Below are 144,179 nucleotides of genomic sequence, written 5' to 3' on the forward strand. Positions count from 1 at the left end.
CTTCAGTGCCCATCAAATGCAGCCTTACCACTGCCCATTAAATGTAACCTCAGTGCCCATCACATGCAGCCTCACCAGTGCCAATCAAGTGCAGTCTTATCAGTTCCCATCAAATGCAGCCTTATCAGTGCACATCAAATGCAGCCTCATCAGTGCCCATCAAATGCAGCTTATCAGTGCCCATCAAATGCAGCCTTATCAGTGCCCATCAAATGCAGCCTTATCAGTGTCTATCACATGCAACCTCACTAGAGCCCAATAAATGCAGCCTCATCAGTGCCCATTAAATGCAGCCTCACCAGTGTCTTCAAATGCAGCCTCCCCATTGCCCATTAAATGCAGCCTCACCATTCACCACTGCCCATAAAATGCAGCCTCACTGTGCCCATCAATCACAGGAGCCAGTCTAGGAGGCAGGTCTTTGTTACAGCAGCCACCAAATATTTCAGATCCAAGCACCGTGACACAGCGGGAGATCGCTGCTCTCTGTGACATAAACAAGGAGAGGAGAGAGAGGAGAACTCTGACAGGGGCGTGCCGGGATGACGTCATCTATGCATTTGCGATTGAGGCGTTCTCTGCTTCAATGCAGATTAGTTTAAGGCTGAATCGCAATGCATCGATTAGATGATTATTTTCAACACCCCTACTGTGCAATCAGTAGTCTGTACTGTTCTTCCCCAGGTTCTCGCTAGTACCAGTAAAGGAAAAATATTCTGGCAATTAAATGGTTAGATATTTTCCTGTCTTACTTTTCTCTTCGCTAAAACAAAAATCTTGCTAAAACAAAAATGAAATGTGGCACAAGTAATATGTAAGGGTGCTGTTGGGAGCACAAATATGGGAGCATTGATTTGTGAAGGAGCTGTACCAGCAATGATCTCTATCAGCCTCATGTAAAGTGTCTCTAGTCTATGACTCAGTCTCTCTCCAACCACCAATGTAGTCTCCGATCATCTTCTCTAGTAGCCTGTTTGCAGTCTTTGGCCAAATCCTGTTGCATGCCTGCAGTCTGACAGCTTTATTTAGCATTAAATTAGGTGGTACATGATACAGGAGACCTCTTAGGCTGTGCGGACATGGTACAGGAGATGTCAGAGGCTGTGCAGACATGGTAAAGGAGATGTCAGAGGCTGTGCGGACATGGTACAGGAGATGTCAGAGGCTGTGCGGACATGGTACAGGAGATGTCAGGGGCTGTGCGGACATGGTACAGGAGATGTCATAGGTTGTGCGGATATGGTACAGGAGATGTCATAGTCTGTGCAGACATGGTACAGGAGATGTCATAGGCTGTGCGGACATGGTACAGGAGATGTCATAGGTTGTGCGGATATGGTACAGGAGATGTCAGAGGCTGCGTGGACATGGTGCAGGAGATGTCAGAGGCTGTGCGGACATGGTACAGGAGATGTCAGAGGCTGTGCAGACATGGTACAGGAGATGTTATAGGCTGTGTGAACATGGTACAGGAGATGTCATAGGCTGTGAGGACATGGTACAGGAGATGTCATAGGATGTGTGGACAAGGTACAGGAGATGTCAGAGACTGTGCGGACATGGTACAGGAGATGTCAGAGGCTGTGCAGACATGGTACAGGAGACGTATTAGGCTGTGCGGACATGGTACAGGATAGCAACATAGGACAGGTGGTCAGAGGCTGCATATTGGATAGAACAGGAGAGCAACACAGGACAGGTGGTCAGAGGCTGTGCATTGGATAGGACAGGAGAGCAAAATGTGACAGGTGGTCAGAGGCTGTGCAATGGATGGTAGAGGACAGAAATAGGACAGGTGATCACTGACCAGAGGCTGCAGAGGCCGGAGGGGTGCACCACCATGGAGAGGAGTGAAAATACATTTAAAAATGGCACCGCCCGGCACAATTACTTAACAGAACTGCGCATGCGCTGTATGGCCAAAAATGCCAAAGTATGTACCGGCTTTCCCAAGCGTGCAGTTGCTGTGGTATATCACGTCATATTGGCTACTTCGCTATTCTGTACCTTATACTTACATGATGTGGTCATTTTAGGGTTAGCCACCCAATGGTCTTGTCTTTATATGTCATATTGTATGTGTTTTTTGTCTTTTTATAATCTTTGTAGTAAAATTAATTTTTTATAAAACACCATTACTACTTTTTTCTCACTGCTGCAACCAGCAGTAGATGATTGTCTAAGACCTAAAAAGTCCCATTGGGGGTTTTCCTCTGTGTTTCTCTGGCTTTGGAGGGGGCTGGACTGTGGCCAGTGGGAGTAGAAAATGGCCCGGCATCAGTTGGCATAAACAATGCCCCATCATTGGCTTTAAAGGGGGGAATAGGACCCCATTGTTGGTATCAATGAGAAGAATGGTGCCATTCATGGTGTCTGTGGAAGGAATGGTGTCCCATCATTGGTGTCAGTTAGTGGAATAGTGCCCCAAGGGCCAGATAAAGGCAGCAAAGGGCCACATCTGGCCCCCCGGCCACAGTTTGGAGACTACTACACTACACCATGTCATGTAAACACAGCACAGGTACACCTTAACCACTTTACCACCGGAGAATTTTGCTGTCTTACGTCCAGGCGTTCGGCGCTGTGCGACTTTAACTGACAATTGCGCGGTCGTGCGACACTGTACCCAAACAAAATTTACGTCCTTTTTTTCCCACAAACAGAGCTTTCTTTTGGTGGTATTTGATCACCTGTGCGATTTTTACTTTTTGCGTTTATTTTGAAAAAATAACAATATTGTTAACATTTTTTTATATGAAATCCCCCCCCCCCCCCCCAAAATGTAAAAATCTAATTTTTTTTAAATTTTTGACCAATTTGTTTTCTGCTACCTATGTTTGGTAAAAAAAATCACAATAAGCGTATTTTGATTGGTTTGCGCAAAAGTTATTGCGTTTACTAACTAAGGGAAAGATTTCTGTCATTTTTGTTTTTTTTTTTTTAACGCGTAATGGCGGCGATCTGAATTTTTTTTTGCGGGACTGCGACATTGCGGCGGACAGATCAGACCCTTGACTGACATTTTTTACACTTTTGGGGGTACCAGTGACATTTCTATAGTAATCAGTGCTATAAATATGCACTGTTACTGTAAAAATGACACTGGCAGGGAAGGGGTTAATTTTATTGGAGAGGGAGGGGTTAATGTATGCCTGGTGCTTACTGACGTGTGTGGGGGGAGGTGACTGAGTGACACAAGGACAGATCGCATGTTCAGCTACGCTGAACACTGCAATCTGTCACTCCTTGTCACTTAGGAGATCCGCCCGCTCTGTTTACACAAGCGGGTGGATCTCCAAACTGGATTCCCCGACGCTGCCGCTCCTCCCCTGGCCCGACTCCCGCTGTAACTGAAAACCGCGGGAGCGCGCCTCCGGCGGCGCGCGAGCGCCGCCTACAGGGGGAGGAGTCCAGCGACGTAGGTCTACGTCGCTGGACGGAATCGAGCCTCTTTGCCGCAGTACGGTCAACGTGACCGGTCGGGAAGTGGTTAAAAATGAAAACCATATTAAAATGCTGAATCAATTATCAATATCCTTAATGTTTTTTTTTTTTTTTTTATTTAGGAAAGTGACCTTGTGGACTACTAGAGACTGCAGTCAATCCTTCCATGCATTCTACGAGCATTTAAGTCTTGTGGTGGAAATTATAATAAAATATTCTATACATACACCTACAGTAGAATGTTTTGCTGGTGTGATTGTTTTTTTTTTTTTTTTTAATTAACCATCTGGAGAGAAGTAAGATAGTATTATAGAAATTCTTTAGATAATAGTTTAGACTGAGATACAATATGTGCTATAGGTAGACTGTGTATATCAGCCTTTCTCAACATTTTTACTTCCGAAGAATCCCTGCTAAAATCAATTCAGTGATGAGAATGCCCTTTACATTGGTGGCCAGCAGGAAAAATACTCCCCTTACAGTCATGGCCAGGCTAACACCCTTACAGACAGCTAAAAAGATAATTGGTGTAAAACTGCTGGCTTTGCCAAGTGATTTTGGCCCTAAAAGTATGCAGGAACCCTTAAATGGGAAGTCAACTACAGCTTGAGAAACCTCTGGAGGAACCATAGGGTTCCATGAAACCCTAAGTGGGAATGGCAGGTATGATTTATATGCATTTTTTGGGCATAATTCTGTACACTGAAGTATTAAAAAAAAAAAAAAAAAAAAGAAAAAGACCCCCCCCCCCCAACGCGCGTGTGACCGGCGGACCCAATGTCCGCCGGTCACTCTGCGATCGTCGGGGGAGAGGGAGAAAGGCAGGCAGGCTGTGTAAACAAGCCGCCTGTCATTCTTCCCTGTGTAGAAACACTGATCATACGGTTCTACTATGTAGGACCGTTGATCAGTGTTCCTAGACCTCAAGCCACAGCCAATCACAGTTAGAATCACGCCCCTAGGGACACACACAGCCCCTCCCTCTCAAATAAAGTTAACCCCTTCACTGCCAGTGTAATTTTACAGTAACAGTGCACATGTATAGCACTGATAACTGCAGTAATGTCACTGGTAACCCCAAAAGTGTCAAAAATGTCAGTCAAGGGTCCGATCTGTCCGCCGCAATGTCGCAGTACCGCAAAAAAAATCGCAGATCGTCGCCATTACGCGTTAAAAAAAAAACAACAAAAATTACAAAAATCTTTCCCTTTGTTAGTAAACGCGATAACTTTTGCGCAAACCAATCAAAATACGCTTTTTGCGATTTTTTTTTTTACCAAACATATGTAGCATAAAACAAATTGGCCGAAAATGTTAAAATATTTGGATTTTTACTTTTTTTTGGGGGGGGGGGAATTTCATATAAAAAATGTGAAAAAACTGAATTTTTGTAAAATCTTACCTGTAAAATTCCTTTCTCTGAGTCCTCCGACAGTCGCCACATCTTCATATTCGTCACATATGGGGTATTAGACTTTGCTCCGAAGGAGTAGCTAGGCAACAGAATATGTTAACATTAAAGCTTTTAACATATCCCACCCTCAAGGGGTGGTCCCCTCAGTCAATACCCTCCTACTTCCTGCAACCATATCTCAGTTTCAGTGGAATAGCAGTAGAGTATACAACCAAACCCCAAAAGAGGGGCGGGGGCGGCGACTGTCGGAGGACTCAGAGAAAGGAATTTTACAGGTAAGATTTTACAAAATGATGAGAATGCCCTTTACATTGGTGGCCAGCAGGAAAAATACTCCCCTTACAGTCATGGCCAGGCTAACACCCTTACAGACAGCTAAAAAGATAATTGGTGTAAAACTGCTGGCTTTGCCAAGTGATTTTGGCCCTAAAAGTATGCAGGAACCCTTAAATGGGGAGTCAACTACAGCTTGAGAAACCTCTGGAGGAACCATAGGGTTCCATGAAACCCTAAGTGGGAATGACAGGTATGATTTATATGCATTTTTTGGGCATAATTCTGTACACTGAAGTATTAAAAAAAAAAAAAAAAAAAAGAAAAAGACATACATACTGGGAATAATAAGAATTTTTTTTTTATTTACTTGCCTTTTTTGACATTTGCAGTCAGCTGGAGAAAATTTGCAAAAATGGCCACCTCCTTTTATTTTCCTGTTCTATGACACCTGTCCTCAAGGTCCATTGATTTGACACCTGTCCTTAGGATCCACCAGTTTCATTTTTTTTTTTTTATGACTAAACTAACCAATCTTTCGAGCGTTACAATCATGTGAAGATTTGGACTCTGGAATTACGTGAAATAAGCCAACTCAGGATCTCTTTAGATGTAACTACTTAGAGATTGCTCACAGAGGTCAGACCACAGCCAAATATTTTCTGATTGGGTGCCCTGTACACAAGCATCCTTGCATTAATGTGGTCAGATCAGTAGAACTGGATTGTTTGCTACCTCTGTTAAACACACAGATCATTCAGGGGATAAAAAGAACTGTGTATGTATACATATGTGGCACTAAAGCTGGATACACACTATACAATCTTCTTTAGATTTTTTCCTTTAGATTTACCAAAACCATATAATATGAGGTCAAACCTAAACACTTTCAATTTGTATGCAATCAGGCCAGCCCTTCCACCTGGAGCTTTACCCTTTTTGAAGACATGTTTTTTTTGAACAAAAAAAGCCAATCATCATGCTACACAATACCGGACATCCTCATTTCTGCTGAAGATGAAACAACATTCCCTAAATTAAATGCAGAAATGTCTGTCGGAGCTCTAACTTCCTTCCTTAAATGTTTTTTTCTCATATCTATATACTGTACACTACCATCAGTTTGTACGTCTCGGGCAGCATTAATGGAAAATGCCTACATAATTCAAAACCTTACCCCAGCCGATCCCTGGTGGGGAGCAATGGGGTGTAATGATGAATGCCTTTGGGTATAAAGAAACCGTCCCAAAATATATAGCACAACAACTGGGAATATGATATATTAACATGTATTAACCGCTTGCCGACCGCCGCAAGTACATATACTGCGGCGGTCAGCCCCTCACAGGCAGAGTGACGCATCGGTACGTCACTAGCCTGTGAGGCTCTGGGGAGCGAGCGCGCCGCCAGCGGTCACGGACCCCCCCCCCCCCCCACGCGTGTGACCGGCGGACCCGATGTCCGCCGGTCACTCTGCGATCATCGGGGGAGAGGGAGAAAGGCAGGCAGGCTGTGTAAACAAGCCGCCTGTCATTCTTCCCTGTGTAGAAACACTGATCATACGGTTCTACTATGTAGGACCGTTGATCAGTGTTCCTAGACCTCAAGCCACAGCCAATCACAGTTAGAACCACGCCCCTAGGGACACACACAGCCCCTCCCTCTCAAATAAAGTTAACCCCTTCACTGCCAGTGTAATTTTACAGTAACAGTGCATATGTATAGCACTGATTACTGCAGTAATGTCACTGGTAACTCCAAAAGTGTCAAAAATGTCAGTCAAGGGTCCGATCTGTCCGCCGCAATGTCGCAGTACCGCAAAAAAATCGCAGATTGTCGCCATTACGCGTTAAAAAAAAACAACAAAAATGACAAAAATCTTTGGGGACCTGGGTACTGCCATGGGGGACATGTACCAATGCAAAAACATTTTTTTAAAACAATCGTTTTTTAAAGGAGCAGTGATTTTAATGATGCTTAAAGTGAAAAAATAAAAATGAAAAATTCCTTTAACCACTTTACCCCCGCTCACATTGCTGCTACTGCGGCAATGTGGCTCATTATCGTCCTACGTCGCTGGACTCCTCCCTTCTGGGCGGCACGCGCGCGCTGCCGGAGGCTCGCTCCCGCTGTATTTAGTTACAGCGGGAATCGGGCCAGGGTGATCACCGCCGCTCTTCCCCGATCGTCGGGGATCTTGGGTGGAAATCCGCCCGCTTGTGTAAACAAAGCGGGCGGATCTCATAAGTGACAGACAGGGTCAGATTGCAGGGTTCAGCATAGCTGAACCTGCGATCTGTCCCTGTGTCACTCAGTCACCTCCCCCCACACACGTCAGTAAGCACCAGGCATACATTAACCCCTCCCTCTCCAATAAAAATTAACCCCTTCCCTGCCAGTGTCATTTTTACAGTAACAGTGCATATGTATAGCACTGATTATTGTAGTAATGTCACTGGTACCCCCAAAAGTGTCAAAGATGTCAGTCAAGGGTCCGATCTGTCCGCCGCAATGTCGCAGTCCCGCAAAAAAAAATCGCAGATCGCCGTCATTACTCGTTAAAAAAAAAAAACACCAAAAATGACAGAAATCTTAGTAAACGCAATAACTTTTGCGCAAACCAATCAAAATACACTTATTGCGATTTTTTTTTACCAAAAATATGTAGCAGAAAACAAATTGGCCTAAAATGTTAGAAAATTTTGATTTTTACATTTTTTTGGGGGGGAATTTCATATAAAAAAATGTGAAAAATATTGTTATTTTTTCAAAATTGTCGCTCTTTTTTTGTTTATAGCGCAAAAAGTAAAAATCACACAGGTGATCAAATACCACCAAAAGAAAGCTCTATTTATGGGGAAAAAAAGGACATACATTTAATTTGGGTACAGCATTGCACGACCGCGCAATTGTCCGTTAAACTAACGCAGTGCTGAATCGCAAAATATGGCCTGGTCAGGAATGGGGTAAAACCTTCCGGTCATAAAGCGGTTAAAAATACGCTCATTGAGAATTTTTTTGTCAAAGACATGTAGCTAAATACATGTTGGCCTAAATATATGACAAAAATTGAATATATTGGATATTTTTTAAATGTCAAATTAGAAAAATATTGTTATTTTTTCAAAATTGTCACTTTTTTAATTAATATCGCAACAAATGAAAATCGCACAGGTGATCAAATACCACCAAAAGAAAGCTCTGTTTGTGGGGGAAAAAAGGTCATAAAATGTGTTTGGGTACGGCGTTGCATGACCGTACAATTGTAAGTTAAAGTCGCACAGTGCCGTATCGCAAAAAGTGGCCTGGACGCAAGACAGCAAAATTCTCCAGTGGTAAAGTGGTTACAGGTCGTGCCTGGGGGGGGGGGGGGGGCTGACGGTCCTTCTCTCTCAGCGGGGAGAGATTGCAGATGCCCCTGCGGCAATCGCGGCTGCAGGTCCCATGGATCGGCATCCCAGCTGCCTAGTAGGGGTCGCGTGCTCGCCCCCCAGCACCACACTCGCAACCGACTTAGGGCTACGTCATTTCACGCAGCCGAGCCAGACTACCGCAGTGAAATTGCAGTGGGTGGGTGGTCAGCAAGTGGTTAATAAAGGACTTGTCAAAAACTGTGTTCTGTGGTATTTACTTTTTTAAATTTTTTTGGTGAATGGGTATAAGATGCTTTGGAGGGCATTGTGGTAAAGGGCCAATGACAGCGGCCCTTTACCACGTGATCGCCCCCTCCTCCTCCGTCTCCTCTCCTCGCACACTGTAAACAATGATTGGTACAGTGTGCATAGAGAGGAGAGAAACTGCAGCTACACCCATCCTATGCCTCCTCCATACCCCAATTATGCCCACCCTTGCCTCATCAATGCCACATCCATGCCACATCTGTGCCTCATCCGTGCCTCATCCATGCCTCATCCATGCCACATCTATGCCCATCCGTGCCACATCCATGCCACATCTGTGCTCACTCATGCCACCTCAGTGGTCATCCATGGCTCATCCATGCCACATCAGTTTTCATACATGCCACGCCAGTGCTCATCTGTGCCACATCCATGCCATGTCAGTGGTCATTGGTGCCACATCCATGCCACGTCAGTGCTCATCCATGCCATGTCAGTGGTCATCTGTTCCTCATCCATGCCACATCAGTGCTCATCCATGCCACATCCATGCTACGTCAGTGGTCATCTGTTCCTCATCCATGCAATGTCAGTGCTCATCCATGCCACATCTAAGCCACGTCAGTGCTCATCCATGCCACATCAGTGCTCATCTGTGCCACATCCATGCCACGTCAGTGCTCATCCACTGGGCCGGTGCTAGACTATTTTACACCCTAGGCAAGACCAGCTACTTGCGCCCCCCCCCCCAAAAAAAATTAATAAATAAAAAGGGAAAGGGTTAAAAACTCCTCTATGTAATACCCAGTGACCCTGATCTGATGGTTCCTCCCTGTTATGCTGTCATACCCAGTGACTCCCATATTCCTTCACGTCCTTATGTCCCTCTATGTCACACCCAGGGACCCTGATGTTTTTCCTTGTCATGTCCTGGGACCCTAATATTCCTCAATGTCATGCTGTCATACCCAGTGACCCCAATGTTCCTCTAAGTCACACCAGTGGCCCCTGATGTTCCTCCATGTCATACTCGGAGAGACCCTGATGTTTTTACATGTCACACCTGGGAACATCAGTCCCCCATGGCACATAAAGGGACCCCAATTCCTCAGGGCACACATGGTGACCCCGAACCCCTGTTACACCCAGTGACCCCCTATCCCCCATGTCACACCTGGTGACTCCGATTCACCATGGCAAACCCGGTGACCCCGATTCCCTTTCACACCAGGGATCCTCCATGTCACACCCGGGACCCCGATCCCCTGTTCTGGGGACACCCACTGGGCAGTATGAAGAGAGTGGTCCGCACTCTGCCCTCCTTCACCGTGATTCCTTTTCCCAGGACGCTCCTCTCCTGGACCACAGTGCTCAGCACGGCTCCAACCGGCTCGTGGTGGATGGAGAAGCAGCAATCAGTGCCGAGATCCGGCTCAGGTTCAGCTCTCCTCCGCTCCCTGCTTAATATCGACCCAGGGACGTGAACGGCTGCCCACCAGCTCAGTGCAGAGTATCACTTCCTGCTCGGGGTTTAGGCCACTCAGCTCCAGCCGAAGAGAATCATCATGCAGGCAGCACTCCGGTGGGCTCCCTTCCTGCCTATTGGGGCCCCCCCAAACAGCGGTGGAAAGCCAAGGCCTGGTAGTTCTGCCACTGCCCCTGACACCTATCATCTTCCTCTGTCCCTTCTTCCTCGCCCACTGCTGCCTCTCCCCTCAGCTCACAAGGATCATTAATGAGATAGTGCCGACTCATGGCTGCGCCCCTAGGTGGCAATGCGCCCTAGGCGGCTGTCTAGTTTGCCTAGTGGAAGCACCGGCCCTGCTCATCCATGCCACATCAATGCCACATGCGTGCCCTGTCACTGCTCATCCATACCACATCAGTGCTCATCTGAGCTACATCCATGCCACTACAGTGCTCATCTGTGCCACATCCATGCCACATCAGTGCTTATTCATACCACAACAGTGCTCATCCGTGCTACATCCAACCACGTCAATGCTCATCCATGCCACATCCATGCCATGTCAGGGTTCATCCGTACCACATCAGTGCTCATCTGTGCCACACCCATGCCACCAGTGGCGGTTTCGGGCACGGGCGAACGGGGCAGATGCCCGGGGCGGCATCACGTGGGGGGGCGGCACTCGGCACACGAACGACTCCTGGAGAAAAAGAAAATCATCTTTGGTGCGGCGCCGCTGCCGCCCCTGCTGCTGAAGGAGCCGATGGATGGATCGGTAAAGTTTGCCTGGTGCGCTCCGAACTAGCGGGGGCGGGGGCGGGGGGAGAGGCGAGGCGAGGAGGAGCCGAGGAGAGTACACTACACACACAGCCAGGGGTTATGCAGCGGCGGCGGCGCGCTCAGAACTAGCGGGGGGGGGGGGGAAGGCGAGGAGGAGGAGCCGAGGAGGAGAGTACACTACTACACACAGATTATGCGGCGGCCGCGCTCAGAACTAGCGGCGGGGGCGGCGAGGCGAGGAGGAGGAGCCAAGGAGGGTAGTGTACTGTAGTCACTTGCAGGTAAGTTGCTCTCGCTCTCCTCTATGTTCGCAACTGGGAATGGGGGGGAGGAGGAGGGGGGGGGGGCACATGACAGCATCCTGGAAGGGGTACGCTGGTCTCTGCATTGAAAAGGAGCACGCTGGTCTCTGCATTGAAAAGGGGGTACGCTGGTCTCTGCATTGAAAAGGGGTACGCTGGTCTTTGCATTGAAAAGGGGTACGCTGGTCTTTGCATTGAAAGGGAGCACGCTGGTCTTTGCATTGAAAAGGAGCACGCTGGTCTCTGCATTGAAAAGGGGTACGCTGGTCTTTGCATTGAAAAGGGGGTACCCTGGTCTCTGCATTGAAAAGGAGCACGCTGGTCTCTGCATTGAAAAGGGGTACGCTGGTCTTTGCATTGAAAAGGGGTACGCTGGTCTTTGCATTGAAAGGGGGTACCCTGGTCTCTGCATTGAAAAGGAGCACGCTGGTCTCTGCATTGAAAAGGGGTACGCTGGTCTTTGCATTGAAAAGGGGTACGCTGGTCTTTGCATTGAAAGGGGGTACCCTGGTCTCTGCATTGAAAAGGAGCACGCTGGTCTCTGCATTGAAAAGGGGTACGCTGGTCTTTGCATTGAAAAGGGGTACGCTGGTCTTTGCATTGAAAAGGGGGCACGCTGGCCTCTGCATTGAAAGGGGGCACGCTGGCCTCTGCATTGAAAGGGGGCACGCTGGCCTCTGCATTGAAAGGGGGCACGCTGGCCTCTGCATTGAAAGGGGGTACGCTGGTCTCTGCATTGAAAGGGGCACGCTGGTCACTGTGCTTTGAAAGGGGGTACGCTGGTCACTGTGCTTTGAAAGGGGGTACGCTGGTCACTGTATACCTTAATTACTGAAGGCCCCTTTCACACTTTTGTGACCTCAAAGTCACACTATTTTTTTACAGAGTTTTTTGCCGCAAAGCAATGCCTATTACATTTTTCTGTTTGCGCCCCCCCAAAAATTTTGAGCACCAGCTGCCACTACCAGGCTGTGTCCAGAAGGATTTATTTATTAAAGAGCACGCTGCATGGCTGGGCCACCACCAGACCAGACACTGCTTGATGGGCCTACTTTAGGCCTGATTCACATGTATGCAGGTTGGGGACCCACATTTTCAAAGGCAAAGCATCCTATTCATTTGAATGAGCTGCTTTCCCACAGAAAAAAAGGTGCATGCAGCATTTTAAAATTTCAGTGGCATCATGCACCATGCGACTTACCTGCAGTTCATTCACTGGCAAGTTTGCTGTATTTTTAGGTATGTGGGCCATGCATTTAAAAACACAGTACATTTGTGTTAACTGTGTCATGCAAACGCACTGTGTTTTTAAATGCATGGCCCACATACCTAAAAACGCAGAAAGCTTGCCAGTGCAGGAACTGCAAGTAAGTCGCATGGTGCAAAAGCAGGATGGATTTCAAGGCCCCTGAAATTTTAAAATGCTGCATGCACCTTTTTTCTACGGGAAACGCAGGCATAGCAGCCCATTCAAATGAATAGTATGCTGTGCCCTTCTAAAATGTGGGCCGCCAACCCGCACACATGTAAATCAGGCCTAAAGCAGTAGTAAAGTAATTTACAAATAAAAAAACTGGTCCCCCTGCAGGTTTAAGTCATACCGCACTAGTATACACATTGGTGTGAGAATGGCTGCAATGTAATGGGGTGTTGGGATGTTATAAGGGGTATTGCGATGTGTAAAGGGGCACTATGAGGTGAAAATGGCTGCAATATAATGGGGTGCTGTGATGTGATGAGGGATACTGTAATTTTTAAAGGGGCACTGTGACATGAAAAATTGGACTGTTATGGAATGACATAGTATTACTACAATAAAATGTGTGGTGTGTACAAGATGTGAAGTTTTGTCATGTTATTTTTTTTTTTTTGGGGGGGAGGGGGGCGCCGGGAGGGAGTCTCGCCCGGGGAGCAATTTAATGTAGAACCGCCACTGCATGCCACGTCAGTGTTCAACCGTGCCAAATCAGTGCTCATCCGTGCCACATCCATGCCACTACAGTGCTTATCAGTGCCCTACAGTGCCTCACAAAATTGTAATGGGAAGTCAGCAAATGACGGTGCTCTCTGCATGTTGGGCCTCTGTATGTGGTCAGGCTGTGTAAAAGTGTCACACGTGGTATCACCATACTCGCCATAATCGCAGCAGAATGTATTTTGGTGTGTCATTTTTGCTATGTACATGCTATCTGTTAGAAATATCTTATAAATGGACAACTTTGTGTAAAAAAATGCGTTTTCATTTTCTTTCCACATATTCTAAAAACTTGTGGAAATAAATGACATGTTTAAAAGACGCGTTATGGCTCCTAGATTATGTGTTGAGTGTTTGCTTTCCAAAATGGGGTCATTTTAGGGTGTCTCCGTTGTCCTGGTGCTTCAGGACCTTCAAAGGTGTGATAGGTTGTCAAGAAATTATATGTGTAATTTTTGCTCCTAGAACACCTAGTGGTGCTGCTTGGATGTTGGACCTCTGTATGTGGACAGGATGTGGAAAAGTCCCACACATGTGGTATCACCATACTCAGGAGGAGTAGCAGAATGTATTTTGGGGTGTAGTTGAAAGTATACCAATAAAGTGTGTGAGAAATAACTTTGTCCATTTTGTGAAAAAAAAAATCTTCATTGAATTGTGGAAAAAAATTACAGCTTCAAAAAACTCACCATGCCTCTTACTAAATACCTTGGAATGTCTACTTTCCAAAAAGGGGTAATTTGGGGGGTATTTGTATTTTACTGGCTTGTTAGGCTCCTTCCACTCATACATTCTGTTCCGTTCATCAGTTCAGTCACGTCAAAATATAGGGCATTCATCCGTTCAAAAAAACAGACATTGACGGAAGCGGATGAAAATGGATGTTAAATGATCATCATAGAGATGCATTGATGTCTGTTTTTCATCCGTCAACGAATGGATGAAAAACGGACGAATGGACAGCATGTGTGAAAGGGGCCTAAGGCCCCTTTCACACAGGCGGACCATTCAGATCCGCCTGTCCGTTTTTTTGGCGGATCTGAACGGTCCCCCCATGCATCCCTATGGGGCATCGGATGTCAGGGGAGACATGTCCGCTGACATCCGATCTGTCAAATCTGGACGGATGGAAACCCTATTTTCCATCCGTCCAGCGGATCGGATTGGATGAGAACGGACCGACGGTCCGTTCCCATCCGATTCCCCCAAAGAGATGTATGGGGAACTGACAGCTGTGTCTCCCCACACAGTGCGGAGAACAGCTGTCATCCTCCTGCTCAGTGGGGGATCGGCAGATCGATCCCCTGCTGAGATAAACAGAGTCCGTCTGACGGAGGGGCTGTGTGAAATAGCCCTAAGGGTCTCAAGAAATGAGACAGGCCGTCAGTACGTCAGGTGTGGTCAATTTTCAATGATTAGCACCATAGCTTGTAGACTCTTTAACCTCACAAAGACCAAAAAATGTATACTTATTTGGGTTATTTTTAGTAAAGATATGTAGCAGTATAAATTTTGGACAAAATTTATGAAGAAAAATTACTAAAAATCATTAAAACCGAAATGAAGAAAAATGCATTTTTTTTACAAAATTTTCGGCCATTTTCATTTATAGCGCAAAAAATAAAAAACCTAATGATGATTAAATGCCACCAAAAGAAAGCTCTGTTTGTGTGAAAAAAAGGATGAAAATTTCATATGGGTACAGTGTTGCATGAGTATGAGTAACTGTCATACAAAATCTGAGAGCACTAAAAGCTGGAAATTGGTCTGGTTAGGAAGGGGGTTTACGTGTTCAGTGAGTAAGTGGTTAACATTGGCGTCTATGCAAAATATTGGTCAGCTTGACATGGCACTGCTCCCGAACCAAAAGTGAAAGCGACAACAAACTTGGGGAGCACCGAGAGGGGACCCAGGACTACAACATATCCATACATTTTAAAAGTGGGGTATGCCTGTACACTACATTGACTGCACTGATCTGTCTGAACATACTATCCGCTAACTACCTTCCTAATCTCTATTGTCACACACTATATACGACTGCCGTGTAAGCAGCAGCCTTATATAGTGCGGGGCGTGGACTTAGCCCCTGAGCCATGGTTGGCTAAAGGCACTCTGCCTTTGGCCAGTCATGGCTCTGACAGAACATTGTGCTGTGATTGGCCAAAGTATATAGGTCAGGTGCATGCTTTGGCCAATCATCAGCAATCAATGCACTGCAACAGCGCAGCGCATTATGGGGCGCTCATCGATGGCCGAACTTCCCGCTGGGTGCCCCATTTGTTCGTTTGTTCAGGAAACACAGGAGCAACGGATGTTCGAGTCGAATTTCTGGTCAACTCAAACACAGAGCCCATCCCTACTTCCCATGCAGCATTTTTGAGTTGGTGCAATGGAGCTTGCACTGAACTCCACCAGCCCAGTTACCTGTCACCACATCTCAGTGCCACTGATCCAAACATTTAACTCTTGACTCTACTTGCAGTTAAAGTTGAATCCCAGGAAGCTCAACTCTGTATCGAATCCATGCCTATTCTTCGCTGAGTAAACCTAGTAAGAACTTTGGGTCCCTTCTCTGGCTTGTACATCCGGTGGATTCCATTTAGGGTGCAAGCTGGGTTAAGAGTCCATCTAAAGTGCTCTAAGAGTTGCAGAATAGAAATAGAAAGAGTCTCGCAAGCCACACACTGAGCAATCCCGTGCATCAGAGAGATGACAGCAGCCTCAGTCTATCTCTGTCCCAGCCACACCCCAGCCCACAGGGCTTAGTCCTGAATGTACGGAATTGCTTGATGTGTAGCTTGCAAGACTCTATTTTTATTCTGCTATTCTTTCCCCAAGGCCTAACTCATCTCCCATGACATACAGGCTGGGTCTCTAGGATGCCCCATGCCGCGAGTCGGTCCCATATTGGGGTATCGATCACTAGGGAAGGAGCCAAAGCACATCAGCTTCTTCACTACCAGAGCCTTCTGTCACCCATGTCAAATCACTTCCACTTCCTGACCATCTGGCTGCGATATGCACATAGACACTAGTATGGAAGTCATTATCAATGGCAATACAGCTTCTCTAGTTAGCTTGTAATGCCTTGTTACCTGGTGTGAACCATGTATATGATATGCCTTCCATGCGTCCTCAAGTAACTTCAGACCAAGTAAAGATGTATAACAATAACGTTTTTTTCACTAGCGGTTAAATAAGTATAAATAAACATTTACAGCTTGATTGTTCTTAGACATCCATTCCTATGCAGAGTGCCCTCTGAGTGCCCCTGCCCATAGAGATAGTCATACCTTTTGTAGGATAGTAAGACTTTAAAGTCCATAGAGTCGATGAGACTATCCCCTAGGTTCCCATCAAGGGGTGATCAAGGAGCAAGAAATAACTACATTTTTAGTAGTACTCCTGCTCCCTTCTCCCAAATAGAGTGACCCAGAACCAAAGCTTGAGCCTCCAGACTAAACCCTTTTTTTTGCACCAACAGAGGGCAGTGCCACCCAACAAAACCTGACCAGCAGCGTTAATCCTTAAAGAGGTTGTAAACTCGTTTTTTTTTTCCACCCTGCAAGAGAAAGACATAATGAGCTAGTATGCATCGCATACTAGCTCATTATGCAATACTTACCTTAGAACGAGCCCCCGCCGTGCCGCTCACTCACCTCTATGACTGGCGACATGTCCTGTCGCCCGTCTTCCGGGATCGCGGCATCCGGCCATCTGATTGGCCAGAGCCGCGGTGACGTCACTCCTGCGAACACGCGCGCGAGAGCCGACAGTCACGGCACAGGACTCTGAAGGAACGGCACGAGCGGCCGTTCCTTCAGAGCGCATGCGCCAGTGACGTCACTGGCTGCATGTAAGGTAAATATCTCCTAAACGGTACATGTTTAGGAGATATTTACAGTACCTATTGGTAAGCCTTATTATAGGCTTACCTATAGGTACAAGTTGTAGAGGAGGGTTTACTTCCTCTTTAACTCACAAGAGGCACTACCACAACAGGGCAACATAACTAAACAGTGCAACTATTATTACAGTAAGGGCTCTTTCACACAGGCGGACTGACATGCATCCCTATGGGGCATCGGATGTCAGCCGAGACCGATCCGTCAAATCTGGACGGATAGAAACCCTATTTTCCATCCGTCCAGCGGATCAGATCGGATGGGATCGGATGAGAACGGACCGACGGTCCGTTCCCATCCGTTTCCCCCATAGAGATGTATGGGGAACTGACAGCTGTATCTCCGCACACATCGCGGAGAACAACTGTCATTCTCCTGCTCAGCGGGGGATCGGCAGATCGATCCTCCGCTGAGATAAACGGAGTCTGTCCAACGGACAGATAGTGTGAAAGGGGCCTTATACCAAAAAAAAAAAAGAAGAAAAGAAAAAATGTACACATTAAATATCAACCTTATTGGAAACAACCTGCTTACAAGTGACCAGATTGATGATATGATGAAATTCCACCTTGTGCTCAAGGTAAGTTGAATATTGTGTTGCACACATCCCTCTTGTGCTGCAGTTGGATAAACGAATTGAACAGTAACATTCAAAAACTGAACTCCTATCAGCTCAGATATGTATAAACAGGGTTTTTTTCTCAGAGATCAGGTGCAGGTACTCGACCTTTCCAAGTCACCCTTTGTCTCTGCCCTCCACCCACCTCTAAACCCTGTCCTTTGTCCCACCAACTACCCACCTCCCAGTACCCCCCCCCCCCTTTTGACAATAAAGAACCAAGTATAATTTCATGGTGCTAAGTAATTTGTATGGTAGGTGCAAGAGAGTGAGTATAGTTTTTGGTTCTGTCTGCTTATCAGAGGAGCAGCAGGTAAATTCTATATTCTCTCTGCTTAACAGGGAGCGGAACCTGTGAGTTAGGTCTGCTCAATGTGCTCAGTGTGTGATTAATTTGGTCTGAGGGAGTGTCCCCACTGATCCAATGGGGAGGCTCATTGGATAGTGGGGGAAACCTGGCCAATGGATACACAGGCTTTGATACAGCCCCAGGGATTGGCACAGACTGCTATCTCGGTGCATTGTGGGGTGTAGTATAAAAAGCCAGGAGCACATGTGCTCAAGGTCTTTGGCTGGTGAGAAGAGTCCCGGAAGGAGGGTGGCGGCTGCCTCCTCTTCTGCAGGGGTTGGAGTATAGTCACAGGTAGGGATGATCGAACGGTTCGGGTCGACCATCGGTTCGGCCCGAACATTGGGTGTTCGAGGTTCGGCCGAATTTAGAACCTTTTGTGATAGTAGCAGAAATAAATGCTTGAGCTAATGAAATCATTTACAGCATAGCGTCAAAAAAAAATGCCCAGGTGTGTTTTTGCTGGCATTTTTTGGGGGGTTTTGGAGGCAGGCAAAACATCTGAACTTGTGTATATTGGTGTATATACACACATCCATATATTTATATACACACCTAGACATATATAGGTGTGATAGTAGCAGAAATATATGCTTGCGCTAATGAAATCATTTACAGTAATATATTTCTGCTACTATCACACCTATATATGGCTAGGTGTCTATATACATATAATTATGTGTGTATATATACCACTATACACAAGTTCAGATGTTTTTCCTGACTGCAAAGAACCCAAAAAAATGCCTGCTTTGAAACCGGCAAGGTGTGAAAACCGAGGAGAGAAGCTAACCCCCTGAGCTGAAAGTTTTCTAATACATACAATCCTTTTTTTTCTGGTTCTGGACATGCTACAGAGCTGAAACTTCACAGGTACACCTTTTAGACCCCCCAGACACAAAATCACACAAAAAAGTTCTTAAAAATTGATAAAAAATGCCAATTATTAAAAAAAAAAAAATTTTTGATTTTTACTTTGGATTTCAGATCTGGGGGGTCTAAAAAGTGTACATGTGAAGTTTCAGCTCTGTAGCATGTCCAGAACCATAAAAAAAAAAGATTGTTTGTATTAGAAAACTTTCAGATCACCAATATGGCTTCTCGGTTTCCACACCTTGCCGGTTTAATAGAAGGCATTTTTTTGGGTTCTTTGCAGTCAGGAAAAACATTTGAACTTGTGTATAGTGGTACTGTGCACACGTTCTGATGTTTTGCCTGCCTCCAAAAACTCCCAAAAAATGCCAGCAAAAACACACCTGGGCATTTTTTTGTTGACGCTAGCGTTTTTTTTGGGCATTTTTTGGGGTTCTTTTGAGGCAGGCAAAACATCTGAACTTGTGTATAGTGGTATATATACACACATAATTATATGTATATAGACACCTAGCCATATATAGGTGTGATAGTAGCAGAAATATATTACTGTAAATGATTTCATTAGCGCAAGCATATATTTCTGCTACTATCACACCTATATATGTCTAGGTGTATATAAATATATGTATGTGTGTATATACACCACTATACACAAGTTCAGATGTTTTGCCTGCCTCAAAAGAACCCCAAAAAATGCCAAAAAAACGCTAGTGTCAAAAAAAAAAAATGCCCAGGTGTGTTTTTGCTGGCATTTTTTGGGGGTTTTTGGAGGCAGGAAAAACATCAGAACTTGTGCACAGTACCACTATACACAAGTTCAGATGTTTTTCCTGACTGCAAAGAACCCAAAAAAATGCCTGCTATTAAACCGGCAAGGTGTTACAGCAGCGAAGCCAACCTCCTGTGCTGAAAGTTTTCTAATACAAACGATCTTTTTTTTTATGGTTCTGGACATGCTACAGAGCTGAAACTTCACATGTACACTTTTTAGACCCCCCAGATACTAAATCCAAAGTCAAAATCAAAAAATCTCTCTTTTTTTTTCCAATAATTGGCTTTTTTATCAAAAATGACAATTTTTAAGAACTTTTTTTTGTGTGATTAATAGTTAATGGGGCATGACCCAGAACCCTAGGCACTTTTTAGGGGGATTTATTGGGTTTTAGGGCTTAAAAATGGTGTTTTTTGATTACCGAAGTTCGGGTCCCATTGATTTCAATGGGGTTCTGAAATCCGGGCCGAACTTTCGGGAAGTTCGGATGTTCTGGCCGAACTGAACTTTTCAAAAGTTCGATCATCACTAGTCACAGGCAGTCAGCCTGGTGATCCAGAAGTGTGGAGCTGAACCCAGAGGTCCAGGAGAGCTGACTGGAGGAGTTGAGGCACTGAAGAACCTGGAAAGCAGTATTATGAGTAAAGAGGATCGTGCCTAAGGGCCTGACCAGGAAGGGGGCCACTTCGGAGTAGAGTAGTCAGAGGACAGGTGTCAGCTGGTGGATAGAAAGGGGGTACTAGGCGAGTACCCTGAAGATAAGTACTTAAGAAACATTCCTTCCGAATCATCTAGTAGCAGGATGAAGCTGCGGCCTGGCCGCATTCTCAGATAGAAGTCCTCAGCATTGTGAATAGTTCAAGTGTTGGAGTATCCCACTCATCTCTTCTCCCATCCCAATATCAAATAAAACAACAAAAAGGACAACCCCTAGACTGTTCATTGACTGAGCCAAGAAAGTAAAGTGTTAAGATTCTGCAGTTGCTACGGGTAACCCAGGGGAATCCAAAAGTGTGAAAAACCAGCAGCCCTCAAGGGGGCAATGCTAAAGGAAGTTTTTTAATGCTAACAAAAACATCAATAAAACAGATCCTCTGCAGGCAGCAACAATAGACCCCCCCCCCCCAGCAACAATACACCCCCTGTAACAAAATACCCCCCCTAGCAACAAAGGACCAACCCCAGTTACAAAAGACACCACCACCAACAGTAGATCTCTGAGCAGCCAGCATCAATTGATCCCCAGCAGTAAGCAACAAAAGATCCCTCCCTTAACTCTAAGTCTCTCAAAGCAAAAATTGAACGCCTAGCAACATAAGACCCCCCCCCCCCTCCAAGCATCATCAGATCCACCAGCAATCATAGATGTCAAAAGCAACAACAGATACCCCATGCAATGATAGATCCCCAAAGCTACAATAGATCCCTTAGCAGCCAGCATCAATAGACCCTCCAGCACACCCTTACACTCATGGGGGTGCTGGAACTGCGTTCTCTCACTTTCCCGCTGAAAAATGCCCTGTGTATAAACAAGCAAAACAGTATTCCTCATGGGTCACTTCCTGGTGTTTTAGGCAGCTGCCTTATCATTGAACTTCCATGAGTATTTGAATCCTTGCTAAATTATTCAATGCAAATCCCATGCTGTGACTTCTAGATGAAGACATCAACTTATAACCCAAAATAATAAAGTTCTTTTGTCATACAGTGTAATGAGAAAATCCTATTCTATTTGCCTCAAAGTGGACAATTCCAATATGTGCTCCGCACTGGCATACACACTGAGGTTGAATTTGTGCAAATCTCCACAGTTCAGCCCAAACTCACAGTGCCATAGGCAAATGCCCCAGTCTCTTTACAAAGGTCCCAGAGGGGCTGTTAATAGATGTAATAGCAGCATATCTACATATCTATACATACAGTATCTGAGCTGATGGGTTTTCAAATTTTGAATGTCACTGTAAAATACTGCTGTGTTCCAGGTAAGTCCAACCAAAATGCAATACTAGCAATGAACTGTATTAGCAATTGGGTGTACAAATGTGCAGTAATATATTCTAGAATGTCTGTATATAAATGAGGCAACTCCTGATGTGGTTTGAAAATGACAATCCTCCTTACCTTGGAACTGCCATCTCATTATGTGTTATATGTATTCCCTATGTGCGGTGGTTGTGCAAGCAATTAAAATTGCCCAACTCTTGCACATGCACTCTTATGTATAGACCAAAGTCCTCTTAGGATCCTAAGATCATTCCACGACTGCTGTGCTATCACATGGGCATGAGTTTCACATGGCTGTGACAGCTAGTCCCTAAGTGATTGAAAACAGGCATATACTAGTAATGGCATAAATACACACCCTTCTAGTAATATTGCAGGCTCATAGCAATGCAGAGCAATATCTTGCTCAACTAGATTCAGTTTGTAAGTAGTGATGGACGAACATCGGATGGGGCGGTTCGCGAACGTGATCCGCAAACTTTCTCAAATGTTGGCGAACCGCAAGTTTGCGGCGGACCCCATTCACTTTAATGGCAGGCGAACATTAAAAACCTCCAGGTCATATTTGCAGCCACAAAATACTTACTAGCTGTTCACACATAGTCCCACAACATGGACACTGACATACCAGAAGTATTGCTATAGGAAAAGTTGGCATAACATTTTTTTTTTTTTTTCAGCCCAAAAATTTTTTTTTCTAAATCAGAACTGACCGCAGGCGGTAAATACATGTCAAACACATATAGGGTCCATTCACACGTCTGTAAAATGGGTCTGCATCCGTTCCACAATTTAGCAGAATGTTTACAGACCCATTGATTTTCAATGCCAGTCTGCAAAATTAGGCATTCACAGGATACAGAAGTAAGTGTCGGCCAGTACAGGCCCCAACAATTAGCCAACGGGCATTCACCTGACAGCAAAGACGTTTTCAGCAGACAATGGGCTAAAGTCTGCTGTCTGCTAACGTCACAGAGCTCGGGTAACATTGTGACAATACAGACCACATGCCTGGACCAGTGAGAAGCTGAGACCCTGAGCCGGCTTCTACCGTCCCCTCCACAGCCCGGTGCTCCAGTGAGCACGTGGGGGGCAGAGCAGAGAGCTGAGTGATCTGCGGTGTTAGATTGCTCGGTTCTCAGTGTTAGAACTGGCAGGAGACCGATGCTGCTTCCACACAGGTTAGCATGATTGGAGGGAAAAAAAAAAGTCCATACTTCTCTTATAACTATTTTTCTCAATAGCCACAGATAATATAAATCCACTTTGTGTGTGTAGCGCACCCCCCAACCTCCAGAGGCCTGGTGGTGACCCCCAGAGACAGAGAGGGCTGACATTCCTCCTCAGGGTGCAGATTAATAGGCATGGTGGGTGGCGAACAAGATAGACAGATGGTCGCCAGTCACTTTTATGCTTTAACAAGGAGAAGTTTATTTCTCTCAACAGGAACAAAAATGGGAGAGAGGGGTAGGGCAAAGGACACCCTTATTAAAAATAGCAGAATGGCAGACTCCTTACACAAAAATGAAGTATAGGCAGACAGCAGTACAGGAAAAGAACCTTGGAGCTTAGACTGACCTGGGAGGCAACTCCTCTGCCTTGGGTCTAGTCTCTTGTAGCAATCTGTACTTGTAGAAGCAGCTGTCTCCGATAGCAAGAGCAGGTAACTCAGGGAAGGTATAGGAATTCTGTGGATATTCCCCATCTTGATGCTTTCCCAGGCTCTCCATCCTATGGCAGAGTCACCTCTGGTACTTCATCTCAGGTCTCCATCCTTCCTTTACTCTTCCAAGCAGTGTACAGGCTCTCTTTTGCAGAGCCCCGAGCACATGGTTAGGTCTCAGGCTTCAGGCCTACCCAGCAGCAGCAATTGCACACACACACCCACCCCAGACAGGGGTCTGGGTGGTAAGAGAGAGATCACCTGACTGCCTCAAGATAAATAGTCTTTCCCAGCATGCTCCGCTACCAGTGTGATTGGCTGGGAGAAACATACATATGCATAACCCGATTGACTGTAATGTATCACACTAATGTCAAAGGCAACAGTGCCACCTACTGACAGAAGGGAGAACTACAGCCAAACCAGGATTAGGAGGAAAATCCAATGACCACAGAACTATAAATTAGCCAGGCTAGCTACCACCTAGCACAACTACAGTAAATTTACTAGCAACCCTGCTTATGACAAGGGTGCTACATGTGCATCAGATTTCTTTGAAAACCCAAATATTACCTTGTAAAAGTAGCAGCAACATCATCACTGGGCTGTGCATATCCTGTACAGATACCAGAGGTGTGGGAGGGACCCAGCAGATCCAACCAATACAGGCTACCTGCAGAAAACTACAGGAGGGGGCAGAGACAAGACCAGTCACAAGGAGAGAGAGCAGCAGTACTGCACAGATCTGGAGGGCATACACATACAGTATCTCTTGTATTTAGATTATGTAGCCAGGATCTGAATACTAATATAAATATACAGATTTATCTTTGTTGGAATTGTTCCTGTGCCCTTTTAATGCTTGAAGTTTTTACCTCCATCATCTCTGGTAAGAGTCCATCTTTATCACTGGGCGTTATTTTATTATCACATTGTCAAGTTTATTTGGAGGCTCTGTTTTGTCTAACATATGGCAAGAGGCCATTCACTACGTTGGAATTTGAACACAGTCACCATCTAAATGTGGACTCACCACTGAACATGTTATTTGCACATGTTTGATTATGGACTTTAATTGATAAACTGTATTTTGTTTACACATGATTCTGAAGTCCTCCAATTTTGTGCACTATTTTTGCACCTACAAGATTTGATTGTTTTACACATTAATATTGTTGGTTTACTATTGAAGTGCATTACTATCCACTTTCACTTAATCTCATCTTTACTGACCACAGACTTTGCAACAGACATCAACTCACTTAGGATTACAATATAACATCTGATCCCCTTGCAATTTTAAACCACAGTGGAAATTATCTATGAGCTCCAACTGCCGGTGAAGAACATAGCAAGACCTTGCGAAAGGAAGGGGCATTGATGCACAGTAGTTCTTAAAGGGGGACACATATAACTTAGCCTAGAGTTCTTTTTCAAATTGAGCATTGCTTCATTATCCTATTGTGTTAGGAAATACGCATTACACTTCCAGGATATAGAAGGTTATTTACAATACTGTTTCCTGATATTATAACTTACTGTATTGTGTTGTTTTCTGTGTCAGTCTGGTTGAACCTTGATGGTTTAAACAGGTGTTCAGCTGACTGACATAATTTCACTTGCTTACTCACTGAGTAAAAGTCAAAACTCATTTGTACTGTGTCAGTGTAATTCTTGAGGGGGTATACACAATGTCTGAACCTAGAGTGCCAGGTGGGCTGGACAGTTTACAGAGTCACAGTAGTGCTGAAGAACACCCATTAATCAGCAACCCCCAAGGGGGTAGTGCTACAGTAATATTTGATTATTAAGGAATCTTGCCTTAAGCAAAAGGTGCATGTTATCCTAAGGACTTTTGCAACACACAATACGTGGTATGTACTTACTCTTTTGTCATTGGATATTTTATGTGATTGCTTGTAAATTCTGCCTTTATTTGTGTATTGTATAGTATTAAACATTAAACAGCCCAGCTTGCAAGGCATGTATCAATATTTAGTTTGCTTGACGTTCCCTCTCTTATCTTGTCCTCTGTGGACCTCTGACCCGTGACTTCTGAAAAAGCGTGGGGTGGAACAGTGTTAAAAAGTCTTTGTGCAGTATGTTCATACACTGACCCTTGGAATCTGGTCACTTTTGTAGCTCTCACACTGTACCATGGGGACCCTCATACTCTACATTTTCTCGACCTGCCTTTTCCATGCCACCTTGGGAAGTCCCCTAAACTGCAGCACAGAGATAAGAGGGATACCGCCTGATGTCAAAAGGGTAAGTGATTTTGGGAAAAGCTTTTTAAAGTCATAATACTAAAATAAATGAAAGGTAACATAGTAAAACAATGAATATTTTTAAGGGATATAACATTATTTTATTCAAGGAAGCCTGTCCTGAAAGAATATGGAAGGTGTCATTGGCAAACCTCCTTCTGTAAACGTAAGCTGCCTGGGTGCCAATGGCTTCAATATCTTCTGAGACAAAGATTGGGCACAAACATGAATCAGTAAAGTCAGAACTCAAAGCTCCACACTCATGGTTATTAGTCCCGGAAGCTATGCAGGCATAATGACAGCCAGTCAACCCCTTCCAGAAGAGGGGGTCTATTATGGAAGCCTCTTTACTCATAACCCCTAACTATCCCTGATTTTGAGAGACTGTGTCTGTTTTTTGAGCAAAGTCCCTCTGTCCCTCTTTCCTCCTCATTTGTCCCTCATTTAGGTCTGATCTATATATTTATATATAGATTGTACTTTTTATCTTTCAAAAAGTGTTTCCCAATGCTAAACCTTTCATCCTATTTCTAAATTGCTGCATTTGTAAACTTCAAAAGGGAATAGTAGTGGTAAAAAAAAGAACTTTTGGGTTTAAGCCCTTGAAGCTGGCGCCTCCCTGCCCTTTAAGGGGTTTAGGATGCTGGGAGGAGGGGTGGGGTTTATGATCATGTGACCGCCGTGTTGGCTTTTAAATATGCAGCTGCTCGGCACAAAGGCCCACCCACCGAGAGGCCGCACATTTGCATGTGGCTGATGCCAACCGGTTAAGTAATTTTTTTTTGTATAGTTCTCCTTTAAGAGGGTGGAACAGGGGGTGTGTCCTATGCCTACATAACTTTGCTAATAGGGGTACCTCATTCCCATCTCAAAAAATTTGGAGGTGTGCTTTACTCAAGGTTAACCACGCACTCATAAGGACGGGATGGACATACCTAAGCAAATATTCCCCTAGGCTGCAGCTGGCTGGTGTAAGCGTTAGGGAGGGTGGGAATGTGGGTAATCAGACAGTTCAGCCATTTGTCATCTCTTGACTACAGGTAGCTTAAAGCACAACTCCAGAAATTAGAAAAAAAAATCTATACCCCACCCCCCATTCTGCAAGGGTTAGTTGCTTGTTATGCCTAGGGGGTACAGTAACAGGCATTATTACTTTCCATATGCCCTGCTCTGGTCAGATCTGGCACTGCCCTCTTTTCCCACAAGGTTCTGTCTGTAGAAGGTCCTTTGGCGTCATCACATACAATGCAGGGCTATTAACCCCATATTGTACATTGAGGAGGCCGTAACATGACTGAGGCCAGGAGCTACTTATAGAGGGGGCAATGTTGAACTGGTCTCACAGCTGGAGGGGCCATGCTGGAGAATGGAGATAAATAAGTATTTTTCCTTATTCTGGAACCCCTAGACATACTAAGCAATTTAATTCCTAGAGTTGGGGGGGGGGGGGGATAAAAACAGAGCATATGTTTGATCCCAATGGTAACACCATCTAAGTATCAGCCCCCAAGCATTTACTCTATATGGGAAAGGGCAGGGATATGGGTGAAATCATCTAATAAATATGGCCAGGGTCATATTTTGGCAGTGATGTCACTGCTATCCCCACCCCTTTGCTTAAATGGACCAGGGATTCTCCATGACATCAGTGGTTCGTAGGGATATTGCAAGCACCCACAGCATCTGTAGGAACCAGAGACAGCAGGAGCTGTCATATATAGAAGCAGTATAAATACAGCTTCTGTATTTGATGCACGGTTCCCGCTAAACAGGGGACCAAACGGGTTAAACAGACAAAGGTTGGTCTGAACCTAGGTTTGGTCCAAACTGTAATTTTATCCCTAATAAACTGCATCGCTGTTTCATCAGGAAGGCACTGCTAAATCTGAACTAGGAATTGACCCACATCCTCCTACCATCATATCTACTGTAGATGGCATGGCAGATCCTTCAAGAGGTCTGTGCGTGTGTGTGTTTTTTTGTTTTCAACACAAAGAAGCCATCAATGTCAAAATCATTTGCTGGCATTTTTTAAACAGTTTTTCTTTGTAAATGTCCGTGCTGCTGCAGCACTTCCTGTACATCACAGAGATTTGCTCTTTTACAGACAGGAGTAGGACACCCTGCAGACATGTTTCGCTGCCAGAGCCATTTTTGCGTTTTTTTTGCACACGTTTAAAAATTATTTTTCGGCCTGAAGATTACACAAAACCCCCAAAGATTATATATTTTCTGAAGGCAGACACCCTAGAGAATAAAATAGTGGAAGTTCCAATTTTTTAAGTGAAACGTTATTACCACAAAGTTAAGGAACGCAAAATTTCAGTAAAAAAACACACTTAAGTGAATTTTAGGGCAAGGAAACACGACCCACGTTTTGATAAAATATAAAAGACATGGTTGCGCCGCGTAAATAGATATCCAACATGTCCAACTTTAAATTTGCATGCGCCCGTGAAATGGCAACGAATTTTCAGTACCCTATACTTTCTTTTCTAAAAGACCCTGCATGTCTCTCCTGTGCTCCCAGATAAGCGAGCCGGTCGCACCTTCCCTTCCACCTGCCTCCACCATCCATGGAGCTCCCGGGCCAGCAGATGGGCAAGAGGAGCCTGGAAAGCGTGCGAGGGGGGGGGGGGCACCAGTACAGCGTACAAGCCTGGCAGCAAAAGGGTTAAGGGAATTCTATATTTTATTTTTTTACTTTAGGCAATAAAAAATCACTGCTCCTGGCTTTTCATTTTTTTTTTTTTTTTTTTTGCACTGGTACATGTTCCCCTGCTTATCTTTATTTTAACAGATTCAGCTCTCATAGATTTTATTGGGGTTCTGGTTTGGCATTCCAAATTCTTTAACCACTGCAGCTACAGGAGGTTTTACCCCCTAATGACCAGGCCATTTTTTGTGATACCGCACTGCGTTACTTTAACCACTTTAAGACCGGAAGGATTTGCCCCCTTAATGACCAGGCCCTATTTTGCGATTCGGCACTGCGTTACTTTAACAATTGCACGGTCATTCGATGCTGTACCCAAAAAAAAATTATGTCCTTTTTTTCCCATATATAGAGTTTTCTTTTGGTGGTATTTGATCATCTCTGCTATTTTTATTTTTTGCGCTATAAACAAAAAAAAGAGCGACAATTTTGAAAAAAAAAAAAAACAATGTTTTTCACATTCTGCTATATGACATTCCCAAAAAAAAAAAAAAGATTTAAAAATCAAAAATTTTTAACATTTTAGGCCAATTTGTTTTCTGCTACATATTTTTAGTAAAAAAAAAAAAATCGCAATAAGCGTATTTTGATTGGTTTGCGCAAAAGTTATCGCGTCTACTAACTACGGTAAAGATTTACGTCATTTTTATTGTTTTGTTTTTTTACTAGTAATGGTGGCGATCTGCAATTTTTTTGTGGGACTGTGACATTGCGGCAGACAGATCGGACCCCTAACTGACATTTTTTACACTTTTGGGGGTACCAGTGACATTACTACAGTAATCTGCACTGCTACTGTAATAATGACACTGGCAGGGAAGGGGTTAACCCTATGGGTGCTCAATGGGTTAAATGTGAGCCTAGTGGAGTGATTCTAACTGTGGGGGGGCGTAGGTTGTGAAATGACTATAGAGACCTGTGATCCTATATAGAAGGATCACAGGTGCTCTGTGATCATTTCAGGGAGAAGAAAGGTCTGCTGTGTTTACAACAGCTGACCGTCCTTCTCTCTCAGCGAGGAGTGATCGGCTTCCCCGCTGCTGCGTGGGGGCAGAAGTGTGCCGGCGCCCGTTCGCCCTCTAGCTTCCCGCGCGTGACCAACGTAGGTCTACGTCGGTTTGTGCAGGAGAGACAGCCTGCCGCAATAAAAAGGCAGCGGGTGGTCGGGAAGTGGTTAATGGACAACAGTCGTGCAACGATGTACCCAAATAAAATTGATGTCTTTTTTTCCCACAAATAGAGCTTCCTTTTGGTAATGTTTGGTGGTATTTGATCACCTCTCTGGTTTTAATTTTTCATTATATATAAACTACTACACCACCAGAATACAAAGTCGTAAAACCATTTGGACAACATAATGCATCATATCCAGGAATGGTAGTCCTTTGTGGCCTGACGCGTTTCTTGGACTTAGTCCAGTTATGGCATCAGTGTGCAGGCCATTCATTTTTACTGAGCAGCTGAGCAGGCGTGCATCCGATGGGAGCTGAAACAACCTCGAAAGAGGCATGTTTAGAGTGGCATAGTATAGTACTATAGATTCCAGGAAATGAGAGAAAATAAATCCAATGACAATTCAAAATGTTGTATTTTCCCTCACTTTCAATCCCGATGGCAATGGTCACCAGGACCAATAGAGAGGGTCAGGACCAGTTCTCACTTATACAGTGCATTTTTTTGGTGCAAAGCATTTTAGATGTAGTTTACGTGCTCTTTAGGCACGTTGCCATTGAACTTTATAGAACATGCGTTTTAACAAAAGTGCATCAAAGATGAAGCATGTAAGACTTTAATGTAAGACTTTAATGCACAAGTGGGAATGGGGCCTAACTTTCCCCAGTGGGGACACAGATACAGATAAAAATATAAACCTAAAGAGGGATCTAACCTCTCACCACTCTAAAACTAGGGATGAGGTTCAGGTACACCAGTGCCATGGGTTTATGGTGAATCCTCGAGATTTGCAGAGTTTGCAAATCACAAACTTTTGGTTGAAAGCTTTGCAGGTTTGCCCCCAAAAATAAGGAATAACTAATATGGAAATGCATAACTTTTGCCCCAGGAAAGTCAAAGGAGTGTATGTTGGATCTGTTACGGAGAGCTGACAATTCTGCGTAGGGAGACATATTGTTTTTTTTAATAATTATTTATTTTTATATTTGGCATTGGCTCATGTTCCTAATGACCCTGTCTGGCTTCCCATACTTTTGGTTTGACAATAGCTTGCTTATTAGCTCCACAAACAGCCAGATCTGAATAACAAGATTTACCCTTCAAAGACTTCACTAAGGTTTGCAGCAAAGTTTAACCTTCAAACAAGATTCCTAAAACTGATGTGCCTGTTCTGTTCTGTTCTAAAAAATATGACTAAAGTATGGCAAACTTGGTTGGATAATTCTGCTTCTAAAATACAGGGCTGTCTTTAATATTGATTGGACCCTGGGCAAACATTTTCTTGGGCCCCTCCCATGCAAATTTGCTCTCCACCCCAACATCCCAAAAACAAACACACACATAGACGTATTGAATTGTATTGCAACTGTACTGTCTGCCCTCATGTTGTAAGGTGCTGCGCAAACTGTTGCCGCTATATAAATCCGGTATAATAGTAATCCTAAAAAACTTTAATAATGAAAACAAAAAGAACTGGTCCACACTCACTGATTTGTCCAGCCTCACTGATTGGTTGCTGGAGGTTGCTGCATATCCTTATCACTCACTGATTGGTTGCTAGAGGTTACTGCACATCATTACTGCTCACTGATTGGTTGCTAGAAGTTACTGCACATTATTACAGTTCACTGATTGGTTGCTATAGATTACTGTGCATCATTACCACTTATTGGTTGCTAGAGGTTACAGCACATCTTCATAGCTCCCTGATTGGTTGCTTGAGGTTATAGCACATCATTACAGTTCACTGATTAGTAGCTGAAGTGTACAGCACATCAACTCACAACATCCAAAGCTCACATCTGTACTCCTCCTCCTCCCATCCATAGCTTACTTCTGTATCCCCTCCCCCCCCATCCAAAGCTCACCTCTGTACCCCTCCTCCCATCCACATCTTACCTCTGTACCTCCCCCTCTATAGCTCACATCTCTACCCCCCATCCACAACTTACCTCTGTACCCCCCCATCCACAGCTTACCTCTGTACCCCCCATCCACATCATACCTCTGTACCCCTCCTCCCATCCACAGACTTCTGTACCCCCCCCCCTTGCACAGCTCATCTCTGTACCCCTCCCCCAATCCACAGCTCTCTTCTGTACACCTCACCCACAGCTCTCCTCTGTCCCCCCCCCATCCACAGCTCACCTCTTTACCCCCCATCTACAGCTCACGTCTGTTCCCCCCCCCCCATTCCACGGCTAACCTCTGTACCCCCCCCCCATCCACAGCTTGCCTCTGTACCCCCCACAAACACAGCCCCATCCACAGCTCACCTCTGTACCCCCCCCCCATCCACAGCTCATCTCTGTGCCCCCCCATCCACAGCTCACCTCTGTAACCCTCCTATCCACAGTTTACCTCTAAACCAGCTTACACCCCAAGCTGTGTATGGAAATCAGCTTACACAACCTGCCCCCTCCCTACACAACTATCATCTCTTTTCATACATCCCCACCCTGAGCACTGAGCTGATTCTCTGCACAAGCAACCACCCTCCCCTCCACAGTTCTTTCTCACCTGCTTCACAGTGGTGTAGCACAGTGCAGTCTCCGCCTATCACACAGCCACAACAATTCACTCGGCTCTGTGCTACACAAGTCAGAGAATGGGGGTGGGGGGGATCACAGAGCACCACTCTGGCCCTGCAGCTCCTGACAGAGGGAGAAGCAGGACGAGCGGGCTCTATCACATGCAGCCCACAGCTGTGCCTCTACGCTGTCATAGTGTGGCTACTCCATAAAATCTGTGTGCAGTATGGGGCTCAAGGGGGAGCTGCTTTGGGCTCCACAACAATGACAGAGCCCAGGGTAGCTGCCCCTTTTGCCCCACGTTAAAGAGAGCATTGCTCAAATGGTGGATCTGGTTTCTTCACAATTCTCCCTTTAAATGGGTCAGTTACAAATCCTCTACCTGGGTCTGGAAAGAGCACTGTGTGTGTGTGTGTGTGTGTGTGTGTGTGTGTGTGTGTGTGTGTGTGTGTGTGTGTGTGTGTGTGTGTGTGTGTGTGTGTGTGTGTGTGTGTGTGTGTGATTGTTGTGAGTGGTTGTATGTGTGGTTGTTGTTTTATCTTGCTTATTCTTTTTGTTTCTTGGCTGATTCGGATTGCCCATGTTTATCATATAGCTGATTCTGACTATTAATGCTAACAGTTAAGATATTTTATGGATGGTTTAATCTGTACTATCCTGCTCCTTATTATTGTTGGGCTCTGTGTAGCAGACATTAATACCATTGCTCTGGTTTAGATGGCAATTGTTTTGTATGCCACGTAAACACAAAGAACGTAAATGAACACCTTTGAAAAAAAAAGATTTGCAAAACTGTTTACAAATCAAACCCAATAGGATTCTCTCATCCCTATTTTTAGTGTAACACCTTCCAAGGTAGGTGCTAGATGAGAGTGTAGTTTTTGGGTCTTTCTGCTTACCAGGAAGATTGGCAGGTAAATTTAGAGTACTCTCAGCCTACCAGGGAGCAGGATCTATTGATAGGGCCTGCTCATGGTGCTCAGGTGCAGCTCAACTTGTCTGAAAGTTTCACACTTGTCCAATAGGGAGGCATATGGGAGGAAACCTGGCAAGTGAGGGCACAGGCATTGTTACAGCCCTGGTGATTGGCAGAGGAAAGTGCCTTTTTGCATGCTGGGTGACTGTATAAATGCCAGGGGCACATGTGCTCGGGGTCTTTGGCAGGAGAGCGGGGTCCCAGAGGGAGGGGGCAGCTGCCCCTCCTCTGTAGAAGTTGCCATGTGGCCTTGGGTGGTTGACCTGAGAGGCAGAGTGAAGCTGAGGTCCTGCAGAGCTGACTGCAAATGAGACACCAGGAAGGATCTGATTCTGCCTACTGTGAGTACAGATCTAAGTCATAGGGCCTGTCCTGTGAGGGCCATCCTTTCAAGAAGAAGAGTCAGTGGATAGGTGTCAGTCAATGTTAGCTCAATTCTCGTCAGGAGGCAATCACGATGATATACAGCCCTGCAGTTGCCAACCCCCCTAGATAGTGAATTCCCTCTCGTCCGGCCGGGAGTTATGACGACACATAGCACTCAAACTTAGCGCAGTCACAACTGATTTTATTGCAAGTGTAGCTCTTATTTAAGGCACGTTTAAGCGGGAAAAAACTGCTTCAACTGGTTTACAATTAATCAGTCAAATTAACAATAGCACATCTCAGACAGAACAGTACATGAAAGGGCCTTTTGCTTTCGCCATGCATCTGTGTCAATATGAGGTGTTCCCGTATCTGAATCTGTGTTTTGTCGGAGGGTCGCCCCGTCTGCATTCAGTTGTCATGTGTTAATGTAAGCAATTGTCAATTGTTTATGGGTGGCGTCAGCAATCTCTTATGCAAAATGTCCAACTGTCAAGTGTTCAAATGAATGAATGGACAGGTAGTTTAACATGTCGTCTAAATGCAAAATATAGCTGTCTGCTGTCCAGGGTGGATGAATGGGTGTCAGTCTAGCTCATTACTATGTAAATGCAAGGGCCCATATTTCATCATGGAATGGGCATAAGCTGAAATATATATGAAATGTAATAAGGCATGTTAATACAATCTTTCAACCCAACCTTTGATCCCAACTTTATTCATAACGGTGGGATCACTTAGAGTCTCTAAATAGCACTATGTGCCCTCCTGGGATATATGTCCAACTATGAATGAGCTGGACATTCTTGACATACCTGGGTTGTGGGTTTGTATGAGTGCATGTCATATTCTTGGTAATTGATTAGCACAAAACAGGTGACATTATATTCCAAGGTGTATGTAAGCTGGTGACTTGGTTGTGTGCACATAGGGATATAACTTCTTAGAATTCTATCAAATCAAAACAGACATGTTCAATGGGGAGGGTCATAGCTTGCAAGAATCCATGGCCTGAAAAATCCAACTCAATTATTATTGCAATAAAGTCACTACAAATAGACCATGGCAGCACATACCACCTGTTGACTATGGCAGTTGATTTTTCAACATGTCCTAGAGCCTTTTCCAGGAAAGGGCAAAAAATAAACCTCCCCACATTCAATGGGAGGAAAAAATTCCCTTTCGACCCTCGTTTCAGAGCGGTCAGACCAAGTCCCTGGTGGCTACAACGTAAAAACAATGTCCTTTGTGTCCAATCGGCTTGACTTCGACTGTAAAGCGGAGACATGAATGTCTCGTGTCTCTCTCTTTTCCTGGGGTGAGCAAGGGCAAAATGAGGAGAGGTTCACCGGGTGGTGAGCACATGTTGCAAGTAACCAGACAGTGGCTACTAGTGCTCAGCTTGCTACAAAGCGTACCACTGTCGCACGAATGCAAAGTCTTCCAGGAGTAGGGGTGTCCGTTGGCACTGTACCAATGCGTCTGTCTAGATCCAGCTGGAATTCGTCTGGTGCTCGTCGTCACAATCTCCAGTCATTCGTCTGGTCCAGGGGTGGGGCTTCCGTCTGTCGCGATGCGTGGATCCAAACCAGGGAGTCGTCTGTCAATACCGCTGTTCTGGTCACTGCTTGAACTGTTGCAGGAGGTCCGTCGGGTCGGGCCTTCACCAGGACTCTGTCTCCAGACTTGAATGGGTGGGTTGGTGCACCTGTTGGCAAAGGAAACGAGAGCGAGATATCACCATAATCACTGTTTAATTTTTTCAATTAATTAATTCTGCCACATATTCCTCTTGCAAAATCTCTAGATATGAGAATAAATGGACTCATGGGGTTGAGACGGGTCTGGAGTCATTCTGACTTTAGCAAGAATAGCAGGTAAGTACAGAGACAAGAATACAAGTTTTACAAGAATGGCAGGAGTATTTTGCGCCACTGGGCTTCTGGCCTACAGGCAGGCAGCAAAAATAAATGCTAGTGAAACTACTCGCAGCACTGGGGTTTAGGGCCTACAGGAAGGCAGGTAATTTTCAGACTGGAAGGATACTTAATGGCACTGTTTTGGGAGAACACAGCATGTCTACGCATGCAACAATGGTGAGGGCCCTTGGAGGGGTTGAACTGCCTTGTATTCCTCCAAAGGTGGAGATGGGTTAAATTGCAGTCCTCTGACTCACCCAAGCAGGCAGCTACCTAGAACTGAGAATCCCTTGCATGGCTAAGATGCTGTGATCACTGAACAACAGGGAGTGCAATTCAAGCTGTCTTGTGTACATGGACACATAGAGACACACAAAACAGCTAGAAGTAAGTACTCATGCAAACATAAATTTATAAGAGATTGCACAGTTTGCTCGGTGACACAGAACAGGAAATTGAAAACAAATAGCCCTGGAGACACAGGATCTGACTTCAAGGACCATTTATATGCAAAACCTGGGCAATGAGTCACCTTTAGAATGAAAGGAGATCAACTAATTGAATTCACCACAGGAGGTTACCTTAAAATTTTAAATTTTTAACAATATCAAAGTAGTAACGCTGGCATAAATTCATTATAATTCTTAGCACACTATCAACAAGCCATCCACTTCCATCCTATTTTTTTTTTTTTTTCTAAGACCAATATACTAAAAGAAAACTTTAAAAAGACCAGAGATGCTTAATTATCTAAAGCATAGCACCTTATTTATGCCAGAGCTCATATATGTCAAATTAGAACACATCAAATATCTGACACCCAATAAATAAAAACTTTCTAACACCCATAAAAACAGTCTAATCAATCAGAAAAAAACTATTTGTAAGCAATACTCCCATTGTCGTTGAAGGCTGTGATTGTTCGTTCTGAAAGTCTCAAATTACACTTATCTGAGGAATAAGCATCAAGAAAGGTTTAGTAACAAAACATTTTACTTTTCCTCCTAAAAATAAACCAACGGTCAGAGGAATTTAGCATACAGTAAGCATGTCAAACATTTCCCTTCCTAACAGTGCACTTCTCTAATACCAAAAATTGTTGACGTCAAATTAATTATTACCACGTGGATTTCTATATATATTTTTTTTATATTATTATGGTATACCATAAACTTAAAGAAAAAAAATTATTATTGTTCACCATGGTTGAAAAAATGAGCAGCTCAAAAATAAACATTTGCAATTTCCCATTTATACAAGAACCCATACGTCACCCATTCTTCACCCATTCGGAACATTCCTCAAAAACTAGTTTTCTCTATAAAGCAAAACTGATAGTTAAATTTGTAAGACAACACAACTATTTACAGTCCCTTCTGCAGTTACCTGTGTCACAGACAGGAGAGGGGGGGGGAGGGGGGTTTATTTGCTAAAAAGGCACTAGAAAATATATATTGTTTTTTTTTTTTAACAGGTCAGTGATAAAGAAAGAAAAGTCGGTGACACAAAACCTTAATGATAAAAGTTCAAAATTGCTTACGATTTTTAAGGATAGAAATACAATTTTAGTCCTTAAGGTCACACTTTACACACCAAATATATATTTCCTTGCTTCTAAAAGCTGCCATGACCAGCATAGTACGGATTTGTTACCTTTTCCGTGGCAAAATCACATCACTTTAAAACATAAGTAATAAACACAAAACAAATTATTATGCAACCAATATTCATTTCAGTGTTATGAAATGCTTTGCTGATACAGCACCTTTAGGAACAGTGTTAAAACGAACACAACATAACGATTCATGGATCTAAGGTTGCCCATACACGATACAATTTTCATACAATTTCCCAAACGTAAATTTCATCTTTTTTTTTTTTTTTGAGATTCCCCTTACCTTGAGAATTTCCCATTATCTAAGCTCAGAATACAAAGTGAGATCAGCTGAGTTTGAAGGTTTATATATATATATAGGGGTGGTGAGGTCAGTATTTAGACTCTATTGAAAAACCTGGTTTCCCAACTTATGTGGTTTCCTGCGTCTTAATAATCAGATTTATATATATCCAACTCATGGTTTGCTGTTAACTATCCTTGGTGGCCAAGTGTATACCTTCAGGCTCAGCTTAATATCACATACAATCTCCACATACATCTATACAATGGCATGCAATCTTATATCGACTAAAAATACAGTTAAATGTCTATACAGCAATATATACAAGTTTTGGAGGGAGAATTCACTATCACACACAGTACTGCTTTGTAAACGGGTTCCAAACCCTGGGATATCAGACCCCATCTTATCTTTGGAGCTTCAGGCCCTGGAGTATCAGACCCCATCTTTGGGAATATCAGATTCCCGGGAGGTGCTAAAAATAGCGGTTAACTGGGTACCGTTTATCTGCTCTGACAGTATAGGGTAGTAATAATAATAATAAAAAATATAATTACTTATCCCATACTGTGTTTTTGGCAGATCCAACTTTCTGACACCAAAACTGTTAGCTCAATTCTCGTCAGGAGGCAATCACGATGATATACAGCCCTGCAGTTGCCAACCCCCCTAGATAGTGAATTCCCTCTCGTCGTTATGACGACACATAGCACTCAAACTTAGCGCAGTCACAACTGATTTTATTGCAAGTGTAGCTCTTATTTAAGGCACGTTTAAGCGGGAAAAAACTGCTTCAACTGGTTTACAATTCATCAGTCAAATTAACAAAAGCACATCTCAGACAGAACAGTACATGAAAGGGCCTTTTGCTTTCGCCATGCATCTGTGTCAATATGAGGTGTTCCCGTATCTGAATCTGTGTTTTGTCGGAGGGTCGCCCCGTCTGCATTCAGTTGTCATGTGTTAATGTAAGCAATTGTCAATTGTTTATGGGTGGCGTCAGCAATCTCTTATGCAAAATGTCCAACTGTCAAGTGTCCAAATGAATGAATGGACAGGTGGTTTAACATGTCGTCTAAATGCAAAATATAGCTGTCTGCTGTCCAGGGTGGATGAATGGGTGTCAGTCTAGCTCGTTACTATGTAAATGCAAGGGCCCATATTTCATCATGGAATGGGCATAAGCTGAAATATATATGAAATGTAATAAGGCATGTTAATACAATCTTTCAGTCAAGTCTGCTGCTAGAGAGAGCCAGAAGACTTAATTCTTTCAAACAAGTGGCAGTATGGTTAAAGCAGTGTGTCTACTTCCACAAGTTATCTGGTGAGGCAATGTGAGAGTTGTCCTTATCTACTGTGAATAGTTCAGTTGGAATATCCCACTATTCCCTTCTCCGATCCAAGTTCCACAATAAATACAAATTCAAATATCCTGGACTGTTTATTGAGTAACGAGCAAACGGGTGTAAGGAGAGATATGTGAAAACCCCCCAGCGACTGTCTGCAGGTAATCAGAGGAGGCCTAAGCAGTCAACACACAGCAAGCCCTACCGGGACAGTGCTACATTTGTTTTACCTTTAGATTCAGTTTAAAATTATTTAAACCCTTCCCAATGAGTGTACACATATATGCAGCCTCACAGACGTGTGTTTTTATATATGAGGTCGCCATGGTATGTGGCACTGTCTTTGTGCTGAGAGTGCACAGCATTCTCCCAGCACAGAGACCAAGCTCTCCCCTAAAGCTTTGGGTCTTGTACTAATGATCACCTGATCGATGCAATAGCCTCTGATTGGCTATCACAGTGAGCAGTCATTGTGAAGCCAACCCCTGTTTTGTTTTCTCCTCTTGAATAGAGAAAAAATACATTGTATCTTTTTCTCCTAGGCAGAGAGGAGAACTGTAAAAAAAGAAGTGTGTGTAAGAAAAACGCTAATTCTAACACTAAGGCCCCTTTTACACGAGGCTGACTCCATCAAGCGGATCTATCTGCTTGGCGGGAGATCTCTCTGTGTATCCCCACTGAGCAGGCGGATGACACTATGCAGAGCGGACACAAACACAGCCTTGTGTTCTCTATGGGACAGTCGGATGTAAACGGCCATCTGTCCATTTCCATCAAAATGTCGTCTGATCAAATGATCAGATATCTGCTGATATCCGCTGCTCCATAGAGAGCTATGGATGGTCCAATCGGGTCCGCCTGAAAAATTGACCCGTGGACCTGATTGGTCTGTCAGTGTGAAAGGGGCCTAATAGTAACACTACTTATAATAATAATAAACAGTAAAGAAAAAAATAGCTAGATCTAGATTTAAGGTTAGGGTCAAGGTTAGGGTCAAAGGTCAGAATCAGTGTATTTTAGGTAGAATTTTTTTTTTTTTAAACATTTTTTATTTAGCATCAGAGTCAGTTAATGTCAGCATGTTTTAGGTAGGATTACAAAAAACAAAATGTGCACTATTGTTTCCACCCTACTACGGTACAAACAACAAATAACATACACATATGCGGTAAAGCAGCGATCGTCAGGAGCAGGAGAATTTTATTTGGGGTTGTTCTTTGGTGGTAGGGTATGGCAATAGCAGGAAATATATGGCTACATTTTTTTTTTTTTTTATGTCATTTTTTTTACTATTTTGTGCCAGTTTTTCCTTGATAATAAAAAAAAATGAGAAATCCATCACCATTTTGCCATCAAATTAGGTAAAATTACCAAAAGATATAATCCACCTGGATACACAAAGTAATTACAATGATATGTGCAGTTTTACTAACACGTGTCAATGTTGCAAAACTGTGCTTAGGCGTTAGGATTTGTTTTACCTTCCATCATAAAGAGCTTAAATCTGTATTTCTGCAGAAGGCTCTGACTACAATGTGAAAAATATTTTTTGTTATAAACCCAAAACTAAAAATGAGTAAATACAGAAAAAAATCTAAATTAAAATTGGAGATAACAGAAAAGAAAGTCCAAATGTGATGAAACAATGTCCTTCAAAAGTGTATACACAATCCGTCACCGGAAAGGGTATGTGATCCATAGTGAATGCCTCCACCTTATAAATTGCTTGCTTACCAGCTTATGTTGACCATCTATTGGAGAAGGTCAATCTTGCTTTGGCTCAAACCCAGCCAAGGGCCTCTTATCCATCCAAGGGAACTTGAGATAAAGTAGGGAAATCCACCACTTGAAAAGACTCATGCCCCAGGACGTCAGTGTGTGATGAAACGCGCAAGATAGAGCGACGTGATGACATCACCACGTTACGCTAATCCCCGAAAGACGGGCTGTTACACAGAGCCAGCTGGCTTATTATTTTTATGTGATTATTAAAGTGCTGTGACGTAAATGCATTCTTTTTTTATCTTAATAAATGTTTAAAGGATTTTATACTATGGTGAGATTTTTTTTTTTTTTGGGATCTTGCACGACTAAATCTTTTCAAGTGGTGGGTTTACGTACTTCATCTCAAGTTTCTTTGGATGGGTAAGAGGCCCTTGGCTGGGTTTGAGCCACAAGCGACATTGACCTTCTGTAATAGGAGGTCAACATAACCTGGCAAGGTGGATGCTATCACTTAGGATCATGTACCCTTTCCGGTGATGGATTGTGTATCCACTTTTGAAGGACATTTGGACTTATCTCCAATTTTATTTTAGATTTTTTTCTGTTTACTCATTTTTCGCTTTGAGTTTAGTGCAACTCTATAACAAAATATACTTGGTGCTGTGTGTGTCTCACAGTAGAGTTTGTTTGGTTAATTTATGCTTTATGGGAATAGCACGGTTTTCACTCTTTGAAATATTTTCAATGTGAAAAATGCCTGAAATATTTAAAGAAAAATTGTTTGGTTTTGTTCCTTTAACATTTTGGCATTGTTTCTTAACAGCTAAATGGTCTGTGGAACCTGAAGGCAGTCATGGGTATGTCCGACCTACCTAAACAAACATATTCCTACTCAAACATAAGAGTATCCAAGAACGAAGCTCGTTTATGGGGATTCTTCAGTCCGTAAGTCCACATACAGAAAATGCATAGGACTAGAGCATATTTCCTTTGCAAAGTAAAGTTTCACATACCTGTACCTTATTGAACGCAATGAAAATTAATTTTACAAAGATTACCCAAATCATAGGCAAAGTAAAGAAAAAAAAAAAAAAGAACCCATAGTGACAGCTCCTCCAGGGAACAAAAATATGAGGATGATGACCCAAAATCTATCTTCACTATACTCTATAGGTCACTTGCTGGTGATACTATTGGGAAGCTAAATTCAATAATTGTTTAACCTTGTTTGTTTCCCTTCCTTTATACACGTAAGTGTAGCACCCTTGTCTTAAAGTGTTGATCCTGTTTTTTCTGATCATATCCTTCTTCCACTGTCCCCAATCCACTGCCTAATAGAACAGAGCCTTGGGGGCACTCTGCATATGCTCAGTTTGGCATGTATTGCTAGAGAGTTTTTTTTTGTTTATGGGAGAGTGTGATCAGCACAGGGCCAATCAACACTGTCCAGAAACTGCAGTTTCATAGGACAATCAGGGGAGAATGAAGACACTTCCTTTAAGCTTTAACCAGTGCTCAGCCGGACATTGATAGAAGTCACAAGGCTGCTTTTACTGCTGATGAGAAAAGGTATTTAGCAGTTTATTTTTACTAAACTAATTGCATTTCCATGTTCTGTGTACTGTGGGAGACCAGATATAGTGAATGCAGGCTACTGGGTCTAGTAACACTTTAAACAGGGGCTATTGGTAAATTTATTAGTGCTAGGTGGCAGTGGCAGCCGGTGTGTTGGGGGCACAGGACGCATGGAGCTCAATGGGCTTCTTTTTCATCACCTGATTAGAGCCAGAGGCTCTAATAGGCTTCAGGAAAGGGTGGACCCGGGGCGCAGAGCAGTGCGTCCCGAGCCCACCCATTTTTCTGTTTGCGCCCTCCCAAAAATTTTGAGCACCAGCCGCCACTGCTAGGTGGTAACTAACCTGGCTGAATTATACTCTTTGGGATTGTTTGGGTTCTCTCCTAAGCCTGGTTTAACTGTGGTTCCTTCCTTCTGTCAGTAGGTGGCCCTGTTACCTTTGGCATTAGTGTGATGAGCTGCAGTTAGAGTTATGAATAAGCATATCTCTTTCAGTCAATCAGTAGGAGTTTCAGGCCATTAGGCATGCTGGGAGAAAGTATATTATTGGAAGTCAGGTAATCAGGGTCCTTCTGCCCAGACCTTGCTCTGGTGTGGATGTGCGAGGAACAGCTGCGTTGGGTGAGGACTGGGGTCTAAGACCTTAGCATGTGCTCGAGACTCTGCCAGAGAGAGCGGGTTTGCTGCCTGGAGGCATGAGAGAGGATCTGCCAGAGAGAGAGAACTTCTTATTGCCTGGAGGCATGAGGAGAAGGATGGAGTTCTGAGATGAAGTACAAGAGGTTACTCCTTATGAGTCGGCAACTGTGAAAGAGTCAAAAGTGACTCATCCAAGGAAACCCTGTACAGTGCTGTGAGTTTTGGTTGCTATAGGAGACAGCTGTTTCTACGTAGGTACAGAACATTGGGTGCAGAACTAAGACCCTTGTTCTATATTTCTGTCTACCTTGCCATTTCGTTTTTGGAGTCCAATCTGTCTTTACATTGTCCTAGGGTGTCCTGTGCCCTAACCCTCTCTCCCGCATTTTTCTGTTGTGAGCAATAAAGTTGTTTTTGTTCATTCTAAAAGTGACTGGCGCCCATCTTTTCTGCAACCATCCACAACTACCATGCCTAAGAACCAGCACCCTGAGATGAAATGTCCACCTTCCTTAATGCCGGGGGTCAGGGGGGCGCTAAATAAGCATAAGATATTTTGTTTTATAGCACTTGCTTGTGCATGGCAATATACAAATTATTGCTTTTCAGTAACAAAATCTTTCCTTTTTGTTAAAATACAACTAAAGGCAAAACTTATTTTTTTAGTTTTGGATGGAGTGGAGAAGGATTGGAACACCTGCCAGATTGTATTTCTTTATGTGCTCCCGTTAAGGACATTCACCTTCTCTATTTGTCCTGTTTACCATTATCATTGAAAGTGAAAGTAAAAGAAAATCCCAAATATTGGGTTGTCCCCAGAAAAGTAATATAAAGGAACTTTCCCAATGGGGACACTAATTCTGGTGACCTGGGGAGTCCAAGGGATTCCCTTAATTTGTAGTCATTTCTTCTCACTTCCTGTTTTGGCTATGGGACAGGAAGTGAAAGGAACTCTCCCCAATGGGACACAGATGGCATAAAATAAGCAAACAGGAGTTATAACCTTCTTTTACTCCATCCAAAATGATAGTTCTACTTTAAGTATTTGATAATGAACCTATTTTGACTAAAAGACAAGACATATTTGTGTTTCAGCTTTATTGTCCTCCTCCCCTTCTTCCAATGACCCAATCAATCTCCTGATAGAACAGAGCCTTGGAGGCACTCTGCACACGCTCAGATTTGTGTGTATTGCTAGAGGGGTTATATTTTTTTGCTTGGGAGGGATTTGCAGGGTTCCCGCATCGCATATGTGTGAACCGACACTTACTCTTGTGGTAGGGATGCCACCCTTACAGACAGCAAAAAGCTCATTGGCAGCTTCATGTTGCTGGCCCTGATAAATGGTGTTGGCCCCTGAACTATGCAGACACTATCAGATAGAAGATTAGTCAGCCATTGCTCTAGAAAACCCTAGCAACCACTGGAGGAACCCTAGTCTTCTACGAAACCCTGGTTGAGAATAGATTCTGTAGAAGGTACTTTCCAACTGAAGGTGGCCAGAGATTGTGGAAGCCTGGGATTGGTTAGTATTTTCATTTATGTATTTAAAAGATAAACTCCAGATGTTTTCAAGTTTTGCTCTAATATTTACAGCATGACAAGGTTTAATGGTGGAATTGTTGCATCAACGAGAATTCACTCTGAAGAAGGAAGCCTGGCTTACAGCTATGAACCGGACAAAGGTGAGACTGGATTATCTATACTATAGAGAGACTTAAATTTGAGGTCTTTATCTGAAACTAATGTGAGAGCCACTATGATATAGTCCCTTTATAGCCTCTCTGTTTCTCCTCTGTTTTAGGAATTACTGGTATTATGACATTTACCCAGACTCAGCCAGACAGCGTGATCCTACAGCTGAGAACGAATAACGGGGTGAAAGTATCTGCTTTGTTTAGTAAGTATACTTATCAAAGCCACAAGGAGCACTACTCCATAATGCAGAGGTTATCAACCTTTTGTTGCCATTGCCAGCATAATGCAATGAGGGTCATTGAAATACAGGAGAAGACTGGGCTGGGGGCATTTGCCCCCGGGTCACTACTAATAAGATACGCTGGGCTGGTGGTTCCGAGTGATGATACTTCCCCATTCAGACGTCAGTCAGTGCTGTACATGCAGTCAGTGACACATGATGGGTATAATATGTGTTATATAGCTGCCAGTAATCTGTTCCAGGCTGTGATCCAAGCAGAGTGAAGTCTTCCAGCACCAATTTCCTTTGTGGATCAGAGAAGTCATGTGAATACATCCCAAGAGCCACAAAATAAGCTGGAAGATGTAAAGATGTGAGATAATGAATTATGTTCTTTAGGACATCCACCTTTCCATGTCCACCAATCACTGTCGCACTATAGCACACTTTGTATGGTGGCTGTATTGGCCCCACCCCCCAGGCCGAAGGTTTCCAGTCCTCAATGTGATAATCTCACTGCTGCCCCCAGAATGTGACAAATACATGCTCAACCCCCCCCCCCCCCAAAGATTTTCCAGATCACTGGACAATAATCTAAGCACAAGCATATAGAGAGTGATTGTCACTGGGTAAGGTTAACTGAGCAGTTACCCTTTAGATAGAATTTATGTGTATTTTGATGTAAGCATGCGCCATTTACAGCATCTGCAGTTCCATTTCTGACCTTTAACCCTTTCGCTACCAGGGCCAATTTTTCGTTTTTTGCACACACGTTTATAAAATAGTTTTAGGCCTGAAGATTACATAAAACCCCCAAAAATATCAGTGAAAAATACACTAAAGTTAATTTAAGGCACTCAAATGCAATAAATTACCAATTTTTGGTAAAATATAAAAGATGAGGTTGCGCCGAGTAAATAGACACCCAACATGTCTTACCTTAAAATTGTATGCACCTGTGAAATAGCAACAAACTTCGCTACTCTACATTTCCCATTGGCCACATTTTAAAAGCCTCTACAGGTCATCAGTTTAGTGTTACGCAGGAGCTCTGGAGCTGGAATTACTACTCTCACTCCAACACGCTCGGCGATAAGTAAAATGGGTATCGCAATCGACGCTTTAGTGCGTAGGCACCCCTGACGCGTGCATTTACATTCGAAAGTGCATGTATTTGGTAGTGGGGGCTCAACATTTTTTTTTTGGGGGGGGGAGTTTATTTGACTTAACTTTTTGTTCCGTCACATAGGGGGCAAAAGTCCCCTTTGTAATGATATTTTGGTGGCAGGTTCTCTTTAGTGAGACCTTGGCTGTTTTCATCTGTGTTCCAGTGAATCGAATGCAGTGCAGATCGCACTGCATTTGATTTTTTACCGACCATGCTGGCAGGTGAAAGTGAAAGGGGGACCCGGAAGTGGCGTTTTACATGTCCTATCTGAGTCAGCAAGAAGAAGGGGAGGAGAGCAGATGCAAGTCCGCTTGGCTCGCTCCCCTCTACCTGGTGGCACTTGCCATCCCGGTCCCGAGCACAGTAATGGGTGAATGTTACAGACTTTTACACAATGGTAGCTCTTTACAGAGGCAAAGTTCTTTAAAGAGGAGGTCTAGGCTCCTTCAGGAAAAAGTCAGCAGCTACAAATAGTGTGGCTTCTGAATTTTAATATTAGGAAAGACACTTACCTGTCCACGAATCTTCACCCGCGCCCATTTTTCAGTTGGCTTTTGGGTGCTGCTGTTGCCATCCCCACTGAAGGAAACCAGCAGCGGAGCCTTGCAGCTGCACAGTCGGCTCTCTACTGCACATGCGCAAAGCGCGCTGAGCTTTGTGAAGCAACAGGGGAAGGAGGAGGGAGGCCGAACTTCCTGCTAACCCTGCAGTGGCAAGATCAGCAAGAAGTAGGAGCGGATACCTGTCAAAACCAGGTACCCGCATCCCCCCCCCCCCCAAAAAAAAAAAAAGTGCCAAATGTAGCAGTGGAGGAGGGGAGGAGGCAAATAAGCAGAGCTTCCCCTTTTGGATGGAGTTCCGTCCATTGCAAAACAGAAATAAGCAACAGTAAATTAAATGGGTTTAAAAATGCTTAATTAAAGTTTGCCTGGTCTTTGATTCCATGCAGAGTCCTATTCAATTGCACACTGTCTAATCTGATATAGTAGATACACTGGCCCTCAAAAATGCAATTCTCATCCTTTCATAGATTTGGTGATCCATGAAGGTTTATATATGCTAGAGCAGCCGTCTTCTCTTGTCCCTTTGATGGCTGTTGAAAAACAGCTCCACTGACCGCACACATCCTTATAGCCACCTTTTGTAAATACTTCTTTATTTCCACCTGAAAAGATTTCACTACCTGACAATGAGCATATTATTTAGTAGTATGAAATTAGGATTTGTTAGATATATATTTCTGAAGTATGTCCCTCCTAGGAAGTCTAATGCGTCTCATTAGCCTGCTAGTCCTTGCAAAATATAGGTATGTTTGATATCTACCTGATTGGTATGTTATTATTCATTTGTGCAACTATGTTTTTTAAAGGTAACTCAATCATGGCAGGAATTATGGATTATGTATAAGTTTTGGCTCTCATAGCTTCAACTATGAACTAAACTAACAAAAAGCAAAACTTTTTTTAGTGTTGACCCCATTACAATGGAGCGATTTGTCATGCAATTTGACAGGTCAATTCACATGACAGGTCGCAGCCTATTGCTGGCAATGGCACTGTTCAAATTGATGCGACGCCGACTTTGTGGTGCCGCATCGATTTGAAAAAGCAGTACATGCATTACTTTTGGCGATTTTGGGGGTGACTTCAATAGACATCTGTGCCTGAAGTTGTACTGATCTATGGCTTTGAAATTGTGGGATTTCAGGTGAGATCGCAAGATTTCAAAGCCACACTCAATGTGAATGGGGGCTTAGAGTGGAGAAGGATTAGAACACCTGTCAGTTTCTTTTTTTTTTTTATCGCTGTCACCCTCTCTGTTTGTCCTGTTTACCATTATCACTGAAAGTGAAAATGAAAGAAAATCCTAAATTTTGGGTTGTCAACAGAACAGAAATACAGAGGAAATCTTCCAATGGGAACACTAGTTCTGGTGATAACCAGGGATTCCCTCACTCTGGAGGGTTTTCTTCTCACTTCCTGTGTTGTGGGACAGGAAGTGAAGGGAAATCTCCCCAATGGGACACACATGGCATAAAAACTAACAAGGGTTATAACCCTTCCCTTACTCTATCTACAAATCCGTTTCCAAAAAAGTTGGGACACTGTACAAATTGGGAATAAAAACAGAATGCAATGATGTGGAATTTTCAAATTTCGATATTTTATACAGAATACAACATAGATGACATATAAAAGGTTTAAACTGAGAAAATGTATAATTTTAAGGGAAAAATAAGTTGATTTTAAATTTAATGGCATCAACACATCTCAAAAAAGTTGGGACAAGGCCATGTTTACCACTGTGTGGCATCTTCTTTTTATAACAGTCTGCAAACATCTGGGGACTGAGGAGACAAGTTGCTCAAGTTTAGGAATAGGAATGTTGTCCCATTCTTGTCTAATACAGGCTTCTAGTTGCTCAACTGTCTTAGGTCTTCTTTGTCGCATCTTCCTCTGTGATGCACAAAATGTTTTCTATGGGTGAAAGATCTGGACTGCAGGTTGGCCATTTCAGTACCCAGATCCTTCTTCTATGCAGCCATGATGTTGTAATTGATGCAGTATGTGGTCGGCATTGTCATGTTGGAAAATGCAAGGTCTTCCCTGAAAGAGACGACATCTGGATGGGAGCATATGTTGTTCAAGAACTTGTATATACCTTTCAGCATTGATGATGCCTTTCCAGATGTGTAAGCTGCCCATGCCACATGCACTCATGCAACCCCATACCATCAGAGAGCGCTGATAACCACTTCAGTTGTCCTTGTCCTCTTTAGTCCGGATGACATGGCATCCCAGTTTTCCAAAAAGAACTTCAAATTTTGATTCGTCTGACCACAGAACAGTTTTCCACTTTGCCACAGTCCATTTTAAATGACCCTTGGCCCAGAGAAAACGCCTGTGCTTATGGATCATGTCTAGATACGGCTTCTTTTTTAGCCTGTAGAGTTTTAGCCGGCAACAGCGAATGGCACGGTGGATTGTGTTCACCGGCAATGTTTTCTGGAAGTATTCCTGAGCCCATGTTGTGATTTCCATTACAGTAGCATTCCTGTATGTGATGCAGTGCCGTCTAAGGGCCCGAAGATCACGGGCATTCAGTATGGTTTTCCGGCCTGTACCCTTAGACACAGAGATTGTTCCAGATTCTCTGAATCTTTGGATGATATTATGCACTGTAGATGATGAGAACTTCAAACTCTTTGCCATTTTTCTCTGAGAAACTCTTTTCTGATATTGCTCCACTATTTTTCGCCACAGCATTGGGGGAATTGGTGATCCTCTGCCCATCTTGACTTCTGAGAGACACTGCCACTCTGAGAGGCTCTTTTTGTACCCAATCATGTTGCCAATTAACCTAATAAGTTGCAAAGTGGTCCTCCAGCTGTTCCATATATGTACATTTAACTTTTCCAGCCTCTTATTGCTACCTGTCCCAACTTTTTTGGAATGTGTAGCTCTCATGAAATCCAAAATGAGCCAATATTTGGCATGATATTTCAAAATGTCTCACTTTCAACATTTGACATGTTATCTATATTAAATTGTGAATAAAATATAAATTTATGAGATTTGTAAATTAGTCCATTCCTTTTTTACTCACAATTTTTACAGTGTCCCAAGTTTTTTGGAATCGGGTTTGTAATATTTTTTTTTTAAATTGGCTTTAGTTCTACTTTAGGCTCGGTTCACATTAGATGCAGTGCAAATCGGCAACCAATTTAGGAGGAAAATACTTCTGAAATATATTTTTGCATTTGGCTAGGGGGGTCAGTGTCACTACTGGTAGCATGAGTTGATACCTGCACCTTATAGAGGTTGCACAGGCAGTCCAACTCCTCCGGGATAGCACATCAATATGTGCCATTGCCAGAAGCCACTGGTTTCAGTTGCTCCCCCCAAAGCCCCCCGCCCACAACCTCCCCTCTATCTCCCTACACAGTGCTGGAGCTATTGGAAAATGGCAGCCCTGGCATTCCTCCAGCCGTGCCTGGATTCTTATGCCTCGTACACACGCATCGATAGTTGGCCATGAATTTTCGGCCAACGTCCGATCGCCCGATTTTCGGCTTGTTAGTATGATGCTTTCGATAACCGACTGCGACTTTTCGGCCGAATAAAATCTGGTGTGAAGGCTATAAAATTTTTGTTGGCTGTCAACACAACGACCAATTTTCCATCAGTCAGTACAGATTTCGGCAGACAAAATCTGATGAGCAAGACTGGGCATGCTCAGAGAAGAAAAAACACACGGAAAGTAAACCAGCACATGACATCACTTCTGAAGTTGGTTTTTGTTGGTCGAGAAAATTTGTGTGCAGTCTAGAGCACATTTCAACCAACACAACAACACTGGACAAAAGTCGACCGATAATCGTTGCGTGTGTACGAGGCATTAGTGTCACGGCGGCAACTACGCTTACATGGCATCCCTGGCATCTCTATATGCACGCCGGTCCCTAGCTTGTCCCTTTTGGCCGCCGTGGCTTCTATGCTTGCATGGTGTACCTCCAGGTATGCGCTATTGTTTTATTGGCACTTCGATGTAACCAATAAACTACACTTCAAGAATTCCAGTGTTGCCGGCTCTTTTTATTGTTTCTGTACCTCCGGACATGCCCAGGCTTCAAGCTGAACTCTTTTGGGCTGCATGCAGCCCGTGGGCCGTGGGTTTGACAGCCCTGGGTTAAAGGAATCAAAAAGCCCCCCATCTCAGCTAATGTGCAGCACTGTGAAGCTTTCTTAAAAAAATATATATACCATTTCATCACAAATTCCGAAAATAAGAGGGTTTTCCCTTATTTCAGGACAGTGGCCGGAGGCATGGAAGTCATTCCTTTATGTCCCATCAACCAGATACATATACAGAACCGTTGGTGTATAGTGCAAATGCAGCCTAATATTATACAGCATAAATATTAGATTTATTCCAAACTACAAACTATTCAATGGTATACAGGGCAGCCATTAAAAATGTTGGGACCCCTATCACAGCTTTAGGCCTGGGCCCCCTGGGTCTGACTACCAAGATTCCCCAAGGCCCACTCACTGGCTGTCATACAGAATCCATCCACTGGCCATTCCACTGAGTCCTTCAATGCACTCACTTTTATTTTAACACTATTACAACCTAATATATGAAAATGAATCCAATCCAGCAAAGTGACCTCCCCATATATCCAGCAAAGAGATGGCCCAGTCCAGCAAAGAGACATCCCAATCCAGCAAAGAGACATCATAATATATTCAGCAAAGAGACAGCCTATTCCAGCAGAGACATCTGCAAAGAGACAGCCTATTCCAGCCGCCCTGCTTTAGCAATTACTAGTTACTACAGCATCAACAACTCATTGGTTTGAGCCCAGGCAACCAGGCCCCTAGGGATGCCTGAGCCCCCTACATGTGTGTGAGCTGTTCCCCCCTGATGGCATATCTAATAGACCACAAAGGAGCAAATAACAGATATTTATTGATAGTGATTACACTTTAAAGCGCAACCCCAAGCACAACAAAAAACATACACTTGCAGTGGGGCCTCCGATTGTTAAAATGCTTGTTGAGTCTAGGGGTGCATGAATTATGTATTGTAATATAATGTAATACTTACCTTTTTTCTTGCTCCAGCAGGATCCCTTCAGCAGTGTGACCAGCCTCATAAAGCCTCCCCTCTAAGGCACTCCTGGCCAAGGTTGCATGCCTGCCACCTCCAGTGATGACAATAAAGGAACACCTACGACCTGGGGTGTTGGGGAGAAGAGGACACTGCAGAAGCCAGTCAGAGCAGGGGATAGGGTAATACTGCCTGTTCTAGTTACCCCTAGACATAATAAGCATTTAACCCTTGCAATGATGAGGGAGGGTTGCTCATTGCAAGGGTGGATTTTTTAAAATTCCTAGTATCGGACTTTAGCATTTTAGGTAGATGTTGGCATTTTTGATGACCACAATGAGTACATAAATATGCCCACCTACTTGGCCAATGCAGATATAATACAGATACAAATCAAATGGATTTACCTTTTAAACACAAAGAAAGGAGAAGTATCCTTACAACAATAAAAGGTGTCCCCAATCCCTCCATAGTCACTAAAGCCACAGTCATATTTAGTACCCTATCTAAAGTACAAACCCATGTTTACTGTTTATAATAATATAGCTTAACTTATTGTCCAGGCTTTTATTAATTAATCTTGTGTTGGTGGGGGGCCAAGGGCATTAGTCCTAGATTGGTACAAAAGTACCTGCACATTTAGAAGATTGTAATCCATAGCTCCCAACTGTCCCTGATTTGGAGCAATTTCGCTCTGTCCCTCTTTTCTTCTCATTTGTCCCTTGTGACAGTACTCACTGTCACTGGGAGTGAAAGATGGGTACTTAATAGTTTAGATTGCTTCAAATGGGGTCTGTATTTACACTTTTGCTAATGTGTGTTGTACTTCAGTGTCAGACAGGCTCTCCTTATTGTTTGTGTAATGAGGTGGGATGTGTATTCTGTCCAGGCAGCTAGATAATCAGTTCAGGTTTATTTTATTTCTGTATACAATTTCATCTGCATATGATAATGTAATCAGGCAACCCCTGACCTGTGTGTGGTAATTTGATCAGGAGGGGATGTGCTCATGTGTGTATGAATTGAGTGTGAAACTGTTCAATAGAGGAGAAGGCTCCAAAACTTGTACAAGCTAAGTTGTTGGCTAGCTTTGTATGAAGGCGGCTGGGAAAATCTGGTATATATGTTCATGACTGCAAGGAAGCCGTAAACTGACGAAAGACCACAAGTACAGTGTGGGTTGTGGTTCCATTACATTGGTGGCAAGCAGTGGGATGCTTCCTGCAGTCTGGGACATCCAAACCTCCACCGGGATCCAAGGTTCAGATAGCAGAAGAGGAGAGGTACAGATATCAGCCACCATAGAAGAGGAATTCGGAAGGAGGTTTGCGAGACATGCGGATACAGCACAGGGGACCAGTGTCAGAGCAGGTCCTGCTAGGATGGCATGATTCTGTGCGCTTCGATCTCTGGAAGGAAACGCTAGCTCCTGAGCAGCGCCACCAGGGAAAAATCCTCACCTCCATTTAGGAAAAGGTACTGGTCGCGGTATGGATTGCGGGAGCTGTTTTTGGGAGATACACCGCACAAGGAGCAGACGGCTGAGTTAAGCAGGCTGGTCTGGGCAAAGATGCAGTTGGAAGAGAGCCCTCCGATGGCGTGTATCCCAAACATGCCCTTGGATAGCGGATGACAGCGAAAAGGAAGGCTTTGGCTACGGTGACCGGGGACTGTTGTACGAGAAGCTGTCAGGGCACCCTAACTTTGGAAGCGATTTGGAGTGGCGGTTAGAGGAAATTATGGATTCCAGAGAAAGGATTCTGAACATCTCAGAAGTGCTCTGGGAACTGGAATATATGGAGTTTCTGGCCATTCAGGAATGGGAGCTGGAGAGGCTGCTAGACTCTTCTCAGTGCCAAGGCTGGGCTCCCCTTGCCTGGGAATATCCAGAAGTACCAGCTGACTGTCTGGAAATTCTGGCTGAAGAATCGACAATATGGCACAGTAATAGTGTGCTTTGCTCACTTGCACCCACGGTCTTAGATGCGGAGGTCTTATGGCGGATGCAGCAAGTGCTGACAACAGGGCAGAGCTCTGCTAGCCTCTGCCCAGCACCGATAACATCTTCTGGGTTCTACAGACAGGAGACGGTGAATCTTGATTCTCAGACACCACCAGAGACTGGGGATTTAATAAACTTTTCTGCTAAGGAGGAAAAACCCGGTGAGCCTTCTGCAGAAGAGCTGACTTCAGTGCATGGCGCTGCTGACCCCGGCATACAACAATCGGGGGCCCTGAAGAATTTGTGCAAAGCCACCGATGTTTCATTTTACTTCCCAGTGGAACAGCTGGCAGCTGGGCAGAACGCTACTGGCCAATGCCCACAGCAATCAACTCCGCAGGAGCTGCAGGGAGAGAATGCAATTGGCACCTCACATCGGCAGCTTGAGCTAATATTGGTGGATTGGACTTCGGTATTCACTGACAGCAACCCAGCAGAAAAGCTGGCAACCGGGCAGAGTGCTGCTGGCCACAACTAACAAAAGATGGAGTTCCTGTGGTAGTGGATGTGACTACGGTCTTCACTTGTATACCCCAGGGATGCTGGGCAGTCGGCCCAGATCCCCAACAGCAGGATGGAGTGAGCCCAGCCACCCTGTCTTCTCTCCAGCGGCTAAATGGACTCCAGGCAGAAGGACCAGTCCACACTTCTCCCCAGCAGGGGTTATGTTCTACGAGAGGGGCAGAGGTTGGGGGACTGGAGCTAAAGACTAACTTCAAAGTAAACCCATTTGGGGTCCCCTCCTGTGTTAGTCTCCTTCCGAAAGGGGAGAGATGTGACGGGAGTCACTTTGGTTGGGGGGCATATGGAACACAGCTTACCTTAGGTTGGGAAATATCTCTCTCAGCTCCCTAGGCCCCTCTTATGTACAGTGTGGGTTGCGGTTCCGTTACATCCCTCATTTTGGTCTGATCTATATAGTTGTATGCAAAATGTACTTTTTATCTTTCAAAAAGTGTTTCCCAGTGCTAAACCTTCCATCCAATTTTTAAATTGCTGGATTTGTACATTTCAAAAGCCAATATAAAAAAAAAAAAGCACTTGTGGGTTTAATTAATCTTTTTTTTTTTTGTAAAATTCTCCTTAACCACTTGCTACCGTCCCACGCAGATATACTGTGCCAAAGCTGCGCAAAATCATGTAGATCTATGTGATTTTGTACACGCGGTCTCGACGGCTCCCGCTCCCCCCCCCCACAGTCAGTAAGCACAGTTAGGCACACATTAACCCCTTTGATCGCCCCCATTGTTAACCCCTTTCCTGCCAGTGTAATTTATACAGTAACAGTGCATATTATTTAGCGCTGATTACTGTATTAATGTCACTGGTCCCCAAAAAGTTTCAAAAATGTCAGTTAGGGGTCCGATCTGTCCGCCGCAATGTTGCAGTACCGCTAAAAATCGCTGCTTGCTGCCATTACTAATAAAAACAAAAAAAAAAGTCCAAAAATCTATTCCGTAGTTTGTAACCGCTATAACTTTTGCGCAAGCCAATTAAAATACGCTTTTTGGGATTTTTTTTTTTACCAAAAATATGTAGCAGAATAAAAATTAGCCTAAACTGATAAAGAAAATTTGATTTTTTAATTTTTTTTTTTAGCAATGTTTTATAGCAGAAAGTAAAAAATATTGTGTTTTTTTTCACAATTGTCGCTCTTTTTTTGTTTATAGCGCAAAATCTGAAAACCGCAGAGGTGATCAAAGACCACCAAAAGAAAGCTCTATTTTTGGTCAAAAAAGGACATCAATTGTATTTGGGTACAGCGTCGCTCGACCGCACAATTTTTCATTAAAGTAATGCAGTGCCGAATCGCCTGGTCATTAAGGGGGTGAAACCTTCCGGAGCCGACAAGCTGCGGTAGTTATACGGTGCCAGGTCGGCTCTGTTACATGAAACAACGTACCTGTGGGGGCACGCGGATGCACCGATTGGTTAGAGGGGGAGACAATCAGCAGGTCCGGCAGACGCGATGTTCACCAGGCACCCGCGATAACTCCCCATTGGGGACAGAACGGCGATCTGCGGAAGTTAACACATCAGACCGCTGTTCTGTCAGAGATGAACACAGGAATCATGTTTTCCTCCTATTTAGGAATGCAGGTCTCTGAGTTCATCCAGTAAGTAAATCCCCCACACAGTTATAAAGCACCCCCTAGGCACACATTTAACCCTTTGATCATCCCCTGCTGTTGACCCCTTCCCTGCCTGTGTCATTATTACAGTAACAGTGCATATTTTTAGCACTGATTACTGTAGTAATGTCACTGCTCCCCTCAAAAGTGTCAAAAATGTCAGTTAGGTGTCCGATCTGTCCACCGCAATGTCGCAGTCCCGCTAAAAATCACTGATCGCCGCCATTACTAGTAAAATAAATAAATAAATAAAAATGACATAAATCTTTCCCCTAGTTTGTAGATGATATAACTTTTGCGCAAACCAATAAATATACACTTATTGTGATTTTTTTTTTTTTTACCAAATATATCTAGCAGAATACATATTGGCCCCAATTTTTTTATTGTGAATGTTTTAAATATTATTTCTATTATTATATAAAAAATATTGTTTTTTTTTTTTTTCAGAATTGTCACTCATTTTTTTTTTTTTTTGTAGCACAAAAACCGCAGAGGTGATCAAGTACCACCAAAAGAAATCTCTATTTGTGGGGAAAAAGGACATCAATTTTATTTGAGTGCAGAGATGCACAACAACGCAATTGTCAGTAAAATTAACGCAGTGCAGAATCTCAAAAAATGGCCTGGTCATTAAGGAGGTAAAACCTTCCAGTTCTTAAGTGGTTAAAATAGGATCGTTTGAGAATCTGGCTTTGTTTTTATGTTAAGAACGTTTATGTTAAAAATGCATAAAAAAGCTGTAGATTCTGTAGTACAATAAAAATTGTAGCACAAATAAAAATAAAACACAAGATGGCAGAAGAACACCACCTCTAGCATTAGGTGTAAAGTGGACAGTTGCAGTACAATAAAAATACCACAAGATGGCAGACGAACACCACCTCCATAGTGGTAAAGGCATTATAAAGAAACCATGTAGTCAAAATAAATAAATCAGTAAACTTGCTCAAAAAGGAAGCATAAGCTTTAGGGCCTGTTCACATCTGTGTGTTGTAAAAGGCAACATGCTTTTTTTGTAAAGACATATTGTGCTTGACTGATGAGGCGCATACGCCTAGGAAAACCAACTTTAACATATGAAACTCCCTTGCCCCCTCCCCAATACAAAACACCACACTTACATTAATTGAGTTGGAAAGGGCAATGCCACAGCTTTATTTAATTTCCAACACAGAACATGCTAACACTTTAAACCAGTGCCGTAACAATACAATTCCAAATGGAATATTACCATAAGTGCTGGACAGACTAACTCCAACTTCCAGACAACAAACAAGTTTTAATGCTGGCAAGATCAAAAAACTGCCGCTAAAGCTGTGACAAACTATCAAAAAAAGGGGTGGGAGGGTGGGCAGCTCTTTCATCCACATGTTCCAAAAGACCCAGCATTCCATGGGGGGAATAACTTTCAGTGAGCTCAGGCCCCACCCCGTCCTGCTGACCAATCAACTGTAACCACCTCAAGCAATGACTCCACCCCCCCCAAGGGCTGATCTTTCCTGGCCATGCCCCATCAGTCAAGGCTCTCTTTCCCAAGAGGATTAAGAGGCCCTCATGACTGATGAGGCGCATATGCCTAGGAAAACCAACTTTAACCACTTTAAGACCGGAAAGATTTGCCCCCTTAACCACTTAAGCCCCGGAAGATTTTACCCCCATTCCGACCAGAGGATATTTTGCGATTCGGCACTGCGTGACTTTAACGGACAATTGCGCGGTCGTGCGACGCTGTACCTAAACAAATTTGGCGTCCTTTTTTTCCCACAAACAGAGCTTTCTTTTGGTGGTATTTGATCACCTGTGCGATTTTTTGATCACGCGCTATAAACAAAAAAAGAGCGTCAATTTTGCAAAAATAGCAATATTTTTCACATTTTTTTTATATGAAATTCCCCCCAAAAAAAATGTAAAAATCAAAATTTTTTAACATTTTCGGCCAATTTGTTTTATGCTACCTATGTTTGGTAAAAAAAATCGCAAAAAGCGTATTTTGATTGGTTTGCGCAAAAGTTATCGCGTTTACTAACAAAGGGAAAGATTTTTGTCATTTTTGTTGTTTTTTTTTTTTAACGCGTAATGGTGGCGATCTGCGATTTTTTTTGCGGTACTGCGACATTGCGGCGGACAGATCGGACCCCTGACTGACATTTTTGACACTTTTGGGGTTACCAGTGACATTTCTACAGTAATCAGTGCTATATATATGCACTGTTACTGTAAAAATACACTGGTAGTGAAGGGGTTAACTTTATTTGGGAGGGGCTGTGTGTGTCCCTAGGGGTGTGCTTTCTACTGTGATTGGCTGTGGCTTGAGCTGTAAGGACACTGATCAACGGATCTACATAGTAGATCCATGTGATCTGTGTCTTTACAGTGAGGAGAATGACAGGTCGCTTGTTTACACAAGCTGCCTGACATTCTGCCTCTCCCCCGCCGATCGCCGAGTGGCCGGCGGACATCGGGTCCGCTGGTCACACGCGCGGGGGTGTCCGTGACCACGCGGGAGCGGGAGCGCGCCTCCGGCGGCGCGCGCTCGCTCCCTAGACCCTCACAAGCAAGCAACGTAGCCCTACGTTAGTTTGCCTGTGAGGGGCTGACCGCCGACGTAGATAGTCGTGCGGCGGTCGGCAAGTGGTTAATGACCAGGCCACTTTTTTTCAACTTGGCACTGCGTGGCTTTAACTAACAATTGCGCGGTCGTACTACACTGTTCCCAAACAAAATTGACGTCCTTTCTTTCCCACAAATAGAGCTTTCTTTTGGTGTTATTTGATCACCTCTGTGATTTTTATTTTTTGCACTATAAACAAAAAAAGAGCGACAATTTTGAAAAAAAAAAAAAACAATATTTCTCACATTCTGCTATATGACATTCCCATAAAAAATCTAAATGTTTTAACACTTTAGGCCAATTTGTTTTCTGCTACATATTTTTGGTAAAAAAAATTGCAATAAGCGTATTTTGGTTGGTTTGCGTAAAAGTTATCGCGTCTACTAACTACGGGAAAGATTTATGTCATTTTTATTGTTTTTTATTTTTTTTACTAGCAATGGTGGCGATCTGCGATTTTTTGCGGGACTGCGACATTGCGGCAGACAGATCGGACCCCTGACTGACATTTTTGACACTTTTGGAGGGACCAGTGACATTACTACAGTAATCAGTGCTAAAAAAATATGCACTGTTACTGTAATAATGACACTGGCAGGGAAGGGGTTAACATTGTGGGTGATCAAGGGGTTAAATGTGAGCCTAGGGGAGTGATTCTAACTGTGGGGGGCGTGGCTTGTGAAATGACCTTAGAGACCTGTGTTCCTATATAGAAGGATCCCATGGGCTCCATTATCATTCCAGGGAGTAGACAACAGCTGACCGTTCTTCTCTCTCAGCGGGGAGCGATTGCGGGTGTCAGGCGGCAGACGGAGCCGCCTGCCCCGTGTATCGGGATCCTCGCTGATGAGCGGTGGCAGAAGCGCACTCGCCCCCTAGCCTCCTGCGAGCGACCGACGTACAGAACTGCAGTGGGCGGTCGTAAAGCGGTTAACATATGAAACTCTCTTGCCCCCTCTCCAGTACAAAACACCACACTTACAACAATTGAGTTGGAAAGGGCAAGGCCACAGCTTTATTTAATTTCCAACACAGAACATGCTAACACTTTAAACCAGTGTTGTCCACAGTTGTACTGTGAGCACATGTAACAATACAATTCCAAATGGGGCCCGTCCTTACCATAAGTGCTGAACAAACTAACTTCAACTTCCAGTCAAGGGCATAGCCCATTACCAAGTTTTATTGCTGGCAAGGTCAAAAAACCACCACCCGCACGTCAGTGTTAACTGACGAGTGCCCCCCACCGCAGCCAGCACCTTTTCGTCACCGGTCTGGAGGCTGAGGTTAAAAATATCCAGACAATATGATTGAGGTGAACACCATCTGGTCTCAAGAGATCACCATTATCCCCCTCCAAATCCTTGTGTCGGACAACTATCCCCCCGATCCTGCAAACAAACTTGGAAATTTGTGAATTAACCTTTTGGCGAAAGCGTTCCAAACTGGGACCAGGGATATCCCGGGCCCAAATAATCCAGGGAATTATTTTAGACCAAACAATGACTACCTTGGTAAAGACTGCATAACAATGGGCAAATCCTGTTTAATAGCCACGATGAAATCCACAGAGCACGTGTAGCCCATGTCATTCCCCCCCAGGCATGAAGAAGTAAGCACTCCAGAAGCACCTGATACCAACATAAACCATGCCACCCACGTCAACGGATTCTGGCCACATCGAAAGCGAAACCCAAATGTTTGCCATAGCCCTGCAACTCCGCCCGGCGGGCAGGGCCGGATTAAGAGCATCATGGTCTTGGTGCTGAGGATTTTGAAGGGCCTTAAGGGCCGTGCCTTGGCATGCACCCAGAGGAGGAAGGGTGCAGCCATGCATGCCTAATTCAACATGGGATGCTGTCTCTGAAGCCCATAAACACATCCATGCATCGGCAACTGTCCCTCCTTGTCAGGCCTTCGCGCTGTGTGGGGAGGTTCTGAGGGAGCTGCCTGGGGAAGCGAGCATAGAAGCCAGACCTCTGTGTTTACAAGTGACAGAAGAGCGGTCACAGTGAATATGGCCAACCCGGGGCCTATATAAAAGGTAGGGGCCTGGAGCTGCAGCTCCAATAGCCCCTACGTTAATCTGGCCCTGCCGGCGGGAGGCCTAATATTTAGCCGCCGATGATCCAAATCAAGGCTGGATGGAAACTCAGTCAAGGTGGTGGGGCCGATGGACGATCATCACGAGATCCAGGACGACCAGCTGCGACCTCATCACCCAAGGATAAAGGCGGCTGATGCCCTTGACATCCGGCAGCCGGAGGAAGAGGACGGTGCGAGGAGAGATCCAGAGGCGGAGGCCCATTCATGGGATCAGTAGAGCCCAGATGTTGGTGACCTGCTGGTGCACTGAGGCAAGAGGATGCCTACCAGACGATCCTCCGGCGTGACAAAATCATCTTGGCCGGCAGGGAACAGGGAAGGATGAACAGGATGGTGTCTCACCCAGCCGGGCGCTGAGACATGAGGAGGAGCGACTGAACTGGACACAGTCATGGGAGGGCACAGGTATGGCAAGGCTCTCGCCCAGCCGAGCGCAGGGAGCTGCGAAGCAATTTTTTTTTAAATCGCCGTTACTTCTACTTTAGGCTTGGTTCACATTACATGCAGTGCAAATTCACAACAAATTCGCTGGAGATCCACACCGCATCAAAATCGCAACCTGTTCATGGGAACTGATTGCAGATACAGAGCGATCCTATATTAAGGCATTCCTTTTCCTGGAACCATCCATATCGAAGCCTGGTTGCCTAAGCCATATATGATCTTATCAAGTGTTTGTGATACATACCTGTGGTGAGTAGGGGACCTGGAGGGACGGGCCACTCACTTGAGCACTGCTTGATCGGACGGTTTCTGCACCTGAGCACCTTATTTTATTGCACCAAGATTGAAGGACTATTTTAGGAATATTTATTGTGACTTATTGTGATTTGTTGCTGGTTCATATTTATATATTTATATATTTTTATACATATTTTTATATATTATATATATTGATCACCTTGCACTTTTAGAACCTATATTATACTCACCAGCGAATTTCTTATGTGATACTAGCACTGTTTTAACTTCATTTTACACAGTTGTATATAGCCATAGTTTGTATGGCTGAATTTGCATCGCACAGACATCACATGTAATCTGCACAGCAATGTGATGCAAATCCCATGCGATGTTTGTCATCGCTCTATTGGGAACCGGCCGTTAAGCAGCTCTGCCAGGATATTTACAACAGGGCCATTTACGACAGGCCTCATTAGGTGTCTTTTGCAGACCCTGCTAGCGTAGGTTTATGACAGCGCTGAATTGTATCTACCAAACAATATTTGTGTGCTGCAGTGCATTGCACTTATAAAAAGTCCTGAGTAAAAAACTTGCCTTTCATTATAGTCAATGGTAGCACACTAAAACTCAATGCACATTTTCAAGTGCTTTTTTTTACATACTGTATACATTTTCCCAGGTGACCAGATAGGGAAAAAATGAAGAGCATGTATAATATACTGCTAAAAAATGAAGGGCACACTTTTTAATCAGAGTATAGCATCAAGTCAATTAAACTCCTTGGATATTGATCTGGTCAGTTGGGTAGCAGAGGGGGTTGGTAATCAGTTTTAGTTGCTTTGGTGTTAAATAAAATAACAACAGGTGCACTAGATGGGCAATAATGAGACAACCTTAAAAACAGGAATGGTTTTACAGGTGGAGGTCACTGACAGTTTTTTCCTTATTCAATTTTTTACTAGTTTTGCATTTGGCTAGGGTCAGTGTCACTACTGGTAGCATGGACCCTATAGAGGTTGCACAAGCAGTCCAGCTCCTCCAGGATGGCACATCAATACGTTCCATTGCCAGAAGGTTTTCTGTGTCTCCAAGCACAGTCTTAAGAGCATAGAGGAGATTCCAGGAGACAGGCAGTTACTCTAGGAGAGCTGGACAGGGCCGTAGAAGGTCCTTAACCCCCCAGCAGGACCGATATCTGCCCCTTTGTGGAAGGAGGAACAGGATGAGCACTGCCAGAGCCCTACAAAATGACCTCCAGCAGGCCACCTGTGTGAATGTTTCTGACCAAACAGACTTCATGAGGGTGGCCTGAGGGCCCAACGTCCTCTAGTGAGCCCTGTGCTTACTTTTCAGCACCATGGAGTTCGATTGGCATTTGCCATTGAACACCAGAAATGGCAGGTCTGCCACTGGTGCCCTGTGCTTTTCACAGACAAGAGCAGGTTCACCCTGATCACATGTGACAGACGAAAAAGGGTCTGGAGAAGCCGTGGAGAACATTATGCTGCCTGTAACATCGTTCAGCATGACCGGTTTGATGGTGGGCCAATGATGGTCTGTAGAGGCATATCTATGGAGGGACGCAGAAACCTCTACAGGCTAGACAATGGCCCCCTAACTGCCATTAGGTATCAGAATAAAATCCTTGGACCCATTGTCAGACCCTACGCTGGTGCAGTGGGTCCTGGGTTCCTCCTGGTGCATGACAATGCCCAGCCTCATGGGGTGAGGATATGTAGCCAGTTCCTGGAGGATAAAGAAATTGATACCATTGATCGCCTGACCTAAATCCAATAGAACACCTCTGGGACATTATGTTTCGATCCATCCAACGCCGCCAGGTTTCACCTAAGTCTGTTCAGGAGCTCAGCGATGCCCTGGTCCAGATCTGGGAGGAAATACCCCAGGACACCATCCGTCATCTCTTTAGGAGCATGCCCCGACGTTGTCAGGCATGCATACAAGCACATGGGGGCCATACAAACTACTGAGTACCATTTTGAGTTGCTGCAATAAAATTTCAGCAAAATAGACTAGCTTGCTGCATCGTTTTTTTCACTTTGATTTTCGGTGGGGTCTTTGAATTCAGCCCTCTGTAGGTTGATCATTTTCATTTCCATCAAACTATGTGGCATTCTTTCGTTCCTAATACATTATCCAGTCCATATCAGTATAGATATCCAGCATGAGATATTTCTCCACTGAGATCTGATGTGTTTTCAAAGTGTTCCTTTATTTTTTTTGAGCAGTGTAAATTATGTGTTGAATTAAAAACTTACTAAAAGCACAATATGTGTTTACAAAAAAGCATATTGCCTTTTATAACACACAGATGTTAACAGGCCCTAAAGCTTATGCTTCCTTTTTAAGCAAGTTTACTGATTTATTTATTTTGACTACATGGTTTCTGTATAAGAATGCCTTTACCACTATGGAGGTGGTGTCCGTCTGCCATCTTGTGGTATTTTTATTGTACTGCAACTTTCAAGACTATTTTATATGCATTTTTAACACAATCGTAAACCTACTTTACACCTAATGCTAGAGGTGGTGTTCTTCTGCCTTCTTGTGTTTTATTTTTATTTGTACTACAGAATCTACAGCTTTTTTATGCATTTTTAACATAAACGTTTTTAACATAAAAACAAAGCCAGATTCTCAAAAGATCCTCTTTTAACCACTTAAAGACTGGAAGGTTTGACACCCTTAATGACAAGGCCATTTTTTGCAATGCAGCACTGCGTTACTTTAACTGACAATTGTGCGGTCGTGCGACGCTGTACCCAAAAAAAATTGATGTCCTTTTTTTCCCACAAATAGAGCTTTCTTTTGGTGGCATTTTCATCACCTCTGCAATTTTTATTTTTTGCGCTATAAACAAAAAAAAGAGCAACAATTCTAAAAAAATATATATATATTTTTTTTTACTTTCTGCTATAAAACATTCCCAAAAAAAAAAGAAATCAAATGTTTTCACCAGTGTAGGCCAATACGTATTCTGCTATATATTTTTGGTAGAAAAAAATCCTAGTAAGTGTATATTGGTTGGTTTGCATGAAAGTTATCGCGTCTACAAACTAGGGCAAAGATTTATGTCATTGTTGTTTATATTTTTTTTCTACTAATGGCGGCGATCAGCGATTTTTAGCGGGACTGTGACATTGTGGCGGACAGATCGGACACCCAACTGACATTTTTGACACTATTGAGGGGAGCAGTGACATTACTACAATAATCGGTGCTAAAAATCTGCACTGTTACTGTACTAATGACACTGGCAGGAAGGGGTTAACAGCAGGGGCGATCAAAGGGTTAAATGTGTGCCTATGGGGTGCTTTCTAACTTTGTATGGGGATTTACTTACTGGATGAACACAGAGACCTGTGTTTCTAAATAAGAGGAAAACAGGATTCCTGTGTTCATCACTGACAGAACAGCGGTAAACCATGTTTACTTCGGTAAGACCACAGTTCTGCCTCCATGGGGAGGGATCCCAGGTGTCCGGCGGACATTGCATCCACCGGACCTGCTGATTGGCTCCCCCTCTAGCCAATCGGTGCGTCCGCGTGCCCCCACTAACTGCTACATAAAACGACATACAGGTACGTTGTTTCGCGTAACAGAGCCAACCTGCTGCAGTATAACTACGGTGACTGGTCGGCAAGTGGTTAAACAGGATTAGGTCTGTGGACCCCCTGCATGGATGTAAAAATAAATATGCAACATCTCTAAAAAATATAATAATAAAATTAGATTACACATATCTCCTAACTTTTTGAGATGGGAACAAGGGACACCTATTAGCAAAATTATATAGGCATAGGACACACCCCATGCCACTCCCTCTTTAACCTCTTTCGGACCGCCCGCCGCAGATATACTGCGGCAGGCTGGCCCTTCTGCGTGAACCGACGTAGCCCTATGAGGTCAGCTCCCACTCGGCAGCGGGGACTCGGATGCACCGGGCAGGCGACTCCGATTGCCACCTGACACCCGTGCTCGCTCCCCGCTGAGAGAGAAGCTGTTGTAAACACAGCTGACCGTTCTTCTTTCTGGAATGATCACAGAGCTCCTGTGATCCTTATATAGGATCACAGGTCTCTATAATCATTTCACAAGCCCAGCCCCCATACAGTAAGAATCACTCCCCTAGGTACACATTTAACCCCTTGATTACCCACACTGTTAACACCTTCCCTGCCAGTGTCATTATTACAGTACAGTGCATATTTTTAGCACTGATTACTGCAGTAATGTCACTGGTCCTCCCAAAGAGTAAAAAATGTCAGTTAGGGGTTTGATCTGTCTGCTGCAATGTCGAAATGCCGCTAAAAATCGCAGATCGCCGCCATTACTAGTTAAAAAAAAAAAACAATAAAAATGACATAAATCTATCCCGTAGTTAGTAGACATGATAACTTTTGCGCAAACCAATCAAAATACGCTTATTGCGATTTTTATTTACCAAAAATATGTAGCAGAATACAAATTGGCTTAAAAGTAAAAAAAAATGTTTTTTTTTTCCTTTTTGGGGGGGGGGGGGGGATGTTATATAGCAGACTGTGAAAAATATTGTTTTTTTTTTTTTTTTTTTCAACATTGTCACTGCACAATTACAACAACATTGTTATGGCAGAATACATATTGGCCTACACTGGTGAAAACATTTGATTTCTTTTTTTGGGAATGTTTTATAGCAGAAAGTAAAAAATATATATATATTTTTTTCAGAATCATTGCTCTATTTTTGTTTATAGCGCAAAAAAAAAAAAATCGCTCAAGTGATCAAATACCACCAAAAGAAAGCTCTATTTGTGGGGAAAAAAAGGACATAAATTTTTGTTTAGGTACAGCATCGCACGGCCGCTTAATTGTCCGTTAAAGTAACGCAGTGCTGCATCGCAAAAAATGGCCTGGTCATTAAGGGGGAAAATCTTCCGGTCCAGAAGTGGTTAAAGGAGAATTATACAAAAACAATGATTTGTAACCCACAAGTGCTTTTTTCGAACACTTTTTGAAAGATAAAAAGTGCATTTTATATACAAATATACAGATCAGACCAAAATGAGGGACAAATGAGGAGGAAAGAGGGACAGGGGGACATTGTTCCAAATCAGGGACAGTCCCTCGAAATCAGTGGCAGTTGGGAGCTATGGATTACATTCTTCTAAATGTGCAGGTACTTTTGTACCACTCTAGGACTAATGCCCTTGGCCCCCCACCAACACAAGATTAATTACTAGAAGCCTGGACACTAAGTTAAGCTATATTATTCTAGACAGTAAACATGGGTTTGTACTTTAGATAGGGTACTAAATATGACTGTGGCTTTAGTGACTATGGAGGGATTGGGGACACCTTTTACAGCGTCCCACTCATGACACGTGGGAACTGCAAATGTATTACTTCTTTGTCATCGCTGTATTGCATGTCATGTGCATTGCTACACCTGTGGTATCCCTGTTCATAGGCTGATCAAGTGTGCTTCATACTTCCCACCACAAGATGGGGATAGCACCACTTTGGGATATCTATCCCAGCTCAGGTTTATCTGTGGTCAGTGTTCAGTTCAGGAAGTCAGTGTGTACAGAGAGAAGCACCATGTAGAGCAGGGGTGTCAAACTCTATTTAATCGAGAGCCGCATCAGCATTATGGTTGCCCTCAAAGGGCCAGTTATATTTGTAGGATTAGATGTCCAGAGGCAAAGGCAAGGTGGTGTTGCGGCTGCACAGAGAGGTGCAGGATCTGTAGGAGGAGGTCTGCCCTCCTCTCTGCTGCGAATTGCTGAGAAAGGAAGGGGGGTGCCTTTCTGCAGCTGCACAGGATCTGGCAAAGGAGTTCTGTCCTCTCTGCTGCTGACTACAGAGACAAAGGGGGTGCCGCAGCTGCAGGAGAGGTGCAAGGGCCACATGAAATGGCATGGGGGCCGCATTCGGCCCACGGGCCTTGTGTTTGACACCTGTGATGTAGAGGTTAGAGAAGGTCAGTCCAGAGAAGGGACAAATTGGAACTGCTCAAATCAAAGGGTAAAAGCCACCAAACTGCAGCAAAGACCTTTGAGAATAAAGGTGAAGGATTTCTTAGCCACTGGCAAGCTCACCAATGTCTCTGGATTCAAAAGGGATCACAAACAAGTAAGCATTATACTGAACCACAGCCTGAGTCCAGCATTACTAAAGCCTATTAACAGTGGATCAGCAAAATTCCTCTATTTACCCAGAGACTGTATTCTATCTGGATGTTTATGCTGCAATCAAAACCAGTCACAGTAAAAGTTGTGAGTTGTATCCTACCACTGTCTACCTCATTCTTCACTATTGCTATTACAACTGGTTGTACCACCATTAACGGTACTGGCGTCACGACAAATACCATCAAGGGACCCAGCCACCACAAGCACTCTAAACACCCCTGTCATCACGGGTACCTCAACCACCATCTTGGCTGGAGTTTCCCTATCACAGAGCGTGCCCCGGAGGATTTCCTGCTGTCTTCCTCTTCACTGCGCGACCAGCCCAGTGAGTAAACCGATGAACTGTATTATTGCTGTCTCTCATCGGCCCACCGTGCACCTCACGTGTCTCCCCTGCGGTTCTGGCTCGTCGCACTTTTATGGTTGTAAGGATATTTCTCCTTTCTTTGTGTTTAAAAGGTAAATCCATGTGATTTGTATCTGTAAAATTAGAGGCAGGTGTATGTAGTCTGCACTTTATACTGAACTTTGTGTCTCTGTCCTGCAGATCCATTGCTTGCATCTAAACTGCTTTACAATGCACCCAACACATGTATATAGAAAGTAGAATGAGACCTCTGCATTAGCCCAGTAGGTGGGCATATTTATGGACTCATTGTGGTCATCCAAAATGCCAACATCCACCTAAAATGCTAAAGCCCGATACTAGGAATTTAAAAAAATCTACCCTTGCAATGAGCAACCCTCTCTCATCATTGCAAGGGTTATGTCTAGGCAGGGCCGGTGCTACTACTAGGCGAACTAGGCAGCCGCCTAGGGCGCACTGCCACCTAGGGCGCAGCCATGGCCAGTGCCACATTTCTCTCCTGTCACCTCCTCATCCCCAGTGGATGTCACCTCTAGAGAGGGGGGCAGTGTGTATAGGAAGGGGGGTGTAGGGTTAAAGGGGGTGAAGCATTAAAGGAGGGCAACGTGTGCAGGAAGAGTGTGTAGCATTAAAGGGGAGGCACTGTGTGCAGGAAGGGGGGGGGGGGCAATGTGTTCAGGAAGGGAGGTGTAGGGTTAAAGGAGAGCAGTGGGTAGAGGAAGAGGGGTGAAGGATTAAAGAGGGCAGAGTATACAGGAGTGTATGCAGGAAGAGGGTGTAGCGTTAAAGGGGGGGCACTGTGTACAGGAAGGGGGGGCAGTGTGTTCAGGTAGGGAGTGTAGGGTTAAAGGGGGGGGCATTATGTGCAGGAAGGGAGGCAATGTGTACAGTTTTTTGGGGGGGTGCAAGTAGCTGGTCTTGCCTAGGGCGCAAAATAGTCTAGCACCGGCCCTGTGTCTAGGGGTAACTACACAGGCAGTATTACCCTATCCCCTGCTCATACTGGCTTCTGCAACGTCCTCTTCTCCCCAACACCCCAGGTCATGGGTGGTCCTTCATTGTCATCACTGGAGGTGACAGGCATGCAACCTTTGGCCAGGAGTGCCTTAGAGGGGAGGCTTTATGAGGCTGGTCACACGCTGAAGGGATCCTGCTGGAGCAAGAAAAAAGGTAAGTATTACATTATATTACAATACATAATTCATGCACCCCTAGACTCAACAAGCATTTTACCAGTCGGAGGCCCCACTGCAAGTGTATGTTTTTTGTTGTGCCTGGAGTTGGGCTTGAAAGTGTAATCACTATCAATAAACATCTGTTATTTGCTCCTTTGTGGTCTATTAGAAATACCATTGAATAGTTTGTCGTTTGGAATAAATCTAACATTTATGCAGTATAATATTAGGCTGCATTTGCACTATACACCAACGGTTCTGTATGTGCATCTGGCTGATGGGACATAAAGAAATGACTTCCATGTCTTGGGCCAATGTCCTGAAATAAGGAAAAACCCTCTTATTTTTGGGTTTGTGATGGAATGGGACATTCTTTTTTTAAGAAAGCTTCACAGTGCTGCACATTAGTTGAGATGGGGGGCTTTTTGCTTCCTTTAGCCAAGGAGTGTCCAAGCCACGGCCCATGGGCTGCATGCAGCCCAAAAGAGTTCAGCTTGTGGCCTGGGCATGTCTGGAGGTACATAAACAATAGAAAGAGCCGGCAACACTGGAATTCTTGAAGTGTAGTTTATTGGTTACATCAGAGTGCCAATAAAACAATAGGGCATATCTGGAGGCACACCATGCAAGCATAGAAGCCACGGCGGCCAAAATGGACAAGCTAGGCACCAGCATGCATAGAGAGATGCCGGGGATGCCATGCAAGCATTGTAGCCGCCGTGGCCGGCACTAAGTATCCAGGCACGGCTGGAAGAATGCCAGAGCTGCTGTTTTTTGAAGAGCTCCAGCATTGTGTAGGGAGGAAAAGGAGAGGTTGTGGGTGGGGGACTTTGGGGGGGAGCAACTGAAACCTGTGGAGTCGCAGCCAACCCCAGCACCCCCCCAGATACAGCCATGTATGTTGCCTTCTTTTAATTTTATAATTTAAAAAATATTACAAAAAAAATTATGTTTTATATCTCAGGTACATAATCTATATCAGTGACCATTAACTTGTGGTCAGCCTGACTTTTTCTACTTCTCAGCTATCCTTATAATTAGTGTATTTTATGTGTGGCCCAAGACAATTCCTCTTCTTACAATGTGGCCCAGGAAGATCAAAAGGTTGGATACCCCTGCTTTAGCCCTTCTCACCATGATCTGTATGGGTATTCTGTCTTATTGAATATACCATCGAAAGCATTTTGTTCTATCTGTTTGATAGGTCCAAAAAATGCCTATTGATCATATAAGAAATTCAGAGCTGTCCTATGTTCTGTGCACACTTCCTGTGTTATTTTAATGAGTCTAATTAGCCTCCCTTTTTCTTATTTTGGACTACAGAACAATTAGTGATTATGGTAGGAGAAATGGAGAATTTGAGTAGTTTAGCAAAACACAACGTGGCAGGGCTGACACCACTCAGTCCACAAAAATGCTGGTTGTTGCAACGATAAACAATAGGGGAATGTGCCTGTATTGCAGAGATGTACTTCCTATGTTTTTCTTCTTTTTCTATTTTGCCCTGATATAGACTTTAACATTTTGTTATGCCATTCCATTAGCAAAAGGGACTTCACTTTCCGAAGCTGAGCTGGAAAAATTCAAACAGTGGGGGGAGTGCAACGGACTGCAGGGCTACAGAGAGCTCAACATCAGTATCAACTATGGTATGAAAATGTCTCCGACTGCATGTTCAGCCATGTATTACTCCACTACATGTCACATGTAATCTAACATCCTTTTCCTGTTTAGCACAGAAATGTTTTGGTATCTTTCACATGTCTAAGCAGTTGGATGAGATTAAGGTTGGTGTCTTTTTTTCCTGGGTTTATGGACATTTAAATGTGTTTATTGCAACTAAACAGAAATAGATTTTCATTATTATCATTATTATTTTTGGATTTGGTTTACATAAAAATATTATACTCTGTAATTGCCCCAACAGTGTAGCACAGTCTTCAGTCTGTAGGTTCCCCCGTTCCCAGTTGCCCACTAGGATGCTGGCGGGATTGTGCCGGCTTCCTGTCTCCCAGGCTACATGATGGCTGTCCATGCAGCATCACTGGTTGCTAGGACACTGGCAGCTACCCCACCTCCAGCATCCTAGTAACCAATAATGCAGCACAGCTAACACATGGCCAGCATGGCTCAATCCAGTGCTTGCCCCAGCATTCACTCAGGTCTGCTTTCCTGCTCCTACCTTCTGCCATGCTGCCAGTCTGCCTGCCCTGTTGTAGTGAAGAATGTACTGTTCACTGAAGAATATTAATACATAAGGTATTCCAATTCTTCTAGGCCCCTTGTGGTGGGGGATATCATTTTATTAGCACATGACTGGAATAGGTCCTGGGGCAATAACTACAGCAACACTGCATGGGTCAGGGGTCTGTATAGTTAGTTCCATACCTCCTTTTTTTTTATATGAGAAGTAGAAACACTTTATAGCACAAAGTATGTAGGCCAAGAACAACCCCTGCCACATCCCTAGACACACGGACCATGAAAAAATAAAACACAAAAAGATTAGATAACCCTCCAGTACTTTTTTTTCATGAGTGCATTTTCTTTGCACTGGCTTTTCAAAATAAACCTAATAAAAGAGATTGGATAATTAGTTTAGTGTAGTGTAGCCACCCTGCCGTAAGCAGGAGTGTCTCCTAAAATGTAATTTCTAGGCTGTAGTCAGCCTGAGCTTGATTGATAGTTCAGTTTCCTTGGGTATCTTCAGAACTGGTTATTGTTAACTTCTGCCTTCTGCTGGGGATTGTCCTTGGGAATAGTGTGGGAGGTTGCACTAATTAAAGTTATTCATTTCCTTGGACAACCATTAGGAAGTTCATTGCCAGTAGTGCAGGCTGGGAGAAGGTATAGATATATTTAGGAATGACCTTGAAAAGTCAGTCTTCTTCTGGCCTCTTGTCTGGGGAAGGGACATAGATGGCTGTCAGTATAAACTGCTGTCTGAGGAGGGTGACCTTGTACCTGGACAGAAGCCTAGGTAGGATGCCTAGTATGCTGAGCAATAGGATTGAAGCCCCATTGAGGTACTTCAGCCTAATAGGGGTACCTGAGAAGCTGGGGGAAGCTTGGTCCCCAACTGAAGTGTGGTGGATTCTCCCCAAGGAGTCAGTAACTGAATCATTTAATGTCTTGCAGCAAGGAGCTGTTTTCACAGAATGCCTAGTAGACTTGAAGGTAAACTTTCTGTGAAAGCAGTAAGTACTTTAGTCCACTGGGTGTCCCGGATGTGCTGGGCACACTCTAATCACCCCATGCGCATTAGCATTATCGTTCTGCGTGCCATAAGAGAAATGTTTACACACTTCTCTTTCACTTTTCCCACTGGGAGATCAATGTGCCGAGGTCATATATTTGTAGACACACACACGGGTTTGAGCTTTAGGGTGCACACCCTAATGCAATAGGCTGCACGCACCTATATGGTCCTTCATCTGTAATCTGAGTTAGGAATGTATATATCTTCCTGGCCTACCACTAGGGGGTTTATTGCCAGTGGTGCAGGTTGGGAGAGGGTAAAAATATTGTATAAATGTTCAAGCGTAACCTTGGTAAGTCAGTCTTCTCCCAGCCCTCCTGACTGGGGAGGGATGTAGGTGACTGCCACATCCACTCAGGCCTGCTGCATGAGGAGGGTGACCAGTTCCTGGAGAGGGGCCTAGGTTGGAGGCCTAGTATACTGAACAAGATGATTGAAGCCTTATGGAGAAACTTCATCCTAATTGGGGTATCTAAGAATCTTGGTATAGCTTGGTCCTTGACTAATGTATCTGGATTCCTTCCAAGAAGTAGCTTAGCTATTTAGTGTCTTGCAGTTGGGAGCTGATTTCACAGAATGTTTGGTTGGTTTTATGGTCCTCTAACTGTGAAGACAGTAGGTATTTTTAGTCCCTCATCTTGAGTCTTCCAAGTCCATGGCTGTACTGTGCCCTAAACCTCTCTCCCAGGAGTGTTGAGCGGAGTCAATAAACTCAATTTCTTGCATCAAAAAGTGACTGTCGCCCATCAGCTCACATTGTTCCTCTATTGCCGAGGACTAGAACCTGAGATAAAATGCTAACCCTAAGCCCACCCTTCCTCTGAAGTACTTTATATGCTTTGGGGGTCAGGAGAGTGTTACAGTAGTATAACACTTTTTGCATAATAGAACATTTTTAGAGAGGTCTCTTCATCAGGCTTAAGGAGGGACAATTGAAGAAGACAGAGAGACTTCATTCTAAAGGATCAGCAGCCCCTCCAAATGAGAAATAGTTAGTAGATATGTATTTCTATGAGTATTTTAGTGTACCTTTTTAATTTATTTTTTACATTATTTTACTCTTTATTTACTTTTTATAACTTGTCTGCACCTTGTCTCTTTCTATTCCTTGCTTCTCCATGCTGTAGGACGATGTCACTTCCTGGCACCTTATTGCTAAATCTTCCAGCATCGTTGATCGACATTATGAGCTCAGAATCCTCTATAAAGCAAGGCTGGAGATCATAAAAAAGGGAGAAGAATATACATTGCGGGAGATCTTTACAGCGTGAGTGTCAGTAATTTTATCAGCTTCAGCAATCAGTGCTATCATTCCCATTGAAACTCTGCAAGAATTTCAGCAAATTCTTACCCGCTTTGGCTCTGTAGACACCTAGACAAAAAACTCTGCTAACTTTCATTAAAGTAAGCGGGAGTTCTAAGTAGGAGAGCTGGCAAGCTACAATCCTGCTAGTCCCAGGATTGTAATAATATTGAAATGAAGGAAAAAGCAGTGGCACAATTAAAAAAATAGGAGATGTTATTTCTGGGAGAAATGTGTAAAGAACACCACAAAGTGGTTATAAAGAAAAAATATTTTTTTTTTACCTTAATGCATTCTCTACATTACACTAAAGTAAAAAAAAAAAAAAACCTCTGCAGCAGCTCTTCTCCCCTCTCTCTCATCACAGGAGACTCAGCAGAAGTGGGAGCCATTGGCTCCCGCTGCTGTCGGTCAAATCCAGAGAGGTGGGAGTGGGTGGAAAGGCAGCCCAACTCGGGATCAAGCGCGCACATGTGTCATCATAGAAAGCAGCTTCCTTTGGTGGCCCACAGAGAAAAGGAGGACCCGAGAGTGACGGCGTATGACCCGAGAAGAGGAAATTCAGAGCTGTTCTGCACAAAACCATTGCACAGAGCAGGGAAATATGACATGTTTATTATTTTAATAAAAAAAATAAGCTTTACAACTTGCACATGGAGAACATGCAAACTCCCTGCAGATAGTGTCGTGCCTGGGATTTGTACTACCAGGGGCCCTAGTGCTATCTAGGCCACTGTTAATATATTTGTTGGAGATGCTGGAAATCTTGTTTGTAAGATCCTTGCACTGAATTTCCAGGTTTACACACAAGCTGTGGAAAATATGAGGGGGTCTCAGCATCCCTGCCATATGTTTATTTAACTTACAGAATATTATGAAGAATAGGATGAATTTGAACATAGAAAGGTAGGTTGGAACACCCCAAACTTCTAGATTTGGACAGGAACAAAGTCAGATGTGTGTATGATAGCCCTGGATCAATAGAAGTGAGAACTAAATCTGATGGGTATGCAATAACTTGTTTTTAGATCCATGATAAAAATCTAGTGTGGGTGGACCTTGCTCTGGTCCTAGGCTACTATTTTTGATTACGACAAAGAAAGCACTCAACATATGATAAATTCTTGGTTGTGTATGAAGGAATGCCTGGTACAAAATGTCATTTCAATTAAAGGTCTGCTAAAAAAGACTCAGTCGGCTGCTCTTAGTGCCATCAGGAGATGTTAGTCTTCATCAAGCCTTAACATTTCCCTTCCTCGGGTGCATTTTGTTGAATGCTTAAGCCTTAAAGGATGAAGGAGGAGTGGATATTTTTTCCCTTGAAATGCGTTGGCTATATTTCTATTCATTAAACATTTCAAAAAGACCTTTACAGTAAGTGCAATTCATTTTTTACCAGGCGCTCCTCCATACACATCCAAGGATCGGAGCCAGGAATTAGGCAATGAACCCTCGTCTGTGTATTCAGGACATACAGGATACAAACCAAGGGGGTAATTCAGCCCAGCACACTCTATCTATTCCTAAGTAGAGGTGTACCGAACTGTTCGCCGGCGAACAGTTCCCGGCGAACTTAGCATGTTCACGTTCGCCGCTGCGGGCGAACATATGCGATGTTCGGTCCGCCCCCTATAATACATCATTGAGGCAAACTTTGACCCTGAACTTCACAGTCAGCAGGCACATTTCCAGCCAATCAGCGTACCTCCCTCCCCCACCCTCCCACCTCCTATAAATAAGCAAGGGCAGCATCCATCTTAGATCATTCTGAAGCAGTGTGTTAGTGAGAGCAGGGAGAGCTGCTGCTGCTGTTAATAGCTAGGGACAGTTGTTAGTCAGTGTTCCTGGTCTTGCTAGTCAGTGTTCTTGGTCCACTACTGCTGTAAGGACAGCATCCTGACAGCACCCCAAAAAGCCCTTCTAAGGGCTGGTATTTGTGTAATATATATATATATATATATATATATATATATATATATCTAGTGTCCCCAAAAGCCCTTTTAAGGGCTGGTAATTGAGGATTTTTTTTATTTATATATATATATATATATATATATCTAGTGTCCCCAAAAGCCCTTTTAAGGGCTGGTAATTGAGTTTTTTCTTTTTATATATATATATATATATATATATATATATATATATATATATATATATATTGTACACTGCAGTTGCCTGCCCGCTGTGTGTGAGAGGCCACAGACCCACCACAGACTGTACTGTGTGCACACCACACTAATTTCGGGTGGCACAGGCACAGTACCTTGCATTTTAAAAAATATATTTTTTTTCCTCTGTCATAATTGCAGTGAGTGCTGTGTCAGGTCCACAGAGTTTACTGTACCCACTGCCCACCACTGATATATATACAGTGGGTACGGAAAGTATTCAGACCCCCTTAAATTTTTCACTCTTTGTTATATTGCAGCCATTTGCTAAAATCATTTAAGTTCATTCTTCTTCCTCATGAATGTACACATAGCACCCCATACTGACAGAAAAACACAGAATTGTTGACATTGTTGCAGATTTATTAAAAAAGAAAAACTGAAATATCACATGGTCCTAAGTATTCAGACCCTTTGCTCAGTATTTAGTAGAAGCCCCCTTTTGATCTAATACAGCCAGGAGTCTTTTTGGGAAAGATGCAACAAGTCTTTCACACCTGGATTTGGGGATCCTCTGCCATTCCTCCTTGCAGATCCTCTCCAGTTCTGTCAGGTTGGATGGTAAACGTTGGTGGACAGCCATTTTTAGGTCTCTCCAGAGATGCTCAATTGGGTTTAAGTCAGGGCTCTGGCTGGGCCATTCAAGAACAGTCACGGAGTTGTTGTGAAGCCACTCCTTCGTTATTTTAGCTGTGTTCTTAGGGTCATTGTCTTGTTGGAAGGTAAACCTTCGGCCCAGTCTGAGGTCCAGAGCACTCTGGAGAAGGTTTTTGTCCAGGATATTCCTGTACTTGGCCGCATTCATCTTTCCCTCGATTGCAACCAGTCGTCCTGTCCCTGCAGCTGAAAAACACCCCCACAGCATGATGCTGCCACCACCATGCTTCACTGTTGGGACTGTATTGGACAGGTGATGAGCAGTGCCTGGTTTTCTCCACACATACCGCTTAGAATTAAGGCCAAAAAGTTCTATTTTGGTCTCATCAGACCAGAGAATCTTATTTCTCACCATCTTGGAGTCCTTCAGGTGTTTTTTAGCAAACTCCATGCGGGCTTTCATGTGTCTTACACTGAGGAGAGGCTTCCGTCGGGCCACTCTGCCATAAAGCCCCGACTGGTGGAGGGCTGCAGTGATGGTTGACTTTCTACAACTTTCTCCCATCTCCTGACTGCATCTCTGGAGCTCAGCCACAGTGATCTTTGGGTTCTTCTTTACCTCTCTCACCAAGGCTCTTCTCCCCCGATAGCTCAGTTTGGCTGGACGGCCAGCTCTAGGAAGGGTTCTGGTCGTCCCAAACGTCTTCCATTTGAGGATTATGGAGGCCACTGTGCTCTTAAGAACCTTAAGTGCAGCAGAAATCTTTTTGTAACCTTGGCCAGATCTGTGCCTTGCCACAATTCTGTCTCTGAGCTCTTCAGGCAGTTCCTTTGACCTCATGATTCTCATTTGCTCTGACATGCATTGTGATCTGGAAGGTCTAATATAGACAGGTGTGTGGCTTTCCTAATCAAGTCCAATCAGTATAATCAAACACAGCTGGACTCAAATGAAGGTGTAGAACCATCTCAAGGATGATCAGAAGAAATGGAAAGCACCTTAGTTAAATATATGAGTGTCACAGCAAAGGGTCTGAATACTTAGGACCATGTGATATTTCAGTTTTTCTTTTTTAATAAATCTGCAACAATGTCAACAATTCTGTGTTTTTCTGTCAGTATGGGGTGCTATGTGTACATTCATGAGGAAGAAGAATGAACTTAAATGATTTTAGCAAATGGCTGCAATATAACAAAGAGTGAAAAATTTAAGGGGGTCTGAATACTTTCCGTACCCACTGTACGGTGGCACAGCATCTTGTTGCAAATTGAAAAAAAAAAATATTTTTTATTATTGCAGTTGCCTGGGCTGCCAGTGACTGTCAGGTCCACAGAGTGTACTGTGCCCACTGTAGTGCCACTGCGTGCCCACCCACCACTGATATATATACGGTGGCACAGCAGCTTGCAAAGTAAAAATATATATATTTTTTTATAATTGCAGTTGCCTGGGTGCCAGTGACTGTCAGGTCCACAGAGTGTACTGTGCCCACTGCAGTGCCACTGCCCACCCACCACTGATATATACGGTGGCAGGCATGACTTTTTTTGGATTAGTGTCTGGGGGGGGGTTTAAAAGCGTACCTGTGAAGTTTCAGCTCTGTAGCATGTCCAGAACCAGAAAAAAAAGATCATATAGGTGTAAAAGGGGTTCCCACCATCCCTGCTCTACTGAAAAATGATCTTTTTTTCTGGTTCTGGACATGCTACAGAGCTGAAACTTCACAGGTACACTTTTTAGACCCCCCTAGACACTAAATCACACAAAAAAGTTCTTAAAAATTGTCATTTTTGATAGAGAGCCAATTATTGGAAAAATTAAAAAAAAAAAATTAAAAAAAAATTTCTTTGTATTTATTGTCTGGGGGGTCTAAAAGTGTACCTGTGAAGTTTCAGCTCTGTAGCATGTCCAGAACCAGAAAAAAAGATCATATAGGTGTAAAAGGGGTTCCCACCATCCCTGCTCTACTGAAAAATTATCTTTTTTTTCTGGTTCTGGACATGCTACAGAGCTGAAACTTCACAGGTCCACTTTTTAGACCCCCTAGACACTAAATCACACAAAAAAAGTTCTTAAAATTGTAATTTTTGATAGAGAGCCAATTATTGGAAAACTTAAAAAAAAAAAAAAACTTTCTTTGGATTTATTGTCTGGGGGTCTAAAAAGTGTACCTGTGAAGATTCAGCTCTGTGGCATGTCCAGAACCAGAAAAAAAATAGAATTAGGGTTAGGGCTAGGGCTAGGGTTAGGGTCAGGGCTAAGGTTAGGGTTATTTTTAGTGCTTAGGGCTAGAGGGTTAGAGTTAGAGGGGTAGGGGTAGGGCTACTAACTCTAACCCTAAGTATCTCACCGTAACCCTAACCCTAGCCCCTAACACTAAACCTAACCCTAACCCTCTAACCATAACCCTCTAACCTTAACCCTAACCCTCTAAGCCTAGCCATAAAAATAACCCTAACCCTAGCCCTAACCCTAACCCTAACCCTAACCCTAGCCCTAACCCTAACCCTAGCCCTAACCCTAATTCGTATTTTTTTCTTGTTCTGGACATGCTACAGAGCTGAAACTTCACAGGTACACTTTTTAGACCCCCCAGATGCTAAATCCAAAGAAATTTTTTATTTTTATTTTTTTTAATTTTTCCAAAAATTGGCTCTCTAACAAAAAATTACAATTTTTAAGAACTTTTTTTGTGTGATTCAGTGTCTGGGGGTCTAAAAAGTGTATCTGTGAAGATTCAGCTCTGTAGCATGTCCAGAACCAGAAAAAAAATTAGAATTAGGGTTAGGGTTATTTTTAGTGCTTAGGGTTAGACGGTTAGGGTTAGAGGCGTAGGGGTAGGGTTACTAACTCTAACCCTAAGTATCTCACCGTAACCCTAACCCTAGCCCCTAACACTAAACCTAACCCTAACCCTAACCCTTAAAGCCCAGTTCCTGTCCCATTTTGGTCGGTTCTGGTCTGTTTGCGGTTGTTTGCGGTGCGTTAAATGGGGAGTTTGGTCTGTCTCTGTGAAGCGGGCGCCACCCCCTACACTACCTGATCGATACAACATCATAGCTGATCGTATACACACACTGGATGTTTTAAAGCACGTTATTCCAAACAATTTAGGAATGTTAGGCGATTTATGCCCTTTATGGAATAAAACCCGACTCTGCGTCAACTACGTAATTTTCCATGGGAGTTTTGCCATGGATCCCCCTCCGGCATGCCACAGTCCAGGTGTTTGTCCCCTTGAAACAACTTTTCCATTACTATTGTGGCCAGAAAGAGTCCCTGTGGGTTTTAAAATTCGCCTGCCTATTAAAGTCTATGGCGGTTCGCAATGTTCGCCGGTTCACGAACATTCGCCGATGTTCGCGAACGGCGAATTTTATGTTCGCGACATCACTATTCCTAAGATACTTTATTTTATAATACAAAACATCTTTGTGCTCCACTTTTCCATTTTTCAATTTCCTCTCCTTTTCTCTTCATCAGGCCAACTGACACCACCCTACTAGATCTGACATTTACCAACAGAGGAGGCCCAGGTACAGAAAATAACAATTTTCAAGAATTTGGAAAGGATTATGTTACAAAACAGACCCAGAAGGTCTATATTATAAGGATTTAACTAACTGAGATTATACTGCTAAAGGGCATGGGTGACTACATCAGTAATATTGTGTTGTGTCTCTCTGTATAGGCAACCATCTTTAATAATGGCTATCTATTGTCCCCCTATTGTGTACACTTTGAATCACTGTTGTACACCATGTTTCAGCTATTATTAAAATGTTCTTTGTGCATCAAAGGCCTTTTTTACATGGACAGTCCAATCAGGTTCACCTATTCAGAAACTCCATGTTAGTCAATGGGTGGCCGAATATCTGATTACCTTCAAATCCATTCAGATCCCCCTCCCCACCAAAAAAAAAAAAGGTAAAGGTCTGTTTCTTTTTTCATATTTTCATACCTAAACATGATGGATCTGGGGGTCCATTTAAGTCACCAAAGATCCAACATAAATTTCCATTCTTTTAATGGTAAAGGAAAACTGAGTAGATATAGATGTCACAGAAGTCAGTCTTGTTCTATCCTGCTCCTTCAGCAGAGGATTTGTTTTCAGATCCCCTGCTGATCGGACCAGACAGCACCCATTTGAAACGGGCCAAAATGTGAGACACTGTATATGTGGATTTTAAAGGGTTCGTTTATCTATTCAGAAAAAAATTAAAAGCGCAGCATGGGAAGGACATGATGATATGAAGCATCTAGACCAAACTTTCTAAACCTTTGAAATCATTTTCAGGTCTTGGGCATCCCCTGTAAAATGAATTATTGGTGGAATAATGCCCTTTATATTGGTGGCTAGAGGTCAGAATTCCCCCTGTACAGACAGCTAAAAAGATCATAGTCTCTGCCAGGAGATGGTGGCATACTCTCTACCATTCCCATTGCCCATTACATTGGTGGTCAGCGGTAAGATTGTCATTTACACTGGTGATATATAGAAAGAATGGCCCCCTTACAGAAAGCTAAAAAAAATCATTGATATTATGATGCTAGGTCAATCATCCACAGCTCAAGGTACCCCTAGCAACCTCTGAACCTTAGCTGAGAATGGTTCATATAGAATTCTAGTGGTTTTCAAAGAAAATTGGGGGGGGGGGTAACATTTTTTATTCACTGCAATCAACTGTTACTCAAAATAATAATGTGAATTGACAACATTGAAGAGTTCTATTGATTCTTGTGAATTATGGATTTTAAAGACAGTTCCACTTCATGTTCTTCCTCCAGCTGCCAAGCATCCCATCCTATTACACATAGCTTAATAACACTGAACAGTTGAATATTTACATGTTTTAAAAGGTGCAAACTTTTGATAACTAAATGGTGTTTCTTAGATGGCTATAAGGTCCTAGCCTTTCAGACTGGTGAAGATCTACTGTTGCTGGGAGTCCAGACAGAAGCAGGGAAAACCTTGTACTTGGCATGTGAGTATATGCTTTGGACTGTAAATGGGTCAAGTGGTGCATAGACTATATTGCCTGAAAGTTCTTTATTGGAGGTACTAAAAGAGTTGAGTAAAGCTGGACTCTAGGCTGGAGAAGAAGTATCCAAAAAATACCAATATGAGTGCCACCAGGGTCACTCCTGGAAATGGTTGCAAAGAAGGCTCAACTCAGGTTAAGAAAGGCAAAAAGCTTTATTGAAAAAAATGAGTAAGATTGACAGACTGTGTACCAATGCTAAAAATCTACAGCCAATGGTGAACAATTCTGTGGACTCGCTGCTGCAGATAATCCCACACACACTTACACATACAAATTTTGGGGCCCCAACAATACCATCCTGCACCCCTAAATTCCTGCCCTAGACAACATCATAAAATTGCAGCTGCAAGTAATGATATCATGCATTGTAGCTTGGATGAAAGGCAGTGGAAGCTCAGTTTCTGACCAATATGACCATTAATCCATGCAGACGACTCCAGGAGACTGTGTTCCAAATAGGCAACTAAGAGCAGATGAGTCCGGCCACAGTCACCTAGAGTGCAGGCAATCTATGCAGATATCGTCGTGCACTTGAAGCACAAGTTCATTAGTGCAAAGAGTCCATAAAGTTCAATGGGCTAAATTCAGGTAAGCCAGATTCAATGGCAGGATCCCTGAGATAGATCAAGCAGCCTATGTAGAATTCACCTTAAAGTGGAGTTCCACCCATTTTAATAAGTTTAGATGTATGTAATCCTCTTTAAAAATACTTTTACCAATGAAAGCTATTTTTTTTTTTGCAAGGAAATACCTTTTTTTCTTCTTTATTCATCCGCACTTCCGGGTCCGGCCGCCTATAGGCGAATACGTCACTCGGCGATTCGCAAGGGCTGCTGGGATGTATCCCAGCAGCCCTTGCGTATCGCAGAGTTACAAAATTTTGCATTATTACATTGGCACCAGCAGTACTCGGATGTATTGGATTGAGTCCATGCTCCGCCCCGCCTCCTCTCAGTGAACTCTACAGGATGTAATGCTTTCAGTCCGTGCTCATTGAGAGGAGGCGGAGCACGGACTCAAAGCAATACATCCCGTAGAGCTCACTGAGAGGAGGCGGGGAGGAGGTGGGGCGGAGGTGCGACGGAGCAAAAAAAAAAATAGTTTCCATTGGTAAAAGTATTTTTAATGGGGATTACGTACATCTAAACTTATTAAAATGGGTGGAACTCCACTTTAACTTGGCTGGTTGCTTAGGCTCCCCGGTCAAAAGATGACCGTATGGTAAGTAGAAGCTATGCGAGTATTGCCCTCTAGTTCTCCAGGTTGGACGGTAATTAGCATCCCCAGATTCAGTTTTATGTTTAATAGTGGAGAAGAAGTATTCCTTGCAGTGGGGACCTTTCAGCACTGCAAGGGTTAAACGCTATTTTATTTTTCCCTCTAGTTGAAGTACTTGCCAAATTCCTCACTCCCTTGGCAGCTAGTGATCTCCAATGCTCTTCAACACTCCCAGGATGTAAAAGGGGCCTCTGTGTCCTTACATTATTCAGTGCAGAAATGTTGGTCCTGCATTGTAAGTGACAATGTTAGGCTGCAAAGAGAAACAGCTGAGAAGGACCAGTCATAGGTTGTGGGAGCAAGGAAAAAATTTAAGTATTTCACCTTATTCCTATCCTACTAGAGAAAATAAACATTTAACCCTTGTGATGAGGAAGGGGACCCATTGCAAGGGTTTCTTATTGTCCAGCCCAGAGTTCAGCTTTCACGAAAATGGATTAAGTTCTGGAATAAACCATACATAATTCATCTTTATTTAGGTAAATATGAAATAATATATACTATGTAGTCTACTATTCAGGCAGCAGACAGAGTGGTAAGTTCCTTTTTCACATGTTGACATTCTCCAATCAAAAACCTTGCTCATAAAGTGTAAGTGTTGTTCATTGGAGCCCTGTGTGGGAAAGTGTCTGACCCCAGGAGATCTGCAGCATGTTTCCAGCACTAGGCAACTTAACATACATTTTCAGCAATAATACCACACTATAAAAAAAAAAAAAAGAGATCCCCCATCCCCATAATTAAGCTCCAAGAGGGGAGCGAAACGCATTGGAGGATTGGCCTGGCTTGGCTGGAGTCCACGGTGAGGCTTCCATTCATCTCACTTCACACACATGGGTCTGCTTCATGATCTGCGGCTTATGGACCTTGTCTTTGACATTGCTGCAGCTTGAAACTAGGACAAGCTCCCTGTCCCTGCCTGCACTCACAGCGGTCTAGTTGGACTTTACCTCTCTACCTGAGCGGCACCTAAATTTTGTCTTTTTGGGCCACATGAAAAAAAGACACCTAAACATAGTTACCTTTTATCCAGCCTGATTGCATTAGACTTTTAACATAAATCTTGAATGATCTGTTCAGATGAACACCAGTAGTTTCAGTTAGGGTGAGACCTTCTGAAAGGAAACAGCTTCTGCAGTAACCTCTCTTTAAGAAACCTATAACACTTTGTGAATACTATGTCATCAGAGCACCCTGTGTTAGATAGCTCTGCTCCCTCCATTCATAGATCCTATAGTATGGCTTCTATGAATGGTGGATTTGGCAGGAAAGGATGTGCATAGTCAAGCTAAAAGAAGAAACAATGCAAGGGACACATACTAACTGTAAGTTATGTCCCTTGTGCTGATTTTTATGTTTTTAATTTTAGTTAAACTTAGGTTTTAAAGCAGAACGAATTGCACTCAGCCAACATTTAAGGAGAACTATGGCCAAAACTTTTTTGGCCATACTTCTCCTGTGGGTCACAGGAGTGCAGTTACTTCTGCACTCCTGTGAACCATTTTCAGCTAAAGCCCGCTGTCGATTGACATCACAGAGCCGGTCCAGGCTCTTTAAAGATCTCAACCCTATGGTCGGGATCCACCCAGAAGCCTGAATCGGCAGCTGGGTCGCCCTCTCAGCGAGCTGCTGGGAGACTGACCCAGCTGCTCCCGCCCCCTCCACAGCCCAGTGCTCCAGTGAACACTGTTGGGGCAGAGCTGAGAGCCGAAGACTAACAGTCACCGACTCTCTGCAGGCTGAGGACAGAGAGCTACAGATCGCTAATTTCTCTATCTTAGAGGCAGCGGGGGACAGCTGCAGTTGGGATCCGTGCCGCAGCCATCTAAGCGACTATGATTTTTCTTTTTTAGAGATTCCTATACTTCTCTTTTAACTATTTTTAATCCTTATGCTACTAGCATTAGTAAATAGATAGGAAGATACATTTTATTAACTTTTTTTTTACATTTCTTCAGTTGCATCCTGTTTTTTTTGGCCTAAGCCAAAAGGATGTCATACATTCCAAGAGTCTTGATGGGCATTTATAATCCTTTCATCTGGAGGAGGGCTTTCTCAGCTTAGCACACCCTCCTGCCTGCATGCCTGAGCTAAGGGCAGATTGATTCCAGTAAGTAAATACTACAGCAGATATAAAAAGTCTACACACCCTTGTTTAAAATGTCAGGTTTCTGTGGTGTAAAAAAATGAGACAAAGATAAATAATTTTAGAACTTTTTCCACCTTTAATGTGGCCTATAAACTGTACAACTTAGTTGAACAACAAACTGAAATATTTTAGGTGGAGGGAAGTAAAAATAAAAAAATAAAATAATATGGTTGGTATGGTAAGTGTGCACACCCTTAAACTAATACTTTGTTGAAGCACCTTTTGATTTTATTACATCACTCTTTTTGGGTATGAGTCTATCAGCACTTGGCAATATTTGCCCACTCTTCTTTGCAAAAACACTCCAAATCTGTCAAATTGTGAGGACATCTCCTGTGCACAGCCCTCTTCAGATTACCCCACAGATTTTCAATCGGATTCAGGTCTGGGCTCTGGCTGGGCCATTCCAAAACTTTAATCTTCTTCTGGTGAAGCCATTCCTCTGTTGGTTTGGATGTATGCTTTGGGTCATTGTCATGCTGAAAGATGAAGTTCCTCTTCATGTTCAGCTTTCTAGCAGCAGCCTGAAGGTTTTGTGCCAATATTGACTGGTATTTCGAACTGTTCATAATTCCCTCTACCTTGACTAAGGCGCCTGTTCCAGCAGAGCAAAAACAGCCCCAAAGCATGATACTGCCACCACCACCATGCTTCACTGTGGTTATGGTGTTCTTTTGGTGACGTGCAGTCTTGTTTTTGCACCAAACACATCTTTTGGAAATTTGGCCAAAATGTTTACCTTGGTTTCATCAGACCATAACGCATTTTCCCACATGCTTTTGGGAGACTTCAAATGTGTTTTTACAAAATTTAGTTGGGCTTGGATGTTTTTCTTTGTAAAAAAAGGCTTCCGTCTTGCCACTCTACCCCATAGCCCAGACATACAGTATGAAGAATACGGGAGATTGTCTTCACATGTACCACACAGCCAGTACTTGCCAGATTTTCCTGCAGCTCCATTAATATTTCTGTAGGCTTCTTGGCAGCCTCCCTGACCAGTTTTCTTCTTGTCTTTTCATCAATTTTGGAGGGACGTCCAGTTCTTGCTAATGTCACTGTTGTGCCAAATTTTCTCCACTTGATGATGACTGTCTTCACTGTGTTCCATGGTATATCTAATGCCCTGTAAATTATTTTGTATCCTTCTCCTGAAACTTTAACAATGAGATCCCTCTGATGCTTTGGAAGCTCTATGCAGGCCATGGCTTTTGCTGTAGGATGCAACTAAGAAAATGTCAGGAAAGACCTACTAGAACAGCTGAACTTTATTTGGGGTTAATCAGAAGCACTTTAAATGATGGCAGGTGTGTACTGACTCCTATTTAACATGAGTTTGAATGTGATTGCTTAATTCTGAACACAGCTATATCCCTGGTTATAAGAGGGTGTGCACACTTATGCAACCACATTGTTTTTGTTTTTTTATGTTTACTTCCCCCCCCCCCCCCCACCACCCCCAAAAGATTTCAGTTTGTTTTCAATTGAGTTGTACAGTTTATAGGTCACATTAAAGGTGGGAAATGGTTTATCTTTGTCTCATTTTTTTTTACATCACAAAAATCTGATATTTTTATCAGGGGTGTGTAGACTTTTTATATCCACTGTTGAGGAATTATCTGCTCTTACTCAAGATGGTTGTGGCTAGAAATGCTAGTGGGGGAGGATTATTTTGCAACAAAATAAAGCATGAAGACGTGGATGGGGGGGGGGGGGGTGAGTTTGCTTTGAAATCTAAAAATGAGTTAAATAGTGTTTTCAGTTTGTGGTGCTCAGAAAAACTTTAGCTCCCCTTTATTACTGTTACTTTAAGTGTTTGTATAATTTAATAACTTTGCAAACAGCACAAAGTCAAATCACAGAAAGGCTTTTGGTATATGGCCTCCCCAGCAATGTCCTGAGGTACTGTATATTGCACTGGAAAAATATAGTATAGTTTGAATTTTCACTTAACACTTATGTTGAAAGATTTCAGCAAGAGACTAGGTTGCTCCAGTTATCTCTTGAAAAGCAATACTGCTAAGATAAATACGGCTTTAGTTTGTGTATTCTGTGTCTTGCCAACAAACCCAATTGATAGGCATAAGAGGACAACAATTGGTGTTGGTTCACCAGCACTAGACCAAATAAAAGTGACAAGTACTTTATAATAACTCAAGCAAAGCTCATTTCTTTTGTCTTGCAGCAAGGAACCTTACAGCAAAGCAGTCCGCCATTAATAAATTTAAGACACAGGCTTTGTGCTTTGAAACAAAGTATCATTACTTTATACCGGGAGGCATTGATAAAGATGATGATGGTAAGTGAGATAAACCTGCGTGTCGGCCAGTAATGGTTTCTCTGTCCTTTAAAAAGCACAAAAGTCAGTTGTACCTCCAAGTAGGATCCTTTTGACTCATTCCAACTGCCATTGCAAAATGGGATGCATAGCAGGCAGTTCTGACTTCCATCTATGGCCCCCCAAATGATGGATGTACATATTCCCACCAAGCCAAAGGACTCTGAGTATTTCAAGCAGCTTACCAGCTGCCTATCCAAGGATGGACATAACATTTGTACCTCTGACATTAAGGGTTCTTGCACACAGACACATAAAAATTCCACATTTTTAGGCATTCTGTTGTTTTTTTGCTGAGCTAAAAGATGCAGCCCTTTGTTTTTAACAGGCCTGTACACCCATGTGCATAAACTTGCACTGCATAAAGATAGATCATTAGAAAAAAAAAAAATAAATCACAAAATACTAAATTCTTCGTTTCTTGTCAGTATTAAAAAAAAAAAAAAAAAAGCTAGAACAATTTTTACATGCACGGACACACGTGTGCATATATGCATGTACTATACAGCCCATCCTCACGTTTTTACATAGGAACTTTCTGCTAGGAATATCTAATGTTCATACATATGTTCCGTGTGCAAGAACCCTCAGGGTCCCATTTATACTAGATATGGGTTTGGTGAATGGGAGGCTGGGTCCTACCTGATTGGCTGTTGGGGATTGGGGGGGGGGGGGTAGAACCTTAATGGGTGGTTTCCAGGACAGAGCAGTTATCCATTCAGGAATCTGTGACACTGCCCAAAAAAGAGCTAATAAAATATTTCTAAAGCCAGGAAAGAAAATGTAATATATGGTGGCTTACCAGATGTGGTGACTGCATAAATGTGGTCATACACGGGTACGAATGTTTGTAAAAAGAAAACTCATCAGTACATTTGATATTGCCATCAGGCACTTGACAAATTTCGTTTGGCAATACTTTAAAGTTCAGCCTGCTTTTAACATTCGATTTTAGATTGAGTAGAATTTTTCAAATGAAAACCGCAGAGACTAGTTAAATTTAGTTTATCCGACAAATATTTGATCGAAAAAATTTTTGATTTGACCATGTTACCTCATAGAAAATGTAAAAAAAGTTCTGAGTTTTTTTTGTCTTTTTTTATGAAATTCTACTTGTATACGGCCAGCTTTAGTTTTCTTTTATTTTAGACTTTTGTAAGGTGTTATTTTCACTTTGTGGTCCAGCCAGTAACACACTTTTTGTCCTAGAGTGGCAACATTGTATACTATATCTATGGTGGAGCGACGTTGCCACTCTAGGGCAGTGGTCTCCAAACTGCGGCCCGAGGGCTAGATGGCCCCTTTGCTTGCCCTTGAGGCCCTTTTCCTTCCACTGATGCAAGACACTATTCCTCCCACTGACACCAACAATAAGGTATCATTCCTGTTACTGACATCAACAACGGGGCACTATTTCCCACATTGATGCTAATGATTGGGCACTATTTCTTCCACTGACACCAATGATGTGACACTATTCCTCCCACTGACACCAATGATGGGACACTATTCCTTCCACTGACACCAATGATGGGACACTATTTCTTCCACTGACACCAATGATGGGACACTATTCCTCCCATTGACACCAATGATGGGACACTATTCCTCCCACTGACACCAATGGAGGGGCACTATTTCTCCAACTGACACCAATGATGGGGCACTAGTCCTCCTACTGACACCAATGATGGGACATTATTCCTCCCACTGACACCAATGATGGGGCGCTATTCCTCCCACTGACACCAATGATGGGGCGCTATTCCTCCCACTGACACCAATGGAGGGGCACTATTTCTCCCACTGACACCAATGATGGGGGCGCTATTCCTCCCACTGATACCAATGATGGGACACTATTCCTTCCACTGACACCAATGGAGGGGCACTATTTCTCCAACTGACACCAATGATGGGGCACTAGTCCTCCTACTGACACCAATGATGGGACATTATTCCTCCCACTGACACCAATGATGGGGCGCTATTCCTCCCACTGACACCAATGATGGGGCGCTATTCCTCCCACTGACACCAATGGAGGGGCACTATTTCTCCCACTGACACCAATGATGGGGGCGCTATTCCTCCCACTGATACCAATGATGGGACACTATTCCTTCCACTGACACCAATGGAGGGGCACTATTTTTCCCACTGACACCCACGCCCTAATGCTAAAGATGCAGAGTTTACTCCCACTGTCGCCAAGACAATTTTCCCATCTAGTCTAAAGAACAGTAGACTGGCCCTTTGTTTAGAAAGTTTGGAGACCCCTGCCCTAGGGCAAAAAATATATAAAGCCTACAGAACACCTCACCTTTTCCTCTTCTCCATAACATAAAGGGGAGTTACACTCTTATCAGTTAACATTGTTTCAAGTTTTTCCACTGTGAATTACAGAACACCTCCCCCAATATCATTGAGAAGAGATGAGAGGGAGATGTTCAATAATTCACAGAGGAAAAAAATGAAACAATGTTAACTCCTAAGAGTGTATTAGGGACAGAGAGTACTGAGAGTTATCTATTTACTGCTTTTCTGGCAGGATCAACCGGTATTTTTTTCTGCATTTTTTAACCAACCAATTCTTTCAATTATATATTTAACAGACCAAATAATAGAAGTTCATTCTAGGCATTTAGTTACATTTTGTAACAATTAATTTAAATGTGTGCTTGCTTTGAAATGTTATTTCTGATATTTCAACAGCTGAAAGCTGTGCTGATAACCTGGAGCAAATGGTCCCCATTAACTTCCGAGAAGTAAGTGTGACCGTGTCATAGATTATCACAAGTACCAATAACACAAAAGAAAGCAGCTTCCAAATTAACTGTTATTGTGAAGTACTTTACTGGTAGCTTTACACACTAAAAAGGGTCTAATTATAAATATTTTCTCCCAAGACTCACACAACTTTCACCCACGACTCACACAACTTTCACCCACGACTCACACAACTTTCACCCATGGCTCAAGCATTTTCCCCATCTAATCCAATCAGAAACGTGCATTTTGGGTGAAAATTGTGTGAAGTGAGTGTAAAAAAGTTTATAAACAGATCCCTAAGCATGCAGAAAGGGCAATTCCATTCAAATCTGAATTGTTGGCATTTAGTTATATGCCTACTACAGTTTCATCTATCTCTCTAGAGCATTATAGGTGAGATGTCTACACACCTACCATGCCTGCTATGAGGAGTTCCTACTCTCCCTGCTGGAATATTTATTTTATATTATGGGTAATGTAACAGAGTCCAGAATTATGGTAGGAAGATCTTACTATTGGTGTGTCGTCTACTTTATTTAGAGTTGATTCAGTCCACCAAGATCTGCCTATAAATAAATGATCACCTTTGGGCGCACTCTGGTCTAACAGGAAGCAGGTTTTAAGGTAAATATGGAGGTTGCTTTCCCTGACCTCCTTCTGAAAATGCTAGTTATTATCACAACATGTAAGGATTGCTTACTAGTTTCAGGTCAGTCAGGAATGAGCATAGGAGACAATTTTGATTTGCAAAAAGGAGGAGGAGGCGAGGTGGTTAAAAGCTCACAGGAGAAGAGGAGTAAAGGCGAGTTGGACTCTGTAGTGGGGTCTGATTCTGGAGGTGAGCAGGCATTGCTCTCAGAGGTGGTGGCTCACAGGACACACGTGTGTAGATTTATGCCCAAGACACAGTGGTGTGATATGAGAATACTGATATCAGAGGTTATATGAGAGACTATTGAAGACACGTATTGCTACACTGTTATATATTTATTTTTTTTTATTTTGATTTATGTATGATTTGTGTTATGTAAGGATGTGCACTGCACTATACTGAAATTTACACTTAGCAAATATGTCTCAAGTGAAGCAAATATTCACTTAATGAACTCTGGATTTGGCAATGACGTGAGTCGTTATTAAATCTTGCTTCTCAGATCTTAGAATATTACATCCTTCTATGGCAGCTTTTCTCTGCCTTTTTACCCCCTATTATAAACATTTCAGGTCCCATGGGGTCCCTCAAGGGTTTTTGGGAAAATGTTCCTTACATTGGTACTCAGTGGGAATAATGCTCCTTACATTGGTGTTCAATGGGAAGAATGCCCTCTAAATGGGTGTTCAGTGGGAAGAATGCCCCTTACGTTGGTCCTCAGTGGAATGAATGCTCCTTTCATTGGTTGTCAGTGGGAAGAATGACAATTACATTGATCGTCAGTGGGAAAAATGACCTTTACAATGGTGGTCATTAGGAAGAATGCCCATTGCATTGGTGGTCAGTGGGAAGAATGCACATTACATTGGTGGTCAGTTGGATGAATGCCCATTACATTGGTGGTAAGTGGAAAGAATGCCCCTTACATTGCTGTCCAGTACAAAGAATGCCCATTACCCCGGTGGTCAGTGGGAAGAATGCCCATTACATTGGTAATTAGAGAGAAGAACCTTCTTTCATTGGTGTTCAGTTGGAAGAACGCCCATTTAATTGGTGTTCAGTGAGAAGAATGCCCATTGCATTGGTGGTCAGTGGGAAGAATGCCCATTGCATTGGTGGTCAGTGGGAAGAATGTTCATTACATTGGTGGTCATAGAGAAGAATGTCCATTACATTGGAGGTCAGTAGGTAGACAAGCCTGTGTGGCGGGAACCAGGTGAGGAGTACAAAGACAGGTGTGTCTTGCCTACAGTCAAGCATGGTGGTGAGAGTGTCATGGTCTGGGGCTGCATGAGTGTTGACGGCACTGGGGAGCTACAGTTCATTGAGGGAACCATGACTGCCAACATGTACTGTGACATACTGAAGCAGAGCATGATCCCCTTCCTTCAAAGACTGGGCTGCAGGGCAGTATTCCAAAATTATAACGACCCCAAACACACCTCCAAGATGACCACTGCTTTGCTAAAGAAGCTGAAGGTAAAGGTGAGGGACTGGCCAAGTATGTCTCCAGACCTAAACCCTATTGAGCATCTGTGGGGCATCCTCAAACGTCAAGTGGAGGAGCGCAAGGTCTCTAACATTCACCAGCTCCGTGATGTCATCATGGAGGAGTGGAAGAGGACTCCAGTGGCAATCTGTGAAGCTCTGGTGAACTCCATGCCCAAGAGGGTTAAGGTAGTGCTGGAAAATAATGGTGGCCACACAAAATATTGACACTTTGGGCCCAATTTGGAGGGGTGTATACACATTTGTTGCCAGTGGTTTAGACATTAAGGGCTGTGTGTTGAGTTATATTGAGGGGACAGCAAATGTACACTGTTATACAAGCTGTACACTCACTACTTTACATTGTAGCAAAGTGTCATTTCTTCAGTGTTGTCACATGAAAAGATATAATAAAATATTTACAAAAATGTGAGAGGTGTACTCACTTTTGTGAGACACTGTATACAGTATATGTACTAATTGTTATTGCACACTGTTTTTAGTCTGTAGGTAAATGGATATTGACAGTTTCAGCACATGAGAAGGCGGAAGCGGCTCTTTCGGATACCTCAGCTCTCTATGGCTTCACTGAAATTAGTATTGCCAATAATAAAGTGCACCTGTCTCATACCTCTATCCAGTGAGTATAACAAAGATAAGTGACTTTACCCTTTCATCTCTCAGGATTATCCAAAAGTTACAGAGAACCTGTCACTGGTCCAAATACTTTTGAAGCAGGATGGCCAACTGTTTATTTGTAAAAAAAAAAAATGCACATTTAGACTATCGAGTCAATTAAAATAAAGAAATACATTTTTAAATTTGATTTTAGTTTCACTTAGCAGCAGAAAAAAATCAGGTCCACTCCCTGCTAGACTGGAGGTGCTATGTGGCAAGCAGGGGCATACTGGCAACTTTCACCCCAGGGGGCAAGTACAAACCAAAGGCCCATGGTGCAGAGACTCTCACTTTACCTCCTCCTGTCCTCCTCCTGACCCTCATTCTAGGCTGAAGCTCTGCTCCCGGTACTCTCTACTCACTGGCTGAATCCTGGTTCCCAACCTGGCCAGCAGGGGGCAGTTGGGAGGAGCTGGAACAGCTTGGTTGGGGCTGTCTGGGGGAGGAGAGTCTCAAGTGGGGCATTAAACCGGCCTCTGCTCAGACACAATTTAAACCATCCATGCTGGGGGGGTGGGAGGCATGCGCTCTGTCCTTGTCTTTAACCAGCACTCAGTAGGTCAGCGGCAGGGGCTTTTTTACTTCTCTTCACCATAATACTTTAGGCATGTCTGTAGCAGAAGAGGTGCAGCCTTTTTAAGGGGCATCAGAGAGGCCCAGGGGGCAATTGCCTCCCTTCCCTCTGGTCCAGTCCTCCCCTGGTGGCAAGACTGTGTAAATCTCAGGAGTGGATTTACAGCAACACTAAAACTTTAACAGGCAAAATAGCTCCAATATACTGATGCTCCCGCCAAAAGACACTCTGTCACATGCTCCCTTCCAATTTATGTGCAATCCCAGGATGCATTGCAGGGATGCCCTCCCACTGGAACTGACATAAACCACTGGCTAGGTTTCCTCCACTATCCAATGAGCTCCCTCGTTGGCTGCAGTGGGGACACTCCCTCAGACCCAGTGAATCACACTTGGAAACATGTAACAGGCTAAACTAATAGATCAGGCCCTCCTGATAAGCAGACAGGGCCACAAATATGCTTTTCTTAGCACCTACCTAGGAGGGTGCTACATCAGAATAGTACTTATAAGCCACGGCTGAACTGTTTTTTTTTTTTCACATGCTCATTTTATCTTGAAATTTGTAAGTACTTTTCTAATAAATGGTCATCTTAACATTACATACTGCCCTATGAGATTCTTAATTTTTTGGGTGTGCTTATATGACCGAGTGGAGAGGTCTTACCAGTTTGATCCTACATGGTTTGGAGAGTCTATGGGTCTTCTTGTGGATGTAACCAGAGAGGCATTTATAAGCACTGCACATTAATATTGATGGTCTGGTAGGCAGATTCTATTGTATTACGGTGGTGTGGTGTGGTGTGGTGTGGTGTGCTTTATTTGACACAGACTGGTGGAGGACATTCATCTCTTCCTTTTCAACTTTGGAGCTCTGCATATGGACATTTTTTTTTTTTTTTCAAAACATTTTATTGGAAATAAAATGAGCAGTTACAGGAAGTATGGAATGCAGATGGAGATACAAACAGAAATGGAGAACAACATCAACATAACATTTGACAACTATCCCAGCTTACATTGGATCACAAGCAATCAAACCCAAAACAGTGAAAAGATCATAGTAAGCAACCATGTTAGAATGGCCAGTGTTCAAAAGAGCATAATGGGGCCAAAAAGGGGAGCCCAGAGAAAGCTAGAACCCCCCAAGTCTATAGAACGAGGGAGAGACGTAATCCCAGTAGCAGAGACAGGGGGGAGGTGTAGGGTTTTGCAAAAATACAGGCATCCCGAACATGGGAACACTAGCCTAAGGGGAGCATGGAGGTGTGGAGATGTACTCCCGACCCCCGGGCAAAAAAGGGCCAGGGGCGGGGAGGGGTAGTTGTCTGCGTAGGGGGGGAACCCAAGGAGGGGTTCCAGGGGGGAAGGACAGGGAGGGTGCGAGCCATTTGGACCAGCCAAACCGCCCAATAGCACCCAAGCAGGACAGGGAAGGAGGGGGAGAAAAGGAGGGATGGGGAGGGTAAGAAGAGCAAAGATGGAAGGCAGTACAGCAGCATGTGAAAGGGCAAGAGGGGGGGAGTGAGGGAAGGGGGGGGGGTGAGAGAAGGGAAAAAAAAAAAAGGGGGGGGGGAAGGGGGGTGGAATACCATGGAACATTATGTATGCGGAAACAAATCGAACTCAGACCTAAAAAGGTTGGGGGGTGAGCATGCATGTGAGTCTATAGGTGCAGAACAGGGTCGAAGGATCCACAGGTAGGCCTATCCCAGAATCAAAGGTTACACAGAGAGGAAAATTCCGCGGTAGTTGTGTGATATTTTTTATATGAATTGTTGTAATTGTCATTTACAAATCATGCTGGCTGCTTATTGATAATTCTGTCTTTTATATAGCGCGGATATCTCTCCTTCTTTCATCTATATATTTCGCTGTTCCCCTGTTTAGCTTTAACATCGTTTTTTATAAATAAATGATGTATATTATATATCAGGAATCAGGATCCTTCCAGAGACTCTGTGACTTCAGCCAACATCAGACTTTAGCCCGATTTGGCTGATTCTGGGTCACGAGAGTGCAAATAGTAAGTTCACTCCTATGACCTCAAAAAAGCTTTGGCCATACTTTTCTCTTCTAAGTGTCACAACTTATAGCTATTATTATGTATTTGGTTGGTTCCTCTAAATGTGTGTCTTTTTTGGAAAGCGCTGTTGTTCCTTGTTACTTAATGTGCCACTTAATGTGTTTGGTCTTTCCATTGTTTGTTCTGTTGTGGCACACCCGGAATTCTATCTAAATGATGCCATTGTCTTTGTGACTATGGTGTAGCAAAGAATATACTGCACAATAAAGGCCCTACTTTAGAAACACACGTGCGTCCGATCAGAATGTAGACATGACCGTGGCAACCAATCAGACTCCAGCTGTCAATCATTTTAATGGGAAGAGTAGAAAATCTGCAGGATTTACGATTCATTAAATGTATTTTGCATTTTCCTTTTCAGCCCCGGAATCCTCTATTTACTGGAGAAGAGTGACATTGAGGTGGATGAGAGTTCAGGACTCATTTTATACAAAGGTAACATCTGCATATAAATATTCTGGAAGTCTTTGTTGGTTTGTGACATCTTGATCATTTTTTAGTGGAGTTTATTTCTCTAATTTATTCATTTTAAACGTTTCTTTTCTAAAGAGGATTCCTGCTTGTTTTTGGTTGTTGTCAAACTAGAGCATGCCTACAGCCAGTCCATGCAGGGTAACAGCCGCTGGGTTGTTGGGTGTTTTGAGTAGCGATTCCTTGACCAGACCTTAAAGTGAACCCTCATTCATTTTTTATCTTTTTAATATTCTTTCTCTTATGCCCCCCCCCCCCCCCCCCCCCACACACACACACACACACACATTTCCCTTTAGCAGATTGCAAACAGAACATTTTGCAGAATAAGGATACTTACCTACCTAGGTGAGGATGATATGTCCCCCAAAGCCTGAAGGCTCTTGGAATAGCCACATCAGGAGGCTTCAATGCCATATTTAACACACTGGGCATGAGGAAGCCAACTCCTGGGACCTGGAAGCCTCCTGATGATGTCAGCTCCTGTCGGACCGGCTGCCATACACATGGGCCGAATGTTCAATAAAAAACAGCCGATGTCGCCCAACATTCAGCCCGTATGTACTAGGCATAAAATTGGTTCTTAAAGTTGTTTTTTTTTTCTTTTAAAATATCAAACACATCATACTTACCTGCTCCGTGTAATGGTTTTGCACAGAGCAGCCCCCATTCTCCTTTTCTCCGGTCCTTCGCCTGTGCTTCTGGCCCCTCTCCCTTGTCAAGTGCCCCCATAGCAAGCTGCTTGCTCTGGAGGCATAGTGTGTGCTTGCTCCTGAGCCGCCTCTGTGTGTCTATGAGACACAGAGAGCATGGCTCAGTCCCACTCCCCACTCCCTCCTCACTGGCTGTGATAGACAGCAGTGTCTCAGCCAATAAAGAGGGAGAGTCCCGGGAGAGCTGCTGCTCTTGTGCACATTGCTGGATAGAGATGGGGCTAAGAGTAAATATTAGGGAGGTCTGCAGGGGGAGATGCACACTGAGGCTGGGTTCACACTATTTGCGGACCGGCTCAGAGCAGGGGTCAGGTGCATCCCGGTTCACCGTTTCAGGTGTGAATCAGGTCCGAATTTTTGGCTGAATTCGGACCTGAAACTGGGCCAAAGACGCACAGGACCCTTCTGCAGTGCTCTCCACGGACGTCCCAGAGATGTGTGAACCGGCTCTCAACCTCACAAATGTGCTTCTGGAAGAATGGTCAAACATTCCCATAGACACACTCCTAAACCTTGCGGACACCCTTCCCAGAACAGTTGAAGCTGTTAAAGCTGTAAAGGGCGATATTGAATCATTTGGACTAAGACTGGGATGCCATTATTCATGTGTGTGTAAAGGCAGGTGTCCTAATACTTTTGGTAATATAATATATATATACAGTATATTGTGCATAAAGGTAAATCAGCGCAATTAAATATAAAGTGGTATAGTGTTAAGACCCAATAATTTGGGACACATAAAGAAAATACAGCAGCTATATAGAACCTCCTTCACTAACGGGAGAAATGAACTATAGACAAATATGTATACAGCACTATATAAAATCAAATAAAGTGACAATGTGCATCATATAAATCAATAAACTCGCTTAAAGTGCAATATATATTCCTCTTAGGTGCAATATATAATGTCCATAAAGTGCATTCAAAGTAAAGTGCATAAGAGTCCACTAAAATTTAAATATAACCGTGGATTAAAATTCAATAAAGTGCTTGATAGATGTTTCCATATAAAAGTGCAAGTGACACCACCACCGTTTAGCCACCAGATGGCCTCTCACCTCACTGAAGCATTAAACCAGCATTGAATCCTCAAGACCAGTATAAAGAATGCCACTTCCTGGATCGATCTCTCACCATCCCATGGACATGATATGTGAATAAAGATAATGAGGCATCTAAGTGTACACTGCTATTATCCTTGAATTGATTCACATTCAAAGTAGAATTGCACTCACATGAATTGGCACAATGGGCTTGTGCGGACCATACACGCCAAAAACAGTAGCTGTCGGGAGTAGTACTGAGGAAGTCGTGATGCGAAAGCATAAGATGCCACGCGTATAGGGGACGGAGACCTGGACGGACGAGCGGCGACCCACAAGCACGGCTCCCGACAGCTACTGTTTTTAGCGTGTACGGTCCGCACAAGCCCATTGTGCCGATTCATGTGAGTGCAATTCTACTTTGAATGTGAATCAATTCAAGGATAATAGCAGTGTACACTTAGATGCCTCATTATCTTTATTCACATATCATGTCCATGGGATGGTGAGAGATCGATCCAGGAAGTGGCATTCTTTATACTGGTCTTGAGGATTCAATGCTGGTTTAATGCTTCAGTGAGGTGAGAGGCCATCTGGTGGCTAAACGGTGGTGGTGTCACTTGCACTTTTATATGGAAACATCTATCAAGCACTTTATTGAATTTTAATCCATGGTTATATTTATATTTTAGTGGACTCTTATGCACTTTACTTTGAATGCACTTTATGGACATTATATATTGCACCTAAGAGGAATATATATTGCACTTTAAGCGAGTTTATTGATTTATATGATGCACATTGTCACTTTATTTGATTTTATATAGCGCTGTATACATATTTGTCTATATACAGTATATTACCTTTATTATCAGTTTAAATGTAAAGGTGAAAAAATCAGGTCTCCTGCCCTGCCACACAGGGATGTGCTGTGTGGCATGACTGTGAAAATCTCAGGGCTGGATTGACAGAAATGTCAATCCCTTTGCAGGTAAAACAGCTCGTATATATGTGTAATTATCTGTTTGCCTTTCAGCTTTAATTAAAGACTACAATTTCAAACATGACTACAAAGTTTATATAACTTTAAGCAATCTGAAGGTTGAAACGATGGAAATTAGGCTATATGATGTTTATGTGAACCCCATTGCACTGACCTACACATGCTCTCTGCCCCTTTGCAGATACTGCTGAAGGCCGAAGGTCCCTCATCTATAGAGTGAGCCCCAACTGTATCATGTTCTTACCTGAACTTCTCCCGGGCAAGCTATACCTGAATTGTATGTATCTGTCCTATCTCCGGCTAGGGGCGCAATGGTGTCTCTGTCCTACCAATACTTATATTTTTCACATTTACTTGTTTTTTTTTTTCAATAAATTACCTTTATACCTTCTTATTACAGGTCACCCAAACCATACCTCTTTATCAGACGACATCGCAAAATTTGTACAGTACGCAAACTGTCGCAAATATAACACTATAGTAATAATGGGGCATTCTTGTAAGTAGACCAACATTCAGTAACAAGATACTGTGTCTGTTGACCTTGTTTGATTTGTAAAGTATAAAAACGTTAAATTATTTTTTGACCTGCACAAATCTATTGCAAAGCCAATAACGATACAACACAATTGATACAGGGTCTGTGGTTTAAAATATAGATCTTGTTTGTTGAACAAAAAAGTAATTCTCCTTAGGTCCGTTACATAAATTGAAAGGTTTAGCAAAACTCAAGGAGTCTATTTAAAAAACAAAAATAGCAAAAATAATAATGGCAGTGTTGTGTCTAATAGGTTTATTTTCTTTGATAGTCAGCTCCATCTAGCGACCATAATGTGGCATTTTCCTGAAATACCTTCATCAGGAAAATACTGCAAAATGGCCACTAGACAGAGATGAATAGTAACTAAGTAGAACTACTTCACTACTGTACTTAAGTACCGAAAGGCGGTATCTGTACTTTCCTGGAGTAGAATTGTTTTCTCCTACTTCCACTTTTACTTCACTACATTTTTTCGATGATTTCAATACTTCTACTCCGATATTTTTTTTTTTGTGCTGCATAGTTACTCGTTACTATTATAAAAATTACCACTGCCAGAACAGTAGATGGCAGGTTTCATGAAGTTCAAAAAAATGTGTATAATGTCATGTATAAACCAGCGCATACGAAAATAAATGCTACTGTATGTATAAATAAAATGGTCTACATGTCTGCTGTTAAGGGGAAAGAGAACCTCCCCCAACCAAGGAGAGTCACAAGCGTACATAGAACTTTTTTCTGGTAAGAGGCTGATTTTGCTTTTTTCACTGGAAGTTGAGAGCACAGGTTTTGCAGTTTTGTTTCACTGGAAGAGTCTATTTGGATATTATTTTGCACTTACGTTCATCTGCCGGGTAAGGGGGAAATCCACAAGGTGGTGGGAGTCTGCATCTATTATTTGGAATAGCACCTGTTTGATTTCTGCACCTTTGAAATATATATTCATCTTGTTTTGTCACATATATATGGTATTATGGCATTATGGCATTATATATATATATATATGGACTTTTTATTGACTTTGATTTCATACACTTACTTTTTTTTCATTATTGGAATATATTGTTGTATAAACTGTGGGGAAAAAAAACATGCAGGGAAGAGAAGGAGGGATGCTTTAAAGGGGAAAGGGAGGGACATACTTTATCTGTTTTTGTTTACAAAAAGTTACAGCCAAAGGAATTGTGATTGTCCTTTAGGTTAATCATTTGAAATAATAAAAAACAATATGGATGTTCAAACTTTTGACTTCTTTCTTTAATAACTACCTAACACAGTACTTGTACTTTTACTTTCAGTACTTGAGTAGCAATATTTAAAAAAAAAAACTACTTGCAATACTTAAGTACAAAAAATGTTGAATACTTTAGTACTTCTACTCAAGTCACTTTTTGATAGAGCACTTCCACTTCTACTCAAGTCACTTTTTGATCGAGCACTTGTACTTTTACTCAAGTATGGGTTTTGAGTACTTTATACAAGTGTGCCACTAGATGGACCTGACGATGCCAGGAAAGAATTGTATTAGACATATTGGGGTAGATTTACTGAAACGGGAGCACTCCGAATCTGGTTTAGCTGTGCATGGTAGCCAATCAGCTTTTAACTTCAGCTTGTTCAAATAACCTTTGGCAATAAAACCTGGAAGCTGATTGGTTTCTATACAGAGTTGCACAATATTTTGATCTCTCCAGTTTTAGTAAATAACCCCAATATTGGTGATGTCTGTGTAAATACTTGAGGCAGCCACACAGCAAATTTCTTAAAAATCTACACCAAAGTCTTACCTCTTGCCCTGTCAAAACAGTACAGCAGAGCTGAAAAGAACAATGATAAAATTAAATATAAATTGGGCACTTTTCTGTTAGAACAAAAAGAAAAAAATGGTAGTACGAATGCCTCAAGCATTCACATAGATGTTACGAATAATGGCAGAGTTGTGTCTAATTGGTTTATTTTCTTTGATAGTCAGCTCCATCTTGTGACCATCATGTAGCATTTTCCTGAAACACCTCAATCAGAAAAATACTGCAAAATGGCCACTAGATGGACCTGATGATGCCAGGAGATAAATGTATTAGATACGTTATTTGTGATGGCCGTGTAAATACTTGAGGCAGCCACAGCCCTGTCAAAACACTTTAGCCTCTGAGCTCAAAAGAACAATGATAAAACAAATATAAATTGGCCACTTTTCTGTTAAAAAATAAAAAAAAAATAAAAAAAAAGAATGGGCAAGCTGAAAGTTTATTCTTGATTTGGTTAAAAAAAAAAAAGTGTGTATGCATAAAAAAACAGTATCTTTATTTTATTTTTTTAAGCTTCTTGCTCAGGTGTGCCCGATGAAGTTACAATTCTAGATGTGGACAAGGTAGGTATTATCATTATTATGTAAAATTAATATGTTGTACATTGACCATTCACAAAAAAGTGAGCAAAAACCAATCAGATGTCTTCATTAAAGACCCACTCCAAGAAATCAGAAAATTCCTCCTTGCAGTGGGGCTGTACTTGAACTGCAAGTGTTAACTGTGCTCAATAAAGTCTAGAAGCAGGCCCGGCGCTCCCGCTAGGCGAACTAGGCAGCCGACTAGGGGCGCACTGCTGTCTAGCCTAGCCGGGAGGGTGGAGGCTGGCTCGGATTGATCATGGATCATCATGTAGTCAGTTCGCCGGGCCTGGTGGCAGCCGTGGCCAGCGTGGCTCTGCCAGCATAGTACTATTTGCTGACTCTATGAGTGTCATTCACTGCATTGCTGTGCAGTGCAGGCCTCACACACACTCCGCCCAGACAGCACTGTCTGTGTGCAAATTGGATTGGTGGTTGACGCCGCCGCCCACCAGACCCCGCCAATCTCTATCACGATTACGATTAGGCTGCGGCCTGGCTGGCACTGTGTGCCAGGACTGGTGCTGTGCCAGCCAATAAAGTGCTGAGCGCAGGCGCGGCACAGCGCCCACCTCAACGTGACATCATTCCCTCCTCCAGTCCAGTCCCACCCACAACAGAGCAGAGGAGCCCGTGCAGTCCCTGGCTGTCCCACATGGTGTGGACTCTAGAGAGAAGAGAAGAATTGCTGCCTGGCTGTAGACAAACAGTCTTATACACAGTCTGCAGCTGCAGCAGTCTTATTCGTAATTCCCTGTGTAGTTAGTATTATGGCACCATATAGATATTTATTATTGTTTAGACAAATATTGGATACTGGATTGTGGGGAATCATTGGCATTGGCAAACCCAAGGCATACTGCAAGCAGGTACCAGCAGCTACATCATAGGTGTGCACAGGGGTTGTGCCGGGTGTGCCCAGGCACACCATAATCCCCTTGTGGAGCACTGATTCCCCCTACTGCCTGGGCCCCCATGTCCCACCTCCGCCTGCAGGGTTGCCGGCTGCCCTCCTGTTCTCTCCTGCTGGCTGCTGCAGGGGATATGCTCATGATGACCCATAATCTTTGTGTGCTGCTCAGGCTTGGTTAGTGTGGGAGGTAAGTGTGAGTTTGTCTGCATCTGCTGCTGGGAGTGCTGGCTGGGGATGGAGCTGTCCTTGCTCCTACAATGGTTTAAGAAAAAAAAGGGGTGATCCCTAATGCCACACATCCATGAAATCCTGTAGAGGTGAACAGAGGGGCAACCTTAGCCTGGACTCCTACCAGGCCATGCCCCCAACGCGTGTCATTCCCCCCCCCCCCCAGAGCTTAGTCATGGGGATCATGACCCCATGACTAAGCTCCAGGGGGGGAGTGAAACGCATTGGAGATGTGGCCCGGTAGGAGTCTATGCTGAGGTTGCCATCTCTGTTCACCTCTATACCCCTTACACCTTTATTTCCTGCTGCGGGGGATGTGTCAGGATGGAGAGTGAGGGAAGGGGCTGGTAAACATGTCATTTGAATACATTGAGTGATCAATACCGATCGCTCCTTTGTCCATTTATAACTAAAGCATAGTAAACTGTATTTGTGAAGAAACAGGAATCTGCTTAGCACAAAGCACTCCCCATTCATCAACTGTGCAGTGCAGCTGAGAGTGCAGAGAAAGGGACTGATGAATCTGTCCTCGGTCCCTTTTTCTGTCTCAAAAGGGAAACATCAGCGGTCTGTTTAGACCCCTGATATTTCACCAAACCCTGTTTAGGAAATGTCAGGGGTCCAACAGGGCTCCTAAACATATTTTTAAAACATTTTAAAAAAAATTATATTACAAAAAAGAATTTGAAAAATTCTAAAAAATAATAATAAAAATAAAAAACTACTGATACCGTCCACTGCCCTCCTGATACCATCTACTGCTCTACGGACATTGTACATGTTTTAACACATTTTAAAATGTTTGTCTACATTAATTTATATTAGCGTGTGTCTGTGTGTCTATGTATGTAAACTTTGAGGTGCACACCCTAATGCAATAGGCTGTGCACACCTATGAGTTACATATAGATAACATCCACCCTCCAGCCCTCCACAATAGTCAAACTGTTGGGAGCTTAAACAAGGACATTGGGCAGTGGTAGACATAGTTACTAAAGTCCCCTTGGTTGGCAAAATGAACAATCCAGCCTTTGTGGGTACTTCACCCACCTAAGTGCAGAGAGTAGAAAAAATAATGATCTTAAGACAAGAGAAGAGATGGGGACGGACCCAGTGTGTGATTTCAGAAGTAAATGATATAAGCAGAAGTCTTGTGTGCCATTTCCCAATATTATATCAGCAGGAAACTATAATATATACAAAAGCAGCAGTTGTGTGTTATCTCCAATATTATACTGTATATCAGCAGTAAATATAATATAATATTATTATTATAATAAAAAACTGCTGCTTTTGTATATATCCGCTTCCAGACTGCCCGCGCACATATACTGCGACAGGGCAGCCCTTCAGCACTAAATCAGGTACCCGTATGTCTTTTTTTTTTTGGGTCTAGGGTGTGCATGCGCACCACTGGCGACCCACTCCCACTGTGATTGAACACAGCGGGAGCAAATCAACAGGACCTGATGTCCGCTGGGACCCGCCGATCGTTACCGCGGCAGACAGAACTGTGATCTGTCTATGTAAACAAGGGGGGGGGCACAAGTTAGCTGGCAAAGGGTTCAAAATAGTCTAGCAATGGCCCTGTCTAGAGGGCATGGAAAGGAAGATTTATGTACCTGATTCTTCACTTCTCCAACAAAGCTGCTAGACTTCTTAGGCCCCTTACAGACAGGGCGGACTCCACCAATCGGATCCGACTGCCTGTCTGTTTCTTACTGTCATCCGATCCGCCAGGCGGATAGGGAACGGATCCCCATCCCCACTATATTTTTAGTGGACCGGATCAGATCGGATGCCAGCGGGTGTCAGCAGACGCATGTCCGCTGACATCCGCAACTCCATAGAGAGCTATGGATAGTAAGACTGTATGGATGGTAAGAACGTAGCATAGAGAGCTATGTATGGTAAGAACATATGGATGGTAAGAACATACGAAACAAAAACAGAAAAATTTCCCAGCTCAATTCACCAACCAGTTTGCTTACCAACCGAATAAACCTGTCTAACAGTATGCGTAAAAAACAGAGGTTTAGTTAGCACACATTTGCAAACGCATGTGTAAGCTGCAGGGCCACTTCACGGCACCCTGTATTGCCTGCAGTCCTAACTCCTGTAAATTAATGAGAGTCTCCACAGTGGAAGCACCTGCACTCAAATAGATAAGAGGGCAGGTGAGCCTGGAGGTAGCCAAATCCTCCTTAAAGGCACTTGGGGCCACAGTGGACCCCCAGCTCATAGCACAATGGCAGCAAAGGCATCCAGTGTGTCCACTCACTCATTAGAGTGTATGTGCTTCTCATAAATTTACAGGAGTTAGGACTGCAAGTTATACACGGTGCCATGAAGTGACCCTGCAGCTTATGCATGCGTTTGCTAACTAAACCCCTGTTTTAAGGCTCGGTTCACATATATGCGATGCGGGAAGGCTGCGAATTCGCAGCCTGTTCCCGCATCGCACACGCACCCCTGGCAGTTCACACTGCCATATGCGATACGCTGGGGGTGTCAATGTAATCTTAACGACACCCCCAGTTTGATCGCATATCGCAGTGCGATCGTGCAGTTCGCACAGGATCGGATCGCACAAGTGTGAACCGCTGTGCGATCCGATCCTGATGCGGCTGCAAAAATGCCTCCTGTGCGTGTTTGCTGCGGGAGCGATGCGAATTTAGCCATACAGTTTGTATGGCTAAACTCGCACCGCACAGCTGATCGCATGTAATGTCGGAGCAGTGCGCTCCGACATTACATGCGAACCCCGCACACGCACAAGTGTGAACCGGGGCTTTATGCATACTGTTAGACAGGGTAATTTGGTTGGTTAGCAAACTGGTTGGAGAATTGAGCAGGGATTTTTTTCTGTTTTTGTTTCGTATGTTCTTACCATCCATATGTTCTTACCATACATAGCTCTCTATGTTGGATTTGTGTCTCATATGTGTTGTCCTTCCCTGTGCTTTTGCTTTGAAGGCCAGTTATAGGTGGGGGCAGGGGCCATTTTGTTTGATGATAACAACATAGCATAGAAAGCTATGGATGGTAAGAGCATTTTGAGCAAGCATGGACAATACCTGCTGAACCTGCCAGAAATGCCAGCCCTGAAAAGAAAAGCACAAAAGAACCTTATCTGTTTTGAGGAGCCTACTGGTTCCATCAATCCCCCATGTAATGGAGACAAGGGCAGCCTGTGAAACCACCATGGCTTCCCCCATATACTGTATACATTGTAGACACTAAGGGGCAAGAAGGGCATTATTCAAATGATCACCAGGTGATTATATTTTAGGACAGGTAAGCTGCAATATATTAGAGTGTTTTTGTATTGAGATATGCTTTATCTAAGATAAAAATGAAGAAGAAATTAAATTGGTTGCTATCAAATGGCATGCCTTGCTCATCATAATTCCACTTTACATTGCCTTATTCAATCACCTGGCATGGGTCTCAACGTTTAAGACTTCTCTATGCCACAGATCGCAGGGAACTGGAAGCTGACTGCCGTTGCCTCAAATGTGCCCAAAGAGAATGTGAACTTTCCATCTAAAATAGAGTTTGTCATCAATGATGGGGAGGTGGTCATCACAGACGGTAGCTGGTAAGAGACATCTGTTATAGTTTTACTATAATTGTGAATTGACTGTAGATTTTACGTACATCAAGCAATTTCATAAGAACAAATGTTAGGAGAAACTATTGAGATATTTTGATTTTCAGATTTTTATCACAGCCTAGCTACATCAAAAATTTGTACTTTATTTTTGGAGCGGGGAAGGGTTAGAGCATCTATTTGTTTTTTATTGCCATATGTGTCCCACTGGGCAGTAAGTGATGGGAAATCCTGCCACTGGGGACAAAAACATTTGTGGCCGAATAGAGAAGGGTAGAATCATGCAATAGGATCACCTTAAAGCAAGCCCCATCATACATGTTATAAATGCCTTATCATCCATCCCTTACCTTTCATTCCTCCCATTGTCAGAAGCATTACTTCCAGGCTATGCTTGGTAATTTGCCCAGTGCAGTCAAATTGGGTTGGTCACCTAGATGGGAGTCCTCAGCTGTAGAACAGCTTGAAACTTACACAGGGTTTTTACCTCTTTCTCCCAATAGCAAATAGAATGTCAGGGCAGTGAATGAATGGTAAATATAACATGCTGTGGGGGGCTGATGTTAAAGGAGAAGTACAGCCAAAGCTCGTTTGGTTGTACTTTTCCGGTGGATCACAGGAGTGAAGTTTGTTCTGCACTCCTGTGACCCTTTATTAGCAGACAGCGGGCTGAAGTTGGCTGTCTGCTGAGGTCACGGAGCTGGCCCAGGCTCTGGCAAGACCGTGACAATGGAGTCAGGATCCACCCACATGCCTGGTCTGGCACCCGGCTCAGCCTCTTACCGAGCCACTGAGAGCCTGAGCCAGCTGCTCCCGCCCCCTCCACAGCCCAGTCCAGTGAGCGAGGAGGGGGCAAAGCAGAGAGCTTCTCAGTGACAGTTACCAGCTCTCTGCTTGGGGAGCTGTAAGAACTGAATGATCAAACTGAATGATGTTAGATCGCTCGGTTCTTAGTGTTAGAGGCATCAGGGGACAAATGCAGCATCCACCTAGGTAAGTTTGATTCAAGAAAACAAAATTCCTATACATCTCTTTTAAAATAAACCTGTTACTTTGCCTTACCTATGAAAATCACAGGTTCCCATTAGCCTGGTTCTTAACATTTAAAAGGAACCCGTGATACCTAAATTCTTCCTAAACACTTAGAGGCTCATTTAAAAAGCAGTGGTATGGCTGCACTACAGCACGAGAGGAGACCCTGGTCATGTGATTTATCAAAGTCACATGACCTGCTCTCCTCGAGTCACATCGCACTCTCCGCTTCATTGAGCAGATAGGACTTTGTTGGGATGGGGATGTGGGGGTGTGCCAGCTACATACCATGGTCTGATTTTATAGGTTAGATGGGACATGGCGTGTGTAGTTCAGTGGTGCAAAATGAATAGCGAAATCTTTTCTTTTCAGCTTTAGCTAGAGTAAACGATTTTGCTATACATAGACTTTAGGGGGCTCATTTATATTCTTTTTGCACTAGACATGTGCGATTTGTTTCAGTCCGAATACAAATTTGGAGATTCGGATGCATCCCGAATTAATTTCTGAATGATATAGTAATAAATTTAGTTGAAATTTAAGTTCAGTTTTTTTAACGAACTCCAAATTTACAAAATTATATCAATTTGAATCTGTCGTAAAATGATCAACCGATTCAAATTCTGTGTGAAGAATAGCTGGTTGTTAAGGAGCGGGCCTGGGAAACCGGCTGCCGTGTCCTTAACAATTGATGACTCATCAGCTGTCAGCAAGCTTCCCTACTGAAGGATGAAATGTAAACAAAAGAAAGTCAGCAATGAAAAAAGTAGAAAGAAAACAGTGTGGGGTCCCCCCCAATCCATACCAGGTCCTTCGGATCTGGTATGGATTTTAGAGAGCCCCACACCAAAAAAAAAAAAACTGTGTGGGGTCCACCCCAAAATCCATATTGAACCCTTATCTGAGCATGCAGCCCAGAAGGCCAGGAAAGGGGAGGGTGGAGCGAGCACCCCCCTCCTGAACCATACCAGGCTACATGCCCTAAACATGGGGGAATGCTTTGGATCAGGGGACGCTCTGCCCCCCCAAAGCACCTTGTCCCCATGTTGATGAGGTCAAGGGTCTCTTCCCCACAGCCCTGGCCTGATGATTGTGGGGGGGTGAGGGGGTACTTATTGGAATCGGAAATCCCCCTTTCACAAGGGGCCCTCAGATCCTGCCACCCCATTTGAATGAGTAGGGGTACACAGTACCCCTACTCATTCACCAAAAAAGTGGACAAAAATAAATAAAAACACAAAAACAGTTTTCGACAAGTCCTTTATTAAAAAACAAAAAAATAAATGTCCCCCAAAGTAGATCCAGCATCAATCACAATGGCCGCCACTACTGCCGAGCATGCTTGTCCTGGTTGATGGTTGCACAAGGGGGTGGGGGTCACCCCATTATGTAATTGGATGGCCTTGCCTCTTGGGTATTTAGGAACTGTCAGACAGTAGGAGCCTTCATCGGGTGCAGAGTTCTTTTTTTTTCAGGTTGGCAGTAGGGGCAGGCATCATAATTGACATTGGATCTACTTCTGGGGGAATCTTTTTTAGTTTTTTATTAATGGACTTGTAAAAAACTGTGGTGTTTTATTTTACTTTTTACACTTTTTTGGTGAATGAGTAGGGGTATTATAAAGTTATGATAAAGGGTGCTTCCAGATTCCAATAAGTCACCCCTTGCACCCCCTACAACAGGACAGGGTTGTGGGGAAGAGGCCCCTGTCCCTATCAACATGAGCACAAAGTGCTTTGGAGGAGAAAGCCCCCCTGCCCCAAAGCACCTCCCCCCATATTGAGGGCATGTGGCCTGGTATGGTTCAAGAAGGGGGGGCGCTTCTTTGTCCCCCTCTCTTTCCTGGCCTGCTGGGCTGCATGCTCGGATAAGGGTCTGGTATTTATTTTGAGGGGGGGCCCCATGCTATTTTTTTCTTTACATTTTGGCGTAGGGTTTCCTGTAAAATTGATACCAGACCCAAAGGACCTGGTATGGATGGGGGGGACTCCACGCTGTTATTTTTCTTCTTTTTTCATTTCTGACTTTCCTTTGTTTACATTTTATCTGTCAGTGGGGAAGCCCGCTGACAGCTGATGAGTCATCGATTGCTAAGGACGAGGCGGCTATCTTCCCAGACCGCTCCCTAACAACCAGTTTTTCTTCATACAGAATAAGAATTGTTTGATCTTATTTTGACCAATCCGAATTCGCACTGTTTTGAAATTTTGGAATTCGTTAGAAAATAGTATACGAAACAAATTGAAACAAAACAAATTTTGAAACTAAACGAAATTAGTAACATAATGAACCAAATTCTGAAATGAATTTTTCCGTTCTGCACATGTCAATTTTGCACCACTGAGCTACACGCACCATGTCCCATCTCACTTCCCTATTAATGAAGCATTCAAGCCACTTCTAGGTCTTTTTTTTTTTGCTGCCTGTGTACCATTGGGGAATTTCCCTTCACTTCCTGTTCCAGAGATGCAACAGGAAGTTAAAGTAAATCTTTCAAAGTGAGGGAAATGGCCATCAAAACAATTATCTCAGGATCAGGTTCCCTATTGGCCAGTTTCCTCTTATTTCTTGTTCTGGGGACATTTCGAAAATTTCAGATTTAGTATTACGTTCTTGCTAACAATGGAGACAGAGACAGCATTACAAATTAACAGAGGATGTAACCTTTCCTAACTCTTTAAAAAAAAAGTTTTACCTATGGCAGCCTTTCTCAGATGTTTTATTTTAGAGTAAACCCCTTCTGAAATCATTGGTGGCCAGGAGAAAAAATTACTGCCCTTAGAATGGTGGTCACAGTCCCACCGTTACAGATGGCTAAAAGGATCCTTGATGTCTTGCTGCTGACTCTGCCAATGGCTTTGACCCTGGAATTTTGCAGGTACTATCAAAAGAGAGTTCAATCAGCCACATCTCAAGGAACCACTAGCAACTGCTGGAGTCCTAGGGTTCCACAGAACTCTGGTTGGGAATGGCTGGCTTGGAGATAAACTGAGGGTTTAGCACTGAAATCATGGATCATCGTTGAGATCCCAGAACCAGAAGAAATGCTTTAATTTACACAATCCATCTCCAGCACTACCAACACAGTGATCTTTATAGGAAAATCCCTGAGAAGTAACAGGATCAATCTAACTACAGAATGGTGGAACACTTCTCGAATTTGATCTTTTATATTTCGCCTGTCCGCACTCATAACTTGATTTATGTTACCCAACTAACCTCAAAAAGGCATGTATCAAAGTGCAACAATTTATAATAACTAATGAGGAATCATACTGTATGACTGCTGTAAACTAAATTCAAAATTCAAAATGTTTGCTGTGGATTGCAGCATGTTAGTGGTCTCTGTGCTTCCCTCATAAAAAGAATTTGTGTCTGTGTAATCGAGCAAAATATAAAATGATTTCAGTTTTGTGTAACTGCAGGAAGAGCGCGGCGGTGAAGATACAGGAGAGACGGCTACAATATGCAAAAGGTAAGAATAGATCACAGCTCAAACAGCTGATGTGTTAATATTAAATGTCCAGCTTTTCATTCAAGATGTTGTATCTGTCCAGGGGAGGAGATCACGATGGAGATGAGATTTTATGATCCTGTAGAAGATTCCCTGCTGGCCTGGGTTGGAAATACACAACAGCACAAAATTTTTCTTGTCCTATTTTGTAAGTGTCTAATCATATTTTTATTATAATAGTCAATCATATATTAAATGATAATAAAAAAAAGAGAGCAAAAATATTCATGTTTCCTTTTACCACCCCCTGCATCTGGTGTGTGTGCACTGGAGGGCTTCTCCAACACTCTCAGTGTACATCAGATAGCAAGTGGTGACAACAGGCAAATCCATCAGTCACTGCCTTTTGTGTTGGGTAATGGAAAAGATAGGAAACATTTTTGTTTCATCTCACTAAAACTATTAAAGCGGAGTTCCACCCTGGAATTTTTTTTTTTTTTTTTTAAATACCCCCGGGACAGTCAGGGCTAGTGCATTCCACAATGGCTAGCCTCTGATCTGTCCCGGGTTGCACTTACCTGTTAGGACAAATACTTACCTTGAAAACGTCTTGTCCAGCGCTGCCATCTCAGATGTGGGCAGCTTGAAGCCAGCGAGATCCTCTTCGGCGTCCTCTTCCGCCTTCTTCGGTCCCACGATGCCCTGCGCCGGCCCCGCCGTCACTTCCGGGTCGCGCGCGTCATCTCTCCACAGCTTCTGGGCATGCCCAGAAGCTGTTTAGAAGGGGATGACGCGCGCGTCCCAGAACTGACGTCGGGGCCGGTGCAGGCGCAATGATTCCTGGGAGCGATGACGTTCAGCTCCCAGGAATCATTGCAGAGCCAGGAAGTGACGACGGGCCACGGCCGAAGAAGGAGGAAGAAGGAAGTAAGGTAAGTATATTTTATTCGCTACGAGGTAAGTAAAAAGAAAAAAAAAAAATTTGAATATCCATTTCTTTTTCAGGTGACCCGGAGCGAGAAGATGGAGGTAAGTATAAAATTAGGGTGGAACTCCACTTTAACTTATTAAAACTAAGGACACACAACCACATTTGTGACTACTACATAGACCAATAAATATATAGAATTGGATAGATAGTAACCAAAATGGTACCTAATAACTGTACAAATATCCAGAAATGCTCAAACTTTTAATTATACCAATCCGCTCACTATATAAAACATGCAATAGTTAATATAGATCCAATAAGGAACCTAATCCCAGATAGCAAGCAATTGTGCTGCAAGTTTAAAAATGACTTGCTAAGCTATTGCTAGACTTGCCAGGCTTCACAAGTTTGTTGTACAATTGCAGCAAGTCCGCATCGCAGGACTCCAGATCAAGTTTCTCAGCAAACTTTCTGCAAGTCTGCTGCAAGTTCTGGTTCAGTTATATTGTGCAATAGTCATCCCGCCACAGGGGTCACTGTGGATACATTTTCATGCTGTAGACTTGAAGAGCTCTTGCTGAAAACTCACTCCTGCAACTTTGCTCTTGCCAGAGATTTGCCACTCAAATTTGCTACAAAATGGAAAAGTGTCAACTAGAACTTGTGCTTCGAGTGCTCTGCAAGGGTACAACTTGCCATTAGAAATGTGCAGCACGTTAACAGACTTACAATTCAACACTGCCACAAATGTGTGGCAAGTTATCCTTGCTATCTGGGATTATACCTCCCAGAGGCAATTCTACCTGTTGGAGCATACAGATTTATCAATTTAATAGATCCATTCATTATCAACCACATAACGTCAATCTGATATTAATATTCAACACATATTGTTAGATCCATGGATTCAGGCAGCATTCACACCTGAACATGAGCATTTACAGGAAGCTTTGGAGCATTTTTTTTCTGGACGTTTTTTCAGGCATGATAAGGATTGGACACCTAGTTACAAGGAGTTGGTTGTTTAAACTTTAAAAAAAAAACATACATTTTACACTATCTTGCATCACTTTTAGGCCTGAAGATTAGTTAAAGTCCCTAAACTTTATATGTTTTCTTAATGCACAGAGACCCGAAGGAATAAAATGGTGGTAGTTACATTTTTTTCCTTCACATGACATTAGCACAACTGTTATCATGCACAAATTTTCAGTAAATACAGTTTACAAGTTCAAAAAAAAAAAAGATTAAGTTGCGGTGAATAAACAGGTACCCAACATGTCAAGCCTTAAGATTGTGCCTGCCTATAAAATGGTGACAAACTTCAGTACCAAATATTGTCAATAAGTGAGGCTTTAAAAGCGCCTACAGGTCATTAGTTAAGACTTAAGAGTTATCCTTGTGAAGCGCTTACTCCCGTAGGAGCCGCTGGAAATTTTCCCAGGTTCTTCCCTAGTGGATTGCCCCGCAGCCAGGCACACAATCTCAGCAACACATTTCCTCAATAAACGGTCTAGGGGTGTTGTTTTTTTTATATAAGTTTAAGATAAGGTTGAGGGAACTGAGTGGGATACTCCAAAAACAGAAACTATGTACAGGTTGAGGACAGTGAACTTCCTTCCTTCTGTAAAGCTGAAGCAGAAGTCCTTGCATATAGAAAACTGTAGACTTGGCTTGTGATGAAAGTAGTTGATAGAAGCCTTCTTCCTTTGGAGCACTAAGAGCAGAGTTCCTTCAGAGAACTAGATAGACTGAGCTCCTCTGTAGTAGAAGAAGTTAATGCACACAGACTTCTTTCTTTAGAGTAATAAGAGCATAGTCACTCCAGGACACCAGCCAATGTCCCCTTTGGCAAACACACAGCTGACTTTCTATCACAAGAGGGGTAGCAGCAGCCGAAAAGTCTCTAAGATGTCTAGTACTCACAAAATGTCCAGGGAACGCTGGTTGCCTCCTTCCAACTTTCAAGCAACTTCTTTCTCCAGTAATACCAGACTAGATCTTCAGCAGGCAGCCCCTCAGTCAGTCCTTAGCTTCAGCATCCAGGCCCTCGTGTCACCCACCTGAGGCCTCACCAATAGCAAGCGCATGGCAGGACTACCCTTGAGGGCAGCAAGCACATGGCAGGACTGTCCTGGAGTGCAGCAAGCCCTACAGGCTGGATTAATCATCTCTAGGAAAAAGCCCTAAGCTTAGAGTGTATAGAATATATACAGACTCCCAGCGGGCTTCAGGGCCCTACCCCCCTGGGATTGGCCAGGGCTGCATAAACATTCACACTGTCCTCTGCATAACTACACACCTATATTCCAGAGTATTCTCACAGCTGTCTGGAGAGCAGATGGAGCTATCAGACCAGCAGCAACGGAAAACACTGAACTGGCCTAATTAGCCACTTCAATACCGAGCACTTTTACCCCCTTCTTGCCCAGGCCAATTTTCAGCTTTCAGTGCTGTCACAATTTGAATGACAATTGCGCAGTCATGCAACAATATACCCAAATTAAACTTTTACAATTTTTTAAGACATATAGAGCTTTCCTTTCATGGTGTTTAATCACCACTGGGTTTTTCTTTTTTGCTAAACAAACACAAAAAAAATGTTTCTTAATTTCTGTTATAATATTATCAAATTAATAATATTTCTCCTTCACTGATATGCACTGATTAGGCTGCACTGATGGGCAATGATGAGGTGGTACTGATGGGGCTGCACTGATAGGTGACACTGATGGGCACTGATAGGCAGCACTGATGGGCACTGATATGTTGCACTGATGGTCACTGATGAGGCTGCATTGATAGGTTGCACAGATGAGCACTGATAGGTGGCACTGATGGTCACTGATGAGGTGGCACTGATGATGCTGCTATGATAGGTGGCGCTGATGGGTACTGATAGGCAGCACTGATAGGTTGCACTGATGGTAACTAATGAGGCTGCACTGATAGGCAGCACTGATGGGCAGTGATAGGTCTCACTGATGGTCACTGATGAGGCGACACTGATGAGTGGCGCTGATGGGCACTGATAGGCAGCACTGATGGGGCTGCACTGATCATGAGGTTACTGATGATCAGTGCCCTGATTATCTGTGTAAATGTCCCCTGTCACACTTGCCAGTTACCGGCTCTCCTCTCTTCCCACTGTGACAGCATGTGAGAAAAGAAATGCCAATAACCGACAAGTTTGTTTGCATGTTATCAGCTGTGATTGAACACAACTGATCACATAGTAAAGGCCACTGTGATTGGTCCTTTACCACGGTCTGTGATCAGCTGTCTCTGAAGAACACCGATGTATAGTTGCCAGATCAGACTTGTGAGATGTGTGTGTAAAGCCCCCAGCTGATGCTGATTTATGACATACATCGCTGGCAGTGAAAGGGTTAAAAAACCTTACCCTATTAACTCAGAATGTATAGTCAATATGTTAGTTAAATATGCTATCCCTATAAGATTTTAGTCAGCACCCTCAGATATCTTATCACCTTGTGTACATTCCCCAATTTGTTGTGTAATTGGTAATATTGATTTTGAAGTGTTCTCCTGCAGAGTTTAACCGTTCACATCTCTTATAGCGAAATCTGGCCTTGTGAAACCCGATGACGTTGAAAAGTTCAAGCACTTTGCAGCCTGTTTGTCCATCCCTGTGGCCTTCATAAAGGAGTAGAGGTAAGGCAAAGCCCACACTTGTTAATTTTCTGAAAAGTAAGGGGTGCAGCCTGTCAACCAGCCTGATACAGGGGGTTCACCTGTCTACACGACACACTCATGGCATGTGAATAGCACCCTCCGACTGTATAGTAGGCTTTAGGTGGTCAGCTAGAGGGACAGAGTGTGAAAGAGGCCTAAGAGATGCAGCCAAAGTACATGATCCTTGAAGAAAAGATGAAAGCTGGTTAACCTTTAAGGTCTCGATGGTCAGACATAATTTAGCAGTGAGTATGTGGCTGTTAAGTTGACAATTACTTGATATAAATTATCCTTTTTTGCCCACCTTAATCTTTTTATTTTATTTTTTTATTTAGGACTCTACTCAAGTACAAACAAATGCTTGCATAAACACCTCCTAAACAATGCTGGGTGAGACAATACATTACTATGGACAATGGAAGTCAAGAAAACATAAATATTCAGAACACATATTCATATTTCACATTTTCCCAGTTATGCTGAGCTCCTCTACAGTCTATTGGAGATTTGTCCATCATTTGAAATAAAGAAGGTGGTCCACACTGGTGTAATCCAATGTTTTCTTTATACAAACTCTTTAAACTAAAATACAGGGGTGGGATGGGATCACTGACAAATGTTAGTGTGCAGGGATTGCCAATAAGACCAAAGGCGTAAATAGTGGGGAGAGAGTAACCCTGTAGAGAAGAGAAGAAAGGAGAGGCTGAAGGAAGAACAGGTGTAGGGGAAAGGGGAAAGTAATAGAGGTGTCTTTTAAGGGAGGGGGTCTAGACTATCATGTCGAGGTAATTGACAAGCATGTTCATCTAAGATAAGCTGGTATGGTGGCTGACCTCTATTGGCAGTCCTAGTTGGGGACAACGAGAGTCAGCATATTTTTGTAAGTAGACTAACAAATAAAGGCTTTCCACGGGTACATAGTTACATAGTTAGTGAGGTTGAAAAAAGACATCAGTCCATCCAGTTCAACCTATGATGTGTGTGTGTGTTTGCTGCTAACCGTACATTGTATACCCCTGTATGTTGTGGTCTCTAAGGTGCCCATCTAATAGTTTTTTGAAACTATCAATGCTCCCTGCTGATACCACTGCTTGTGGAAGAGAATTCCACATCCTTACTGCTCTTACAGTGAAGAACCCCCTGCGTATTTTAATGTTAAACCGCCTTTCTTCTAGTCTTAGTGAGTGGCCACGGGTCTTATTGTATCTCCTTTCTCTGAATAGGTTTTTCCATATGCTAGGGTTGCTAGTACAATATTTGTACATTGATATCATATCCCCCCTCAATCATCTCTTCTCCAGAGAGAATAGGTTCAGTGTTTGTAGTCTTTCCTCATAGCTGATGCCCTCCATTCCCCTAATTATTTTTGTTGCCCTTTTCTGGACTTTCTCCAGTTCCAGCACATCCTTCCTGAGGACCGGTGCCCAGAACTGGACAGCATACTCCAGATGTGGCCGGACCAGAGTATTGTAGAGTGGTAGAATAATCTCTTTATTTCTGGAGTGAATCCCCTTTTTATATACATCCCAGTATTCTGTTGGCTTTGCTTGCAGCGGCTTGGCATTGCATGCCACTGCCAAGCCTGTTGTCTACCAGTACCCCCATGTCCTTTTCCATCCTAGACTCCCCCCCCCCTAGTGAGTAGCTTGCTTTCTGGTTTCTGGCACCCAGGTGCATTACTTTACATTTTTCAACATTAAACCTCATCTGCCATGTAGTTGTCCACCCCATTATTTTGTTCAGGTCCGCTTGTAAGGTTTCCACATCCTGCATAGAAGATATTGGCATGCTTAGTTTAGTATCATCCGCAAATACTGAGATTTTACCATATGTTTTAAAATGTTTCCTCTTTATTATAGATCGGAATCTGTAAGATCTTCCGTCTACTGAATCCTATTGAATTAAGCAAACTATAAGGGCATTGGAGAGGTTCCAGTCTTCTCCCAAATAATAAGTATGCCAGCTCATGCTGCATTTAGTAAGTGGACTGGTGATATGAAGCAGATATCCAATTAGGTTCCATCCTATGTCTACTGAGATGAATTGGAGGATTAATTTGTGGACTGCAGACTGGAATGGTTAAGTCAGAGGGCACCTCCCAAAAGATATGCAGTAGCGTACCTGAGTGTTATTTATGTCGCCAACAAGAAATGGGAACCTGTAGGTAGACTTTGTTGAGTAGCACCAAGACTTGGTACTAGCCTGACAGCGATTTGAATCCCTGTTCCTAAAATCACATTGCTATGGAAGATTTATGTAAGAACAATATTGCTCTTTCAGACTGCAAAGGGGAGCATAACATTTTTAAATAAATTTCCCAGTTGACTATGTACAAGGGTAATGGCAATTGCCTCGGGTAGAGTGATTAGGGCGTGAATAAGTGGATGGCAAACACAAAACATTGAAGACTACCCAACATAGGTCCTCAAAGGAGGTAGTGTGTCTCGAAAGCCTGTCTTGATTGAGTATGGCCCTTAAAAAATATCTTAATTTATATGCACACTAAGAATCTAAGGGTGGAGAGTTGAGGTTTTGGATTTCTTCCTGGGCCATCCATCTGTTTGGGGCTAAGAAATGTAGAAGTCAGCATCTGTCAGTATCCATTAGGCACATATGAACTATAATTTAGATATTACAGTCCTTTGTTCCAATACACCACTGCTCTGTTTGCTATCTGGTCTGAGCTTACACTGGGCTAAGGGTTATGAGCCCAGGTGATAGCTCTTGGGCCTGGCAATTGGCACCCAACACCATAATTGGAAGTAAAGTGCGTTATATTCTTATTAGAGTATTAGACCTACCTCCTAACTTTTTGAGATGGGAACAAGGGACACCTATTAGCAAAAGTATTTAGGCATAGGACACACCCCCTGCCACGTCCCTTTAAAGGAAAAATTGATTTTTTTTTACCACTAATATTCCTTTTATAATGGCTTTTGAAATTTAGAAATTGCAGCAATTGGCAATTGCTTTAGGACTGGGAAACACTTTTCGAAAGATTAAAAGTGCATTTTATATGCAACTATATAGATCAGACCAAAATGAAGGACAAATGAGGAGGAAGGAGGGACTTTGCTCCAGATCAGGGAGGGTCCCTAGAAATCAGGGACAGTTAGGAGCTATGGTATTAGATATTTAATTTCACTCTGGCAAACAAATGGAGATGAAAGAGAGCAAATGGTGGATGAGTACAGGCATCAGACAATCATTTCTGATCTGATATCAAAAAGACTAATTCTGGGGAGCAGAAGGGGCCATGCTGCAGGCATGGAGTGTAGGTACCTAATCAAGCATACTCCCAAACCTCCCTTATGTGTTTTGAATACTGGACCATTCTGGTAGGCAAACCTCCAACACTTCTGGGTTGTGTCACAGATTGGTGCCAAGCTCTGCCCCACACATAACTCCTGGTCCATCACTACAATAGCTAGTTCCACTGGCCAATATGAATGTGTAGGAGGTAGGAATAGTTGAGCAAACGTTAGCACTAACTGGAAGTGCCGAGACTTCATGCTGCAGCACAAAGCACCGGTGTAAGAAGAGGTTTGCTGTTCAGAGTTGTGTTTCTGTTCAATCCCGCCGGGACTTGGCAAATGCGCATGCGCGAATGCGCATGCGCATTTGCCAAGTCCCGGCGGGATTGAACAGAAACACAACTCTGAACAGCAAACCCCTTCTTACAACCAGTTTACTTGAAGGAGCAAGTATACAGGCCAAGGACTGCTTGGCCCAGGTTACCACACAAGTTCCAGCTTTGTAAACCATGGCTGTTATAATGGGGTATCAGATTCTAGTTGAGAGACAGTTGTGCATTACCACTCCAACCCAGAAATTTAGCATTTCACCTTTGAAAAAACCGAAGTACATGGAAGAGTAAACCAGTTATGCTTCACAGGCACAAATTCTATTTTTCACCAAACTGCTGACTTTCTATCATCATAATAACCCTGGTATCATTTAAAATATCACTTCAATATAAAATGTGGTAATATTGCAAAAACTGGAGAGAGCAATAGAAAACAAAATAAAAATAGAACACAGCTTGGACACAGATAAGTAGCCGGTAAATGTAGAAACTACAAAAGCAGCAGTTTTATACCAGATGTTTTATAGCGGCTGTCAGTGTAAGCCTTATTATAGTTCCCATGCTTTAGTACTCCCTTCTTTTTCTATACTAATGAGCTGCTTCTCTGCTGGAAATCCCATTAGCCATATGTTTCATTAATATAGCCTGGGAACATTGTTATACATGGAGGAAATGTCAATTCTATCTGTTTCTTATGTGCATTAACAGATTTGCCCTTCTAAACTAAAGCTAGGTACAGAAGCTGCTATCCCTGACCTACTTATAAAAATGCTAATTTTCTGGCTGTCTTTGGCCTTAGCATTTTTAAATTACTGATTTGAAATAAGCATGCAGCCAGTAAAGAGGAAAGTTAGCAACAGGAACTTCTCAGAACAGGTACAGGATCAAATTTTCACATTTACAAACCCAAATACTGGAAGCTGTGCGGAAAAAGGCAACAGACATTGAAGGACTAGAACTGCCCATGGTCTCCCTGCAGCTGATTTTCTCCATTAGTGACCTACCATGCCTTGTTCTGGAGTGTGTCTCTGTGGGGGAGGCCATCTTTGTAGACAAATCTCAATTTCCCCTTTAAAGTGGTTGTTAAGTCACTTTATACCATCCTGTCTGGTCTGTTTAATAATCCTATGTGCCCATGCCCCTGTGTCTGTGTATTAAAGAAAATAAGCCAGGGGCGTGGTCTGCTGCCGACTGGAATGGCCGCATAGAACGATCGCTCCCGCTCCACCTCGGCATCCAGCGGCTCTGCCAGCACATACATCTGTCCATATCACCTGCCTCTCACCCACTCTGGTTCTCTACCACCCAGTGATCATGACCGGCAAGTGAAAAGACACTTCCCGGCCCCAGAAGCTTACGGCCTTCTTCACTCCACATCCCCAGGCCTCCAGACATGATGGCGCCGGCTCCTCTCCGTGTGCATCAGGTGGCTCCCCGTGTGTCTCCTCTCCCACTGTCTCTCCTGGACACCGCAGCAGCTCAGGCAAGTCTCCCCCTGCTTATAATTCTACCCCCATATCTGGAAGCCCAGCTAAGGCCAGATTTAGACTGGCAGATGAGTCTGAGAGAGGGAGGGGTAGCCCTGACAGTGGAGCTGAGAAGGACACTAGAGACCTGCCGGACTCCATAGAGGAGTTCCCCACCACGGACAGACCTATAGTTGACACAGTGCTCAAAGAGAGGCTGGTCTCCCTTCGAAGCTCCTTGCAGGCAGACATGGCATCTCATATGCATAAGCTCAGTAAGGACCTGCAGGCTGTCACAGGCAGAGTGGATCGGGTTGAAGACAAAATGGGTGAATTTGCCACCACCATAAACGATCTCATAGATGCCCATGAAAAGCAGGAAGATGACATGGAATGGGTTAAGGCGAAACTAGCTGATATTGAGGACCGGTCACGGAGGAACAATTTGAAAATCAGAGGAATTCCTGAGTCTGCTCCCACTGAAGGCCTCAGGGCGTTCACCCTTGGCCTTTTTAGAGCCCTAATGCCTGACTCAACGGACCTTGATCTCTCTATAGACCGGATCCACCACCTGCCCAAACCCTCCTTTCTGCCAGATAACATCCCTAGAGATGTCATTCTACGGCTTCACGTTTTTCACACGAAGGACCGTGTGATGAGGCTTTCCCGCACCTTGCCACAACTTGAGCCCCAATATGCTGAGCTTCAATTTTTTGCGGATTTGTCTCAATACACTCTGCAAAAGAGGAGGAGCCTCAACACTATTACTAAGCCCCTCCGGAATCATAACATTCCTTACAGATATAGATATCCTTCCAAGCTGCCGATCACCCATGCTGGCTCTACCCACACCATCGACTCCGTAGAGAAAGGCTTAGCTCTCCTCAGAGAATGGCAGATCCTTCCCACCTCTCCCTCTGTTCACCCTCGCGCTAGTGCCCCGCAGCACCTGGAGCCAGAGTGGCGAGTGGTTAACACCAAGAACTCTCGCAGGCATAAGTGATGGCTGCGTGCGTTATGTCATACGGAATTGGCCTGTGGAGTGGAGGCCCTTGTTGCTCCGTTCTACATATCCCCCAACCTGAGTAGCTTATTGGCTGCACTGCTATTTTCCAAACTCTCCTTACATGAGGAGGCAGACTATGTTATTTTATTGTTTCTTCCTATTTTTGCACCTGTTTTTTTTATCTTCTTTATATCTCCACCCTGTTACAGTCACATCTTTCATGGAACATATCTGCAGGACTATCTTTGCTTGGACGGATCCTCCCGCAATCGTATGCTCTGGACTGGCTGCCCTTCACCTGTTTTTTTGTTTGTGGACAATGAGTAAAGTGAAGTTCTCTATTTCGCACAGCACCATCTCTGGAATTTGTTATGGGAATTACATTTCTGTCTCTCAACACGAAAGGCCTTAATCACTCAGTGAAACGACAGGCATTGTGGCAAGAGGCTATGACCCATCAGTGCGATGTCCTCTTTGCTCAAGAGATGCATTTCTGTGCCACCAACCCGCTGCGTTGCACCCACCCCAGCTTCCCTTTCATGTTCTTTGCAAACGCTGATACATAAGTAAAGGAGTGATGACAGCCATTAGAGATACTGTCTCCTTTACACTGTCTAAGAAAATCAGAGACCCACAGGGAAGCTATCTAATCCTAGTATGCGAATTGAACTCGGCCCCATACACTTTGGTGAATTTTGGGCAGGTGCGATTCCTCAACAATCTGATGCGAGTGGTCCGGAAGGAGCAGACAGTCTCGCTTCTCCTTTCTGGGGATTTTAACCTTACACCTGATAGATAGATGAGATAGATAGATCTGATGAGATAGACTCCACGTTCCAAAACGGAAGCCCCCGGAATTGAAAACACATATTATGCGATACGGCCTTTATGATGTATGGAGATGTCTCAATGCTAATGCCAGGGACTATAGTTTCTTTTCTGCTCCTCACCAGTGTTATAGTAAAACTGATCTCTTCCTCACAGACCACGCTTTGTTGATGAGGGCCTCATCCTCCGGGGTGGGCGACATCACATGGTCTGACCATGCCCCGGTGTCGCTAGTCCTTGAGGACGCTCTCTCCACTAAGGCTGCTCGTACTTGGAGGTTAAATCCTAAATTGCTACAAAAACCTAAGTATGCACAGGAAACTGCTGAATCTTTATGTAATTATTTTGCTGATAATGCTTCCTCTGCTGGCGATCCTTATTTCCTGTGGAATGCTCACAAGGCCGTCATCAGAGGGACCCTTATCAAGCTCGGAGCCAGAGCAAGGAGGAAGCGCACTACAGAAATTGATAATCTTCTCTCCCAAATTCGCACCATGGAGACTAAAAACAAAGTCTACCCCTACACCTTCCCTCTCCCGGGACCTTTCAGATGCCAGGCACCGTCTCCGCTCCCTTCTCCTGGATAGGTTTGAATTTGCCTCTAGGAGGCTGAAAATGACCCACTATGCCCTGGGGAATAGAGCGGGGAAACTGTTAGCCCAACGCCTAAAAGGAATGAGAACGAAAATCAGACCTTATTATCTTTATCACCCGACCACTAACGAGAAGGTTTATCACCCACAAGCAATGGCCAATGCTTTTGGTGCCTATTATAGGTCTTTATATAACCTGAGGGCCTATACTAATACCCCCCAACCGACCCCTGATGTCATCACCACCTTCCTTAATAACCTTCAGATACCTAGAATTAAATCAACGGACCTTTCTGTCCTTAATGCTCCCTTCACGGTTGATGAAATCACCAAGGTAATTGCTTCTTTACCCCTTAACAAGTCTCCTGGGCCCGATAGCTTCTCAGGCGGCTTTCTCATCAGATCCTGAAGCATGATTCGTCCAAGTGACACATATGTGGTCAATTGGACAGAGGATGGGGTTAGCGGGACATAGGATGGGGTCAGCAGGGTATAGGACAGGGGTCTTTAGGGCAGAGCATGAGGTCAGTGGGGCAGGGGAAGAGGTCAGCAGGACACAGGATGGGGTCAGGGGGTCAGAGTACAGAGGCAGTAGGGCAGAGGATGGGGTCAGCGGTGCATAGGACAGTGTCAGCAGGGCAGAGGATGGGGTCAGCGGGGTATTGGACAGGGGTCAGTAGGGCAAAGAATGGGGTCGGTAGTGCAGGGTATAGGGTAAGCAGGGCATAGAACAGAGGTCAGTAGGGTAAAGGATGAGGTCACTGCTGGTAGGGCTCTCAGCAGAGCTGCTTCTTCCCACACTGCACACAGCTGAGGTTGTATTTTTTTTACCGACACAGCCTCAATCTGCAAAATGTGTAGCTGGCTGTTGCAGTTCTGCTACCTTTCCAATATGAGAATTTCACAGGTCACACCTGCAACAGCCACCTACCCACAGTGCAGATCAAGGTTTTATCTGTACAAGAATCCAAATGTAGCCATGTGGGTAGGACCCAGCTTTGTGTGATGCTGAGTACAGTAGGAGAATAGGGGGGGGGGGGACTTACCACACCACCCTCTAGATCCAGCTGTACCTTAATACCACTACAGTGTGGTCCCCCCGGGACTCGCCATAGGTAAAGAGCTTCTGCCGGGAGATAATGGTGGAAAAGCCGATCAGCAGGCAGTGCCAGTACAGGATGTGGAGCTCCCAGGCCACCATGGCTGAGGATTGGCACTGGACTGAGACAGGACCTCCCGACCCCGCAGCGGAGCACTGGGTGGACAGAGGGAGGGGTCAGGGGGACAGGGGCTGACCAACACAGGTGGGTACACTGGGACACAGGCAGAGGACGAGCCTGTCTGACTGAGTCCTGACTGTTTAGGAGCAGAGGGGACTCTTTCATTAGGTAAATTAGGTGACCCGAGGCCTAAGGGGCAGCGCCGCCCTCCTGAAAAATGCCACCCAAGGCAAACGCCTTGATTGCCTCGCGGTAGATACTCCCCTGCCCTAACCTTGTGAAACAGACAATTCAGTTTAAAATAGCAATGAAAGGCAAAACATTTGTGTATCGATTATAAAAAAAAAACATTATACAGTGGGTATAGAAAAGAATCACCTCCTTTAAAATAATCACATTTTGTTGCTTTGCCGCCTGACATGAAGACAGACACAGTTTTTTGTTTTATCCTGCTGTATTTACTAGTGCAACTTATCACATCCAGGTAAAAAATATAATGCTAAAAGGTAAAAATAAATAAATAAATAAAACATAAAAAAAAACAAAATCACTAAGTTGGAAAAAAGGATCACCCCCTTGTGTCAGTATTTTTTGTTGGACCACCTTTTGCTTTAATTACAGCCTTTAGTCTTTTGGGATATGTCTCTACTCACTTTACACATCTAGAGTTTACAATATTTGCCCACTCTTCTTTGAAGAACTGCTCGAGTTTCGTTACATTTGATATTGACCGTTTGTGGATTGCAGTCTTCAATTCTTTCCACAGATTTTCAATGGGGTTTAAGTCTGGGCTCTGACTGGGCCATGCAAGGACATTCACCTTTTTATCCTTCAACCGCTGTGTGGTAATGTTTGCTGTTTGCTTTGGGTCATTGTCATGTTGGAAGGTAAACATTTTTCCATTGACAACTTTTTGGCAGAGGGCAGCAGATTTTCCTCAAGAATTTGATAGTATTTTGCCTTATGCATTTTTTCTTCTATCCTGACAAATGCTCTAGCCCCTGCTGCAGAGAAACATCCCCATAAAAGAATATTACCACCTCCGTGCTTTACTGTAGGAATGGTGTTATTCAGATGGTGAGCTGTATTGGATTTTTGCCAGACATTAGGTGTTGAGGCCAAATCTTTCAATTTTAGTCTCATGTGACTACCTTAAATGCACCTTGAAGATTCTGAGGCCACATGGAAAAATGTGTTATGGTCAGATGAGACTAAAATGGAAATTTTTGGCCTCAAGTGATCACATTCCCTCTTTTCTAAGCTGCATCAGGGAGGAGAAACAGCAGCACACTGAACTTCCCAGTGAGTGGTTGTCGGAGGGGGATTTAGGTCAAGTCTGATCATTGGAGGAGAGTAAGCATAGCTGGAGAACTGGCCATGCAGTGCTCTCTTGCTTAGTGTGGTCAACTTGCTGGAACACCAGGGATTTCACATAAAGGAAACAATTCAAGGAGAACAGGATACTTTCTCAGAAAAGTAAATGGTACAGCAGGCGCATATCAGGAATATGAAATGTTGGGTTTACATATTCTTTAAGGCAAATGATGGACTGCAATTTATCTGACAAAAATATTGGAAAGAGTAAATCCTCTTGTTTGGACAATATCTATGAGTGCCCCTACTACATTCCATCTGTCTGCTGATGTTGTGGTGCTGCAGCACACCAGGGCTGATACTCTCTGGACAGTGTGCAGTGGTTTCTCAATGGTTATACAGTATATACACTACTCAAACAAATTAAAAGGAACACATAGAAAACACATCAGATCTCAATAGGGAAAAATCTCATTCTGGATATCTATACTGATATGGACTGGGTAATGTGTTAGGAACGAAAGGATGCCACATCGTTTGATGAAAATGAAAAATATCAACCTACAGAGGGCTGAATTCAAAGACACCCCAAAAATCAAAGCGAAAAAAATGATGCAGCAGGCTGGTCCATTTTGCTGAAATTTCATTGCAGCAACTCAGTAGTTTGTATGGCCCAAACGTGCTTGTAGGCATGCCTTACAATGTCGGGCCATGCTCCTAATAAGGCGACATTAGGTGTCCAGGGGGTATTTCCGCCAAGATCTGGACCAAGGCATCACTGAGCTCCTGAACAGACTGAGGTGCAACCAGGCGCCTGGCGGCGGCAGATGTACCAAAACATAATGTCTCAGAGGATTTAGGTCAGGCGAGCATGGGGGCCATTCCTTGGTATCAATTCCTTCACCCTCCAGGAACTGGCTACATACTCTCACCACATGAAGCTGGGCATTGTCATGCACCAGGAGGAACCCAGGACTCACTGCTGAGTAGGGTCTGACAATGGGTCCAAGGATTTCATCCCGATACCTAATGGAAGTCAGGTTGCCATTGTCTAGCCTGTAGAGGTCTGTGCATCCCTCCATGGATATGCCTCCCCAGACCATCACTGACCCACCACAAAACCAGTCATGCTGAACGATGTTACAGGCACAAAACGTTCTCCGTGGCTTCTCCAGACCCTTTTACATCTGTCACATGTGCTCAGGGTGAACCTGCTCTTGTCTGTGAAAAGCACAGGGCGCCAGTGGTGGACCTGCCAACTCTGGTGTTCAATGGCAAATGCCAATCGAGCTCCACACTGCCGGACAGTGAGCACAGGGCCCACTAGAGGACGTTGGGCCCTCTGGCCACGTTCATGAAGTCGGTTTCTGATTGCTTGGTCAGATATTCACACCAGTGGCCTGCTGGAGATCATTTTGTAGGGCTCTGGCAGTGCTCATCCTGTTCCTCCTTGCACAAAGGAGCAGATACCGGTCCTGCTGATGGGTTAACTTAAGGACCTTCTATGACCCTGTCCAGCTCTCTTAGAGTAACTGCCTGTCTCCTGAAATCTGTTCCATGTTCTTGAGACTCTGCTGGGAGACACAGCAAATCTTCTGGCAATGGCATGCATTGATGTGCCATCCTGGAGGAGTTGGACTGATTGTTCAACCTCTATAGGGTCCATGCTACCAGTAGTGACACTGACCCTAGCCAAATGCAAAACTAGTGAAAAATAGCCAAAAAGATGAGTAGGGAAAAAAATGCCAGTTGCCTCCACCTGTAAAACCATTCCTGTTTTGGTTGTCTCATTGTTACCCATCTAGTGCACCGGTTGTTAATTTTATTAACACCAAAGCAACTTAAACTGATTAACAACCCCCTCTGCCACTTAACTGATCAGATCAATTTCTCAGGAGTTAATTTGACATGATGAAATACTCTGATTAAAAAGTGTTCCTTTATTTGTTTTGAGCAGTGTATAAATGGTATGTATACTGCATATATTAGCCAACAATTAGGCTCCTTTCACATGGCAGCCAGGGGGGAGTAGAAAAAAACAATGGTTGATCGTTGTTTTTACCACCCAACCACCACCTATAAGCAGGCATGGTGCCATTGAGATGGGTACCGCCAGGGGCAGACTGGCAACTTTCGGCCCAGGGGGCAAGTACAACCCAGAGGCCCATGATGCAGCAACTCAGCCCCCCTCCCACTCTCCCAATTATCCTCCTGACCCCCCATTCCAAGCTGAAGCCCTGCTCCAGATACTCTCTACTCTACCGGGTTTCCGACCTGGCCAGCAGGGGGAGGTTGGGGAAGCTGGGACAGATCGGTTGGGGCTGGCCGGGGCAGAAGAGTCTCCAGTGGGGCATTGAACCGGCCTCTGCTCAGACACAGTTTACACCCTCCATGCTGGGGGAGGGAGGCCTGCACTTTGTCCTTGTCTTCATCCCACACTCAGGAATCCTTTAGGCATGTCTGTGGCAGAAGAAGTGCAGCCTTTTTATGGGGCATAAGAGCAGCCCAGGGGGCAATTGCCCCCCTGCCCCCTGGCCCAGTCCTCCCCTGAGTACCGCCCTATCCATGATGCTTTTCATGGTGTAGCAACCTTAACACATGTCGGCAATTTTAACGCTGCAAGCTGAGTTTCACAGGCAGCACCACCTTTCAAACTCTCCCATGAAAATGAATGGAACCGCACTGCAGCTGCAAGCCAAACTCTTGGCTCACATTTGTGGTGCAATCCCACAATACAAAATTGATATTTGTCAATAAAAAAAAAACAAGTATCAGGAGATAGAAGCATCACCTCTTCCCAAACTCCTTTCACCCTCCTCTGAAAAGTGATTTGCCATGGATGGTAAGTTGTCTTCATCTATTTTTTACTATTTTTGCGTTCAAAAGTTGGTTTACATCTGCTAGGAAATTGCCATATATAGTATATGCCCAGCATTAGACCTTAATACTGTAGATTTAAAACAAGGCCACTGGATGTCCCCAGAGAGCTATAACCTGAGAAATCAGAAGATGATAAAAAAAAAAAAGATACACGTATTGTATGTATTTATGTATCTGAATAAATAGCTGAATGATATTAAAATTTTATATAAAATACTTCACGTAAAAAGAAAAGCCGTGCAGTGAGTATTATATAGAGAACACATTTTATTCTGGATTTTCAGCTATATGTCCAAAGCATTGCGCTGAATAGAGAAGAGAAAAGGTAATGAAACCCTCTGAGAAGTCCTGGATCTTTGAGAAGACCACTTAGACCCTGAGCAGGGATAGCAAGAACACTGAGGGATAGCAATAAGAAACATTGACGGATAGCAAGAACCCATAAGCCTGTCTACTAGAGCTACCACTGGGCACCTGCTGGGCAACAAGCCTCAGGCACCCGTGCCAAAGCCTCCCTGATCCTTGAGTGTTATATTAATATCTGCAGGCAGCATTTCAATTGTGGCGGTGGCCAAACACTCTGTGGTGGCACAAGGACAGTCCTGGAAAGTCCACAAAGTATCATTCAGACACTGCAATGGCAGCATCAATCAGATACTGGTACCCAAAACACTTTAGATACTGATTCCATGCCATCATGCAGACACTGGCAGTGTGATTTAATGTATCTAAACTCTGCTAGTGTCTGATGATGCAGACACTGGAAGCGTGGTAATATTAAGTGGGTAAAGAAAAGATTTACCCCCCCCCCCCTTTTAAAATAACCACATTTTGTTGCTTTGCAGCCTGAAATAAAGACAGACACAGTTTTTGTTGTGACCAGCTGTTTTTATTCAGTACAATTTATAACATCCAAGTGGAAGATATAACTACAACGTGTCAGAAAAAAAAATACAAAACAGAATCACTGAGTTGGAAAAAGAATCACCCCCCCTAAAAATGACTTGTAAACTCAATCGGGTGTAGCTAATCACCTTCTCAATGGCACACAACGCCATTTAACTTTCAACTGTGATCAGCTGTAGTGATTTTGATTAGCTCAGTATAAAACAAGCTTTCCTGTCTGTCTCCATGGCAGCCTACGTGTGGGTTAACCCCGCCTCCACTCCAAGGGTATAGGACCCCCCTCCCATAAATTTCAGCTCTCAGGTACAGCAGGTGTTCATTTTTTGTCCTCCTCCAAGGACCTACACTTCTGATGTCTTACTACGTCCAGCTTACCTTAGGATACTTTGGATGGTGTCTGCATGTCCAGAGCCCAGCCACGGGCGGGTGAGTGACATTTAAAATCCCCTGCTCTCTGCGGTTGACTGAAGCTTGATTGGCATTCTCTGACATGGGTCTGAAGATTCGCATTGCTTCCCTTCATGGCAGCGGTATTTGTTATTTATGTACACTTTGTTTGTCTCTTTTTCTATCACTGTACAATTTGTTTGTTTGGCCCAATGGCGCTGGAACGCTTCCTGCGTTCCAGCAAACCCTTCCTGCGTTCCAACAAACCCTTCCTCTTCCTCCTCTGCTTCTAGCGTCCAATCGGTAGACGCTTCGTGGTCCCGCGCATGCGCAGTGCGCCGCGAGCGAAGTCGAGGCTTGGTTCGCACATGCGCATTAGCGATCGCGGCCGCATCACCGCTGACGTCATTCCGGCGGGAGATTTAAACAGCTGACGATTCCCCTGTACTTTGGGAATGTACTGTGGGCGTTGCGGCAGCTTCCCAGTGTCTCTGGATTCCTTGCTACAGGTATGTGCAATGGAGACTTGACTGCAGAGGGGGGGGGGGGGGGGCGGAGGGTTGTCACCTCACAATGTATCGCTGACATGGTGTCTGATATGTATTACCTTTCTTTATCAGTCTGGTTGTTTGGCCTGAAGTATGGATCCTGCGTCACCGCCCTCCTGTGGCCAGCCCTCTCACAACAGGTGGGTGCTGGCATTTTTCAGAGGGGGGGGCGGAGAGGGCTTGCTGGTCCCTAGGTCATGGCTAAATCCAGTGTCTCCCCGATTTTCTCTTTTTTCCATCAGCTCTCCCAGGCCTGTTTTACCACAAGAAAGAGACCCTGTCAGACCTCGTGGGAGTTCATCCTCCAGATCTAAACGCCGTGAATCTCCATCAGGGAGTAGGCAACAAGGGAGACGCTCCAATTCCTCCCCCAGACACCATACACGATACCAGAGTCACCGCACACACCAGAGAGCCTGTTGGGGTTGTGGGGCACATGTCCCGGAGGACAAGTCCCTATGTGAGCCATGTTTTGCTCATGCAGCCGGTGAGAGGGGGCAAAAGGATCAAAGATTGGAATCTCTAGTGAAGAGAATAGTACAACAGTCCCTGAAAGAATGGGGTACAGTCCCACCACTTGGTCCCACCACATCCAGTTCTCCAGGGGAAGTGCAGGAAGATCAAGGCCCCTCTCAACCGAGTATTACTTCTGCAAAGTCATCTGACAGTGATTCGGAAGAAGAAGGGGCTGTAGGCGGCTTTGAGTTTGCCCTAGTTTCACCCCTGATCAGAGCCATTAAAGAAGCTCTCAGATGGGAGGATCCTGTGTCTCCTCAGAAAAAGCAGCGGAAGTTCTTCAAGCACCTTGGTAAGGAGCGTATCAACTTCCCTTCCCTCTCTGAATTACAAGAGGTGATTACTGAAGAATGGAGTAAAGGGGATAGTAAGTCTTCCTTATCCTCCAAACTTGGGAAATTATATCCCTTTAAACCTGAAGATGTCGCCCGTCTGGAATCTGCTCCTCTTGTGGATGCGGCAGTTACAAGATTAGCAAAGCATGTCACTTTGCCACTAGATGACGCGGTCTCTTTCAAAGACCCTTTGGATAGGAAGATAGATGTGGACCTAAAGAGGATCTTTGTGACGGCCGGCGCGGCCTGCAAACCTGTGATGGCATTAGCAACAATGTCTAAAGCCATGGAAGTCTGGGTTTCCGATATAGAATCCAAACTTGGAAGTCTCTCGGAAGAAGCCGTAGAAAGTTCCCCTATTCACGAACTCAAGCTGGCTTCAGTGTTTTTAGGAGAAGCATCTATTGATGTTCTGCGTCTTCTGTCCAGATCGATGCTATCCTCAGTAACAGCAAAGAGGGCCTTGTGGCTTCGCCCGTGGATTGCAGATCCAGCTTCTAAACAGGCATGGTGTAAGATCCCTTTTGAGGGTACTTCCCTTTTTGGAAACAAACTAGACAGCGCCATTGCCAAGGCTACTGGCGGAAAGTCAGGTTTCCTCCCGCAAGACAGACGACTATTTGGTCAGAAGAAGCCTCAACCTAGGAGGCAATACACGGAGAGATCAAGAGATGCACGCTCTTACAAGCCTAATAGAGATTTCCGAAGAAACTGGAGAGGTGGTCAATCCTCTACTCGGAGGTCATCAAAAAATCCAGCGCCTGCTGGACAAGATTCCACTAAATCTTTTTGAGATTGGGCCCGTCCAGGTATGTCAGGTGGGGGCACGTCTTCTCCATTTTCAGCATGTCTGGGCGGCCTCAATCACGGACTTTTGGACCGTCAGGACGGTCTCTACAGGCCACAGATGGTCATTTCTGGCAGATCCAGTTCCAAGATTCATCTCAACTCATTTACCCTGTCTAGAAGAGAGAAGAGAAGTCTTGCTCGCCTATGTAGACGCTTTGGTGGCTCAAGGAGCGGTAGCTCCGGTTCCGGAACAAGAAAAATTTCAAGGGGTTTACTCACCCCTCTTCTTAGTCCAGAAGAAGAACGGGGCCTGGAGACCTGTTATAGATCTCACATACCTGAACAAGTTCATAAAGAACGAAAAATTCAAGATGGAAACACTCTCAACTATTCAAAGGGCAGTACTGCCGGGAGATTGGCTCGCCTCAATAGATTTAAAGGATGCGTATTTTCATGTACCTGTGGCAACCGACTTCCACAAATATCTTCGCTTCTGTGTTCGGAATCAGCATCTGCAATTCATTTGCCTACCCTTCGGCCTGTCTACCTCACCCAGAGTATTCACCAAAGTTCTTCTAGCAGTGGTAGCCTTCATAAGATTGAAAGGTATACGTCTACATCATTACTTAGACGATCTTCTGCTTCTGTCTCAAGAAAAGGATCAGTTATTGGCACACAGAGATCAGGTCATATCGACCCTCAAAGAGTTTGGCTGGCTGCTAAACCTACAAAAGAGTCAGCTGGAGCCTACTCAGCGCCTAGTCTATCTTGGGGCGCAATTCGACACCGTCGAGAATTCAATCTCTCTCCCATTAGAGAAGATACCGGTAGTGAGGGAGAGAATCCTTCCGGCTCTTTCCTCTCCTCGGCTGAAAGCCTCTCAGTGCCTCAAAATCATTGGCACCATGGTGTCCACGGCTCCAATGGTCAAATGGGCTCTCTGGCATATGAGGCCCTTCCAAAAAGGGTTCCTACAACAATGGAACACAGAAGAGAAAGATCAGTACATTCATATCTCCTCCAGCATGAGATACAGTCTTCTTTGGTGGCTGCAACGCAGGAATCTGCTCAACTGTCATTCTCTGGTTCCAGTCTCATGGACTATAATCACAACAGACGCCAGCAACTCAGGTTGGGGGGCTCATTGTCTGACAGAGATGACACAGGGGAGATGGTCTTTTCAGAGACACACTCCAGTCTCCAATATACTGGAACTCCGAGCAGCCTACCAGGGTCTTCGATCTTTCCAACACCTGCTAGAGGGGAAATCTGTAATGATTCGGATGGACAACACCACGGCAGTGTCTTATGTGAAGAGACAAGGTGGGACACGGAGTCTCTCTCTGCTACGAGAATTAGACCCGATCATGTCCTGGGCCCAGACTCACCTAGTAAACATCTCGGCAGTTTACATCCCAGGTTCACAGAATGTTCAAGCGGATTTTCTGTCCAGGGTCCAGTTGAACCACAACGAATGGTCGCTCCATGTGGAGTCGTTCAAATGGATTCTGTCGTTGGGAGTATCTCCCGAAGTCGATCTGTTCGCCTCCCCTTGCAACCACAAGTTGGGGAAGTATGTCACGAGGGGCAAGTGTCCTCAAGCTTACGGGACAGATGCACTAACCGACAGGTGGGAGTTCAGCAGGGCTTATGCCTTTCCTCCAGTACCCATCATTCTCAAATTCCTGCAAAGGCTTCAAGCGGAAGATGTGGAGATAGTGATGGTGGCGCCTTTCTGGCCGAACAGGCCATGGTTTCCGCTACTCCTACAACTGAGTTACCGGGACCCGGTCCCTCTTCCCCTCAGACCAGACTTGCTTCTTCAGGGAACATCAGTGCACCCCTGTCCTGCAATTCTCCGGTTGACGGTCTGGTTCTTGAGAGGGAAAGGTTGGAATCGCTCGGCTGCCCATCTACAGCCATTTCCACCTTGATGAATGCTAGACGACCAAGTACTAATAGAGTATACTGTAGAATCTGGGCAAGATTCATGGAGTCTGCATATCCTGAAGGTATGTCTTCCTCAGTCCCTGGGATTCAAGAAATACTAAGTTTTCTTCAGGCTGGTCTGGATATGCCCCTTTCAGTGGCAACTCTTAGAGTTCAAGTTTCGGCCTTATCGGCCTTCTCCGGGGTCATGTGGGCCCAACACCCACTAATCCAACAATTTTTCAAAGGAGCAATCAGGCTCAATCCTCAGAGAAGACCTAGGTTCCCGAAATGGGATCTACCTCTTGTCCTAAATGCCCTCTCCAAATCGGGCATAGATTCCTCTTCTTCTATCAAGGACCTGACCATCCGAACTGTCTTCCTGGTAGCCATTACCTCGGCTAAAAGGGTCTCTGAATTGAGTTCTCTCGGATGTAAAGAACCATTCTTGACTTTTTTTCCGGATCGGGTAGTACTGATACCCAGGCTGAATTCAAATCCGAAAGTCACCTCAGTGTTTCACCAGAATCAGGAGATTGTCCTGCCTACTTTCCGTTCATCTAATGAGTCCAATCCTCATCCGTTGGATGTAGGAGAATCCTTAAAAGCCTATCTTCAAGCAACTGCACCATTCAGGCAGTCTGACAACCTCTTTGTCCTGTTCTGGGGAAAGAACAGAGGTAAACCTGCTTCATCTAGGACTATCGCTTCATGGATAGTGGCAGCTATCCAACAGGCCTATAGAGCTGAGGGGCTGGCTCCTCCGGAGGCGGTGACGGCGCACTCTACAAGGAGTATCTCTACTTCCTGGGCGGCTTCGCGGCACGTGGCTCCAGATGTGATTTGCAGAGCGGCTTCGTGGTCTTCAGTCAATACTTTTATGACCCACTATTGTGTAGAGCCTGCTTCTCTGTCCTCAGTTAATTTTGGTTTGACTGTTTTGTCTGCAAATAGCATGAATTAAAATTTTCTTTGCTAAAGCATTCCCACCCGTGTGGAGTGAGCTAGTTATTTCCCACACGTAGGCTGCCATGGAGACAGACAGGAAAACGGAAAATTCCTATCATACTTACCGTAATTTTCCTTTCCTGATAGTCTCCATGGCAGCCGGAGTACCCACCCTCTCGTCTTGGATTCGGCTAAGATATGGAACACCTGCTGTACCTGAGAGCTGAAATTTATGGGAGGGGGGTCCTATACCCTTGGAGTGGAGGCGGGGTTAACCCACACGTAGGCTGCCATGGAGACTATCAGGAAAGGAAAATTACGGTAAGTATGATAGGAATTTTCCGTTTTCCTGGAGCATTTCAGTCCCTGGTAGTGCAACTGAAGCAAACACGCAACTATGGGTGGCAAGGCACTGTCATCAGGATCTCTAGGATAAAGTTGTGGACAAGCACAAGTCAGGAGATAGATACAAAAAAAAAAAAATGCAAAGGCTTTATCAATGCCTAGAAGCACAGTGAAGTCTATTAAATAGAAGTGGAAGGTTTATGGTACAACACAGACCCTCCCTGGATCAGGGCGTCACTCCAAACTAGATGAAAGAGCCAGGAGGAAACTGGCCCGAGAGGCTACCAAGAGGCCTACAGCAACTGAAGATTATATGGCCACATGGAAAAAGGTGTTATGGTCAGATGAGACAAAAATGTAATTATTTGGCCTCAACACCAAATGATTTGTCTGTCAGAAATCCAGTACAGCTCACCATCCAAATAACACCATTCCTACAGTAAAACATGTACCTTTAAGGAGGGTTTGGCTCCTTTCAGGTCCACTTGCCCTCTGCCTATCTATTAAAATGCATGTGCTCCCATTGTTGAAACTCACTGAAGTTAGAGTTAGGGACCACAGAATTAGGGTATATTGAGCAGACAGAGTCCCTGTTCTTAACGCATATTGTTAGACAGGTCAATTTGGTTGGTCACTGGCTGGTTGGAAAGTTTAAACTGAGAAATCTCTGTGTATATGTTTGACATACATTGCACTTCCAGGTCTCCTTGCTGCAAAGACCAGTTATAGGTGGGGCAGTGGCCACTTGTTTGTATTCCAGTCATAGTTCTCCCTCCTTACCCCCCCCCCACCCCCACCAACTAATGGGTAGATCGCTAGGGGAAAAAAGTGTAAAACCCAAAATGTATTTCTGTGGTCACAGGGCACACCAGGACTTGAGTTTCTTCTGCCTTCTTCAATAAAGAGAATTGACACATCAAGTTCATTTTTCCACTTTGATTTCATATTCAAATTTTAAATAACCCTCTTTCATTTTTTTTTTTTATTTATTTATTCAGAGATCTTGTCTCAAATCCCCATTCAGAGGCATAACTAGAACCTTCAGGGCCCTGTAGCATGAAACTATGAAGTTCCCCTCTGACCCCTGGCCGGGGCCCTTCCCTCTGAGCCCAGTGGCAAAACACCAGGAACCAGTCACAAATGTGACCTTTATGACCCTGGTAGTTCCGCCACTTGTGTCAGTAGTTTTGTATTTTTGTTATTTTATTTTTTTATTATTTTTCTACCTTTTATTTTTTTAGAATATTATTCTTTCCAATTTTTTTTAAGAGCCCAGTTGGGGAGCTTTGGTGAGGTATCAGGGGTCTAAATTGAAAATGCTGTTGCGGTAACATATTACAGTACTATTTCTTATAGCAGATATTAGCCGACACTAATATTTGTTGCATCAAACTCCAACCAAATTAATTTCATTTTTTAAAATGTGTTTATAACATTTATGCCAGGTCTTAAAGTATAACTAAAAGAAAAACTTATTTTTGTTTTGGATAGATTGAGGAGGGATTAGAACACCATTATCACCAAGAGTAAAAGTGAAAGAAAATCCCAAACTTTGGGTTGTTTCCACAGAAGAAATCTTACACTGAGGGCACTAGTTCTGGTGACAGCAAGAGATTCCCTCACTTTGGAGAGATTTCTTCTCACTTCCTGCTTTGGCTTTGGGGGAAGGAAGTGAAGAGAAATCTCTCCAATGGGACATAGATGGTTAAAAAAATTGCATATAATGTACTCCCTTATTCCATCCAAAATGGGGGAAAAAAAACACGTTTTGCCTTTAAATCTACTTTATTTTGGTCTGTGTCCCAATGAGGATATGTTTTTCTAATTTTATCAAACGAGGATGAAGTTACATAGTAAATCTGTCTGAAAGTCAATCCAGCTCAACAAACATAGCAAAAAAAGAAACAAAAACACACACAAATAGAAAACCTCCATATATACAATCATATACCCACAGTTGATCCTCCTAGGTGTGAATTGCCATTGTTAATTGAGTCACCTGTTGTCTCTGTCTGTTTGCTCATCTCTTGGAGATGTGATTAATATTTTAAATACAAAAAAATGTGCTGCGCCAGTCGTGCACCAATAAACATAAATGATGTTAATATAATCAATATCTGAAGTCCATACAAGCTGTGATTGTGCTCAAAATCCAATAAATGTGCATTAGTGTCCAAGTGTCCAAATCAGAAATGCAATCTGGTGAAAAGTGCACACCAATCTGTGAAATCCCTCCACCTGCTAGATTGGCCTCTCACCTCCAAACAAGACCCAGACGGGCCAGCAAAAGCATATACTGAGGATATCAGACTCCTGGAAAGACACTCCGCCTCTCACCTCCGGAGGTCTCAAGACACGGGACATGCGATGCAAAATATAAAAGGGAAAATATAGTGATCTCCGTTTCAACAATCAGGCTTTCTTGAGGAAAATAGAAGATTACTCACATGTACAGGGCACTTCACCATGCCTGCTGTTATGGCAATGATAGCGTGTGTCACTCAAGAGATGTTCGGCGTCGGTCATGCAAGCTCCGCCCCCTATACGCGTTACGACGAGCGTATGGCTCCAACGTCTTCCTCGGTAGGGGTTACTTTACCTTGCTATGGAACCATTGTGGGATGTTATGTGTTTATGATTATGATAATGTGTAATGAACTTTGTAAATCCAGGGTTGTGGGCTTGTTGCCAGATGGTCTGGGCACCTAGGCTTGTTTAAGTGACTAGTTGTTAATTTGTTTATGTAAATTAGAGAAAGCAATGATCCCAACACTCAGTACCAAGTGCCAGTGGCCATCATCCCTAGTCAATGTATATACAAAGATAAATCCCCATTGGTGTGGGACTGTGAATGCCACTGGACACTGTATATTGTAATAAAATATAATTTTTATTTGAATCAAAAAACACAGAAAATATTAAACAGACAAAACAAAAAAGGGTGTCACAAATACATACAGGGCATATAAAAATTGCATGCAATTGACAGACCATGTACCAGACCACATTGAAGACGCTCAGATGCATATGGTGATCATAGAACCGGAAAAAGGACCCTACGCGTTTCGGGCATTAATTAAGCCCTTCCTCAGGGATCACCCAGAGTTCCAGAAAAGCACCTATTATGCCTGTAAAAATTGAGAGCCTTTTAGTAGGTTATACACTGAGTATACATATATACAAAAAAAGTCATGATGCTTATATTGTAATGCGTGCTTTATGATCAAAACCTACCCTTAGCGTCTAAACAAGGGATTGGACGGGTCTGTTGCTTAAAAACGGTAAATCATACCGTGTGGAGGGATGCCCAGATTCCCATGAGCCCGTTCAGGGCAAAAATTAGTAGGAGAGGAAAGAGAGTATAGTAGCTGCCCAGGAGGACCACCAGGGCACCACGATGATCGAAACGTATGGCCCAGCGGAGACCACTCCCATAGAGAGGTACTCATATGATGAACCTAATTCGGATGACAAAATATGTAGGGAAGAGGAGAAGGGAAAGGAAGAGTGGAAAGGGTAAAGAGTAGTATCCAAAATAATACTGTTGACATTGAAATAGCCATGTTAATATTATGACATAAGAATGTTATTTACCTGTGAGGTATGAAATGAATACAATGACAGAGAGTCACATATAGTAAAGAAGGAATGGTAATTCCGTATTGAAAAGGTCACAATGTATGATTATCTGTGGGGATAAGGAAGTATGTAAATAAATAATTCGGGAACATACATTCCCCAAATAGATTAAAATATAACACAACTATCCATGCAAGTGGAAGTTGGAATAAAAGCGTGAGGAGAAAACAAGGGTAAGGGAACCCTAGGCCCCTACCTCCCAAAAGTGGGTGTGTCAAACGAAGACAAGTGCATTGTCAAGAAGATAATACAGAAGTATATGGTGATAGGAATAAGAATGAGCAACCACCTTGTATAGAAGTGAAAGCGGTGGGTAAGGTGCACTATATACCAATATACATGCATAAGGTATCTTGAGGATACTTCAGGTAATACATCCTGTAATCTGCATAAGATATCCTAAGTATACCTCAGGTGATGCATCCCATGATCACATGGGGCATCCGTTGTTTTGAGATGCAAATGTATATTCTGTACATCCATCAAGTAAGCCAATCAGTGCAGTATATAGGTATAAGCTCTGGTGTCCGGGACACTATATATCAGTATAAAGTACCGGTGACAGAAAAGAAATATGATATACATATAGGAAACACGTAGATACAGACAAACTTTAATAAAAATAGTATTGTGTCAGGTGAGAGATCCAAACAACCTTATATAGGAATAGTGTTGTACCAAATGAGAAGTAAAAGCATGATAGGGATAATCCCAGACATGTGTCCCAGGGAAAAAGAAACACAGCCACGTATAGGAGGAGGAGGAATATTGTTTCCAAGCTCAAGAAATATTGTTGGTAAAAGGTAGGTGAATATATCCAGGGGACATTACCTGTGTGTGTAGGTTGGCATCCTCTGCACATGGATGCCCAGCCCAACTGTATAAGAGCGGACCACGGACGCCGGCGCCTGCGCACTGGGACCGTGTCACGTGGCCAATGTCGTCCGGGAGCCAATCCGATCATCCGCCCGAGGAGCGCGGGCCCCGCCCATCCCGGAAGGAGAGGCCAGGTCCATGGGCGCCGACTCGGGAAACCAGCTCCACCGGAAGGAAGCCAGTATGGACGGGGAGCCGCAACGAGCAGCGCCCCCTACCCGCGCCGGGGGAAACCTGCGATCCGCACAAGGCAGCAGAGAAGGCGGAGTCAGCCAAGAAAGGCTGAAAGAAGAAAAAAAAAAGGGAGGAGAGAGAAAAGGAAAAAAGTAAAGAAAAAAAGAGAAAAAGAAAAAACAAGAAGGAGGAAGATACGTACAGAGCAAAACGGTTCAGGGCCAAAAGAGGAAAAGGGGGACAACAAGACCCCAGGAGAATTCGTAAATGTGACAATAGAGTTTAAATCGTTCCACTTCACAGACGTGGTATCAAGGAATTGTGTAGCTAGCAAATAGAGGAGAGAGAGGAGGAGGAATGAAAGAGCTCCCTGATCTAAAGAATAATAATATGTATGAACCAGTAACTTTTACGCCTAATAAGGGAGAGTGTCCACCATGATGGACCAATACAGATCTGTCATATGCATATAACGTACAATACACTGTGTATATACATATTTCCAGCAGTACATACATTTCACATCTACAGTAAATGCAGCGTGTGATACCATATATTACATACATCTTTACATTGTAAGCATTGAAGTTCAAATATCACATTCTATATAATAGATAAAATGTAATTCAATCAGTCTCTTATACAAAGCTTTTATGCTCGATCTCCACAAGATATTATGTTGTATACCCCTATATATGTAATACACAGAATATTTTAATTGTGTATAAACAGTAATACTATTAGCCAATATCTTTACTACGGGTCTACCGCCTAGTGTCAAGAACCATATCTGTAAATAGCTATATATAGGGGACCAGTTTCCATGTGAATTTTTAAGCATAAAAGTCAGATATAAAGCGGGGGGACGTCATGTCCCTGATCAATTATATTTGCAAAAATATACTATGAAATAATATGTATCATTAGTACAGGAACAACAATTCAGCAAATTCTCAAATTATCCCCTTCATAGAGATGTTATATCAAGGATATATGAATTCCAAGATATTAAAACGTTTCAACGCTATATATATATTTTTGAGTAAAACCTAAAAAGGTGAAGGGTTTTTTTTGTCAAAGACCTGTATATTTTAGATGTTAAGTCATCTGAAAGAACCGGATCATAGAACCATATCTTGGCTAAGTTTATATATGGAGTAGGATTCATATGAGGGATTATGAATTATAATTGTTGTTCCTGACATAGCGCTGAGACCAGTGGTGTATTTTGGTTTTGTGCTGCCCTAGGCTAGACTAAAATTGGATGCCCCCCTCCCATGTAAATTTGCCCCACTCCTTTTTTGACGAAATTGAAGGACTACAAGTCCCAGCATCAACCCCTGAGATCTCACAGGCGGGGGGCTGAGAGGGGGTGGGAGAGAAAAAGGGTGGTGTGTGAGGGAGAGAGAGAGGGGGTGGGTGAGGGAGGAAGAGAGGGGGGGTGGGTGAGGGAGGGAGGGAGAGAGAGAGAGGGGGATGAAAGAGAGAGGGGGTGAGATAGTGGATGAAAGAGAGAGGGGGTGAGAGAGAGAGGGGGATCAAATAGAAAGGGAGATAGAGGGGGGATGAGAGAGAGAGGATGAGAGAGAGAGAGAGAGATGAGAGAGGGGGGTGAGAGAGAGAGAGGGGGGGTGAGAGAGAAAGAAAGGGGTGAGAGAGAGAGAGGGGGGTGAGAGTGAGAGATGGGGGATGAGATAGGGGGGTTATGGGAGACAGGGATTAGAGAGAGAGAGGGGAGGATGAGAGAGAGAGAGGGGGGGGATGAGAGAGAAAGAGAGGGGAGAGAGAGGAGGGGTGAGAGGCGGTGAGTGAGAGAGAGAGAGGGGGGTGAGAGAGGCGGCTCTAGCAACCAGTGGCCAAAAGAGTCTCAGGTGGAGGGGGGGGGGGTGGCTTTTTTGCTGCCCCCCTGCAAAGTGCCGCCCTAGGCCTGGGCCTTGTTGGCCTAGGCCAAAATACAGCACTGGCTGAGACCCTATCCTCCTTTTAGGAGAGTCAATATAGACATCTATTATTTATGTAAATTAGATCACTGTTAGCTATTAGTTGCTACATGTGAATTAGCATATAATAATAAAAAAGGTTGCAGCTAATTGAAAATAATTATCCCGTCATTGCTTACACCATTTTGGTGTCTGTCAACCTAGCTAGTAAGCATACAGCAAGAAATGCCTTGTATAGACACAGGAAAAAATAAGCTACTTCTGTTGACAAATAAATGGCAAGGGAATACAAAGTAAAAATAATTGTGTAACTTTATTGATCACAATGGATACAATATAATAACACGGTAAGGAGAATACCTAAAGTGGAGTTCCACCCTAATTTAATACTTACCTCCATCTTCTCGCTCCGGGTCACCTGAAAAAGAAATGGATAATCGCATATTTTTTTTTTTTTTACTTACCTCGTAGCGAAGAAAATATACTTACCTTACTTCCTTCTTCCTCCTTCCTCGGCCGCGGCCCGTCGTCACGTCATCGCTCCCAGGAATCATTGCGCGCGTCATCCCCTTCTAAACAGCTTCTGGGCATGCCCAGAAGCTGTGGAGGGATGACGCGCGCGCACCGGAAGTGACGACGGGGCCGGTGCAGTGCATCGTGGGACCGAAGAAGGCGGAAGAAGACGCCGAAGGGGATCTCGCTGGCTTCAAGCTGCCCACATCTGAGATGGCAGCGCTGGACAAGACGTTTTCAAGGTAAGTATTTGTCCTAACAGGTAAGTGCAACCCGGGACAGATCAGAGGCTAGCCATTGTGGAATGCACTAGCCCTGACTGTCCCGCTACACTCTCCTGCCTAGTGTGGTTAGTTTTTAACCACTTAAGGTCTACTTAAGGTCTACTCTATAGCAGTTTTACTGCTACAGGACTGCACCTCTGTGCCCATGTTGCAACACTTCTGGGTAGGGGGCACACAGCCGTCGACTCTCTCCTGCTGTGAATACACACAGCGGGAGCCTATTGGTGGGTACCGCGTACTTGATGTCTACCGACACCCGCCTATCATCCTGTGTAAACAAAGCAGACCGCTGCCCCCCCCCCCCCCCGCTCGTCAGCGGGGATCCCGATGCAAGGGGCAGGCGACTCTGATCCTTCTACATAGGATCACAGGTCTCTGTGATAATTTCACAAGCTACGCCCCCCACAGTTAGAAACACGCCCCTAGGTACACATTTAACCCCTTGATCACTTACTGTGTTAACCCCTTCCCTGTCAGTGTCATTATTACAGTAATAATGCATATTTTTTAGCACTGATTACTGTAGTAATGTCACTGGTCCCCCCAAAAGTGTCAAAAATGTTAGTCAGGGGTCCAATCTGTCCACCGCAATGTCGCAGTCCCACAAAAAAATTGCAGATCGCCGCCATTAGTAAAAATAAAAAATAAAAACCAATAAAAGGACATAAATCTTTCCCGTTGTTAGTAGACGCGATAACTTTTGCGCAAACCAATCAAAATACACTTATTGCGATTTTCTTTTTACCAAAAATATGTAGCAGAAAACAAATTGGCCTAAAATGTTAAAAAATTTTGATCTTAAATTTTTTTTTTTTTTGGGAATTTTATAGCAGAATGTGAAAAATATTGTTTTTTTTTCTGAATTGTCACTCTTTTTTTGTATATAGCGCAAAAAATAAAAATCGCACAGGTGATCAAATACCACCAAAAGAAAGCTCTATTTGTGAGAAAAAAAGGATGCCAATTTTATTTGGGTACAGCTTCGCACGACCGCGCAATTGTCTGTTAAAGTAATGCAGTGCTGAATCACAAAATATGGCCTGGTCATTAAGGGGGCAAATCCTTCCAGTCCAGAAGTGGTTAATTTAGTTGTACACATTTTGTATGTGTATGTATGTATGTATGTGCGTGCACACGCGTGTCTGTATATATTTATTGGGAGATTACAGCTGTGGAAGAGCAACACCCTGATTGTATTTTTGTGGTTGGGCACAGAAAAGTAAAATATTGCTGTAGGGGTATTTTACGAATGGAGAATCCGATAGATCTGTGAAATCTGTGGGTGATTTAACCCATAAGTGCCCCGGGTTGTCCTGGCATTTAAATCCTTCTTTCAGCCTCTGCTCCTCAACAACACATGACGAATGCACTTCAATCTAACCGGCTCATTTTATCTGACATATTTGGTGTGGATTGTTTCTTTATTTTTGGAAATTTCAACTGTTCCATCCTCTCACTTTCCTGCCTGTGAATCATGAAACCGTACAGCACATAAAATGATAAAAAGAACTAAAAGGAAGTGGTTTTACTGCAAAGAAAGAGATTAGAATCAGTATTTCCCCTCCTGTAGCATCACTATCAGCAAAACGCAGGAGAGAGTGTGCAGCATGAAACCACTGCAGAGTGCATATCACCTCTCTATAGATAAGGTGCAGCATACAAATTTCATGGCTTATGGCCAGTATTCATCAGTCTAGCCCCAATGAATCAAAACGACTCTGCAATGCTGACTAGCTTTTGAAAGTGAAGCTTTATTCTTGGCTTAAAAGAAAGTGATTTTAAAAGTTTCTTTTTACGCTGCGTGTGAAACAATGAGATAAATAAATACTCAAGGGCTCCATCACACATGCTTTGATCTCTGAAGAGCGATCCAAATTCACATCACTTTTCAGAGACATTTGACAGGTGGCAAGGAGTATTGTATTACCTCCTTACCGCCTGCTTTAACCACTTCTGGACCGGAAGAATCATTTTAGGCCTGAAGATTACATAAAACCCCCAAACATTAAACATTTTCTGAAAGCAGACACCCTATAGAATAAAATAGTGGTAGATCCAATTTTTTATGTCACACGATATAACTGCAAAGGTCTAGGAAACACAAAATGTCAGTAAAAAAAAACAAATTAAAAGTTAATTTTAGGGGGGCACAAACATGCAATAAATAA

At 43.7% G+C, this 144,179-nt stretch overlaps 1 protein-coding gene across 1 annotated transcript; it reads left to right on the forward strand.

Annotated features, from left to right (window-relative positions):
* The first annotated feature begins 25,554 nt into the window (after window positions 1-25,554).
* On the forward strand, window positions 25,555-115,535 carry LOC309560647 (uncharacterized protein). The gene is made up of 21 exons (XM_082264267.1): window positions 25,555-25,735; window positions 41,211-41,332; window positions 44,199-44,287; window positions 44,407-44,502; window positions 70,120-70,224; window positions 70,310-70,362; window positions 72,962-73,101; window positions 79,387-79,439; window positions 80,799-80,888; window positions 86,558-86,671; window positions 89,426-89,478; window positions 92,126-92,262; window positions 95,321-95,394; window positions 98,374-98,469; window positions 98,593-98,691; window positions 101,055-101,104; window positions 105,743-105,864; window positions 110,334-110,383; window positions 110,466-110,570; window positions 114,875-114,968; window positions 115,325-115,535. Exons 1-20 carry the CDS (start codon window positions 25,625-25,627, stop codon window positions 114,964-114,966), a joined length of 1,851 nt encoding a protein of 616 aa, XP_082120393.1. The 5' UTR covers window positions 25,555-25,624; the 3' UTR covers window positions 114,967-114,968; window positions 115,325-115,535.
* Window positions 115,536-144,179: the final 28,644 nt, after the last annotated feature.

The sequence above is a fragment of the Pelophylax lessonae genome (assembly GCF_965119305.1).
Source record: "Pelophylax lessonae genome assembly, chromosome: 7".
Classification (NCBI taxonomy): domain Eukaryota; kingdom Metazoa; phylum Chordata; class Amphibia; order Anura; family Ranidae; genus Pelophylax; species Pelophylax lessonae.

Coding starts and splice junctions, on each gene's coding strand:
- LOC309560647 (XM_082264267.1), top strand. CDS start 25,625: ATGGGGACCCTCATACTCTACATTTTCTCGACCTGCCTTTTCCATGCC. Junction 98,692..101,054: donor AGTAATAATGGGGCATTCTT/GTAAGTAGACCA, acceptor TATTTTTTTAAG/CTTCTTGCTCAGGTGTGCCC. Junction 110,384..110,465: donor ACGGCTACAATATGCAAAAG/GTAAGAATAGAT, acceptor GTATCTGTCCAG/GGGAGGAGATCACGATGGAG.